The sequence below is a fragment of the Hyla sarda genome, chromosome 7 (assembly GCF_029499605.1).
Source record: "Hyla sarda isolate aHylSar1 chromosome 7, aHylSar1.hap1, whole genome shotgun sequence".
NCBI lineage: Eukaryota > Metazoa > Chordata > Amphibia > Anura > Hylidae > Hyla > Hyla sarda.
The window spans coordinates 64,826,771-64,970,949 of NC_079195.1; the positions used below are offsets into that span (position 1 = coordinate 64,826,771).

The following is a 144,179-nucleotide window of genomic DNA, read 5'->3' on the forward strand; positions in this document are numbered from 1 at the left end:
TCACTTTTAAGAGCCTTAATAAAACAACTATATGGTGACTAAATAATAAAACCACATTGTGAACACAGACTGAATTTCAGAAACATGTTGTGACCAAATAACAGAGCCATGCAGTAACTTAATAAAATAACCATATGGTGACCAAATAACAGAGCCATGCAGTAACTTAATAAAATAACCATATGGTGACCGAATAACAGTGCCATACAGTAAATTATACTACCATGCTGAATACTACCACACCATGATTAATTTATACTATCAAAGAATGGCAGAATGAAACCATCTAACAGTGGTTGAGTAATACTAACATATAGTTAACCCCTTAAGGACTGAGCCCTTTTTCCCCTTAAGGACTCAGCCATTTTTTGCAATTCTGACCACTGTCACTTTAAACATTTATAACTCTGGAATGCTTTTAGTTATCAATCTGATTCCGAGATTGTTTTTTCGTGACATATTCTACTTTAACTTAGTGGTAAAATTTTGTGGTAACTTGCATCCTTTCTTGGTGAAAAATCCCAAAATTTGATGAAAAATTTGAAAATTTTGCATTTTTCTAACTTTGAAGCTCTCTGCTTGTAAGGAAAATGGATATTCAAAATATTTTTTTTATTCACATATACAATATGTCTACTTTATGTTTGCATCATAAAATTGACAAGTGTTTACTTTTGGAAGACACCAGAGGGCTTCAAAGTTCCGCAGCAATTTTCCAATTTTTCACAAAATTTTGAAACTCGCTTTTTTTCAGGGACCAGTTCAGGTTTGAAGTGGATTTGAAGGGCCTTCATATTAGAAATACCCCATAAATGACCCCATTATAAAAACTGCACCCCCCAAAGTATTCAAAATGACATTCAGTCAGCGTTTTAACCCTTTATGTGTTTCACAGGAATAGCAGCAAAGTGAAGGAGAAAATTCACAATCTTCATTTTTTACACTCGCATGTTTTTGTAGACCCAATTTTTGAATTTTTGCAAGGGGTAAAAAGGAGAAAATTTTTACTTGTATTTGAAACCCAATTTCTCTCGAGTAAGCACATACCTCATATGTCTATGTTAATTGTTCGGCGGGCGCAGTAGAGGGCTCAGAAGGGAAGGAGCGACAAATGGTTTTTGGGGGGCATGTCACATTTAGGAAGCCCCTATGGTGCCAGAACAGCAAAAAAAAAACACATGGCATACCATTTTGGAAACTAGACCCCTCGGGGAACATAACAAGGGGTAAAGTAAACCTTAATACCCCACAGGTGATTCACAACTTTTGCATACGTAAAAAAAAAAAAAAAAATTCCCTAAAATGCTTGGTTTCCCAAAAGTTTTACATTTTTAAAAAGGGTAATAGCAGAAAATACCCCCCAAAATTTGAAGCCCAATTTCTCCCGATTCAGAAAACACCCCATATGGGGGTGAAAAGTGCTCTGCTGGCGCACTACAGGTCTCAGAAGAGAAGGAGTCACATTTGGCTTTTTTGAAGGAAATTTTGCTCTGGGGGCATGCCGCATTTAGGAAGCCCCTATGGTGCCAGGACAGCAAAAAACCCCAGATGGCATACGATTTTGCAAACTAGACCCCTTGGGGAACGTAAAAAGGGGTAAAGTGAACCTTAATACCCCAAAGGGGTTTCACAACTTTTGCATATGTAAAAAAAAAAAAAAATTTACCTAAAATGCTTGGTTTCCCAAAAAATTTACATTTTTACAAAGGGTTAAAGCAGAAAATACCCCCAAAAATTTGAAGCCCAATTTCTCCCGATTCAGAAAACACCCCATATGGGGGTGAAAAGTGCTCTGCTGGCGCACTACAGGTCTCAGAAGAGAAGGAGTCACATTTGGCTTTTTTGAAGGAAATTTTGCTCTGGGGGCATGCCGCATTTAGGAAGCCCCTATGGTGCCAGGACAGCAAAAAAAACCACATGGCATACCATTTTGGAAACTAGACCCCTTGGGGAATGTAACAAGGGGTTAAGTGAACCTTAATACCCCACAGGTGTTTCACGACTTTTGCATATGTAAAAAAAAAAAAAAATGTTTTTACCTAAAATGCCTCTTTTCCCAAAAATTTAACATTTTTAAAAAGGGTAAAAGCAGAAAATACCCCCCAAAATTTGTAACACAATTTCTCCCGAGTACGGCGATACCCCATATGTGACCCTAAACTGTTGCCTTGAAATACGACAGGGCTCCAAAGTGAGAGCGCCATGCGCATTTGAGGCCTAAATTAGGGACTTGCATAGGGGAGGATATAGGGGTATTCTACGCCAGTGATTCCCAAACAGGGTGCCTCCAGCTGTTGTAAAACTCCCAGCATGCCTGGACAGTCAGTGGCTATCTGGCAATACTGGGAGTAGTTGTTTTGCAACAGCAGGAGGCTCCGTTTTGGAAACAGTGGCGTACCAGACGTTTTTCATTTTTATTGGGGAGGGGGGCTGTGTAGGGGTATGTGTATTTGTAGTGATTTTTACTTTTTATTTTATTGTGTGTTAGTGTAGTGTAGTGTTTTTAGGGTACAGTCACATGGGCGGGGGTTCACAGCAGTTTCACGCTGGCAGTTTGAGCCGCAGCTCAAACTTGCAGCCGGATACTTACTGTAATCCTCCGCCCATGTGAGTGTACCCTGTACGTTCACATTGGGGGGGGGGGGGGGAAACGTCCAGCTGTTGCAAAACTACAACTCCCAGCATGTACGGTCTATCAGTGCATGCTGGGAGTTGTAGTTTTGCAACCGCTGGAGGCTCCGTTTTGGAAACAGTGGCGTACCAGACGTTTTTCATTTTTATTGGGGAGGGGAGGGGGGTTGTATAGGGGTATGTGTATACGTAGTGTTTTTTACTTTTTATTGTGTGTTAGTGCAGTGTTTTTAGGGTACAGTCGCACGGGCGGGGGGTTCACAGTAGTTTCTCGCTGGCAGTTTGAGCTGCGACAGAAAATTTGCCGCAGCTCAAACTTGCAGCCGGATACTTACTGTAATCCTCCGCCCATGTGAGTGTACCCTGTACGTTCACATTGGGGGGGTGGAACATCCAGCTGTTGCAAAACTACAACTCCCAGCATGTACGGTCTATCAGTGCATGCTGGGAGTTGTAGTTTTGCAACAGCTGGAGGCACACTGGTTGTGAAACACAGAGTTTGGTAACAATCTCAGTGTTTTGCAACCAGTGTGCCTTCAGCTGTTGCAAAAGCTACAACCCCCAGCATCGCCAACATGGGGGGGGCATAATGACCCCCCTGGGCGATATGCCCCGATGCCTGCTGAACGATTTCAGCAGGCATCGGGCACCGGCTCCCCTCCGGCTAGCGGCGGGGGGCCGGGATTTGACAGGACGTACTCAAACTTCCTGAGTCCTTAAGGACTCGGAAAAGGGGACGTTTGAGTACGTCCTGCGTCCTTAAGGGGTTAAAGAGTACCTGTCACCAAACTAAACTTTTAATATATTGTTCCTTATGTAATTATAAGACACTTTGCTATTTACTTGCTGGTAAAATTCTCAACCTTTATATGTTTCTAATGTGATTGAAAAAACGGCCACTAGGTGGCTCTGTTCTGTTCCCTGCAGCAAGTCAAACTGTTAGTTTGGTTTTCACCTGGACTTGCAGTCCAAACTCAGAAGTGCGTCCGGGTGCATGGTGAGGCACAGCTCTTGCAGGCTTCAGTGATGTTGCGCCTGCTGGGGAACACCCACTTTCTCCTGCCGGGAGCTCAGATAATGTGAGCAAAGGGAAAGGTATGATACAGAGATTTTTATAGCTCAGATTTTTAGGAGGGGTGTTAGGAGTAGTTAGGGAATATAATCTAAGTTAGTTTAGAAAATATAGTTTTATGACAGGTACTCTTTAAAGTATACAACTGCCGTACAGACCAAATATAATGACAGTGGACCACGCAGAAGGTCAACAGGGCATCATCACACTCGATATTGGAATTAAAGGGGTACTCCGCTGTTAGACATCTTATCCCCTATCCAAAGGATAGGGGATAAGATGTCTGATCACGGGGGCCCACCGCTGGGGAGCCCTACAATCCCCCCGCAACAGCCTGGTACCTCAGCAGCCCGTAGCTAAGTTTTCTCTGAGGCTGATGACAGGCGGTGCAGGGGATGGGACATCATGATTCATGGCCCCGCCCCCTCGTGATGTCACGTCCGCCCCCTAAATGCAAGTCTATGGAAGGGGCGTCACGCCCCCTCCCATAGACTTGTATTGAGGGGGCGGGCATGAAGTCATGATGCCCAGTCCCCTGCACTGTCCGTAATCAGCCTCAGAGAAAACTTAGTTCCGGGCTGCTGAGGTACCAGGCTGCTGCAGGGGGGATTGTGGGGGTCCCCCGTGGCGGGCCCCCGACGATCAGACATCTTATCCCCTATCCCTTTAAATGTATTTAATACTAGTCAGGTGCAAGGTACACATTTTTGATTGAATGCATGCCATAAATTTGCATATTTTTTTTACAAAAGTATGCTTTTGTAAGAATGGGGAAGATTCGTCCAAACCTGTGCAGAAGAAAAGTTGACCAGTTACCCATAGCAACCAATTAGATAGTTTATTTTATTTTTCAGAGACCTTTTCAAAAATGAAAGAAGCAAGCTGATTGGTTGCTATGGGCAACTGGACAACTTTTCCTCAGAACAAATTTTGATGAATCTCCAGTATATCAAGCTAAACCTGATTTGAAAGGGACCCCAAAGTGGTTAACATTTAAAGTGTATCCATAGAATAAGTCATCATTTGAATAAGTCATCAATGGGAACCCCCAATAACCACAGGAAGCTAAAGAGGGCTGATGTGCAATATCATTCACAGCACCAATATCCTTTTAGTGCCCTGTCTGCTATTCCATATCTAAAAAATGACAAAGCACCACTTAGCACTGTGGCCCTATTGTTTTTTGATCAGACAGCAGGGACGTACCTATAGAGGTAGCAGAAGTAGCAGTCACACCAGGGCCCTGGTGCCTATGGAGGCCCCAAAGCACATGTGCCCCATTAGAGATTAGTAATATAATTGGCATATGGTGCCCTTTTGCAGATTTTGTATCGGGGCCCCGAAGCTACAAGTGTCCTCATATATGATGCTAACTTAAAGGGATCGTCTATCACACTCAAACTGCTATGGTGTCTCTTACACCTTTATAAATAATAGACTATTGGTGTTCCGTATCTCATTGTAGTTAGACTAATAGGGAAGAAGTATCTATTATATACTTTACTTACTGTATTCAGTCACTAGTCCTTTGCTCCTAGCTGTTATCATTATGAATGACAAGTGGTCATAATATACATGTATATTGTTACTACTGAATACTTATTTTACTGAAGCTGAATTTTGTTCAAATCCATAACATTCAAGAGCTTGTGTATCAGGATGGATAACAGCTTCTATGGGGCCCAACAACTGGAGGGGCCCGCAGCTTAAACAAATGGACCCGCTGCAGCAGGGTCCCATTGATTTCAAGGAGATTCTTCTGCTCTGTGCACATGGTGGAATCCCGATTCCAGCGTCCTCAGAAAGGATAGATCTGTCTACTCTTTCTGTGCATTCCACTCGAAAATGCATTGACGTCTATGAGACAGCGCATTTCCCAATGGTTCTTGTGTCCAACTGAACATTCAAATGTGTGGAATGTCCGCATGTTTTTTCCAGGTCGACATTCTGCACATTTTCTCCGTGTGAACATGGCCTTAAAGGCATATTCCAGGATTTTTTCTTTTTCAGCCTTTGAGCCCATGATGCCGAGTTCTAATAGTGTGTAATATGCTTCTATTACCTCAGTGCGCAGCTTTGCACCGTTTTCATGCACAGGACTTGCACCCGGAAGTGCTGGAGTGCAAGTATTTTTGTATTACTATATGAAGTGAAGGAGAAAGAACTTGAATGCGTACTCACCGGTACTTTAGAAGGTTAAAAGGTAATTCTTTATTCAGTCCATTAAAAGCTTCTACAGGTTGAATAGATACAAAGATGGAAGCTTTTCATGTGACAGAGAGGGGAGCTATTCATGTGACAACCATTTTGCATCCTCATATGGGTCTGTGGAGGGAAAAATAAAAGCAGCATGGCTCATAAAAGGCGAGGAGTAAAAAACAAACACAAAAATGAAAATTAGTTGTGTCCTCAAGGCCAAAATTGGCTGTGCCCTTATGGGTTCAAATGGGAATAACCCTTTAACCTAACCTCTTCCCCTCATTTAGCTTTGCTTCAAATATTACATCACTGCTGCTGGCGTTTCATAGCAGGAAATGGTCACCTCACTATGCTGATAAGAATACTTAAGTGATGTATTGGTGCGATGATGTCATCGTGTCTGCCTGAACTGAACAGGGGATCGCGTAGGCCTGCAGAATGCTTGACTCTGTTGTGGGAAATGGGTAGGAGAAGATCATTTTTATCATTTTAAAGGGTGCTATCTTTATGTTTTGAGTCACTAAGGAAGCCCTACTACTATGAAAGAGGAATTATGTAATGCCACATTAAGAAGGCACTATAAAAGTGTGTGGGGCACTATCACTGTGTGGGGGAACTATTATTCAGTGGGTGTTACTACTATGGGGGAGAGAGCAGTATTATAATGTGAAGGCATTAATACTGTGCAGAACATAAAGTAGGGCATAGTTTCTGTATGGGACAGGATTACTGTAAGGCACAATTGAGGCACTATTAATATGTAGGGTGCACTAGAACTGATATGTGACCCAGTTATGGTGATAATAATAGTTGCATTGGTCTCTGTGGTAGGTATATGTACTCACAGTATGGAGGCATCCACTTTACATATTTTTCATGTGCAGTGACACTAGACTGGGCAACACTAGGTGTGCATGGACAGGGATTGGGTCGGTTTAGAGTTGTGGTCTTGTAACGCAGAGCGCTCCGGGCCCCGCTTCTGCTCGGGAGCGCTGCTCTGCGTCCCTCGGCGGGGATGCGATCCCCGTGGCGGGACGTGCCCGCCGCGGGTCGCATCCCATGTCACTCAACGGCCCCGTCCTTCTGCTCAGTCCCGGCGCGCGCGGCCCCACTCTCTAGGGCGCGCCGGGTCTCTCAGATTTAAAGGGCCAGTGCACCATTAATTGGTGCCTGGCCCAATTAGTTCCTAACACTCCCTACACTATATGAACCCACTTCCCCTTCCTGTCCCTGCCGGATCTTGTTGCCTTGTGCCCTGAGAAAGTCTTTCTGTGTGTTCCATTGCCTGGATATCCAGACCCTTGCTGTTGCCCCTGACTACGAACCATTGCTGCCTGCCCAGACCTTCTGCTACGTCCGACCTTGCTCTTGCCTTGTCCTTGTATACCGCGCCTGTCTCAGCTGTCAGTGAGCTTGAGTCACTATCGGGTGGAACGACCTGGGGGTTACCTGCCGCTGCAAGTCCATCCCGCTTTGCGGCGGACTCTGGTGAAAACCAGTAACCCCTTAGATTCCGTTCCCCTGGTACGGCCCATGCCATCACCTCACTGACACAGAGGATCCACCAACAGTGTCCTCTCCGCATACCAGTCCGGATCCTGACAGTCCGTGTCCTCTCCGCATACCAGTCCGGATCCTGACAGGTCTAATGTTAAATATTTGCACTCACTGGCAGAGTTGTCCTTTTTTTTATTCTTGAATATTGGAAGGTTATTGGTGGGGTCAATAATCTAACACTAATACTTATTTTCAGGATGAAAGGGTTCCATAAGGCTCATAAACCTCATTGTAACCAGTTTTTCCCCATTATATGTTATATACACCAGGAATAATTTCTTGGAATTAGTATAGTGTAAGTAAAAGTGAGATAAGATTTTTCTCCAGTAGATGGCAGGCTAACATAGATAAGCTATCCTGGACACAGCCATCAACCTTCATGGATCTGATATTGTTGTAATTTTGTCTCCAAGATCAATTCAGTGCAGGATGTTTGCTACATTTGGCTCCATTAACAGTAATTGAGGTGAAGGCGTTCTATAGCTGAGTGCACTGCAGACCTTCTGAAATCATTTATAGCAAGTACTTAAACAAGGACAAGGAAGATCTATTCCTACAGTGTTTAAAGCAAGTAAGAACCAATCATTTTCAGCAATAAAAGTGAAATACAAATTAAAACTTCAACCCTAGCAGTTTAACTCGTTATTTTCTGTAAGTAATGCTGACCACAGCAGGCAAGTGGTTTGGCACCCCACTGGTGCCTCTTAGATGTAATTGGGGGGGGGGGGGGGACAATGATGGCTGTTATAATTTCTCGGCAATTCCTACTGTGACCTCTGCCATTGGCGGCTTGGTGCAGGCAGGTGCCATGAAGTCATCATGTCTGCCTGAACTGTACAGGGGATCACACAGGCCTGCAGAATGCTCTACTCTGTTGTTGGAAATGGGTAGGAGAATATTAATTTTATCGTTTTAAAGCATGCAGTTTCTATGTTGGGAGGCACTAAGGAAGCCATACTACTATGAAAGAGGAATTATGTAATGCCACATAAAAAAAAAAATCTGTGGGGCACTATTACTGTGTGGGGGCACTATTATTGAGTGGGTGGGACTGATAAGATGACCATTATGATTTTGATTACTGATATATATATATATATATATATATGCATATATATTAAAAATAGATATATGCTACTGTTACGCCGAGCGCTCCGGGTCCCCGCTCCTCCCCGGAGCGCTCGCTACATCCTCGCTACTGCAGCGCCCCGGTCAGATCCACTGACCGGGTGCGCTGCGATACCGCCTCCAGCCGGGATGCGATTCGCGATGCGGGTGGCGCCCGCTAGCGATGCGCACCCCGGCTCCCGTACCTGACTTGCTCTCCGTCGGTCCTGTCCCGGCGCGCGCGGCCCCGCTCCCTAGGGCGCGCGCGCGCCGGGTCTCTGCGATTTAAAGGGCCACTGCGCCACTGATTGGCGCAGTGGTTCTAATTAGTGTGTTCACCTGTGCACTCCCTATGTATACCTCACTTCCCCTGCACTCCCTCGCCGGATCTTGTTGCCATCGTGCCAGTGAAAGCGTTTCCTTGTGTGTTCCTAGCCTGTGTTCCAGACCTCCTGCCGTTGCCCCTGACTTCGATCCTTGCTGCCTGCCCCGACCTTCTGCTACGTCCGACCTTGCTTTTGTCTACTCCCTTGTACCGCGCCTATCTTAAGCAGTCAGAGAGGTTGAGCCGTTGCTAGTGGATACGACCTGGTTACTACCGCCGCAGCAAGACCATCCCGCTTTGCGGCGGGCTCTGGTGAATACCAGTAGTGACTTAGAACCGGTCCACTAGCACGGTCCACGCCAATCCCTCTCTGGCACAGAGGATCCACCTCCTGCCAGCCGGCATCGTGACAGTAGATCCGGCCATGGATCCCGCTGAAGTTCCTCTGCCAGTTGTCGCCGACCTCACCACGGTGGTCGCCCAGCAGTCGCAACAGATAGCGCAACAAGGCCACCAGCTGTCTCAACTGACCGTGATGCTACAGCAGCTACTACCACAGCTTCAGCAATCATCTCCTCCGCCAGCTCCTGCACCTCCTCCGCAGCGAGTGGCCGCTTCCAGCCTACGACTATCCTTGCCGGATAAATTTGATGGGGACTCTAAGTTTTGCCGTGGCTTTCTTTCACAATGTTCCCTGCACTTGGAGATGATGTCGGACCAGTTTCCTACTGAAAGGTCTAAGGTGGCTTTCGTAGTCAGCCTTCTGTCTGGGAAAGCTCTGTCATGGGCCACACCGCTCTGGGACCGCAATGACCCCGTCACTGCCTCTGTACACTCCTTCTTCTCGGAAATTCGAAGTGTCTTTGAGGAACCTGCCCGAGCCTCTTCTGCTGAGACTGCCCTGCTGAACCTGGTCCAGGGTAATTCTTCCGTTGGCGAGTACGCCATACAATTCCGTACTCTTGCTTCCGAACTATCCTGGAATAATGAGGCCCTCTGCGCGACCTTTAAAAAAGGCCTATCCAGCAACATTAAAGATGTTCTGGCCGCACGAGAAATTCCTGCTAACCTGCATGATCTCATTCATCTAGCCACTCGCATTGACATGCGTTTTTCCGAAAGGCGTCAGGAGCTCCGCCAGGATATGGACTTTGTTCACACTAGGCGTTTTTTCTCCCCGGCTCCTCTCTCCTCTGGTCCTCTGCAATCCGTTCCTGTGCCTCCCGCCGTGGAGGCTATGCAAGTTGACCGGTCTCGCTTGACACCTCAAGAGAGGACACAACGCCGCATGGAGAATCTTTGCCTGTACTGTGCCGGTACCGAACACTTCCTGAAGGATTGTCCTATCCGTCCTCCCCGCCTGGAAAGACGTACGCAGACTCCGCACAAAGGTGAGACAGTCCTTGATGTCAACTCTGCTTCTCCACGTCTTACTGTGCCTGTGCGGATATCTGCCTCTACCTTCTCCTTCTCTACTATGGCCTTCTTGGATTCTGGATCTGCAGGAAATTTTATTTTGGCCTCTCTCATCAACAGGTTCAACATCCCGGTGACCAGTCTCGCCAGTCCCCTCTACATCAATTGTGTTAACAATGAAAGATTGGACTGTACCATACGTTACCGCACGGAGCCCCTTCTAATGTGCATCGGACCTCATCACGAAAAAATTGAGTTTTTGGTCCTGCCCAATTGCACTTCCGAAATTCTCCTTGAACTACCATGGCTTCAACGCCATTCCCCAACCCTTGATTGGTCCACAGGGGAGATCAAGAGCTGGGGTACCTCTTGTTTCAAAGACTGCCTTAAACCGGCCCCCAGTACTCCCTGCCGTGACCCTGTGGTTCCCCCTGTAACCGGTCTCCCTAAGGCCTATATGGACTTTGCTGACGTATTTTGCAAAAAACAAGCTGAGACTTTACCTCCTCACAGGCCTTATGACTGTCCTATTGACCTCCTCCCGGGCACTACTCCACCCCGGGGCAGAATTTATCCCCTGTCCGCCCCAGAGACTCTTGCCATGTCCGAATACATCCAGGAAAATTTAAAAAAGGGGTTTATCTGCAAATCCTCCTCTCCTGCCGGAGCTGGATTTTTCTTTGTGTCCAAGAAAGATGGCTCCCTACGTCCTTGCATTGACTACCGCGGACTTAATAAAATCACGGTAAAGAACCGCTACCCCCTACCTCTTATCTCGGAACTCTTTGATCGCCTCCAAGGTGCCCACATCTTTACCAAACTGGACTTAAGAGGTGCTTATAATCTCATCCGCATCAGGGAGGGGGACGAATGGAAAACTGCATTTAACACTAGAGATGGACACTTTGAGTATCTGGTCATGCCCTTTAGCCTGTGCAACGCCCCTGCCGTCTTCCAAGACTTTGTTAATGAAATTTTTCGTGATCTCTTATATTCCTGTGTTGTTGTGTATCTGGACGATATTCTGATTTTTTCTGCCAACTTAGAAGAACACCGCCAGCATGTCCGCATGGTTCTTCAGAGACTTCGAGACAATCAACTTTATGCCAAAATGGAGAAATGTCTGTTTGAATGTCAATCTCTTCCTTTCCTAGGATACTTGGTCTCTGGCCAGGAACTACAAATGGATCCAGATAAACTCTCTGCCGTCTTAGATTGGCCACGCCCCTCCGGACTCCGTGCTATCCAACGTTTTTTGGGGTTCGCCAATTATTACAGACAATTTATTCCACATTTTTCCACCATTGTGGCTCCTATCCTGGCTTTAACCAAGAAGAATGCCAATCCTAAGTCCTGGCCTCCTCAAGCGGAAGACGCTTTTAAACGGCTCAAGTCTGCCTTTTCTTCTGCTCCCGTGCTCTCCAGACCTGACCCATCTAAACCCTTCCTATTGGAGGTTGATGCCTCCTCAGTGGGAGCTGGAGCGGTTCTTCTACAAAAAAACTCTTCCGGGCATGCTGTTACTTGTGGGTTTTTTTCTAGGACCTTCTCTCCGGCGGAGAGGAACTACTCCATCGGGGATCGAGAGCTACTGGCCATTAAATTGGCACTTGAGGAATGGAGGCATCTGCTGGAGGGATCAAAATTTCCAGTTATCATTTACACCGATCACAAGAATCTCTCCTATCTCCAGTCTGCCCAACGGCTGAATCCTCGCCAGGCCAGGTGGTCTCTGTTCTTTGCCCGTTTTAATTTTGAAATTCACTTTCGCCCTGCCGACAAGAACATTAGGGCCGATGCTCTCTCTTGTTCCTCGGATGCCTCGGAAGTAGAGCTCTCTCCGCAACACATCATTCCTCCTGACTGCCTGATCTCCACTTCTCCAGCCTCCATCAGGCAAACTCCTCCAGGGAAGACCTTCGTTTCTCCATGCCAACGCCTCGGAATCCTCAAATGGGGTCACTCCTCCCACCTCGCAGGCCATGCGGGCATCAAAAAATCCTTGCAACTCATCTCTCGTTTCTATTGGTGGCCGACTCTAGAGACGGATGTTGTGGATTTTGTGCGGGCCTGCACTGTCTGTGCCCGGGATAAGACTCCTCGCCAGAAGCCTGCTGGTCTCCTTCATCCTCTACCTGTCCCCGAACAGCCTTGGTCTCTGATTGGTATGGACTTTATTACAGACTTACCCCCATCCCGTGGCAACACTGTTGTTTGGGTGGTCGTTGATCGATTTTCCAAGATGGCACATTTTATTCCTCTTCCTGGTCTTCCTTCAGCGCCTCAGTTGGCAAAACAATTTTTTGTACACATTTTTCGTCTTCACGGTTTGCCCACGCAGATCGTCTCGGATAGAGGCGTCCAATTCGTGTCAAAATTTTGGAGGGCTCTCTGTAAACAACTCAAGATTAAATTAAACTTCTCTTCTGCTTATCATCCTCAATCCAATGGGCAAGTAGAAAGAATTAACCAGGTCCTGGGTGACTATTTACGGCATTTTGTTTCCTCCCGCCAGGATGACTGGGCAGATCTTCTACCATGGGCCGAATTCTCGTACAACTTCAGAGTCTCTGAATCCTCTTCCAAATCCCCATTTTTCGTGGTGTACGGCCGTCACCCTCTTCCCCCCCTCCCTACTCCCTTGCCCTCTGGTTTGCCCGCTGTGGATGAAATAACTCGTGATCTTTCCACCATATGGAAAGAGACCCAAAATTCTCTCTTACAGGCTTCATCTCGCATGAAAAAGTTTGCCGATAAGAAAAGAAGAGCTCCCCCCATTTTTTCTCCCGGAGACAAGGTATGGCTCTCCGCTAAATATGTCCGCTTCCGTGTCCCCAGCTACAAATTGGGACCACGCTATCTTGGTCCTTTCAAAATTTTGTGCCAGATTAATCCTGTCTCTTACAAACTTCTTCTTCCTCCTTCTCTTCGTATTCCTAATGCCTTTCATGTCTCTCTTCTTAAACCACTCATCATCAACCGTTTCTCTCCCAAACTTGTTTCTCCCACTCCTGTTTCCGGCTCTTCGGACATCTTCTCCGTAAAGGAGATACTGGCCTCCAAGAAGGTCAGAGGGAAAACCTTTTTTTTGGTCGATTGGGAGGGCTGTGGTCCTGAAGAGAGATCCTGGGAACCTGAGGACAATATCCTAGACAAAAGTCTGGTCCTCAGGTTCTCAGGCTCCAAGAAGAGGGGGAGACCCAAGGGGGGGGGGTACTGTTACGCCGAGCGCTCCGGGTCCCCGCTCCTCCCCGGAGCGCTCGCTACATCCTCGCTACTGCAGCGCCCCGGTCAGATCCACTGACCGGGTGCGCTGCGGTACCGCCTCCAGCCGGGATGCGATTCGCGATGCGGGTGGCGCCCGCTCGCGATGCGCACCCCGGCTCCCGTACCTGACTCGCTCTCCGTCGGTCCTGTCCCGGCGCGCGCGGCCCCGCTCCCTAGGGCGCGCGCGCGCCGGGTCTCTGCGATTTAAAGGGCCACTGCGTCACTGATTGGCGCAGTGGTTCTAATTAGTGTGTTCACCTGTGCACTCCCTATGTATACCTCACTTCCCCTGCACTCCCTCGCCGGATCTTGTTGCCATCGTGCCAGTGAAAGCGTTTCCTTGTGTGTTCCTAGCCTGTGTTCCAGACCTCCTGCCGTTGCCCCTGACTTCGATCCTTGCTGCCTGCCCCGACCTTCTGCTACGTCCGACCTTGCTTTTGTCTACTCCCTTGTACCGCGCCTATCTTCAGCAGTCAGAGAGGTTGAGCCGTTGCTAGTGCATACGACCTGGTTACTACCGCCGCAGCAAGACCATCCCGCTTTGCGGCGGGCTCTGGTGAATACCAGTAGTGACTTAGAACCGGTCCACTAGCACGGTCCACGCCAATCCCTCTCTGGCACAGAGGATCCACCTCCTGCCAGCCGGCATCGTGACAGCTACTATGCTGCAGAAAAACATTATTTTCCTTATGAGACATTTCAGCTTGCTAACTTGCTGATCAAGAAGATGAAGACCTTGGAACGAGGCCAGAAGAAGTGAGATAAGAGGCTAAAACTTGGAAGACAAAATATCTGAAGAGATATAGACTGTGTAGAAGGGCAGAGAGAAATCCGGAATTTTCCAGTATGAGAGTGAGAGGGCAGCATAAGTGAACTTTGGCCAAGAAAGAAATGGATGCTTAAATATGCTAATATATACACAGGCGCAATACTCAAATATCCAATCAAAATATAGTATGATGATTTTGATGTGATAACTAACCTCCCCTTTTTGTCAAATGTAAAACCAATGTACTTCCGTGTAATAAACAGAACTCCTTGCGGCAGCTCCTTAGCCAGTATGCTGAGAAGATATTATACCAACATTCTGTCTGGTTTGCATTCTTTGTGCCGGCACACAGCAGTATACAGCAGCAATCACACTGTAACACTCACGTTTCTGAAGACAGGAACCCCGGTGGATGTGCGTGGGAGATGACTCGGACCGTACCAGGGAGTGGAGTCTAAGGTGCCGCTGGTTTTCACCAGAGCCTGCCGCAAAGCGGGATGGACTTGCTGCTGCAGGCGGCACCCAGGTCGACCACACAGGCGGCTGAGGAGATGTGAGGCACAGGAGGGATAAGGCAACTCATAGTCTGGATAGCAGAAGGTCAGGGCAGGCGGCACAGTAGCGTAGTCAAAATGAAGCAGGAGTTCAGTAGGCAGGAGGCAGAGGAGCAAGGTCAAGTCACAAGAGCAAGAGATCTGATACACAGCAAGGCAATACAGAGGAACGTTTTTCTCAAAGGCACAAGGTAATAAAGATCCGGCAGGGAACTGAGGAGGGTGGAGTAATTTATAAATGAGCCACAGGTGGATTACACTAATGAGCGTACTGGCCCTTTAAAATTTAAAGCTCCGGCACGTGCGCCCTAGGGGACGGGAACACGCATGCCAGAGCAGAGAGGCAGAACCAGGAGAAACACCCGGAGAGTGGCGGAATGGGGCTCGCATGCGGGCGTGTCCCGCGATGCGAGTCCCAGCCCCGTCGGCAGCAGAAGGTAAGGGGACCATGCGCTCACGCCCAGTGTGTGTGGCCGGAGCACATAACGTAACAGTACACCCCCCCCTTTGGTCTCCCCCTCCTTTTACGAGAGAGAAAACTCCTGAGAAGGTCACGGTCCAGGATATTCTCCTCAGGCTCCCAAGATCTCTCCTCTGGACGGTAACCCTCCCAGTCGACCAAAAAAAATTTGTTTACCTCTCACAGTTTTTGCAGCAAGAATCTGTTTAACTTTGTAGACATCAGAAGAGCCGGAGACAGGTGTGGGGACAAGATTCTTCTGAGAAAACCGGTTTATGACAAGAGGTTTGAGGAGAGAGACGTGGAAGGAATTGGGAATACTTAATGTAGCAGGTAGACTGAGTTTGTAGGAGACAGGATTGATCTTTTGTAGAATCTGGAAGGGACCAAGGTAGCGGGGACCGAGCTTGTAACAGGGGATCTTGAAGCAGATGTACTTGGATGAAAGCCACATCATGTCACCAGGAGAGAAAGACGAAGGAGGTCTTCTACCTTGATCCGCTTGAGCCTTCATGTGTGAAGAAGCCTGGGACAACGACTGTCGGGTCTGTTGCCAGATGGTGGAGAAGTCACGGACCAGCTCATCAACAGCAGGCACACCGGAGGAGACTGGGAGAGGAAGAGGAGAATGGAGATGGAGTCCGTAGACAACAAAAAAGGGAGATGACCTCGTGGACTTGGAATCCTTATGATTATATGAGAATTCTGCCCAGGGGAGAAGGTCGACCCAATCATCTTGGCGAGCTGAAACAAAATGCCGAAGATAAGTCTCAAGGATTTGATTAACCCTCTCCACCTGACCGTTGGACTGAGGGTGGTAGGCCGAGGAGAAGTCCGGATTGATGTCCAGACGGTTACAAAGGGCTCGCTAGAACTTAGAGACAAACTGCACACCTCGATCCGAAACTATATGCCGAGGAAGACCATGTAAACAAAAGACATGCAACAAGAAGTACTTCACCAGCTGCGGGGCAGAAGGAAGACCTGGTAGAGGAATGAAATGAGCCATCTTGGAAAACTGATCTACAACGACCCAGATGACAGTGTTATTATGAGATGGTCGGTGATGAAATCCATGGCGATATGGGACCAGGGAGTTTCTGGAATGGGTAAAGGCTGTAAGAGTCCTGCAGGTCTCTGTCGAGGAGTTTTGTCGCGGGCACAAGTTTCACAGGAACAAACAAAATCAGAAACATCACATTCAAGATGGGGCCACCAGTAATCCAGGAAGATAAGAAGTAGATTCTTGCGTATTCCAGGATGTCCTGCTGTCAAGGAAGAATAACCCCATTTCAGGACCTTGCGTCTCAATCTGGCAGGCACAAAGCATTTTCCTGGAGGAACTTGCTGAATCTTGGCAGGAGCTGCAGGAATCAAATGGTCAGGAGGAATAATATGCCTAGGCGTGGAGTTGAACCAATGACGTCAGAGGACCAGGAGAGCGCATCAGCCCTGATGTTCTCTGTCTTCTGGATGGAAGTGAATGAAGAAGTTGAACCTAGAAAAGAATAGTGACCACCTTGCCTGGCAGGGGTTCAAACGCTGAGCAGACTGAAGGTATAGAAGATTTTTATGGTCGGAGTAGATGCTGACCGGATGAGAAGAACCTTCCAATAAATGTCGCCATTTCTCCAAAGCTAGCTTGATAGCGAGGGGTTCACGATCTCCAATGGAGTAATTCCTCTCAGCAGGAGAGAAGGTCTTGGAGAAGAACCCACAAGTAAGTCTTGCCCTTGGCGCTTTTTTCTGAGTAAGAACGGCGCCCGCTCCAATAGATAAGGCATCAACCTCCAAAGCAAAGGGCCTCTCTGGATCAGGTCTTGTAAGCAAGGGAGCAGAGGCAAACGCAGGCCTCTTCAGCCTCTTGAGTCCAAGACTTAGGATTAGATGCCTTCTTAGTTAGAGCCACAATTGGAGCAACCAAGGATGAAAAATGTGGGATAAATTGACGATAATAATTAGAAGGTCGAGGCCAATCCAATACTGCAGACAATTTATCTGGATCCATCTGCAGGCCCTGGTGAGAGACAATGTAGCCAAAAAACGGAAGGCTACATTTCTCGCTCAGGCATTTCTCCAGTTTGACGTAGAGATGATTCTTCCGTAGTTGCTGAAGAACCAGACGAACATGAGTACGATGCTCCTCTAAGTTGAAAGAGAAGATCAGGATGTCATCTAGGTATACGACAACACAGGTGTAGAGAAGATCACGGAAGATATCATTGACAAACTCTTGAAAAACCTCTGGAGCATTGCAGAGACCAAATGGCATTACGATATACTCAAAATGTCCGTCACGAGTATTGAAGACCGTTTTCCACTCATCTCCCTTGGAGATACGAATGAGGTTATAAGCTCCACGAAAGTACAATTTAGAGAAGACCTTGGCACCACGTAGATGGTCAAAAAGTTCTGAGATAAGAGGTAGAAGGTAACGTTTTTTGACCGTGATTTTGTTAAGTCCCCTGTAGTCAATGCATGGACGGAGTGAGCCATCCTTCTTCCCTACAAAGAAGAAACCAACTCCAGCAGGAGAAGAGGACTTATGGATAAATCCCTTTTGGAGATTCTCCTGGATATACTCGGCCATGGCTTTAGTCTCAGGAACCGATAGAGGGTATATCCTCCCACGAGGAGGAGTGGTACCAGGCAGAAGATCAATAGGGCAGCCATAAGGACGATGTGGAGGCAGAGACTCAGCCTGTTTCGTGCAGAAAACATCTGAGAAATCTTGGTAAGGTGGCGGCAGGCCAGGTAAAGGAGGAAGGCAGGAAACAATTTTAAGCAGAACTGGTTGGAGACAAAGATTTTGACAGGATTGTCCCCAATGAATAATCTCTCCAGTTCTCCAATCCAGTTGCGGAGAATGGTGTTGCAGCCAAGGAAGGCCAAGAAGAATCTCTGAAGTTCAGTGTGGCAGAATATAGAATTCAATCTTTTCTTTATGCAATACTCCCACTTGCATGACAAGAGATACAGTACAGACGTGAACCATACAGTCCAGATTTTGTCCATTAACAGAGGTGATGAACAAGGGCTTGGCAAGGCGAGTGACAGGAAGATGATACTTGTGGACCAAAGAAGCATCAATAAAGTCACCTGCTGATCCTGAATCCAAAAATGTTGTAGCTCTGATTTTTTCCATCTTTCCTTGGCTTCTTTATGCACAATAATACTCATTTTTACCTGGGGGGCCCAAACTTTTGATCCCCACTGTAATGTATGGCACAATTTAAAAATTATTATTTTGTAGGGACATAAAAAAGTTATATAAGGTATCAATAGTATTGCTGAAATATCTCAAATACCAAAACACCCAATCACAAACATCGTAAGTACAAAAATGGAAAACTTTATTAGAATAGTACATAAATAAATAATAAATTGAAATAAAATAGCACAGTGCACAGAACTGATAAAATACAGGAGGTATAGGCAACAAACACTGGAGAAAGTAGATACAAGTTCCAGTCAATGGTAGCTTCATATATAAAGTATATCATAATAGGTACATATAAGCCCTGCAAGCAATGATGAGAGCCGAAAAAAAGGCACAGAAGAAAGACATGGTAAATCAGTGTAGAGCCATATGCCACCTGCACTTACCCCAAGGCACGTTTCGCGCTGCTGCGCTTCGTCAGGGGGCGTGGCTAAAACTGACTCTAGGTGTATGTTATATATAGCTAGGGAACCAATCAAATGGGAGGACAGAAATAATGGACATAGCTACTAGCCAATCAAACTGATCGCCCACCGGTATATGCTGGATTACCTAGATAATATGGGCCGCAGCGCTAGCTGATGTAATAAAAGGAATGCCGAGGGTTCCGATCACGTGATCAAAATAGATCACGTGACCCTCACTCACTGCATGTCACCAGCACTGTATTTTGTTGTTTGGCATCTTCACTGTGTTTTTTTATGCACGTTCACTCCCCTGTGTTGTGCTTGTCTTGCTGTCCAATCCATGCATCCACACTGATGTTTGGGCCGGCCCATACTGGGACGTTGTTTGATCCCATGACAACGCACAGCGTCCTTGATGCATGGTCTCCTCCTTTCCGCCGGGCACCGGCACCGCTGCATGACGTACCTTGCTACGTCACCTAGTCCGATCATGTGATCGGTCCATTTGCAGTATCGCCTTACCTTACTTTGCTGTCCTGCATTTTGAGCTTTTGCACCCTCCGTAGTGCCTGGTCACGTGATCTATTTAGATCACATGATCGGAACCTTCGGCATTCCTTTCATGACATCAGCTAGTGCTGCGGCGCATATTATATAGGTAATCCAGCATATACCGGTGGGCAATCAGTTGATTGGCTAGTAGCTATGTCCATTATTTCTGTCCTCCCATTTGATTGGTTCCCTAGCTATATATAACATACATCTAGAGTCAGTTTTAGCCACGCCCCTGACGATACGTAGCAGCGTGAAACGTGCGTTGGGGTAAGTGCAGGTGGCATATGGCTCTACACTGATTTACCATGTTTTTCTTTTGTGCCTTTTTTTCGGCTATCATCATTGCTTGCAGGGCTTATATGTACCTATTATGATATACTTTATATCTGAAGCTACCATTGACTGGCACTTGTATCTACTTTCTCCAGTGTTTGTTGCCTATACCTCCTGTATTTTATCATTTCTGTGCACTGTGCTATTTCATTTCAATTTATTATATGTACTATTGTAATAAAGTTTTCCATTTTTGTACTTACATTGTTTATTGTTGATGTTTGTGATTGGGTGCTTTAACTCTTAGAGGGTATTCATTTTTACGCTGAACACTTTACCGTAAAACTGAAATTTTTTCCTTTTTCTGTGGGTCAATACAATTAAAACAATACCCATGGTTACATGCTTTTGTAATATTGTACTGCTTTAAAAAAAAAAAAAAAAATGTTTTAAGCTAAATAAGTATATATAAAATTGCCCTATTTTCACCTCCTATAACTTTTGGATATGTGTGACTTTTTTATCACTTTTTATTCCATTTTTTTCTGGGATGTAATATGACCAAAAATCGTAAATTTTGTAATTTGGTATTTTTACGCCTACACCCTTCACCATACGGGATCATTAAAGGGGTATTCCAGGATCTTTTTTAGTTTACTATACTACAGGGGCTGTAAATTTAGTGTAGTTCATAATATAGTGTTTGTAGCTGTGTGTGACTGTTTTCTCACAATTCTTCTGAGAATTGTGATTATCGCCCCAATAATTATTTTTAACAGCATATAAAATTATTCATGTGTCGGGATTTCCCAGGTTGCAGTGCTTCGAGACCTGACATCACTAGTCAGGTGATCAGAGTGTGTCTGTCCTGCATCAATGGGTGGAGCGACCGCTGGGTGGGAGAGAGATCATTTTCCTACAACTGTAAGCGCCCTGATTAGAAAACACTGATCTATTGCATTGAAGGGATCACAGGTGTGTTTCAATGGGTGGGGTGGCTGATGACAGAGGGAGGAAAGTAACCTCATACTTACAAACTATAGAACTATGGGATGTGTAGTTTAGAGAACGAAATTCAACAGTATATAGTCCACTGATGTGTACCGTTTCCGTACAGTTGAAAATTTAGGTCTCCCAGAATTTTTTTAGAATAGATAAAGAAGCATAGGGAACCTTTGAAAACTTTACTTTTATTGTCACATTTAAAATTGTTAAACACTTCTGGTACTTCCAATTATGTTTCCGCCATCATGTACAGTGGTCCCCCAACATATGATATTAATTGGTTCCAGGAGGACCATCATATGTTGAAACCATCATATGTCGAGTACATATGTCTATGTAAAAATAGTAATTGGTTCTGGGGCCTCGGAACCATTGTATGTTGAATACATATCTCTATGGAAAACTGCTAATTGGTTCTGGGATGACCATTGTATGTGGAGTGTTTAACAAACCAGGGTGCCTCCAGCTGTTGCACAACTACAACTCCCAGCATGCATGTACAGCCATTGACTGTCTGGGCATGCTGGGAGTTATAGCATTGCAACAGCTGGAGGCACACTGATAGGGAAACATTGATGTATGGGGTGTATAGTGTGTATATGTATTGTATGTGATGTGTGACATCGCATACAGTACTGTACAGTTCTTTAAATACCTTCAGGGGGGACAGAATGTCCTCCATTACGATCCTGCCGACTACAGCTCTATAGGAAAGGAAGGGGAGGGCAGCCAGCAGCTCATTGGATGCCTGCAGCAAGATGCTGCAGGCTATTGGCTATGGCTGCACTGGGGGGGCGGGGCTTACACGGAGCTCACAGTGGAAGCCTGTATGAGTTATCAGGACAGCATGTGAGTAACAGGAGGCAGAACGGGGCACACGGGGCACATTATACAACTATCTGTCATTTGCTGAAGTTGTCAGCGCTGTCAGATAGCTGTTTGTACGATGGCCCCGACACACAGCAGCATCATATGTCGAGGCTGCCTTCAACATACGATGGGCTCTGAGAGGCCATCATATGTTGAAATGATCATATGTCGGGGCCATCATAAGTCGAGGGATCACTGTACTACCTTTAGCCGCATTCAATATTGCACCTATAATGTTATTGCCACACTATAGTCCATATATTGCACTGGGCCGTATTCACACTGTATGTTGAGTCCGTTTATTTCCACAGAAATTTCTAACATCAGTATTTTTCCTTGTTTTTATCAGTCTGTGTAATATTCCATTGCACTCATAAAGCTCTCTATTGCACTATTCATAAGTTAATGCACCATATTTCATTCCAAAGTGCATTGAGTGCCCAGTGCATAAAGTGCTATTAGTGTCCATGTGCGTTTAATGTGCGTTTTTTGCAATCGTATATATCCATGTGCGTTTTTAGCAGCCTTCAGTTTCATAAGGTGCTTGTCAGTATATATGTGCGTTTTATGTGCATATTAGGCAGTAGTATATATCCATATACGCTACTAGCAGTATTTAATGTCCACATGTGTTCTAGCAGCATTGGTAGCTGTCCCTTCTGTTTAGATTTTTACAGTCACTGGGTTATTGCACATAATACACACTGCACATCTGCTCAAAATGTTCCCATTCACTAAGTTATTGCACATTGTTTATATTGCACATATAGCACTTATCTGTTTCCGAGCTTTCAGGTAGTTTGGTGCCTTTCATTGGGTAGGAGTCTTTTTCTGTGCAGATAGGTACTGGTCCAACGCGTTTCTTCTTGCGATTCTTCAGGGACCTCTTTCTGGTTACTGCGCTCCTTGCATATCCATTTTTTGATGCGGCTCTGATGGCGGCCGTACTTCAAATGTCTTCCCGCCGTGTTTTTATATCTATAACTCCTCCTATTCCGCTTTCACTTTTTCTTCCTGGTCCAATCACCGTCTATTCCGTCAGGGCTTACCCTTTCTGTATGCTTGATGACTGTGACCGGATCTTCCAGGTGTGTTAGAATAGGGAGTTTTCCTATTTGCTCAGGTATGCTGTCCAGCCCTCGTTTTGAGCTCCGGCCTTCATCTGGCAGGTAAGTTGCTTGCGTTGCATTCCATTTGATTTTTTTGTATTTGTTGTGATTTTTTTCTTTTTTTCACAAAAACAAGATTATTGCAATTTCTAGTGTAAACTGAGCACCATGTGTTGCTTTTTGGACTTTTATTCTATAAAGCTGGCATATAATTTAAAGTCATTCAAACCTCCCGGTTTTACAGTTTCAAGCGCATATGTCCAAAAAGCTTCTCTCTGTAATAAGCATCTGTCCCAGTCGCCGTCTCTGGATGGAGGGGTATTACTTCTATTACTTGCGCTTAGAGGCTTTTGACATCGCTTTCATGTTTTAGTGCAAAATGGTTCGCCACTGGAGTGTCTCTCATGTGGATTATATCCCCCACATGTTCTTGGAGCCGTTTTTTCAATGTTTGGTTTTTCTGTAAGCCATCCTCTTTTAGATTTGGGTTCAAAGTTACTCCTTATAAATTTGTCCTTTAGGTTTGTAGGTTATTTGAGGGGTTTTGGGGATTATGTTCTCCAATGTACTGTCCATCCTCAGTATTCCCCAATATTTGTTTAAGATTTCCCTTACTTCTGTCGCTTTTTCATCAAACACTCCTATTATTCTTGTTTATCTTAACAGAAGGGACAACTACCAATGCTGTTAGAACACATGTGGTTATTAAATACTGCTAGTAGCGTATATGGATATATACTACTGCCTAATACGCACATAAAATGCACATAAATACTGACAAGCACCTTATGAAACTGAAGGCTGCTAAAAACGCACATGGATATATACGATTGGAAAAAACGCACATTAAACGCACATGGACACTAATAGCACTTTATGCACTGGGCACTCAATGCACTTTGGAATGAAATATGGTGCAATAACCTATGAATAGTGCAATAGAGAGCTTTATGAGTGCAATGGAATATTACACAGACTGTTAAAAACAAGGAAAAATACTGATGTTAGAAATTTCTGTGGAAATAAACGGACTGAACATACAGTGTGAATACGGCCCAGTGCAATATATGGACTATAGTGTGGCAATAACATTATAGGTGCAAAATTGAATGCGGCTAAAGGTAGTACATGATGGCAGAAACATAATTGGAAGTACCAGAAGTGTTTAACAATTTTAAATGTGACAATAAAAGTTTTAAAAGGTTCCCTATGCTTCTTTATCTATCCTAAAAAAATTCTGGGAGACCTAAATTTTCAACTGTACGCAAACGGTACACATCAGTGGATTGTTCATTCTCCCCTTAACCCCTTAAGGACGCAGGACGTAAATGTACGTCCTGGTGCGGTGGTACTTAACGCACCAGGACGTACATTTATGTCCTGTGCATAACCGCGGACATCGGAGCGATGCCCGTGTCATGCGCGGCTGATCCCGGCTGCTGATCGCAGCCAGGGACCCGCCGGCAATGGCCGATGCCCGCGATCTCGCGGGCGTCCGCCATTAACCCCTCAGATGTCGGGATCAATACAGATCCCGGCATCTGCGGCAGTACGCGATTTGAATGAATGATCGGATCGCCCGCAGCGCTGCTGCTAGGATCCGTTCATTCAGAACACCGCACGGAGGTCCCCTCACTTGCCTCTGTCCGGCTCCCGGCGTCTGCTGCTCTGGTCTGTGATCGAGCAGACCAGAGCAGAAGATGACCGATAACACTGATCTGTTCTATGTCCTATACATAGAACAGATCAGTATTAGCAATCATGGTATTGCTATGAATAGTCCCCTATGGGGACTATTCAAGTGTAAAAAAAAATGTAAAAAAATGTAAAAGTAAAAGTAAAAAAAAAGTGAAAAATCCCCTCCCCAATAAAAAAGTAAAACGTCTGTTTTTTCCTACTTTACCCCCAAAAAGCGTAAAAAATAAATTTAATAGACATATTTGGTATCGCAGCGTGCATAAATGTCTGAACTATTAAAATAAAATGTTAATGATCCCGTACGGTGAACGGCGTGAACGTAAAAAAAAAAAAAAAAAAAGTCCAAAATTGCTGCTTTTTTAATAAATTTTATTTAAAAATAAATTATAAAAAATGTATTAAAAGTTTTTTATATGCAAATGTGGTTTAAAAAAAAAGTACAGATCATGGCGCAAAAAATTAGCCCTCATACCGCTGCTTATACAGAAAAATAAAAAAGTTATAGGTCATCAAAATAAAGGGATTATAAACGTACTAATTTGGTTAAAAAGTTTGTGATTTTTTTTAAGCACAACAATAATATAAAAGTATGTAATAATGGGTATCATTTTAATCGTATTGACCCTCAGAATAAAGAACACATGTCATTTTTACCGTAAATTGTACGGCGTGAAAACTAAACTCTCCAAAATTAGCAAAATTGCGTTTTGCGTTTTTTGGTTGCGCCATACATTTTATGATATAATGAGTGATGTCATTACAAAGGACAACTGGCCATGCAAAAAACAAGCCCTCATACTAGTCTGGCGATGAAAATATAAAAGAGTTATGATTTTTAGAAGGAGAGGAGGAAAAAACGAAAACATCAAAATTTAATTGTCTGAGTCCTTAAGGCCAAAATGGGCTGAGTCCTTAAGGGGTTAATAAAGGGTATGGCTAAGTTATTATCCAGCAGAGTGGACAACAGCAGGTGGCTTGAGGATATACAAGACGTCTTTTCAGAAAAAGAAATAAGTTTTTGCAGCCAAACTATTTCAATAAAATCAGCCTTTAAAAATGTAACTAAATTATACAAGGACCAAGTGAGATCAAACTGGGAAATATATAGCCTGGAGAACAAAATAGTACCAAGAGGTCTCCGGATTCCCTTTATACCATCACCAAGGATTAAAACTCCACACATAAAGGAGCGGTGGGAAAGGAGGCTGTCACGATTCGGCTTACAGGTTGTGGATCCACTGTGTCAGCGAGGGATTGGCGTGGACCGTGCAGGTGGACCGGTTCTAAGAGGCTACTGGTGTTCACCAGAGCCCGCCGCAAAGCGGGATGGTCTTGCTGCGGCAGTAGCAACCAGGTCGTATCCACTAGCAACGGCTCAACCTCGCTGACTGCTGAGAAGGCGTGGGACAGAAGGACTAGGCAGAGGCAAGGTCAGACGTAGCAGAAGGTCGGGGAAGGCGGCAAGGTTCGTAGTCAATATGGATAGCAGGAGATCAGGTAACACAGGCTTGGACAACACTAAACGCTTTCACTGACACAAGGCAACAAGATCCGGCAAGGGAATGCAGGGGAAGTGAGTAGATATAGCCAGGGAGCAGGTGGAAGCTAATTAAGCAAATTGGGCCAGGCACAAATCATTGGTGCACTGGCCCTTTAAGTCCCAGAGAGCTGGAGAGCGGAGCCGCGCGCGCCAGCACATGACAGCCGGGGACCGGGACGGGTAAGTGACTTGGGATGCGATTCGCGAGCGGGCGCGTCCCGCTATGCGAATCGCATCCCCGCCGGCAATGTCAGTGCAGCGCTCCCGGTCAGCGGGTCTGACCGGGGCGCTGCAGGGAGAGAGACGCCGTGAGCGCTCCGGGGAGAAGCAGGGACCCGGAGTGCTCGGCGTAACAGTACCCCCCCCCCTTAGGTCTCCCCCTTTTTTTGTCCGACAACTGCTTTACCTGGGACGAGGACACCGGGAGTGAATGGAGGGTTTCCTCAAAGGCAGGCAGTACAGCAGGAGTGGAAATGGGGAGGGAGGGCAGAGGGTGAAGCTTGGCACGGGGCAGTGTGTCACCAGGACGGGGGCCATGAGGAGGCACTGAGGCTTGCCTGACGGGACTGGGAGGGGGGGAGAGGCATTTCTTATGGCAAGCAGAGTCCCAGTTCTTGATCTCCCCGGTGGTCTAGTCAAGGGTGGGAGAATGAAGCTGGAGCCATGGCAGACCGAGGAGGACCTCAGAGGTGCAGTTGGGAAGGACAAAAAATTCAATCAATTCGTGATGGGGTCCAATGCACATTAACCCCTTAAGGACAATGGACGTACTCCTACGCCCCCGTTTCCGAGTCCTTAAGGACCGAGGACGTAGGAGTACGTCCTGTCCTTTCCCGGCCCCCTGCAGCTAGCCGGAGGGGAGCCGGTGCCCGATGCCTGCTGAAATCGTTCAGCAGGCATCGCGGCATATCGCCCAGGGGGGTCATTATGCCCCCCCATGTCGGCGATGGCCGCAGATCGCTGGACAATTCAGTCCAGCGATCTGCGGCGATTCCGGGTCAATCGGGTCTCCAGTGACCCGGTGACCCGGAATTACTGGCTGATCGGGGCCGTCAGAGACGGCCCCGAACAGCCAGAGCCTGCAGGGGTGAGGTGGCACTGGTGCCACCTCACGATCGCCCTGATTCGTCGGCCGGATTACCGGCCGACCAATCAGGGCGCCTGCTGCGGGTGTCACTCCCGCACCCACTCCGCCCCTCTTCCGGAGGACGTGAGCGGGTGCGGGAAGTGCACCCCTGGTGCTGGGGACCCCGATCCCCGGCGTTAATGTTGGGATCGGGGCCCCAGGAGCGACGACGACGGCGGCGGCGGGACTGACCTGTGTGGCAATCAAGCAGCAGCAGGAGGTGAGTGACAGCCTCCTCCTGTTGCTTAGCAACAGCTCCCAACATGCAAAAAGGGCATGCTGGGAGCTGTAGTTATGCAACAGGAGGAGGCAGACCACCACAACTCCCAGCATGCCCTTATGGGCATGCTGGGACTTATGGTTTTGCAACAGCTGGAGGCACATTCTTTCTATGGAAAAGTGTACCTTCAGCTGTTGTGTAACTACAACTCCCAGCTTGCACAAACAGCTTAAGGGCATGCTGGGAGTTGTAGTGGTGCATCTGGTGGTTGCATAACTACAACTCCCAGCATGCCCGTTGGCTGTCGGTGACTGCTGAGAGTTGTAGTTTTGCAACAGCTGAAGGCACACTGAGTTAAGTAGCAAACCAGTGTGTCTCCAGCTGTTGCATAACTACAATCCCCAGCATCCCCAGCCAAAGTAGTATGCCTCCCGCTGTTGCATAACTACAACACCCAGCATGCCCTTCCGCTGTCCGTACATGCTGGGGGTTGTAGCTTTTGCAACAGCTGAAGGCACACTGGTTGCAAAACACTGAGCTGTTGCAAAACTACAACTCCCAGCATGCACTGATAGACCGTACATGCTGGGAGTTGTAGTTTTGCAACAGCTGGATGTTCCCCCCCCCCCCCCCCCCCAATGTGAATGTACAGGGTAGACTCACATGGGCGGAGGATTACAGTAAGTATCCGGCTTCAAGTTTGAGTTGCAGCAAATTTTCTGCTGCAGCTCAAGCTGCCAGCGAGAAACTTCTGTGAACCCCCGCCTATGCGACTGTACCCTAAAAACACTACACTACACTAACACACAATAAAATAAAAAGTAAAAAACACTACATATACACATACCCCTACAATAAAAATGAAAAACGTCTGGTACGCCACCGTTTCCAAAACGGAGCCTCCAGCTGTTGCAAAACTACAACTCCCAGCATGCACTTATAGACCCTACATGCTGGGAGTTGTAGTTTTGCAACAGCTGGATGTTCCCCCCCCCCCCCCACCCCAATGTGAACGTACAGGGTACACTCACATGGGCGGAGGATTACAGTAAGTATCCGGCTGCAAGTTTGAGCTGAGGCAAATTTTCTGCCGCTGCTCAAACTGCCAGCGAGAAACTACTGTGAACCCCCCGCCCGTGCGACTGTACCCTAAAAACACTACACTACACTAACACAAAAAATAAAATGAAAAGTAAAAAACACTACATATACACATTCCCCTACACAGCCCCCCTCCCCTCCCCAATAAAAATGAAAAACGTCTGGTACGCCACTGTTTCCAAAACAGAGCCTCCAGCTGTTGCAAAACAACTACTCCCAGTATTACCAGATAGCCACTGACTGTCCAGGCATGCTGGGACTTTTACAACAGCTGGAGGCACCCTATTTGGGAATCACTGGCGTGGAATACCCCTATGTCCACCCCTATGCAATCCCTAATTTAGGCCTCAAATGCGCATGGCGCTCTCACTTTGGAGCCCTGTCGTATTTCAAGGCAACAGTTTAGGGTCACATATGGGGTATCACCGTACTCGGGAGAAATTGTGTTACAAATTATGGGGGTATTTTCTGCTATTACCCTTTTTAAAAATCAAAAATTTTTGGGAAACCAACATTTTAGGTAAACATTTTTTTTTTTTTTTTACATATGCAAAAGTTGTGAATCACCTGTGTGGTATTAAGGTTCACATTACCCCTTGTTATGTTCCCCGAGGGGTCTAGTTTCCAAAATGGTATGCCATGTGGTTTTTTTTTGCTGTCCTGGCACCATAGGGGCTTCCTAAATGCGGCATGCCCCCAGAGCAAAATTTGCTTTCAAAAAGCCAAATGTGACTCCTTCTCTTCTGAGACCTGTAGTGCGCCAGCAGAGCACTTCTCACCCCCATATGGGGTGTTTTCTGAATCGGGAGAAATTGGGCTTCAAATTTTGGGGGGTATTTTCTGCTATTACCCTTTTTAAAAATGAAAAAATTTTGGGAAACCAAGCATTTTAGGTAAAAATTTTTTTTTTTTTTTAACATATGCAAAAGTCGTGAAACACCTGTAGGGTATTAAGGTTCACTTTACCCCTTTTTACGTTCCCCGAGGGGTCTGGTTTCCAAAATGGTATGCCATGTGGGTTTTTTTTTTGCGGTTCTGGCACCATAGGGGCTTCCTAAATGCGGCATGCCCCCAGAGCAAAATTTGCTTTCAAAAAGCCAAATGTGACTCCTTCTCTTCTGAGACCTGTAGTGCACCAGCAGAGCACTTTTCACCAACATATGGGGTATCGCCGTACTCGGGGGAAATTGTGTTACAAATTATGGGGGGTATTTTCTGCTATTACCCTTTTTAAAAATCTAAAATTTTTGGGAAACCAACATTTTAGGTAAACATTTTTTATTTTTTTTTACATATGCAAAAGTTGTGAATCACCTGTGTGGTATTAAGGTTCACATTACCCCTTGTTACGTTCCCCGAGGGGTCTAGTTTCCAAAATGGTATGCCATGTGGTTTTTTTTTTGCTGTCCTGGCACCATAGGGGCTTCCTAAATGCGGCATGCCCCCAGAGCAAAATTTGCTTTCAAAAAGCCAAATGTGACTCCTTCTCTTCTGAGACCTGTAGTGCGCCAGCAGAGCACTTTTCACCCCCATATGGGGTGTTTTCTGAATCGGGAGAAATTGGGCTTCAAATTTTGGGGGGTATTTTCTGCTATTATCCTTTTTAAAAATGTAACATTTTTGGGAAACCAAGCATTTTAGGTAAAAATTTTTTTTTTTTTTTTAAAATATGCAAAAGTCGTGAAACACCTGTAGGGTATTAAGGTTCACTTTACCCCTTTTTACGTTCCCCGAGGGGTCTGGTTTCCAAAATGGTATGCCATGTGGGTTTTTTTTTTGCGGTTCTGGCACCATAGGGGCTTCCTAAATGCGGCATGCCCCCAGAGCAAAATTTGCTTTCAAAAAGCCAAATGTGACTCCTTCTCTTCTGAGACCTGTAGTGCACCAGCAGAGCACTTTTCACCAACATATGGGGTATCGCCGTACTCGGGGGAAATTGTGTTACAAATTATGGGGGGTATTTTCTGCTATTACCCTTTTTAAAAATCTAAAATTTTTGGGAAACCAACATTTTAGGTAAACATTTTTTATTTTTTTTTACATATGCAAAAGTTGTGAATCACCTGTGTGGTATTAAGGTTCACATTACCCCTTGTTACGTTCCCCGAGGGGTCTAGTTTCCAAAATGGTATGCCATGTGGTTTTTTTTTTGCTGTCCTGGCACCATAGGGGCTTCCTAAATGCGGCATGCCCCAGAGCAAAATTTGCTTTCAAAAAGCCAAATGTGACTCCTTCTCTTCTGAGACCTGTAGTGCGCCAGCAGAGCACTTTTCACCCCCATATGGGGTGTTTTCTGAATCGGGAGAAATTGGGCTTCAAATTTTGGGGGGTATTTTCTGCTATTATCCTTTTTAAAAATGTAACATTTTTGGGAAACCAAGCATTTTAGGTAAAACATTTTTTTATTTTTTTTACATATGCAAAAGTCGTGAATCACCTGTGGGGTATTAAGGTTCACTTTACCCCTTGTTACGTTCCCTGAGGGGTCTAGTTTCCAAAATGGTATGCCATGTGTTTTTTTTTGCTGTCCTGGCACCATAGGGGCTTCCTAAAGGTGACATGCCCCCCAAAAACCATTTGTCGCTCCTTCCCTTCTGAGCCCTCTACTGCGCCCGCTGAACAATTAACATAGACATATGAGGTATGTCCTTACTCGAGAGAAATTGGGTTTCAAATACAAGTAAAAATTTTCTCCTTTTTACCCCTTGCAAAAATTCAAAAATTGGGTTTACAAGAACATGCGAGTGTAAAAAATGAAGATTGTGAATTTTCTCCTTCACTTTTCTGCTATTCCTGTGAAACACCTAAAGGGTTAATACACTTATTGAATGTCATTTTGAATACTTTGGGGGGTGTAGTTTTTATAATGGGGTCATTTATGGGGTATTTCTAATATGAAGACCTTTCAAATCCACTTCAAACCTGAACTGGTCCATGAAAAATAGCGAGTTTGAAAATTTTGTGAAAAATTTCCAAATTGCTGCTGAACTTTGAAGCCCTCTGGTGTCTTCCAAAAGTAAAAACTCATAAATTTTATGATGCAAACATAAAGTAGACATATTGTATATGTGAACCCAAAAATGTTTTATTTTGAATATCCATTTTCCTTACAAGCAGAGAGCTTCAAAGTTAGAAAAATGCAAAATTTTCATTTTTTTCATCAAATTTTGAGATTTTTCACCAAGAAAGGATGCAAGTTACCATAAAATTTTACCACTAAGTTAAAGTAGAATATGTCCCGAAAAAACTATCTCGGAATCAGAATGATAACTAAAAGCATTCCAGAGTTATTAATGTTTAAAGTGACAGTGGTCAGAATTGCAAAAAACGCTCTGGTCCTTAAGGTGTAAAATGGCCTGGTCCTTAAGGGGTTAAGAGGGGTTTTGTGCGGTAACGCACGGTGCAATCCAATCTAACTCCGTTGACCGCGGAAATGTAGAGCGGCTTGACGAGACGGGTCACCGGGATGCAGAATTTATTCACAAAAGAATCCAGAATAAAATTCCCAGAGGCACCAGAGTCCAAGCAGGCCACGGCTGAGAGGGAGGAGTTAGCAGAAGGAGAAATCCGCACAGGCACCGTGAGACGTGGAGAAGCAGACTTTGAACCAAGAGACGCCACACCCACGTGAGCTGGGTGCGTGCGTGCGTTTCCTAGACGTGGAGGACGAATAGGGCAATCCACCAAGAAATGCTCGGTACTGGCACAGTACAGACAAAGATTTTCTTCCCTACGGCGATTCCTCTCTTCCTGGGTCAGACGAGACCGATCCACTTGCATGGCCTCCTCGGCGGGAGGCCCAGGCGTAGATTGCAAAGTATACTGTGGGAGAGGTGCCCAGAGATCTAAGTCTTTTTCCTGGCGGAGCTCCTGATGTCTCTCAGAAAAACGCATGTCAATGCGGGTGGCCAAATGGATAAGTTCTTGCAGGTTGGCAGGAATCTCTCGTGCGGCCAGCACATCCTTGATGTTACTGGATAGGCCTTTTTTAAAGGTCGCGCAGAGAGCCTTGTTATTCCAAGATAATTCGGAAGCAAGAGTACGAAATTGGATGGCGTACTCGCCTACTGAAGAATTACCCTGGACCAGGTTCAGCAGGGCAGTCTCGGCAGAAGAAGCTCGGGCTGGTTCCTCGAAGACACTACGGACTTCAGCGAAGAAGGACTGGACTGTGGCTGTGGCAGGATCATTGCGGTCCCAGAGCGGTGTGGCCCAAGACAAGGCCTTTCCTGAAAGAAGGCTCACTACGAACGCCACCTTAGACCGTTCTGTAGGAAACAAGTCCGACAACATCTCCATATGCAGTGAACATTGAGATAAGAATCCACGGCAGAGTCTAGAGTCCCCATCAAATTTGTCCGGCAGGGACAAGTGGAGGCTAGGAGCGGCCACTCGCTGCGGAGGAGGTGCAGGAGCTGGCGGAGGAGATGGTTGCTGCTGTAGCAGTGGCAGAAGTTGCTGCAACGTGGCGGTCAACTGCGATAGCTGCTGTCCTTGTTGGGCAATTTGCTGCGATTGCTGAGCGACCACCGTGATAAGGTCAGCGAGACTTGTCAGCGGCACCTCAGCGGGATCCATGGCCGGATCTACTGTCACGATTCGGCTTACAGGTTGTGGATCCACTGTGTCAGCGAGGGATTGGCGTGGACTGTGCAGGTGGACCGGTTCTAAGAGGCTACTGGTGTTCACCAGAGCCCGCCGCAAAGCGGGATGGTCTTGCTGCGGCAGTAGCAACCAGGTCGTATCCACTAGCAACGGCTCAACCTCGCTGACTGCTGAGAAGGCGTGGGACAGAAAGACTAGGCAGAGGCAAGGTCAGATGTAGCAGAAGGTCGGGGCAGGCGGCAAGGTTCGTAGTCAATATGGATAGCAGGAGATCAGGTAACACAGGCTTGGACAACACTAAACGCTTTCACTGGCACAAGGCAACAAGATCCGGCAAGGGAATGCAGGGGAAGTGAGTAGATATAGCCAGGGAGCAGGTGGAAGCTAATTAAGCTAATTGGGCCAGGCACCAATCATTGGTGCACTGGCCCTTTAAGTCTCAGAGAGCTGGCGCGCGCGCGCGCCCTAGAGAGCGGAGCCGCGCACGCCAGCACATGACAGCCGGGGACCGGGACGGGTAAGTGACATGGGATGCGATTCGCGAGCGGGCGCGTACCGCTATGCGAATCACATCCCCGCCGGCAATGTCAGTGCAGCGCTCCCGGTCAGCGGGTCTGACCGGGGCGCTGCAGGGAGAGAGACGCCGTGAGCGCTCCGGGGAGAAGCAGGGACCCGGAGCGCTCGGCGTAACAGAGGCTACACAAAGCTCCCTGAAACTAATGCAAATTTTACTGGATGAAGAAAAAATCTTGCTTGAAATAATCACAACAAATTTGAATAAAGCAATTGAACAAATAAATACATATAAAAGCGACCCCACCTTCGCTAAAAAATAACAAATCCTGGAAGAAACTATTTCAAAATTTGTAGCATACCTTAAAGAAAGGAAACATTTACAGTTTAAAAGGGATTTACAAGACTTTAAAGACAAACGGGAATACGAGATTATAAAAACAAATACGGCCCAGGAAACTGACATATCATCATCGGAGTGCGAAGAAAGTGAAACAGAAAAAGAAGGAGGTTACCAAAACTACAGAGGAAATAGGGGAAGAGGAAGGGAATCAGGAAGAGGGAGACCGAGAGGTTAACGTAGAGGATGGGGACATTTTTTAGAGAGAACTCCGACAATGAACGATTATATACTCAGGAGCTCCAATTAGATTGTGTACAGGCATGAACATCACAAATCCCAGTTTATAACACACAACAAAAAGAGGAACAACTACAAGTAATTAACCTTACACAAAAGTCGTTAAATACAGCAGAAATGAATCTTCTGGCAAAGGGCTTGACATGTACCTACTGTAAAATTCAGTTCCTTTTCATGGACAAGAGATGTCAACCTCTTTGCCAGAAAAATTAAATGCAAAAATATTTTCATCTGAAGGATATGAGAAAAGGACAGAATTTGGGGGTAGACCAAGAAGATATGACATTATTTAGGGACTTAGAAACTCTTTCCAGAGAAAACAGATAAAGAATAGAAGGAGAAGGCCCCTTTAGTCAACTAAACAAAAAAAGCAAAAAACCACCTCCAATTGGCGACTATTCCAACATAGATATATTTTTGAAATGGTAGCCAAAGATTTACAAAGGCTGGATCAAGAAAAAATGAAAGAACAAAACCTCACGAGAGGAGAAAGACAGGCTATGGCTGCATTAGCAAAAGATTCCTCCCTGGTCATCAAACCCTCTGACAAAGAGGGAAATATTGTATTGATGACCACGGAGGAATATAGAAAAATGTGTTTGGACATTCTATCAGATAGGGAGTGTTACAACAAACTATAAAAAGATCCCACACGGGACTTTGCAGATGAATTAATTTCCATCCTAGATGAGGGGAAAAGTCAAAAGCTACTAAGTAATACTGAATACGAGTACATGAAGCTGAAAACCCCAAGAATGGCATGTTTTTATTCAGTACCAAAGATACATAAGGGTCATCCCCCGTTAAGGGGGATGCCCATTGTATCGGGCATCGGTAACCTGACCGAAGGGGTGAGTCAGTATGTGGATTGCATACTGCGCCCCTTCATATACGCCTTACCATCATTTATTCGCGATACAACAGATGTACTGCAGAAGTTAGAGGATCTAAAGTTGGAGGAGGAATCCATTTTGGCTTCTCTTGATGTTGAGGCGTTGTACTCCTCCATCCCCCATGAGAAGGGGCTGGAGGCAGTACAATACTTCCTAGGCACTAGAGGTACTCAGTATATACCACATAATACACTGGTTGTGAAACTATTGAGATTCGTTCTTACTAGGAATTATTTTCAATTTGAAGGGGAGTCCTTCCACCAAAGCCGAGGTACAGCAATGGGGAGCTCCTGCGCCCCCAGTTTCGCTAATATGCGGCTGGTGGGAGGACCTACAGATGTTCAGTGAGGAGATGTCGGTATGGACCAGCCATATAAGTCTGTGGCTAAGGTTTATAGACGACATCCTGATAATCTGGTCGTCCACAAAAGAAATGTTTCAAAGGTTTGTAGAAGCATTGAATAAAAATAATTTGGGGTTAAGATTTACCAGCTGTATTAGTGAGGAACATATTGTATTTCTAGATCTAAAAATATGGATTACATCACACAATCATATACAAACTACAGTGTACAGAAAAGAGACAGCCACTAATTCCCTGCTTCAGTGGGATAGTTGCCATCCACGCCCACTGAAGCAGGGAATACCAACAGGCCAATACCTCCGAATACGGAGGAATTGTTCATCACTAGAAGACTTTAAACAAAAAGCGGACGACTTACGGGTAAGACTAAGAGGTAGAGGATACCTGAATAAAGTTTTAAAAAAAGCTTATCATAGAGCGGTAATATCAAACAGGTCCCAATTACTCACCCCAAAAATAAAGCAGGACTCCAATGATGTAACAAGAATAATAGGAGTGTTTGATGAAAAAGCGACAGAAGTAAGGGAAATCTTAAACAAATATTGGGGAATACTGAGGACGGACAGTACATTGGAGAACATAATCCCCAAAACCCCTCAAATAACCTACAAACGTGGACAAAACCTAAAGGACAAACTTATAAGGAGTAACTTTGAACCTGAATCTAAAAGAGGATGGCTTACAGAAAAACCAAAGGGCACTTTCCCGTGCAGCAAATGTACCATATGTCAATATGTAAAGAAGAGCAGTGAGTTTAAGAGTGTTGTGACAGGCAAACAATATAAAATGCAACAATTTGCAAATTGGCAAACCAAAGGAGTTGTATACCGCATAACATGTGCATGTCCATGTAACTATGTTGGCAAAACGTTTAGAACATTGAAAAAACGGCTCCAAGAACATGTGGAGGATAAAATCTACATGAGAGACACTCCAGTGGCGAACCATTTTGCACTAAAACATGAAAGCGATGTCAAAAGCCTCAAAGCGCAAGTAATTGAAGTAATACCCCCTCCATCCAGAGGATTCGACTGGGACAGATGCTTATTACAGAGAGAAGCTTTTTGGACATATGCGCTTGAAACTGTAAAACCGGGAGGTTTGAAGGACTTCATATCATATGCCAGCTTTATAGAATAAAAGTGCAAAAAGCAACACATGGTGCTCAGTTTACACTAGAAATTGCAATAATCTTGTTTTTGTGAAAAAAAGAAAAAATCACAACAAATACAAAAAAATGTAAACAACCATACAAAACAACAATAAAAAAACAAATGCAATAATAATGGAAAAGAGCAAAGAGAAAAGATGCAAAATAAATGTAATAACAATGAAAAAGGAAAGAAAAGACGTAACACATAAATATCCAGGCAATAAATGGGTTAAAGGAGATACAAATGGAACGCAAGCAACTTACCTGCCAGATGAAGGCCGGAGCTCAGAACGAGGGCTGGACAGCATACCTGAGCAAATAGGAAAACTCCCTATTCTAACACACCTGGAAGATCCGGTCACAGTCATCAAGCATACAGAAAGGGTAAGCCCTGACGTAATAGACGGTGATTGGACCGGGAAGAAAAAGTGAAAGCGGAATAGGAGGAGTTATAGATATAAAAACACGGCGGGAAGACATTTGAAGTATGGCCGCCATCAGAGCCGCATCAAAAAATGGATATGCAAGGAGCGCAGTAACCAGAAAGAGGTCCCTGAAGAATCGCAAGAAGAAACGCGTTGGACCGGTACCTATCTGCACAGAAAAAGACTCCTACCCAATGAAAGGCACCAAACTACCTGAAAGCTCGGAAACAGATAAGTGCTATATGTGCAATATAAACAATGTGCAATAACTTAGTGAATGGGAACATTTTGAGCAGATGTACAGTGTGTATTATGTGCAATAACCCAGTGACTGTAAAAATCTAAACAGAAGGGACAACTACCAATGCTGCTAGAACACATGTGGACATTAAATACTGCTAGTAGCGTATATGGATATATACTACCTCCTAATACAGTGGTCCCTCAATATATGATGGTAATCCGTTCCAAACGGACCATCGTTTGTTGAAACCATCGTATGTTGAGGGATCCGTACAATGTAAAGTATAGGACAGTGGTCTACAACCTGCGGACCTCCAGATGTTGCAAAACTACAACACCCAGCATGCCCGGACAGCCAACGGCTGTCTGGGCATGCTGGGAGTTGTAGTTTTGCAACATCTGGAGGTCCGCAGGTTGAAGACCACTGTTAGAGGAAGTTTTACTCACCTGTCCCCGTCGCTCCGGACCGTCCCTACTCGTCACCGCTGCCCTGGGTGTCGCCTTACATCGCTGTTGCCATGTCCCCGGGGTGTCCCCGACGCTCCGGCAAGGTCTCTCCTTCCCGGGCATCCTCGTTCTTCGTCGCCGCCAACACGTCACTACACATGCCGTTCCTATTGGATGACGGGACGGCATGCGCAGCGACGTGATGACGACGATGGAGAGCGCCGACGATGCAGGGGATCCCGAAGATGACGCGCCGGAGCCCCGACGTCAGGTAAGTGATCGTCAGCGGACCACACGGGGCACCGTAAATAGCTATCAGGTGGCAGCTGAAGCAGTCAGCGCTGCCGGATAGCCGTTTATGCGATGGCCCCGACCTACAAAAGCATTGTATGTTGATGCTGCCTTCAACATGCGATGGCCTCTGAGAGGCCATCGCATGTTGAAATTATCGTATGTCGGGGCCATTGTAGGTCGGGGGATCACTGTAAGCACATAAAACGCACATAAATACTAACAAGCACGTTATGAAACTGAAGACTGCTAAAAATGCACATGGATATACACGACTGCAAAAAACGCACATTAAACGCACATGGACACTAATAGCACTTTATGCACTGGGCACTCAATGCACTTTGGAATGAAATATGGTGCAATAACCTATGAATAGTGCAATATAGAGCTTTATGAGTGCAATGGAATATTACACAGACTGATAAAAACAAGGAAAAATACTGATGTTAGAAATTTCTGTGGAAATAAACGAACTGAACATACAGTGTGAATACGGCCCAGTGCAATATATGGACTATAGTGTGGCAATAACATTATAGGTGCAATATTGAATGTGGCTAAAGGTAGTAGATGATGGCAGAAACATAACTGGAAGTACCACAAGTGTTTAACAATTTTAAATGTGACAATAAAAGTAAAGTTTTAAAAGGTTCCCTATGCTTCTTTATCTATTCAACAGTATAAACCCAGTTCTGGCAAGTATGTACTACTAAAATTCCCTTATGGTGAATAGCCACTTTAACATTATATTCTATTGTTCTGACATTTCCACACTTTGTTACACCAAATTTATTTATTTAACATTTTTATTCGTAAAATAAAAAGGGGGTGATTTCGTTTTTACTTTGGAGGGGGGAGGGACTTATTCACATTTTAAAGGAAAGCTGTCATCCTGTCCACCCACACTAAACCGAATACACCAGGTGATAGTGTGGGTGAACAGGAGACCGATGGGGGGTCTCTGACTAATATACCTACCTTCAGTCCGGCGCCCGGTCCCTCTGAAGAACGGCTTCTATCTGCGCTGAATTGCGCACTGGAGGCGGGCCCGCTAGCTGAATTTGAAAATTCATGATCGCTGGTCACATGAGCGCTCAGTAGGCACTAGTAGAGCCTGTCTGCTTCAGTGGGTGGAGGGATCAATCTGCAACTAATGCAACAGCTGTAGGCACCCTGATTGAAAACCACAGGTCTTTTGAATGGATGCAGCTCATTTATGTTTCAATGGGTGGGATGGCTGATGGGTGGGAGGGAGGAAAATGGAATTATGGGATTTGTAGGCAAAAAAAATTCAAACAGGAAATACCAGTTCACAAAAAGCTAGTCACAGTGTTATGGAAATCTCACAATATAGCCATTTAGCCCCAAGACAAGGAGCAGATCCTTCCTAAGCATGTCCATTACTGTCTGCCAAGTACGTACTAAAATGACTTTATGGTGGATAATCCCTTTAAGGACAAAATGGGCTTGGTCCTTAAGGGGTTAAAGAAGTTACAGGTCTGTGAGAGCCAGAAATCTTGCTTGTTTGTAGGTGACCAAATACTTATTTTCCACCATAATTTGCAAATACATTCTATAAAAATCAGACAATGTGATTTTATGGATTTTTTCCTCATTATGTCTATCATAGTTGAGGTATACCTATGATGAAAATTACAGACCTCTCTCATCTTTTTAAGTGTAGAACTTGCACAATTGGTGGCTGATTAAATACTTTTTTAATATACTACTGTATATTAGTCAGAGATAGGGCCAGATTAAGGCTGCCTAGAAGACGGAGCACTTCATTATGATGCCCCCCCTCCCCCAACAGTTCCCCCACATTAGGTGCGGTATAGTTCCCCCACATTAGGTGCAGTATAGTTCCCCCGCATTAGGTTGGCAGTATAGTTCCCCGCATTAGGTTGTAGTTTCCCCACATTAGGTGCAGTATAGTTCCCCCATAGGTGCAGTATAGTTCCCCACATTAGGTGCAGTATAAGTCCCCGCACATTAGGTGTGCAGTACAGTTCCCCCACATTAGGTGTGAAGTACAGTTCCCCCACATTAGGTGTGCAGTAGAGTTCCCCCACATTAGGGGTGCAGTACAGTTCCCCCACATTCAGGGTGCAGCACAGTTCCCCCACATTCACGGTGCAGCACAGTTCCCCCACATTAGGGGTGCAGTACAGTTCCCCCACATTAGGGGTACAGTACAGTTCCCTCACATTAGGGGTGCAGTACAGTTCCCCCACATTAGGGATGCAGTACAGTTCCCCACATTAGGGGTACAGTACAGTTCCCCACATTAGGTACAGAACAGTTCTCCACATTAGGTGCAGTACAGTTCCCCCCACATTAGGTGCAGTGTAATTCCCCCACAATAGGTGGAGTATAGTTTCCCCACATTAGGTGCAGTACAGTTCCCCACATTAGGTGCAGTACAGTTTCCCCACGTTAGGTGTACTACAGTTCCCCACATTGGGTGCAGTTCCCCCACATTAGGTGCAGTATAGTTCCTCCCATTAGGTGCAGTATAGTTCCCCACATTAGGTGCAGTATAGTTCCCCACATTAGGTGCAGTATAGTTCCCCCACATTAGGTGCAGGATAGTTCCTCCCATTAGGTGCAGTATAGTTCCCCACATTAGGTGGAGTATAGTTCCCCCACATTAGGTGCAGTATAGTTCCCCACATTAGGTGCAGTATAGTTCCCACCATTAGGTGCAGTATAGTTCCCCACATTAGGTGCAGTATAGTTCCCCACATTAGGTGGAGTATAGTTCCCCCACATTAGGTGCAGTATAGTTCCCCACATTAGGTGCAGTATAGTTCCCCCCATTAAGTGCAGTATAGTTCCCCACATTAGGTGCAGTATAGTTCCCCACATTAGGTGCAGTATAGTTCCCCCACATTAGGTGCAGGATAGTTCCTCCCATTAGGTGCAGTATAGTTCCCCACATTAGGTGGAGTATAGTTCCCCCACATTAGGTGCAGTATAGTTCCCCACATTAGGTGCAGTATAGTTCCCCCCATTAGGTGCAGTATAGTTCCCCACATTACGTGCAGTATAGTTCCCCACATTAGGTGCAGTATAGTTCCCCACATTAGGTGTAGTACAGTTCCCCCACATTAGGTGCAGTACAGTTCCCCACATTAGGTGCAGTATAGTTCCCCACATTAGGTGTAGTACAGTTCCCCCACATTAGGTGCAGTACAATTCCCCCACATTAGGTTGGCAGTACAGTTCCCGCACATTAGGTGCAGTATAGTTCCCCCACATTAGGTGCAGTATAGTTCCCCCACATTAGGTTGGCAGTACAGTTCCCGCACATTAGGTGCAGTATAGTTCCCCACATTAGGTGCAGTACAGTTCCCCCACATTAGGTTGGCAGTATAGTTCCCCCACATTAGGTGCAGTACAGTTCCCCACATTAGGTGCAGTATAGTTCCCCACATTAGGTGTAGTACAGTTCCCCCACATTAGGTGCAGTACAGTTCCCCACATTAGGTGCAGTATAGTTCCCCACATTAGGTGTAGTACAGTTCCCCCACATTAGGTGCAGTACAATTCCCCCACATTAGGTTGGCAGTATAGTTCCCCACATTAGGTGCAGTATAGTTCCCCCACATTAGGTGCAGTATAGTTCCCCCACATTAGGTTGGCAGTACAGTTCCCGCACATTAGGTGCAGTATAGTTCCCCACATTAGGTGCAGTACAGTTCCCCCACATTAGGTTGGCAGTATAGTTCCCCCACATTAGGTGCAGTACAGTTCCCCACATTAGGTGCAGTACAGTTCCCCACATTAGGTGCAGTATAGTTCCCCACATTAGGTGCAGTATAGTCCCCCCCATTAGGAGCAGTAGAGTTCCCCCACAGACATACAGCCTTCAGCCATATACAGTGTATGGCTGGAGACTGTATGTCTGTTTACTGCCCCAGTGTTCCGACCACCACACCTCCGGTCCGGGGTCACGATCTACTGCTATGGCCTATGGGCCATAGCAGTAGGTCCCAGGATGGGAGAGGAGCGGTGATCGGAACACTGAAGATGACGTGCTGGTGAGTGGTGACTTACCATGCGCGCGTCCTCCTCACCGCTCCGCTATGGGCGCACGCACGGGACGTCAGTGATGTCTCTCTGTGCGCTACCTCCCGGCGGGCCCTGCGTTTTTAAAGTTAACGCTGGGCCGCAGAGAGGTAACAGGGACAGCCTTGTGTCCTGAAAAGATTTTTAGGGACACAGGGATGTCCCGAATGTGACGGGGGCCCCCTGTGGGCACAGGGCCCGAAGCAGGCGCTCCATGAGCACCAATGATGATCCGGCCCTGGTCAGAGACCCTGCATCGGTCTCCTGTTTACCCGCACTATACCTGGTGCATTGGGTTTAATGTGGGTGAACAGGATGACAGTTTTCCTTTAAAGACGTACTCTGGCCCAAAGACATCTTATCCACTATCCAAAGGGGGTTCTGATCGCAGGGGTTCCGCCGCTCTCATGCAGACACCCACCTGTGGCAGCTGCACAGTGTGATGTTCGCCCCGTGTCTGAACAGCTGTCAAGCCCCCTCACATAGACTTAAATTGAAGGGGCAGGTCGTGACGTCACAACGGGACGGAGTGGCAACGTCATGAAACTCTGGTCCCGTAGTCGTGACTCTTCAGACACGGAGCGAACAATGTGCAGCTGCCACAAGTGGGTGTCTGCATGAGAGATTGCGGGGGTCCCCAGCAGCGGGACCCTTGTGATCAGACATCTTATTCCCTATCCTTTGGATAGAAGATAAGATGTCTTAGGGCCAGTGTACCCCTTTAAATAATTATTAATAACAATTTATTGATTGCTTTTACTCTTCGGAGCTATGCATAGGCAGAATGGAGACCATACAAGAAGATCCCCGAAGCGGGCCTGAAGAAGGTGAGCAGAGCTCCGACCACCATCTTGACTTATTGGACCCCCGTAATCTCGCTGTGGGTGGTCTGATAAGTCTCACAGAGCTCCGCTAATCTATAGACACCGCTGTTAGCGGCTGATAGCAGTTGAGATCTGCAGTCTATGAAGCGAGCACAGCTCCTGCGCTGGCTTCATAGGTCGTACACGTCACAGGGCATAAATGTGCGCAAACTACTAGGCAGCCAGGGTGTACATTTACGCCATGCATCCTTTAGAGGTTAAAAATAGAAATTAAAAAAACGATATAAACTAAATATGGTAATTGTACTGACCAAAAAAAAAACAAGATAACATGTTTGACCCCATACTAAAGGTTGTAATAAAGAAACATCACCTCACAAATAACCAGTTACGGCTAATAAAATGCAAGAGGAAAAAAGAACACTAACATTTGATTTTCCAGGGTAGTTCAAGGGTTAAGAAAATAAACAGAAACCAACTTCAGCACCGTAGTTAGAGGAGCCTAGTTGTGATCGCGAAACGCACCTTACGCTAAGCACCTACGATGTTTACGTACGCATGCGTAGGTAAAAAGCGCGCGTAGCTCCGTTGTCGTGACGTCATCGGAAGGCCTTGCATTCTTTTCTCCTCAGAGCAGCTGCATGAGGTGGCCGGTCGGTGCGTTATTAGCTGCCTTTAGTATCCCCGTTCAGGATCGTTGTGCTCGGTATAGAGGCCGGAGGAGGCCTATCCCTTCACCTTGAGCCCCGTGTGTGTCAGTAGGGACCAGGGGACAACTACGCAGTCGCCTCGCTGGCATACGCGCGTTGGCCTTTGCCGTCGTCCATTGTCGCATCCGGTATAAACCGACCGGGGAGGCTGAGGCTCCCGCCATCGTGATCTCTTGTTACCATGGTGAAGAAGAACAGCATCCCGGAGAGGTGAGTATGGCCAGTCCGCCATGACGTTACACATTGATCTGCATTGTGTCGCCGATCACACTGTACATAGCGCTACAGGCCTGTATAATTGTAGGGCAGTCTGGGTGGAGGCCCCTTAAGGTAGGTATCTGTATGTAGAGGTAAGTATAACTCCAGGGCGGTATGATGTGGCGGAATATGGCTGATGTGAACGGTGACCGATAACTGTGATAATAGTGTAACACTTCTTCCTCACCTCCCCGGGCACCGTGCCAGTGCTTCCTGGGCTCTATAGGGCAGGGTTTCCCTACCAGGGTGCCTCCAGCGGTTGCAAAACTACAACTCCCATCATGCCCGGACAGCCTTCGGCTGTCCGGGCATGCTGGGAGTTGTAGTTTTGCAAACACTGAAGGCACCCTGGTTGGTAAACCCTGCTATAGGGTCTCCTCACATTTGGCTATCCTGCTAAAAGCTTCCACCCCCCTCCTAAACAGATCTGTTAACCCCTTTTTTATTTATTTATTTTTCAGTACAGTTCCCGTATCAGGTTTTTGACGAAAACCGGATTCCTCAAAACCTGACTAAACTGTATTATAACGTGTGTACAAATTTTAACCCATATACGGTTTGAAAAAAAATGATGTCCGGTTGCATCTGTTATTTTTAACCCCTTAAGGACCGGGCGTTTTTCGGTTTTTGCTCTTTCGTTTTTTTTCCTCCTTACCTTTTTAAAAAAAAATCATAACTCTTAAAATTTTGCACCTAAAAATCTGTATTATGGCTTATTTTTTGCGCCATTAATTCTACTTTCTAATAATATCAGTCATTTTACCCAAAAATCTACGGCGAAATGGGGGAAAAAAAATCATTGTGCGACAAAATTGAGAAAAATAGTAATTTTGTAACTTTTGGGGGCTTCAGTTTCTACGTAGTACACTTATCGGTAAAAATGACACCTTATCTTCTCTAGGTCCATACGGTTAAAATGATACCCTACTTATATAGGTTTGATTTTGTCATATTTCAGAAAAAAATCATAACTACATGCGGGAAAAATGTATACGTTTAAAATTGTCATCTTCTGAGCCCTATAACTTATTTTTTTTCGTGTTCAGGGCGCTATGAGGGTTCGTTTTTTGCGCAATGATCTGAAGGTTTTTGTCGGTACCATTTTTGCATTGATCTGACTTTTTTTGATCGCTTTTTATTCATCTTTTCATGATATAAAGTGACCAAAAATACGCTATTTTGGACTTTGGAATTTTTTTGCGCGTACGCCATTGACCGTGCGGTTTAACTAGCGGTATATAAATTTTTTTTTTTTAATCTGACATTTCCGGATGCGGCGATACCACATATGTTTTTGTTTTTATTTACACTGTTTTAAAAAAAAAAAAAAAATTTTTTTTTATTGGAAATGCCGGGTGATTCAAACTTTTATTAGGTCAAGGGATAATTGAAAGGGTTAATGATTTTTTTTTTTTTTACACTTTTCTTTTGCAATATTATAGCCCCATAGGTGGCTATAAACTTTGCATTTACTGATCTTTAACTGTGTTCAATGCATCTCCATAGGGATGCATTGATCAGGGTTTTCGGCGATCTCAGGCCTGGATCTCAGGCTTGAAGCATTCAATCGGCAATCGGACTGCAGGAAGGAAGGTAAGAGACCTTCCTCCTGTAGTACAGCTGTTCGGGATGCCGGGATTTCACTGCGGCGATCCCGAACAGCTCCCTGAGCTAACCGGCATTTTTTACTTTCACTTTTAGCCGCGTGGCTCAGCTTTGAGCGCGCGGCTAAAGGGTTAATAGCGTGGCACCGCGATCAGTGCTGCACGCTATTAGAGGCGGTTCCCGGCTTCACTGTGACGCCAGGCCCGCCGTGATATGTTGCGGGGTGACCGTGGGACCCCACGTTATATCACGGGAGCGGGACCAAGGACGTACTCATACGTCCTTGGTCCTTAAGGGGTTAAGGGAAAAAAGTGCGTTTTTAAAGGGGTACTACCGTGGAAAACTTTATTTTTTATCAACTGGTGCCAGAAAGTTAAACAGATTTGTAAATTACTTCTATTTAAAAATCTAAATCCTTCCAGTACTACTTAGGGGCTATATACTACAGAGAAAATGCTTATCTTTTTAGATTTCTCTGCTGTCCATTTTAGGTACTGTCCAGAACAGGAGAAAATCCTCATAGCAAACATATGCTGCTCCTGATAGTACCTAAAATAGACAACAGAGAGCACAGTGGTCATGACATCAGAGAAATCTAAAAAGATAAGCATTTCCTCTGTAGTATATAGCCCCTAAAAAAGTACTGGAAGGATTAAGATTTTTAAATAGAAGTAATTTACAAATCTGTTTAACTTTCTGGCACCAGTTGATAATAAAAAAATAAAGTTTTCCACTGTAGTACCCCTTTAACTTTTCACTCCATTTTGTATAAAGTTTCACTTATTTGATTGAAATTCCAAGAAAAAAAAAACTGTGCGAAGTCAAAAAAACTGATGGAACCGTATGCACATATGGTTCTGTACGGTTCCCATTGACTCCCATGTTTAAAAAAAAAAAAAAAAAAGTTTAATACAGTTTTTCACCCAAAAACATGGTAGACTACGGTTTTGGGTGCGGGTAAAAAAAACCCGGACAAAACCGTATGACGCAAAACGGACTAAACCAGATGATGCGTTTGATATACGGTTTACAATGTTAAGTCAATGCATAGTTTTCTATACGGTTCCGTATGGTTTTTAACGTGAAACCGTATATGGGAACTGTATAGTAAAAACGTGGTGTGAATGCACCCTTAGGCTTTTTTTTTTTTTGTATGGGCTGGAGCACAACTGACATCTCTGGGACCCAGTAGTTTGATGCATACACTAGTTGTTTTTCTCTGCTTATCTCCCATTGTTACAACAGACTTGCTCATATAGCTGAGCACAACGGCAATGTGAACAAGCCCTTAGGAGTGTTTTATTTTTTTTCCTCCATGCCTTCTAATAGCCATAACTCCTTTTGGCTGTCTGGGCATGCTGGGAGTTGTTTTGCAACAACTTGAGGTGCCCTATTTGGGAAACACTGGTACATGGGGCTGTATGAGGGCTCATTTTTTGCGCTGCAATCTGAAGGTTTTTTTTGTTTTTTTTGCCATTTGAATTTTCATAGCTTTTTTACTTTGTTTCTGGTATATGAAGTGACCAAAAATCAGCTTTAAAAAAAAAAAAAAATTCCTTTTACACCATTGACTGGTTTTATTAAAGTGGTACTCCACTCCCCAGAGTTTGGAACATTTAGTGTGGGCTTCGGGGGTTGCCACACCCCCTCATGACATCACGCTTCTCCTGTTATGCCCTGCCTCCTCAATGCAAGTCTATGGGAGGGGGTTGATGCCAGTCATGCCTTCTCCCATAGACTTACGTTGAGAGGGCGGGGCGTGATGTCATGAGGGGCGGAGTGACATCATGAGGGGGCAAACCCCGAAGCTCACACCAGCGTTCGGAACTAAATGTGAGTACCCCATGAACATTATATTTTAATAGTTTGGACATTTCCAGACTCAGCGATACCAAATATAAAAAATTTGAAAAGGGGGGGAGATTCATACTTATTCACATAATGAAGTGAGACTCCAACTCAAATGTGGATGCAGCCTAAGGGTGTTGCAATACAGTTCCCGTGTCAGGTTTTTGATGAAAAACGGATTCCTCAAAACCTGACTAAACTGTATCAAAACAAGTGTACAAATTTCAACCCACATACGGTTTGAACAATTATGTCCGGTTGCATCCGTTTTTTAAGTAAAAAAAAGTATACGTTTTTAACTTTTTTTCACTCCATTATGAATAAAGTTTCACTTGTTTGATTGGAATTCCAAGAAAAAAACTGCAAAGTCAAAACCGAATGGTGCAAACCGGATGGGACCGTACGCACATACGGTTCTGTACAGTTCCCATTGACTCCCATGCAAAATAAAAATAAAAAGTGTAGGGTTTTTTCAGCCAGACCAAAAAACGTAGTAGTCTACGTTTTTGGGTACGGGAAAAAAAACTGACAAAACAGACTTTACCGAATGATGCCTTTAACATACCGTTTACAATGTTAAGTCAATGCACATGGTTTGCTGTATGATTTTTAACTTGAAACCGTATACGTGAACTGTATAGCAAAAAACGTGGTGTGAATAATACTGAGCAATGCTGCTCCATAGCACAGCATCGTTCAGTGTTAGGCCCCTTTCACACTACAGATAAATTCTTGTATTCTGACACCTGTTATTCAGCATTAACGGGTTATGAAAAAATAGATGAAATAACTGAATACAACGGATGATAACTAATGACCAATTTTGACGGACATTCTATCAAAATAACGGACATGTGCCATCCGTTATCTCCCGTTATATAGTCCGTTATTTTATGTCCATTATTTTTCTATGTGGCTTACTGGTTGTGATGCTGTACTGAGCATGCTCAGTAGCAATGCTGAACATAAAGATAACGGATGTCATTTCGTCACTCATAGACTTCAATGTTAAAATTTTAACGTCCGTTATTCCATCGTTATTTTTGATGTGACAATAATTAGTCATGCACTAATTATTGCACCATTATTTATTGCACCATTTGCACTGTCAAACATAATGGACATTAACCATTATTTGCACTGTCAAACCTAACGGACATTAATCATAACGGACATAACTAATGCTAAAGGATGGTAAAAAAAAATCCCATTGATGTGAATTGGCTGTTTTGACAGCAGATTTATGGATTTTCTGAGGGGAGCTCGTGATGTGAGTTTTTGCAGGAACATAACGGTAGTGTGAAAGGGGCCCTGATTAGTGCTCCATTACTACAGGCTGTCTGCAGTATTGGAGCACCAGTCTCATCAGCTGGAAGCAGTTAGAGACCCCTCTGTGCATTCTCTTAACTGATTGGGACCCTGTGGTTTTGTTGTTGTCCCGATCAGCTCCCTATGCTAAATGGCAACTTTATTTTCCTGTCTAAATAGTTTATACCCGACATATACTCAGTCAGCGAAGTCTTGGCTGCTCATAGCAACCGGGATCCACTCGCGTGCTTCATACAATGGGAGTGGGATTAGAGCAAACATTTATGCCTAATGTCCTGAAGGAGTTTTTATTGGGAGTCCTTCATGATTTGGGTCGGTCTACACTACATTTAAGTTTCTGATTATCATATGTTTTATAGATGTGAAACGGGGGGTAATGTTAATGGGTTCTGCTGTATGCTATAGAGCATAATCCGTTTCCCATTGACTTACCTTTTTTATATAAATAAAAAAATTTATTGGATTGCAGTGTATACATTTGTCCTGTAAATAACAGTGCAGTTGACTACATTTTAGTATTCAGCAAAATAAATGTCTAACTCACACGATCACCCTCCGGCAGGATATTTATGTCCTGGCAATAGCCTGAGACTACAGAGATCAGGATATGGAAATCTGTATCCTGATCACTGGGGTCCTGGGCTATGAAATTGCCTGGAGACTGATGTCCTACTGCGTGGGTACGCTTTGTTTATTGACATATACAGTATCCTTTGCAGCTTTAAACCCTGTGCATCAAATATGCAGAGTGCAGTGTAGACTAAATGACTGAACACAGCTTAAAATCTGCAGCTTCAAATTTGCGCACCATTAGGAGTGTCGCTTTAAGACAATTTCCTCAGGATCTTTATATTTAAAAATAAATAAAATAGCACAAATAAGGCTAGGTTCACACAGCAAGTCTATAGCAATGCAGGATAAGAATCCTTTTGCACAAATCCAGTCTTAATATATATTTTTTGCTTAACTTGTAATTGACTTTGACCTCCAAGGGCATATTCACGCAGACCCACTTTTTCTGCGTCAAAAAACAGTGTTACTTAAACAAATGTGTGAACATAGCTTAAGAAATGAATATTCTGAGCGCGTTGCTTCAGCAGAGACACCGATCATTCCAGGTATCAGTTATCGGTCATATCAGCCATATTATCGCAGCATCTGTCCAAGCATAACTTACCAGTTACTATGTCAGGGAACCTTATTTCCCAGTCTGATTGATGCGCTGCAGATCCATGTGTAACCATGTAGACTGTGTCATATATTAAGGATTTTAAAATGACTCAGTGATCTCCCTATAAGGTGAGCTATATGTGAGTGTGTGATGATGGCAGACACTTGCACTATAGCGATACCTATTGGGAAGAAGCGGATGCCAACTGTATGTTACTTACTGAATGTTGTGAAGTTAAGGTATGTAATTCTTATTTGGAAACTGGTATTAGGTAAGTTTACATGTTTTTATTTGGACTCATGATTGAACCACACAGCTTACGTGGCCCTAAAGTGTCTATAACAAGCATTATATATGGCCATTGGTTTAATTTCCACATGGTTTATTGTGTTACATGGTGTATACTAGTACTGTAAATCCACTATAGGTTTTAGTTGTGGATGATTGTGTTGTGATAAGTTTACACTGCAGGTTCAATGGATATATTTGCATTTTGTTTGGTAGCAATAACTCACATTATAGGATGCCCCCAGATGTAATGGGCAATAGTAGGCATGTTCTACCTAAGATATAGGCCCAGATTTATCAAACTTTGTGAGAGAAAAAGTGGAGTGATTTATTTCCCACAGCAGCCAATCACAGCTCAGCTAACAAGCTCTGGTAAAGTGAAAGCTGAGCTGATTGGTTGCTGTGGGAAAATCACTCCATTTTTTTCCTCACACAGTTTGATAAATCTGGGCCCATAGTCTGAGATCTCAGCTCGTGATTTCTTGATCTTGATGCTCTGAAGACTTTTGACGCCTGCATCTTCCATGAGAAGAGTATTTTAGCAGATACTGCACCGTCATATGTGATGCTATACCATGTAATATAAAGGTACAACATAAAGCAAAATCCAGTAGCCAAGCAGTGAAACTGAGAAGTGTTTCTTTATTGGGACCCCCTTCTCTGTGCCAGAAGATGGAGCCACTTGGTGGCCCCCGTGCTCCCTTGCACTGCATGGACATGTATTTGTTAGATGTACACCATGGCCCTCATTTAGTATTGCAAACCCGACATGTTTTGTCGGGTTGTGCGCCAGATGCATCACAATTGAAAAAAACCCTGACTAACTCTCCATTTTGCTAAGAGAACCCGAAAAAGCGGTGTGGCCACCGAAAAGGGGCATGTTCCCGACACTTTCACAAAAACCCAACATGTTTACTAAGGTTTCCACAGAATGTGGTGGATTTCAGCTGAAGAAAACCAGACAGATCAGAGTGTGTGAAAAAAAAATAATTATATATAATGCAAAATGTAGGGAAGCCTTAGTAAATACTGTGGAAACCTACACTCCACTCTTAGTAAATAAAGGCCCATGTATTACTGCATGTATGCTTAGAAAAGGCTTTCTGCCTTTGTGAACAACAGATAGGGAAGAGGTCATGGAGAGAGAAGCCACCTTCATTGTAAAGAAGGGATAAAGGGGTTTAAAACCTATTAACACAAAGTATAATCCTGAACTAAAACTCTACTTTATAATATAAACTACATTTCTATTTTTCATGTTTTCACTGTAGTGTTTAACTTAGTTTCCCTGAACATCTAGGGTCTACATCTGCGCTCTTCTGTTGCCCATATCAACCAATTCTGCTTTTAAGTGACTGCTGATCTTTCATTGCTATAGGCAACATTGACAGTATTTTTATTAGATAGTTTAATAAATGTGCCCCAATGTGAACAGCCCCTAAGTCATAATCATGCTGCTGGGGTCTCTTGTTCTCCTCCAGGACTATATTACATGCCTCTTATCTCCAGTGCTCCCCGCTGTCCCCCCCCCCCTTGTTTTGGAAGGGTTTGTATTTTACATTCTCTGGCCAGTACCCTGCACTGTACTGATGAATGGTAAGGATGGGTTCACACCTGTGTTGCATTGTCCATTCTCATTGGATCAGAGCGCATCTGATCCATCGACCTTTATAGGGTTAGACAGGTTTCTGGCATGGTGTCTGGAATCTTATTGGACAAAATAGTCCAGCTTGTTTTGGGTAAAGCTGTGACAAAGGCAGGTAAGGCACTCTCCTGCTGCGTCCTAGCTGATCGGCACATCTCGACTTTACCGCGATGGTCCTGATCTGCCCGACTGAGCAGCCGGGAAGCTTTCACTTTAGACCCAGCGATCAACTTTGATCTCCGTGTCTAGAGTTAATGCCGGACATCTGCTGGAACGGTGATGTCCGGCATTAGCCACGAGCCTCCTGAGCTCTCTTCATGACCCTCCCGTGCCGCAGCGCCGTATAAACCTGGCATTTTGCGGCAAGGGGTTAAATTAATAAAAAGCCGTCAAAAGGTTCCATCAAAACAAAAATGGTACTGAAAAAATGTACACCTCATGGTGCAAAAAATGAGCCTCATACAGCCCCATATTGGAAAAATTTTTAAAGTTTTATAGGGGTCAGAATAGGGCAATTTTAAACATACTAATTGTTTGTTTTGTTTTTGTGCTGCTTTTAAAAAAAAAAAACCTCAAAGCATGTAGCCATTCATATCATTTTGAGTGTCCCATGGCAGTTTTACCGTAAAGTGCAATGTGTAAAAAGATTTACAGTAGAATAAAAGGTGTCATTACAAAGTACAACTGGTCACTCAAAAAACGCCCTTATGGATATCTAGATATGGGGGGGGGGGGGTTTAAGGAGCTTGGAGCAGGTTCGTATACCCAGATCCAAATATGTACCGGAAAACTGCACCAGAAACGAAACAAAAATCTAAAGTATAAGGTGATTCAAAAAGGATGGTGCAAAATTATAATCTTGGTATTCAAACGGAGGCACTGGTGTGCATTCATTGCTAGCTCAGGTTGGCGACACTGGCTTAGGAGTCACGTGGTCCCTGTATCATGATGCAATACTCTGGTGCTATCACGCGGAAGAACACACTCTCAATATACAAAACCATAATGGAAAACTTACATCAGGCGTCTTTTTATTAGTAAAACAGGTACAGCAATCAGGAGAGCGGACAGGTAATGAGCCTTGTTTCACACCCCTGTATTTTGCACTTGTCCACGTCACTGATCACTGTACCTGTTTTACTAATAAAGAAGATGCCTGAAGCAAGTTATCCCTGGTGAGTGCTTCATTTTGTTTCCTTTAATAGTAAACGGTCTTCCTGTTCTCCCGTATCAAACCCAATACACTGGGATATAGTGTAGGTGAACAGGAGACCGATGAGGGGTCACAGACTCCTATACATTATACATACCTGCATGCCAGAGATCTGTCCCTCTGAAGATCTGTTTCCATCTTTTGTGAAATGCATGCAGGAGGTGAGCCTGGCGGTTCAATTTGAATATTCATTGTCACTGTTCTTGTAAGTTCTGTGCTGACTGAGCGCTCACATGACCTGCGACAATGATTATTTAAATGGAGCCATCTGGTCCGCCTCCTGCGTGCAATTCATGGAAGATGGAAGCAGATCTTCGGAGGGACAGATCTCCAGCATGCAGGTATGTATAGGAGTCAGTGACCCCTCATCGGTCTCCTGTTCCCTCACACTATATCCCAGTGTATTGGGTTTAGTGTGGGTTAATAGGATGACCATTTTCATTTATAGATTTTCATATTGTAAGTGTAATATTGCGTTTCCGCCCAGAAATGCATTGCAGTCTATGAAGACTGCGCATTACTGAGTGATTCTGCCGGTGCCTGCTGTCTGCAGAATGCCCGCCTGGAAATTTTCCAGGTGGACATTGTGCCGTGTGAACATAGCCTAAGTGTCTTATCCAATGAGGTGAGATTTATTTTTATTTTCCTATCAGACGTTTTTGGTATGCTTTGCAGATAGAACAGGCACTTTAAAGGGGTACTCCGCTGCCCCAGCATTCGGAACATATTTTTTTCTAAACGCTTGGAGCGGGCGAGTCTATGGGAGGGGATGCCACGACGCCCGCATCCAGCATTCTTAAAGGGGTATTCCGGCTTTAGACATTTTATTCCCTATCCAAAGGATAAGATGTCTGATCGCGGGGGGGGCTCCCTGCAGCACCTCCATTATGTGCGAAGCTGCGTCTCCAGGCTCGGAAACCGGAAGTTTTTGGAACTCTAGATGTGACGTAACACCACGCCCCCCTCGTCATGTCACACCCCCTTTATTCATGTCTATGGGAGGGGGTTGTAAAGGCTGTTACGCCCCTCTTATAGACATGAAGGGGGGGTGGCGTGGTGTTATGTCACGTCTCCAGTCCCGAAAATTTCCAGTTTCCGAGCCTGGAGACGTAGCTCCGCCCATAATACGGGTGATGCAGGGAGATCGCGGGGGAAAGGGGATGAGATGTCTAGGGGCGGAGTACCCCTTTTAAGAGTTGATCAGCTTTTGTATTGGATGTAAAGAAGCTTTTGTGCGGCTCTTTACCTATTCCCCCATCCCCAAATCTCTGGAATAAGAAAGCTTTGCACACTATTGCTAGATGAAATAGACATCCCCTAAAAAACATACTTCAGAAGAATTCACTATGGTGAGATCCGAGCCGTGTAGTCAGCTGACTGTGACCATCAAAGGACAAGTGACAGTTACATAACTAGTCGTAGTCTCGTCACTGAAATCAGTTTCAGGCTCAACAATGTCAAAATCTGTGTAGTCTTATTAATAAAATGCTTATAAACCTTACTTGTGTTTGCTTCTGTTTTTTGTAAGTTTCCCATAGCAACCTCTGAGTTTGGTTCTCAACCTTCTCTGAAAAAAATGAAAGCTTCACTGTTATTGGTTGCTCTGATCCACGAGAACTTATAATTGAATCAAAATCTTGAAGGGGTCATCTACATCATCAGGCGCGCGCACACACGTTCAGGCATTTAATTTCCAGGAAGGCACGTATTAAAGACTGCAACTTTTACTTATATGAAATCTATTCCTGGCTTTGTATACAAAAATTCCAATTAAAAGCCTGGATGTGTGAACACAGCCTATATGTCAGGAATTATCAGGAGGGAAACTGAGACTTGGGTGCTGTGACTCCCAGCTTCAAGACCACCAGGGGGTCTGTATTGTGTTTGGGCCATAGGCAGTATAGTGCCAGTCTTAAGCATTGTGAAAAGTAGACATAAGCACTTCTCTAGTCTTCAGTGTGTGGTGTTTTGTAATACCACACAAACTATGGATAGGTGTGGGGCTGTGTTTGAAAGAAAGCAGTGTTTTTTTTATTTTTTTTTATTTAAGCCTGGATAATTCCCACCTCCAGTTAGATAAGTGTAGGTAGTGTGCAGAGCAAGTATCTGATGACTTTATTGCAAAGTCAAAATATCATACACTAGAAACATATAACCCAACAGATGAAGGAGAGAGAGAGAGGGGGGGGGGGGGGGGGGGAATTGGGCATTGTGAATTCTATTTGCCCCATAAGCCATCGCCAGAGGAGTCTGATTTACCCCTTCCATTTCCATTCATTGGATTAGAAGAGATAACTGTCAGATATTGGCATAACATTTATTTTGCTATCTTATTACAAAGCATAGGGCATTTAGTTATGCTGGGAGTTGTCGGTTTGGAGGCACCCTAGTCTTGAAACACTGGTTAAAAGAATGGAGGACTCCTTTGTAACATTTTAAAGTTACTCAGTACCCTGCCCATGTAAATCTAATTTTTATTCTTCTATCACATTTATATATGTATATGTGTGTGTGTGTTCCAGCATCACGTCCAAACGGCTAAAGATATTAACATGAAACTTGGCACACATGTTACTTATGTCAGCAACAAACATAGGATAGGTAATTTAACCCTTACTCACCCTATTTGCCAGGGGGCGGGGTCTATGTTTAAATTCTCATACAAGTCAATGGGAAATATGTTACTGCATAACTTCCAAACAGCTGGAGATATTTTGATAATACTTGGTCACATGTTACTAATATGTCCACTTAAAATATAGGATAGCTAATTTAACCCTTAACTACTCCCATTTGTGAGGGTCAGGGTTTTTGTTTAAAGTCCCATGCAAATCAATGGGAAATGTATGTTCCCACATAACTGGAGATATTTCAATACCTGGTACACATTACGGGTCGGGATGGGAAAGGAGGGCGAGATATGACAACAATATATGAGGATGGGAAATTAAGTCAAAAGCTTCCTCCTTTGTTTATTTTCCTCCCCAACAAGGATTAGGAAGGAAAAACCGGGCAACGCCGGGTACTCAGCTAGTATATTTTAAAAATCCCACTTTAGCTCACATTGTTAGAAAGCCACTCTGGAAGGGGGCATGTCCCTCCCTTGTGGTGGTGGTGGTGGGAGGTGATTGGTGTGTCTGCTCATGCAGCCTTGTCCATGAGACATCTCTTGTCCATGACTCAATATATCAAAAAAATGGACCGCACTCCCAAAAATGTACACGGGTGCTGGTCGGGCCTGGGTCAGGGGCCCCCCACAAATAGCCAATTCAACATAACAGCAGCACACCGAATAAGATGAAAGAGTGTCAGGCTTTATTCATCAGATGCCCCGACGTTTCAACCGCCTCTTGCGGTCTCGGTCAAGCCATGACTCATGGCCAAGCATGATGCAGCTGCAGGACTGGTTAGTGTCCCGGCAGATATGGCGACCCCCAGTGGTGGGATTTTCAGGAGCCAAACAACCATATTACAAAAGGTCTTTAATTTTCATCAGTAACGAAATCTAAAAAGTTTTTGGATGTGTTGGTGCCATGAGGACAGGTCCATTTTTCATTTTTACACTTTTTCGTTTTTTTCCTTCTACAAATCGTAACGCTTTAAATTTTCCACCTACAGACCCATATGAGGGCTTGTTTTTTGCACCGCCAATTTTACTTTGTAATACGGTCAATAATTTCACCACAAAATCTACCGTGAAACCAGAAAAAAAATATTTGAGGCAAAATTGGAAAAAAAAGCCATTTTGTAACTTGGGGGCTTCTGATTCTATGCAGTTCAATTTTTGGTAAAAAAAAATACACCATATATATATATGCATCCCCCGATCCTTAAGGACTCAGGGCATACCTGTATGCCCTGGTCCTGTTTACCGGGTTTAAACTGTTCTCACAGCTGAGAACGGTTAAGCCCAGTGGGTCCCGGTTGCTATGGGCAGCCAGGACCCACTTCTAATGCCGCAACAAAATCGGGATGTCCCGATCAGCTTACCAGACGACGGGAGGGTCCTCACCTGCCTCTCCGTTGTTCGATCGGCGATCTACTTCTCCATGTCTACACAGCAGGCAGGAGCAGCAGAGCGCTGGTTACACTGATCAGTGCATTGCAATGGCAATTTAGAAGTCTGCATGTTTTAGCCTCCTATGGGGGCTAAAAAAAGTTTTGAAAAAAAGTAGTAAAAGTTCATTAACCCGTCCCTATTAAAAGTTTAAATCACCCCTCTTTTACCATTTTTTTTTTTAAATAAAATAATGTAATAAAGAATTAAAACTATTAAAATATTAACCCCTTAAGGACCGGAGGTTTTTCCGTTTTTGCATTTTCGTTTTTTGCTCCTTGCCTTTAAAAAATCATAACTCTTTCAAATTTACACCTAAAAATCCATATGATGGCTTATTTTTTGCGCCACCAATTCTACTTTGTAATGACGTCAGTCATTTTGCCCAAAAATCTATGGTGAAGCGGGAAAAAAAATCATTGTGCGACAAAATTGAAAAAAAAAAACGCTGTTTTGTAACTTTTGGGGGCTTCCGTTTCTACGTAGTACATTTTTCGGTAAAAATGACACCTGATATGTATTCTGTAGGTCCATACGATTAAAATGATACCCTACTTATATAGGTTTGGTTTTGTCGCACTTCTGGAAAAAATCATAACTACATGCAGGAAAATTAATACGTTTAAAATTGTCATCTTCTGACCCCTATAACTTTTTTATTTTTCCGTATAAGGGGCGGTATGAGGGCTCATTTTTTGCGCCGTGATCTGAAGTTTTTAACGGTACCATTTTTGCATTGATAGGACTTATTGATCACTTTTTATTCATTTTTAAATGATATAAAAAGTGACCAAAAATGCACTATTTTGGACTTTGGAATTTTTTTGCGCGCACGCTATTGACCGAGCGGTTTAATTAATGATATATTTTTATAATTCGGACATTTCCGCACGCGGTGATACCACATATGTTTATTTTTATTTTTATTTACACTGTGTTTTTTTTTTTATTGGAAAAGGGGGGTGATTCAAACTTTTAATAGGGGAGGAGTTAAATGATCTTTATTCACTTTTTTTTTTCACTTTTTTTTTGCAGTGTTATAGGTCCCATAGGGACCTATAACACTGCACACACTGATCTTCTATGTTGATCACTGGTTTCTCATAAGAAACCAGTGATCAACGATTCTGCCCGATGACTGCTCATGCCTGGATCTCAGGCACTGAGCAGTCATTCGGCGATCGGACAGCGAGGAGGCAGGTAGGGGCCCTCCCGCTGTCCTGTCAGCTGTTCGGGATGCCGCGATTAGCCGCGGCTATCCCGAACAGCCCGACTGAGCTAGCCGGGAACTTTCACTTTCACTTTTAGCCGCGCGGCTCAGCTTTGAGCGCGCGGCTAAAGGGTTAATAGCGCGCGGCGCCGCGATCGGCGCTGCGCGCTATTAGAGGCGGGTCCCGGCTTCACTATGACGCCGGGCCCGCCATGATATGACGCGGGGTTACTGTGTAACCCCGCGTTATATCAGAAGAGCAGGACCAAGGACGTACCGGTACGTCCTTGGTCCTTAAGGGGTTAACCCTTAATGGAAGCAGGATTTTTCAGTTTTTGCATGTTCGTTTTTTCATCTCCTTTTAAATAACACTTTCAATTTTGCACCTAAAAATCCATATGATTGCTTATTTTTTTGCGCCACCAATTCTACTTTGTAAGATCAATAATTTTACCACAAAATCTACGGCAAAACGGGGAAAAAAAATTGTCTGACAAAATGGAAGAAAATGCAATTTTGTTACTTTTGGGGGCATCTGTTTCTACACAGTACATTTTTCAGTAAAAATTACACCTTATCTTCTGTAGGACCATATGGTTAAATGATACCCTACTTATATATGTTTGATTTTGCCGTACTTATGAAAAAAAACATAACCACATACAGGAATATTTATACGTTTAAAATTGTCCTATTCTGACCCCTGTAACTTTTTTTATTTTTCCATGTACGGGGCGGTATACAGGCTCATTTTTTGTACCGTGATCTGAAGTTTTTATCGGTACCATTTTTGTTTTGATCAGACTTTTTGATTGATTTTTATTTTTCTTATGGTATAAAGTTGCGTGTAAGCCATTGACGGTTTGATCAGTGTTATCGGTGGTTGATTGCTCCAAGCCTGAAATCCAGGCTTGAGCAATCGCCGATCGGACGCGCAGGAGGCAGGTAAGGGACCCTCATGTTGCATTCTAGCTGATTGGGACCATCGCAGTAAAAAGTCCCGATCAGCCCGACGGAGCTGCTGGGAAACTTTTACTTTCACTTTAGATGCAGCAATCAACTTTGATTGCCACGTCTAAAGAGTTAATGCCGGACATCATCCCGATTGGCGATGCCCGGTAGTACCCACGTGTCCTGGTTGCTTATAGCGACCTGGTATGATGCCTGCTGAGCACGCATCATACCTCGGGAGCTGCATATGGACGTTTATAAACATCCATATACGGCAAGGGGTTAATATTACAATAACGCGGTCATACCGCCCCTGTACAAGGAAAAATAAAGTTATAGGGGTCATAAAATGCCAGTTTTAAACATACTAATTTTTGGTGCATGTAGTTTTATAATTTGAAGTATTAAAATAAAACCTTTAATAAATTTGGTATCCTTGTAACCGTATGAACCTACAGAATAAAGAGAAGGTGTTGTTTTTACCAAATATTGCACTGTGTAGGAACGGGAGCCCCCAAAATTTACAAAATGCAGTTTGTTTTTTCTTTAACCCCACAAATAACTTTTTATTTTGTTTCGCAGCAGGTTAAATTATAAAATAAGTGATTGCATTGCAAAGTACAATTGGTGACTTAAAAAAACAAGCCCTTATATGGGTCTGTAGGTGCAAAATTGAAAGCAATGATTTTTTAGAAAGGAAGGAGAAAAGTAAAGAGTCCTGAAGTTGAAAATAGGGGTCCCTAAGGGGTTAAAATTGTCCTCTTCTGACCCCTATAACTTTTTATTTTTCCTTATACAGTACTGTATGAGGGCTTATTTTTTGCGCCGTGATCTGTAGATTTTATTGGAATTTTTGTTTTGATGGGACTTTTTGATCACTACTTACACTTTTTTTTAATATTTTTTATTTTATTTTTTTTTGCTTCTTAGGGTATACAAACTGACCAAAAATATGCAATTCTAGATTTTGGTATTTTTACATATACGCCATTGCCCGTGCAGTTAAAGTAACATTACATTTTTATAGTTCAGACATTTAAGCACACGATGTTACCATATGTTTGCTTACATCTTTTAACCCCTGAAGGACCAAGGACGTACCGGTACGTCCTTGGTCCTGCTCTCCTGATATAACGCGGTGTTACACAGTAACCCCGCGTCACATCACGGCGGGCCCGGCGTCATAGTGAAGCCGGGACCCGCATCTAATAGCGCGCAGCGCTGATCGCGGTGCTGCGCGCTATTAACCCTTTTAGCCGCGCGCTCAGAGCTGAGCCGCGCGGCTGAAAGTGAAAGTTGCCGGCTAGCTCAGTCGGGCTGTTCGGGATAGTCGCGGCTAATCGCGGCACCCCGAACAGCTTACAGGACAGCGGGAGGGCCCCTACCTGCCTCCTCGCTCTCCGATCGCCGAATAACTGCTCAGTGCCTGAGATCCAGGCATGAGCAGTCATGCGGCAGAATCGTTGATCACTGGTTTCCTGTGAGAAACCAGTGATCAATGATAAAGATCAGTGTGTGCAGTGTTATAGGTCCCTATGGGAGCTATAACACTGCAAAAAAAAAGTGAATAGTAAGATCATTTAACTCCTCCCCTATTAAAAGTTTGAATCGCCCCCCTTTTCCAATAAAAAAAAGTGTAAATAAAAATAAACATATATGGTATCACCGTGTGGGGAAATGTCAGTTATAAAAATATATCATTAATTAAACCGCTCGGTCAATGGCGTGCGCGCAAAAAAATTCCAAAGTCCAAAATAGTGCATTTTTGGTCACTTTTTATATCATTTAAAAATGAATAAAAAGCGATCAATAAGTCCTATCAATGCAATTAAAAACTTCAGATCACGGCGCAAAAAATGAGCCCTCATACCGCCCCATACACGGAAAAATAAAGTTATAGGGGTCAGAAGATGACCATTTTAAACATATTAATTTTCCTGCATGTAGTTATGATTTTTTTTTTTCCAGAAGTCTGACAAAATCAAACCTATATAAGTAGGGTATCATTTTAATCGTATGGACCTACAGAATAAAGATAAGGTGTCATTTTTACCGAAAAATGTACTACGTAGAAATGGAAGCCCCCAAAAGTTACAAAACGGCGTTTGTTTTTTTCAATTTTGTCGCACAATGATTTATTTTTTTCGTTTCACTGTAGATTTTTGGGCAAGATGACTGACGTCATTACAAAGTAGAATTGGTGGTGCAAAAAATAAGCCATCATATGGATTTTTAGGTGCAAAATTGAAAGAGTTATGATTTTTTTTTTATTTAAAGGCAAGGAGCACAAAACGAAAATGCAAAAACGGAAAAAACCCCGGTCCTTAAGGGGTTAATTTATTTTTATTTTTTAACTATTGCTGTCCAAGGACAAGCCGGCTTACCAATCGCCCCCATCTTATTCCCGTAGCTGGTGGATTCTGTCAATCGCCGGTCGCCTTGGGCGGCTATAAACCCTTTAGATCGCCGTCTCAGTCCCTGATGGTCCAGTGGGGGAGCAATCCACTTCGGAGGTAGCCGGAGGGCTTGCCTCTCCTCCAGCGCTGGTCCCACCTCTGTGATAGAGCACACAGATCAATGTAGTTCTATCACAGAGTAGTACAAGCACCTGGGGCGACTAATAAACAGTCTATGGGGTCAGGCAGTAAGCGTTGTTTGCATCAGCTGGCTATTGGTGGTGCTCACGGTAACTCCGCTCAGCGAATATATTCGTATGTAGAATTGGAAAGAAAGACGCGGATCACTCGCCAGATTCCAATGCTGTGCTCTTATATTTTTGAGTACGTGGGTGGTTACACATGGACAGATGTAACGGCAGGGCGGTAGGGGGTAAGGAGTCCTGTCCGGAGTGACGGTATAGTTTCACGCCCTCTTGGCCTGAGGAAACGCAGAGAGGGCGTGAAAAGGTCCCGTCGCTCCGGATGGGGCTCCTTACAACCTACCGCCCTGCCGTTACATCTGTCCATGTGTAGCCATCCTCGTACTCAAAAATAAGAACACAGCATTGGAATCTGGTGAGTGATGATCTGTGTCTTTCTTTCCAATTCTACATACGAATATATTCAATGTAGTTCTATGATTCCTCCTAAGAGTCCCCTAAGGGACTAATGAAAAAATGTTTTTAATGTTTAAAAAAGCACTCCATATTAAAAGTTTGATTCGCCCCCCCCCCCCTTTTCCCAAATTCCATATAAAAATATGTAAACATAATAAAAATAAACGTGGTATCGCCGTGTGCTCAAATGTCCAAGCTATAACCATTTTAAACCACACGGTCAATGGCCTTATACTTAACAAAAAATCCAAAGTCCAAAATTGCATTTTATTTTTTTTTTTGTATAGCCTAATAAAACAAAAATAGCACCGATAACTCCAGATCACCTTGCAAAAAAAATGAGCCTGTATACGGGAAAGATGAAAAAAAAAATATATATATATATATATATATATATATATATATATATATATGTGTGTCAGGAGATGACTATTTTAAATGGACAAATTTTGGTGCATGTAGTTATACATTTTTATTTATTTTTTTGTAGTAAAATAAAACCTATATAAATTAGGAATCCTTGTAACCGTATGCACCTACAGAATAAAGATAAGTTTTGCCCCACATATATTTTTAGGGAAGGGGTTAATTGACATTTATTAACTATTACATGCAATCCTTGGATTGCATACACTGATCAATGCTATAGCATTGATCAGTGTTATCTTTGCTCGAAGCTTAGGCTTCCTGGAGCATCGAGGCACAGATTGGACAACCATGAGGAGGCAGGTAAGGGCCTTCCAGCTGATCGGGATGCCCTGGTTTTACCGCCGTGGTCCCGATCAGCTCCGCTGAGCTGTGTTTTCTTTAAGTCTAATAGGTTAATGCCGGGCATTACTACGATCGGTGCTGTCTGGCATTAGACACGGGTCCCGGCAGCAGATAGCCACCGGGAATGACTCTCTCTGACTCGGGGTCAAGTCCTGATCACGCATCCTAGAAGAAGAGTAGGATGAGGGCATACAGATGCGCCCTTGGTCCTCAAGAGGTTAAACTTTTGGAGTAGGTCACATGCTGTGTTTTGCTGTGTAGTTCAGTACACAGTGAAGTCATTGAGTAGCATAATCGGCTGCAAAATATAGCAGTGTGACCCTACCCGTCCGCTTTTCTTTTTCCACTGGAATCGCACTATAACTAAACTGTTAGCAACCAATTGGAGCTCATCTTTTGTTTAACCAGAGCTTGGTAAGAAATGAATGCTGGACTCTGGTTGCCGTAGAAAAATCGAACGTTTTTTATTTATTTTTTTTTCCTTTTTTTATTTTTTAGTTTTTCAGAATGAAATTAATTTTTCATTCCATAATAGGGGCCTAGAATATGTATGCCTAGTCAGCCAATACACAAATGCCCGTATGAACATTGTGTAAATTGTACATTTTATAAGGTCATCCCTGTAAATCAATATATGTGAGCGTTTGCATTGTTCATCACAGAACATACCTTTTCAGTAGTGAAGTTTTAACATCACATCACAAACATCCAGATGGTCTGATTAGTGGTAATGCAGGTTTCCAGCTGAGGGCAGGGGTCACACATGCCACATCTGCAGCGCGCCAATGTCAATCACTAGAGTGAGCTCCCTGCTTCTAGTGCAGGCGTAGGCAACCTTCGGCACTGCAGATGTTTTGGACTACAGCTCCCATGATGCTTTGTCAGCATTTTGGCTGTAAGAGCATAAAGGGAGATGTAGTCCAAAACATCTGCAGTGCCGAAGGTTGCCTATGCCTGTTCTAGTGATTGTGACGCGCATGCTGTCCTCTAAACCTTACTGCACACACAGGCCGGCCAGCCCTGAGTGTCTGCTCTTAGCACATCCGCAGCAGGTTTGTGTGACCCGAAAGGTCTATTCAGACGGTGGAATTCTGCTTGAAATGAAAGCCCAATACAATTCTTTGGGATTCTGCACTCCCGTTGACAATTCGGAAATCCTGGCGGAATTCGCCTCAGGTGCAATTGCGCCATGTGAATAGACCCTTAGGGGGAGATTTATCAAGACCTGTCCAGAGGAAAAGTTGCTGAGCTGCCCATATCAACCAATCAGATCCCTTCTTTCCTTTTCAAAGAGGCCTGTGAAAGATGAAAGCAATCGAATTGGTTGCTATTGGCAACTGTACCACTTTTTCTTTACACTGGTTTTCATAAATCTCCCCCTTAGTGTTTAAAGGTAAGGTCTGTCAACTTCTAACCTATCGAACTACCCACAGTGGTACATAGGTCACAGGAAAGTAGGCGAAAATATACTGGGGCTATGTTCACACACAAATATTGTGGTTCATTTTTGACCAGTAACAAACTCAAAAATGTAAATAATTGTCCATTTTCCCCCCCAACAACACAGTTTTGTTGAACTTTATAAAAGAAAAACCAGCTGGTAATTTCTGTTAAGTACAGTAATAAAATGAACTGTGATCTTTTTTTTTTTTTTTTTTTTTTTTTTTTGGGCCGTATTTTTGTATTGTTGCATGTTTTTTTTTGTCTGTCATCCACCAAAAAAAAACTGGTTGGCAGAATACATAAGAGCATTTGCTGTGGCAAAAAAAAAAGTTGAACATTTAATTCTTTTTATGCAAAATATGGCTCCAAAAGAAAGGCTTACATTTTTTTTATATAAAACATTTTTCATTTTTTGAGGCTGAACATTTAGACAATATTGAGTGTGCACATAGCCCTATGTTTATTCTTATATCAGAACAGAGAAAAATACCTTTTTTATTTTGTTTCTGTCTCCTGGTCTGGGCAAGAAGCCAGGACCCGGATAAAAATGTTTGCGTCATATTGTATCCTTTATACCTGTTTGTTATGGGAATGATATAACAAAGGGAATTCTGTGTGTGTATAAATTTAAAATGAAGGTTGGAAATAAAATAAAGGATGAAAATTCATATCTTTTTAACTCTGTTGGTTAAGACTTGTGACAATAGTGAAGGAAAGTAAACCACAAGATCCTTTGACCACATGGAGATAACTAAGTTAGAACATTATTTAATTTGGGGGATCCTATGAGAAGATCCAGCTTATTGGATGGCTAAGTTTAATTACTGGGGAGAAGAGGAAAAGAACAAGAAACAGGATTGATGAATACATCTAGTAATAATGGAAGGACTGCAGAAAAGATTTAAAGGGGTAATCCCTTGGAAAACATTTTTTAATCAACTGGTGCCGGAAAGTTAAACAGATTTGGAAATGTGTTCTAATTAACTTAACTTCCTGTGGAGCATACAGCAGCTGATATTTTATTTTTTGAATTTCCTTTCTGTCTGACCACAGTACTCTCTGCTGACACCTGAGTCCATTTTAGGAACTGTCTGGAGCAGGAGAAGTTTGCTATGTGGATTTGCTTCCACTCTGGACAGTTCCTAAACAGAGGTGTTAGCAGAGAGCACTGTGGTCAGACTGAAAGGAAAATCAAAAAGAAAAGAACTTCCTGCGGAGCATACAGCAGCTAAGTACTTGAAGGATTAAGATTTTTAATTAGTAATTTACAAATCTGTTTAACTTTCTGGAGTACCCCTTTAAGGATCCAAAGATGGGAAGTTCTTAACGAACATTTAAAAATATTAATTTTCTCGCACTACATATACATTCTACTAAAGTATTCCACATTTTTCTTAGTAATTTTGCTCCAAATTGTTAGTATGCTGAATAATACACTGATCATTTTATTAGCTCCTGCTGCCCTTTCACGATAGGTGCTTCCATGTATATAGAGAAGATGCATGACACCGCAGGGCCACATAAAGTGGACGAGTTTTTTATGGATCTTCCAGTGTGATTCCACATAAGAATGGGATTATCCAGTGACTTGGAGTGAGGCCTGGTCATTGGTGATTTTACATGCTGCCAACCTTGTGGGGATTTCAGTGTAAAGAAATAGTCAAGGGGATCCTGTGGATGTAAAGGACAGGTGGAGCACAGTCAGGAAACTGCAGCTTGATACATACCTGGAATCCAACTAAGGTGTCCAAACACACAAATCGTCATGAATTGGGCTATAAAAGCAGACCGCTATTTACAGCTGAAGAGTTTATGTCCCATCACTCTCCAAGTTCTGCCACAAATGTTATTTTATTGAAGTTTAGAGTGATGGGGCCATTTAGAGTTTCATTGCTAACAGAAGGACCAGATTCTAGTGGGCAGAAGAGTGCAGAAACATTACTGGGTTCCATGGATCCACATCTCTGTTCCACCATACAAATACGAGGGGATGATTTTGGCACAAGCACGATGAACCCTTATTGACGGGTGTCAAAGGTTCAGGGTGGTGTGGGTGGCAAAATGGCATGGGGAATGGCACACTCTGGTGACCTTCATGGCATCTGCTTTACCTATGGACATTTACACCATGTCACAGAGGTCCTGTAGTCATGCATTGCTCCCAGGAATGAATTTTCCTTGCCTAGAAAAAGTCCCTAGATTATTTTTTTTTTCTATAGATTATCTCTGGAACAAGTTAGTTCAATAGATGTCAATACTTCCATGGAATGTGTGGCAACAGAGGTGAACCTTTCTGCATGGGGACAATGGGGGAGATTTATCAAAACCTGTGTAGAGGAAGAGTGGTGCAGTTGCCCATAGCAACCAATCAGATCGCTTCCTTCATTTTTCACAGGTCTCTAAAAATGAAAGAAGAAATCTGATTGGTTGCCATGGGCAACTGCACCACTCTTCCTCTGCACAGTTTTTGATAAATCTCCCACTATATCATCACCTAGTGGAATCTATGCTAAAATACATTTTAGTAGTTTGGAAGGTCATAGAAGGTCCAACAAGTTACTAGACGGGTGTCGCTCTAAGAAAGTGGTCACAGTGTCTATGTTTACAGGTATAAATATATGTAATGGGGATACATTGTGATTGGTAGCATTCATATAGGTGTCTTTTTCCATATGTATTTAGCTCTGACTAATACATCATTGGTTCATTTCCTGCTTCCTGTCTGAGCTCAATATGGGATGGGACGGCGTTCCTGCTCTCTAGTAGTTTGGCTGGTGAAGGGGAGAATTTCAACGCATCATGTAAACTCCCACTTTTGTTTGTTTCGGCAGATGTGTTAGGAGGCGCCAGACCCTTAATAAATTTGCCACTGCAGCAGCTGTCTGTGTGTCTTAGAGTGAAACCTGGGGTAGATTTTGGCTATTATTTTCTCCAGTGTACTGGTGATGAGCCACTGTGACCACGCCTCCTTTACACTGTCAACTTTTTCTGAAGTGGTGAGCATGGCATAAATCCACCAAAAAGTTTGCAGATGTCTGCTCAGGTGAACTTTTGTGTTAGTTTGACTTCTTTACATATAAATGCTTGTTAAATCATCTTACTCTTCCCCCCCCCCCCCCCCCCCCACAAATTCTACTGCATTGAGTCCAGTGACGGGGGCTGCTTGAGCGTTATGAACTTCCAATTTTGGTATAGCTTTTACTATGCATCTTAGAGGAAACCTGTTACCAATAAAATTATTCCTCTTGATATCATCAGTGGTCAGATAGGTGACCTTTAAGGGGTACTACGGTGGAAATCTTTTTTTTTTTTTTTTTTTTTTTTTTTTTTTTAATCCACTGGAGCCAAAAAGTTAAACAGATTTGTAAATGTCTTTTCTATTTAAAAATCCTTCCAGCATTTATCAGCTGCTGTATACTACCGAGGACTTTGAGTTGTTCTTTCCAGTCTGACCACAGTGCTCTCTGCAGACACCTGGCAATGTCGAGAACTGTCCAGAGCAGGAACAAATCCCAATAGCAAACTTGCTCTGGACAGTTCCTGACATGGGCAGAGGTGTCAGCTGAGAACACTGTGGTCAGACAAAAAAGAACTACTCAACTTCCTCTGTAGTATACAGCAGCTGATAAGTACTGGAAGGATTAAGATTTTTTATTAGAAGTAATTTACAAATCTGCAGTAGAAAGACAAGAGCCAGCAGTAAAAATAACTTCTCCTTTATTTCATCCAAGTTAAAACATTGACATGGCGTGGTCTCAGGAACATCGGTAGTAAGATAAAACTCAGGAAACACTTGGCATGATGCTTTTCAGTTCATGTGACCGTTCAACAGATGCATACCATCCCATGCATCTGATGAAAGGTCAGATGACCTGAAGTGCGTCATGCCAAGCGTTTCCTGAGTTTTATCTTACTACCGATGAATTACTGTAAGTCTGCTCATCTCTACTCAGCACCTAATGCTGAAACAAACTCATTCAGATGAATAGAACAGTTTTCAGTGGCAACATTTTCAGCAACAAATCTGTCGTGTATGGATCCAGCCCAAGGGTAGTGTCACACATACCACGTACACAGCTTATTTGACACTGCAAGAAATTACTCACTTATGCGTTTGCACTATGATCAGACACACAGGGCTTACCCTGCCAAAGCCCTGTGTGTGCAATAAGGTTTGGAGGTGGGTCAAGTGCACCAAGGTAACTGTAATGTGCATCCCGCCTCCAGACCTTACTGCGCACACAGGGCTGCGGAAGGGAAAACCCTGTGTTTCTGCTTACAGCGCAATCACAGTATATTTCCTGCTGCCTGACAGGTTTTTCCTCAGTGTGAAATACGCTGCATGTTTGCTGGGTGTGACCCTACCCTAAAGGAACACTGCAACCAAAAAGGATGCTGTGTCATGCCTACTGCAGGGTTCCTTTTGTAGTTAAATGCTCCTTCTCTCAGGTCCTGAAGTAGACCCTATAGTATATAACAGTACTAAATATTAATCTTCTGTTGGGTATTGCTGCTTTTATAATTTGGGAGAGAAGTAATAGTGAGAAGTTTTGTACTGTTTGGTGGCTTTATAATACAAAAACTGCTTTAAATGTTATATTTTATAACATAAACCAAAAGAGTGCACAAAGTGCTCCACAGCCGGAAACTACAAGCTATGTTTACTATAGTTGGATGCTAAATTTGTTTTTGTTTTTCCTGCAGATGGCGCTCTTTGACAGCAGTTGGACAGCGGGTGCCAGGGTCTCGATTCATTGCCTTCAAAGTACCTCTGAAAGGGGTAAGAATGAGTGGGAACATGAAGACTACTTTGTTTATTAGAGAGTTAGTTCTGTTGGTAATTGTGTTAAATGGAACACTTCACTCCCAACTAGATAAATCACAAATGACTGATGCACGTAAGACTTACTGGGTGACTTAACTTAGGCAACTGAAATCTATGGTGCCCTCTTCTCCCCCACCTTATACGTTGGCATCCCATTCTTGGTGGGATGCCGATGGATACCTGTGGCAGACAATATAAACTGTGTGAAACTGTTTTTCTTAAAAAAAATATTAGACGTGAAATTTCCTAAAATTTTGAAGCAATGGGTAAAAGAAAACAACAATATTTTGGAAAAATTACAAAGTTAAGAAGCGGAGACAGTCAGCCAGGATAAAAAAAAATGAACATTATCTTTGATGGCAGGGGAGAGAACGTTAGCTGTGATTTGGGGGGGGGAGAACATGACAAATTGGAGGGGAAAAAAAACAAAGCCAAGTGTTTTTTTTTTTTTTTTTTTTTTCAGCCTTCCCATTTCTAGTTATTTAGCAAGCATTCATTCCGTTCTCCACCTTATAATGAAAATTTGGCAAATCTTTATGTATGCTAGCGGTGAGGATCTAAAATGTTTCAGCTGGTAGTTACATATGATCTAATTGATTTTTGTCTGGATATACAGCTCTGTATTGTAAAGTGCTGCAGCATATATTGGCATTGTATAATTAAAGCTTATGATACATTTTACATGTCTTCCTTACAGGTCGCCAATCAGCGTGTGACCCAGAACCAGAAGTTCACCCCAAAAGATTTAGTATCTGCAGTCCGTTCCCAAAATGAAGAGCTGGGATTAGTGATTGACTTGACCAACACTGAACGTTACTATACCACTAAGGTAGAAGAAAGTTTTATTGTATCAACAGAACACAAATGACAAAGCGGTTTTGAGATTAATATACTTTTCTTCTTCTAAAGGATTTACCAAAAAGTGTGCAGTATGTGAAACTCCACACAGCAGGACTCAAAATTCCAGATGATGCCACCATTCACCAGTTTAAGAGGGTGGTGTGGAAATTTTTGGCTGCTAATTCTGATAATGGTAAGAATTAGAAGAATGCAAAAAAAAAGAAGCATCAGAAAGGGATCTCCTAATATAGTTGTATGGCAATACACGTCCTTGTTGGCATAATAAATGATTTGTAGCTTCTGGTATGTGTTATAATAAAGTGTATTTGTTACCCTTGCTCCAGAATCTGGTGTACACTGCAGGGGTGTCATCTGACCTGTGGCTGTAATGGATGCTGTGTACCTTGCATTGCTTTAGGTCAGTGTTTCCCAACCAGGGCGCCACCAGCTGTCGTAAAACTACAACTCCCAGCATGCCCGGACAGCCGAATGCTGTCCGGACATGCTGGGAGTTGTAGTTTTACAACAGCTGGAGGCACCCTGGTTTGGAAACACTGCTTTAGGTTCCTATTGATTTCAGTAATTATTTAGTTTATTGTGCGAGGTAAGGGAGAAAGTGCTGGTAAGAATGGAATCAATTGTGCAAGGTAAGGTGAGACACTAGGTAAGGTGAGACCCTAAGGAAAACTAGGTTCCCATTGGAATTATTCATTAAGGAGTTTTAAAGAACTACCTGTATGAGGCCCAGTCATGGCCATCCTCTCAGAGGTACTCCGGTGGAAACCTATTTTTTTTTTTATTTTTTTTTTTTTGTAATGCCAGAAAGTTAAACAGATTTGTAAATTACTTCTATTAAAAATTCTTAATCTTCCAGTACTTCTTAGCAGCTGTAATACTACAGAGAAAGTTCTTTTCTTTTTGGATTTCTTTTCTGTCACGACCACGATGCTCTCTGCTGACACCTGTCCATTTTAGGAACTGCCCAGAGCAGGTGAAAATCCCCATAGCAAACATATGCTGCTCTGGACATTTCCTAAAATGGACCGAAGTGTCAGCAGAGAGCACTGTGGTTGTGACAGAGAAAAGGAATCCAAAAAGAAAAGAATTTCCTCTGTAGTATACAGCCGCTAATAATTACTGGAAGTACCGCTAATGAGAGTTTTTAATAGAAGTAATTTACTAATTTATTTGTTTTAACTTTCTGGCACCAGTTGATTTAAAAAAAAAAAAATGTTTCCATCGGAGTACGCCTTTAACTTGTTGGGGAAGGAGGGCGTATGGATACGCTCTTGCGTCCCGTCACTTAAGGACGGAGGGTGTACCTGTACGCCCTCTGCATTTCCGATCACTGCTGCTCGCCGGGCGGTGATCGGACCTGGATGACTGCTGATATGTATCAGCAGGCATCCCGTGACATCGGCGATTCCGGACTGATTGGGTCTCTGATGTACAGGGTACATTCACACGGGCGGGTTTACAGTGAGTTTCCTTCTATAAGTTTGAGCAGCGGCGGAAAATTTTCTGCAGCTCAAACTCCCAGCGGAAAACTCACAGTGAACCCCCGCCCGTGTGAATGTACCCTAAAAACACTACACTACCACAAAATAAAAAGTAAAACACTACATATACCCTTACTCGTCCGTCCCCCCCAATAAAAATTTAAAACTTCTCATATGGCAGTGTTTCCTAAACGGAGCGTGGAACGGAACGCGCTATGTACATTTGAGGCCTAAATTGGTGATTGGCACAGAGGTGGCTGATAGTTACAGCAGTTCTGGCAAATGCAAAAAAAAAACACCCACATGTGACCCCATTTTGGAAACTACACCTCTCAAGGAACGTAGCAAGGGAGGTATAGTGAGCCCTAAAAGGGGTACTCCGCTGCCCTGCTTCGGAAGCTCCGCTCCCCAGCATCCGGAAGTTTATTGTTCCGGACGCCCTCTTCCCATAGACTTTCGTCTATGGGAAGGGGAAGCCCGCACGCAGCATTCAGAACAATAAACTTCCGGACGCTGGTGAGCGGAGCTTCCGAAGCAGGGCAGCTGAGTACCCCTTTAACACCCCACAGGTCTTTGACGAATTTTGGTTAAAGTTGGACCTGTAAATTAAAAATGTTTTTTTTTCCTGAAATGCTGGTGTTACCCCAAATTTTTTATTTTCACAAGTGGTAATAGGAAAAAAAGAACCCCAAAATTTGTAACCTCATTTCTTCTGATTATGGAAATACCCCATATGTGGATGTAAAGTGCTCTGAGGGCAAACTTCAATGCTCAGAAGAGAAGGAGCGCCATTGGAGCGAGAATTAGGCTGGAATTGAAGGCAATGTGTGTTTACAAAGCCCCCATGGTGCCAGAACAGTGGACCTCCCCACATGTGACCCCATTTTGGAAACTACACCCCTCGCGTAATGTAACAAGGGGTCAGTGAGCATTTACGCCTCACAGGTGTCTGACAGATTTTTTGAACAGTCGTCCGAAAAAATTAAAAATGTAATTTTTCATTTGCACAGCCCACTGTTCCAAAGATCTGTCAAACGCCAGTGGGGTGTAAATGCTCACTGCACCCCTTATTACATTCCGTGAGGGGTGTAGTTTCCAAAATGGGGTCACATGTGGTGGGGGGGGGGGGGTCCACTGTTCTGGCACCACAGGAGCCTTTGTAATCGTACATGGCCCCCGACTTCTTTTCCAACCAAATTCTCTCACCAAAAGCCGAATGACGCTCCTTCTCTTCTGAGCATTGAAGTTCGCCCGCAGAGCACTTTATATCCACATATGGGGTATTTCCATACTCAGGAGAAAAAGCCCCCAAGTATTTGTAACTCCGTCTCTTCTGAATATGGAAATACCCCATATGTGGATATAAAGTGCTCTGCAAGCGAACTTCAATGCTCAGAAGAGAAGTAGCGTCGACGAAAATGTACCACTAACATAAAATAGAATATGTCACGAAAAAACTTTCTCGGAATCAAATTCATAAGTAAAAGCATCTCAGAGTTATTGATGCATAAAGTGACAGAGGTCAGATGTACAAAAAAATGCTCCCGTCCTTAGGGTCATAATGGGCTTAAGAAGAGCTTCTAGATATTATGTAGATCACAAAGTTTATGAATAGAGGAAAGTTGTAAAAGTGACTCTTATGAATATATATGCCTGGATTTTGCTGTTACTATTTATTTTTATTTTTTTTCCCCGCTAGATAAACTCATTGGTGTTCACTGTACAACTGGAATCAACAGGACAGGATTTCTTATATGCAGGTAAGGTAAATGCACTGCCTGCAGATGAGGCTGTGGCATTCTTGCTCATTTAATATCTAAATGCTTTATTTTTTCCCCCTTGTCCCACTTAGATACCTGATTGATGTTGATGAATGGAAGCCAATGCATGCACTAACTAGTAAGTTCATAGAGGTTAACCCCTTAAGGACCCGAGGTTTTTCCGTTTTAACACTTTTGTTTTTTCCTCCTTACCTTTAAAAAAAAAATCTTAACTCTTTCAATTTTGCACCTAAAAATCCATGATTGCTTATTTTTTGCGCCACCAATTCTACTTTGTAATGACATCAGTCATTTTACCCAAAAATCTACGGTGAAACGGAAAAAAAAATCATTGTGAGACTAAATTGAAAAAAAGACGCCATTTTGTAAATTTTGGGGGCTTCCGTTTCTACACAGTACATTTTTCAGTAAAAATGACGCCTTCTCTTTATTCTGTAGGTCCATACGGTTAAAATGATGCCCTACTTATATAGGTTTGATTTTGTCTGGAAAAAATCATAACTACATGCAGGAAAATGTATACGTTTAAAATTGTCATCTTCTGACCCCTATAACTTTTTTTTATTTTTCCGCGTATGGGGCGGTATGAGGGCAAATTTTTTGCACTGTGATCTGAAGTTTTTAGCGGTACCATTTTTTGCCTTGATAGGACTTATTGATCGCGGCGATACCACATATGTTTATTTTTATTTACACTTTTTTTTTTTATGGGAAAAGGGGGGTGATTCAAACTTTTATTAGGGAAGGGGTTAAATGATCTTTATTCACTTTTTTTTCCCACTTTTTTTTTTGCAATTTTATAGCTCCCATAGGTGGCTATAACACTGCACACACTGATCTTTTACATTGATCAATAGTTTCTCATACAAAACCATTGATCAATGATTCTGCCGCTTGACTGCTCATGCCTGAATCTCAGGCACTGAGCAGTCATTTGGCGATCGGACAGCATGGAGGCAGGTAGGGACCCTCCGGCTGTCATGTAAGATGTTCGGGATGCCGCGATGTCGCCCGGCGATCCTGAACAGCTCCCTGAGCTAACCGGCATGGTTTTACTTTCATTTTAAACGCGTCGTTGAACTTTGAACGCCACGTATAAAGGGTTAATAGCGCGCGGCACCGCGATCAGTGCTGTGCGCTATTAGCCACGCGTCCTGGCCGTTGTTAGAGGCCGGGCCCGACCCAGTATGACGCGGGGCAACGCCGTGGCCCCGTGTCATAGAACGGGAGCGGACGCGGACTCATGACGTACCGGTACGTCATGGGTCCTTAAGAGGTTAAATGTACGTATGTTGGGTGAAGGAGAAAAACTTTGTTCCCTTACTGATTTTGCTCTTTTGCCCACTGACAAAGAAATGATCAGTCTATATTTTTTATGTTCGGTTTATTTGAACTGTGAGAGTCAGAAAAATGTGTTTCAAATAAGTTATCCCCTATCAATCAGCAAGGTTAAAGGGATACTCCGACCCTAGCCATCTTATCCCCTATCCAAAGGATAAGGGATAAGATGTCTGATCGCGGGGGTCCCCCTGACAGCTGTCACGCCCCCTCCCTTAGGCTTGCATTGAGGGGGCAGATCGTGATTTCACGAGGGGGCGGAGCCATGACATCGCGATACTACGGCCCCTGTATCGGGAGTCATCAGACACGGTGCCGATCTTCGCTCCATAAGGCTGATGACAAGTGGGTGCTGCAGCAGAGATTGCGGGGGGACCCCCGCGATCAGACATCTTATCTCCTATCCTTTAGATAGGGGATAAGATGTCTAGGGCCGGAGTACCCCTTTAATGAGAGAGCGCTTCTAATCTCAGCTTGTTACTCGTATAAAAGACACCTGGGAGACAGAAATCTTTCTGATTGATAGGGGATCAAATACTTTAGTAAAATGGAGATCAAATCATAACCTTTTTGAAATGCATTTTTTCTTAGTGTTTTGTTGTTGTTCTGTCTCTCATTATTTAAATAAACCGACCATTAAAATTACAGACTGATCATTTCTTTCTCATAGTGGCCAAACATACAAAATTAGCAGGGGTCAGACTTTTTTTTCCTTTTGTTACTGTATTTATTTTGTACATGCCAGTAAAATAATAGAATTTTTGTTTTCTTCATTTCTTTTAAAGTATTTGCTCAAGCTCGAGGCCACTGCATCGAAGGAACAGTCTACATTGAGGATATTGTGAAAGGACCTCGACGAAGGTATTAAACTATAGCCTTGTTTTATTCTGAACATGTTAGGCTGCTTTCACACTATAAAATTCATCCGCTTTAAAGATCCGTTTGATGTTCCGATATGAAAACCCTGAAAATCGGCCATTAACCCCTGAACGACGAGCGCCGTAAATGTACCTCCTGGTGCATTGGTACTTAACGCACCAGGACGTACATTTACGTCCTAAGCATAACCGCGAGCATCGGAGTGATGCCCGGATCATGCGCGGCAGGTCCCGGCTGCTGATTGCAGCCAGGGACCCGCCCGTAAAGACTGACACCCACGATCCCGTGGATGTCCGCCATTAACCCCTCAGATGCCGTGATCAATGCAGATCACGGCATCTGCAGCATCGCGGTCACTTAAATGGATGATCGGATCGCCCGCAGCGCTACCGCGGCGATCTGATCATCCTGCACGGCAGACAGAGGTCCCCTCACCTGGCTCCGCTGCTTCCGGGAGTCTTCTGCTCTGATCTGCTTTCCCGCAGACCAGAGCAGAAGATGACAGATAACCCTGATCAGTGCTGTGTCCTATACATAGCACTGAACAGGATTAGCAATCGAGTGATTGCTATAAAGAGTCCCCTATGGGGACTATTAAAGTGTAAAAAAAAAAAGGAAAAAACCCCCTCCCCCAATAAAAACGTAAATTGTCCCATTTTCCCTATTTCACCCCCAAAAAGTGTTAAAAAATATTTTATATACATATTTGGTATCGCCGCGTGTGTAAATATCCCAACTAAAATGTTAATGATACCGTGCGGTGAACGGCGTGAACGTAAAAAATTTTTAAAAGTCCAAAATAGATGCTTTTTTATAACATTTTATTCCCAAAAAAATTGATTAAAAGTTCTATATAAGCAAATATGGTATCAATAAAAATTACAGATCACGGCACGAAAAATGAGCCCTTATACCGCCGCTTATACGGAAAAATGAAAAAGTTATAAGTCTTCAAAATAGAGGGATTTTAAACATACTAATTTGGTTAAAAAGTTTGCGATTTTTTTTTTAAGCGCAACAGTAATAGAAAAGTACGTTATCATGGAATATCATTTTATTCGTATTGAGCCAAAGAATAAAGAACACATGTCATTTTTACCGTAAATTGTACGGCGTGAAAACAAAACCTTCCAAAATTTGCAAAATTGCGATTTTCTTTTAAATTTCACCACACAAATAGTATTTTTTTATTTATTTTTTTGGTTGCGCCATACATTTAATGGTAAAGTGAGTGATGGCATTACAACGGACAACTGGTCGCGCAAAAAACAAGCCCTCAAACTAGTCTGTGGATGAAAATATAAAAGAGTTATGATTTTTTGAAGGCGAGGAGGAAAAAACTAAAACATAAAAATGTAATTGTCTGCGTCCTTAAGGCCCAAATGGGCTGCATCCTTAAGGGTTAAATGTCCATTAGAAAATCCCACTATAGTCTATGGGATTTTTACATTATCCGTTTTAATCTGTTATAGTCCGTTATGAATAACGGACGTTATTTCGTGAGGGAAGATAGTAACGGGAGAAATAGTGCATGCAAAACGGATAATGTAAAAATCCCATAGACTATAATGGGATTTTCTAACGGACGTATGGGATTTACTAACGGAAGTTTAATGTCCAATTTTCAGGGCTTTCATAACGGAACATCAAACGGATCTTTAAAACGGATGAATTTTATAGTGTGAAAGCAGCCTTAAAGAGAAACAGTTGGAGCTGTGTGCCCAGGCGGTGCATGGTCCCAGTTCTTGTCTAATGATAACATTTTGGTACTATATACACTTTTGAAAGCTGGGATGTAGTTAGTGACTCAAGTAGTATGTGTGGTGTCCGTAGCCTCGGGCAGCAGTTCCACTGCGACCCCCCCCCCCCCCCCACCTTCCCTCATTCCTATCCCCTTCACACTTTTTCTGTTCCCCCTGCATTGCTCCTATCAGTTGAGCTACAGCAGGTAAGTAATGGTGCATCACTGTGTCTAATCAATTAGTGCAGTTACAGCTGCATATAGTGAGCAATCCAGCTAATGTAAGTAGTTTACAGACAATGCATCCTTGGAAAAAGTAATTCAATTAGATTTCCTCCAGGAGGAAGAAAACTGTCTCTATTGCTGCCTATAGAAAAGCCATTGCATAGGGCTCGTGAGCTTTTTAAGGTATTCCATGTATATTAAAAAAGAAAAAAAGCCAACATCTTAAAGGGGTACTCCGGTGGAAAACTTTTTTTTTTTTTTTTTAAATCAACTGGTGCCAGAAAGTTATACCGATTTTGTAAATGACTTCTATTTAAAAAAAAAAAAATCTTAATCCTTCCAGTACTTATAAGCGACTGTATACTACAGAGGAAATTCTTTTCTTTTGGGATTTCTTTTCTGTCACGATCACAGTGTTCTCTGCTGACACTTCTGTCCAGAGCAGCATATGTTTGCTATGGGAATTTTCTCCTGCTCTGCTGACACCTCTGTCCATTTTAGGAACTGTCCAGAGCAGGAGAAAATCCCCATAGCAAACATATGCTGCTCTGGACAGTTCCTAAAATGGACAGAAGTGTCAGCAGAGAGCACTGTGGTCGTGAGAGAAAATAATTTTCTTTTGGGAATTGGAAAATTGCTGCTGAACTTTGAAGCCCTCTGATGTCTTCCAAAGGTAAAAACATGGCAACTTTATGATGCAAATATAAAGTAGACATATTGTATATGTGAATCAATATATAATTTATTTGGAATATCCATTCTCCTTACAAGCAGAGAGCTTCAAAGTTAGAAAAATGCTAAATTTTTATGAAATTTTGGGATTTTTCACCAAGAAAGGATGCAAGTAACCAAGAAAATTTACCACTGTGTTAAAGTAGAATATGTCACGAAAAAACAATCTCTGAATCAGAATAATCGGTAAAAGCATCCCAGAGTTATTGCTGCATAAAGTGATAGTGGTCAGAATTGCAAAAAAGAGCGGCGTCCTTAAGGTGAAAAAGTGCTCAGTCCTTAAGGGGTTAAGAGTCATTGTTATGCAAATTGTCTGACTGGCTGTATTTGCCTATCATTGGCATTCACTTAGACAGTGGTTGTTTGTGGAGCAAACCCTTTAAATCCTTCATAAATTACATTTATTTCAAAATCTTAAAGGGTATTCCAGGCCAAAACTTTTTTTTTATGTATCAACTGGCTCCGGAAAGTTAAACAGATTTGTAAATTACTTCTATTAAAAAATCTTAATCCTTCCAATAGTTATTAGCTTCTGAAGTTGAGTTGTTGTTTTCTGTCTAACTGCTTTCTGATGACTCACGTCCCGGAAGCTGTCCAGCTCCTATGGGGATATTCTCCCATCATGCACAGCTCCCGGGACGTGACATCATCATTGAGCAGTTAGACAGAAAACTTCAGAAGCTAATAACTATTGGAAGGATTAAGATTTTTTAATAGAAGTCATTTACAAATCTGTTTAACTTTCCGGAGTCAGTTGATATATAAAAAAAAGTTTTTGCCTGGAATACCCCTTTAAGCTTTTCAGTACTTATCAGCTGCTGTATGCTCCACAGCACTGTAGTCAGATTTAAAAGAAAAACTTCCTCTGGAGCATACAGCAGCTGATAAGTACTGGAAGGGTTCAGATTTTTTTTAAATATAATTAATTTACAAATCTCTTTCTGGCACCAGTAGATTTTAAAACCTTCTTTTTCCTTCAGAAAAAAGTTGTCTTTAACCTCTTCAGGACATAGGGCGTATGGATACGCCCTGAATCCCGAGTCCTTAAGGACCGAGGGCGTATCCATACGCCCGTGGGAATTCCGGCCCCCACCGCTAGCCGGTTGGGGACCGGAGCCGGATGCCTGCTGAAATCGTTCAGCAGGCATCCCGGCATATCGCCCAGGGGGGTCATTATGCCCCCCCATGTCGGCGATCGCCGCAGATCGCTGGACAATTCAGTCCAGCGATCTGCGGCGATTCCGGGTCAATCGGGTCTCCAGTGACCCGATGACCCGGAATTACTGGCTGTTCGGGGCCGTCTCTGACGGCCCCGAACAGCCAGAGCCTGCAGGGGTGAGGTGGCACTGGTGCCACCTCACGATCGCCCTGATTCGTCGGCCGGATTACCGGCCGACCAATCAGGGCGCCTGCTGCGGGTGTCACTCCCGCACCCGCTCCGCCCCTCTTCCGGAGGACGTGAGCGGGTGCGGGAAGACGACCCCGGGTGCTGGGGACCCCGATCCCCGGCGCCCCTGTTGGGATCGGGGCCCCAGGAGCAGCTGCGGCGGCGGAGACGACGAGGGACTGACCTGTGCGGCGAGGATCGTTGGAGGTGAGTGACAGCCTCCTGCTGTTGCTTAGCAACAGCTCCCAGCATGCAAAAAGGGCATGCTGGGAGCTGTAGTTATGCAACAGCAGGAGGCAGACCACCACAACTCCCAGCATGCCCTTATGGGCATGCTGGGACTTATGGTTTTGCAACAGCTGGAGGCACATTCTTTCTATGGAAAAGTGTACCTTCAGCTGTTGTATAACTACAACTCCCAGCTTGCACAAACAGCTAAAGTGCATGCTGGGAGTTGTAGTGGTGCATCTGCTGGTTGCATAACTACAACTCCCAGCATGCCCGTTGGCTGTCGGTGACTGCTGAGAGTTGTAGTTTTGCAACAGCTGAAGGCACACTGGTTGTGAAACTCAGAGTTTTTTTTTACCTAACTCAGTGTTTCACGACCGGTGTGCCTCCAGCTGTTGCAAACTACAACTCCCAGCAGTCACCGTACACCATGCACCGTACATGCTGGGAGTTGTAGTTTTGCAACAGCTGGAGGCACACTGGTTGTGAAACACTGAGTTAGGTCACAAACTCCGTGATACATAACCAGTGTGCCTACAGCTGTTGCAAAACTGCAACTCTCAGCAGTCACCGACAGCCAACGGGCATGCTGGGAGTTGTAGTTATGCAACAGCTGGATGCCCCCCCCCCCCCCCCCAATGTGAATGTACAGGGTACACTCACATGGGCGGAGGATTACAGTAGGTATCTGGCTGCAAATTTGAGCTGCCGCAAACTTTCTGCTGCAGCTCAAATTGCCAGCGAGAAACTACTGTGAACCCCCCGCCCGTGCGACTGTACCCTAAAAACACTACACTACACTAACACAAAAAATAAAATAAAAAGTAAAAAACACTACATATACACATACCCCTACACAGCCCCCCTCCCCAATAAAAATGAAAAACGTCTGGTACGCCACTGTTTCCAGAACGGAGCCTCCAGCTGTTGCAAAACAACTCCCAGTATTGCCGGACAGCCGTTGACTGTCCAGGCATGCTGGGAGTTTTGCAACAGCTGGAGGCACCCTGTTTGGGAATCACTGGCGTAGAATACCCCTATGTCCACCCCTATGCAATCCCTAATTTAGGCCTCAAATGCGCATGGCGCTCTCACTTTGGAGCCCTGTCGTATTTCAAGGCAACAGTTTAGGGTCACATATGGGGTATCGCCGTACTCGGGAGAAATTGTGTTACAAATTTGGGGGGGTATTTTCTGCTTTTACCCTTTTTAAAAATGTAAAATTTTTGGGAAAACAAGCATTTTAGGTAAAAAAAAAATTTTTTTTTTTACATATGCAAAAGTCGTGAAACACCTGTGGGGTATAAAGGTTCACTTAACCCCTTGTTACGTTCCCCGAGGGGTCTAGTTTCCAAAATGGTATGCCATGTGGTTTTTTTTTTTGCTGTCTTGGCACCATAGGGGCTTCCTAAATGCGGCATGTCCCCAGAGAAAAATTAGCGTTCAAAAAGCCAAATGTGACTCCTTCTCTTCTGAGACCTGTAGTGCGCCAGCAGAGCACTTTTCACCCCCATATGGGGTGTTTTCTGAATCGGGAGAAATTGGGCTTCAAATTTTTAGGGGTATTTTCTGCTATTACCCTTTTTAAAAATGAAAAATTTTTGGGAAAACAAGCATTTTAGGTAAAATTTTTTTTTTTTTTTTTTTACATTTGCAAAAGTCGTGAAACACCTGTGGGGTATTAAGGTTCACTTTATCCCATGTTACATTCCCCGAGGGGTCTAGTTTCCAAAATGGTATGCCATGTGGGTATTTTTTGCTGTTCTGGCACCATAAGGGCTTCCTAAAGGTAACATGCCCCCCAAAAACCATTTCAGAAAAACGTACTCTCCAAAATCCCCTTGTCGCTCCTTCCCTTCTGAGCCCTCTACTGCGCCCGCCGAACACTTTACATAGACATATGAGGTATGTGCTTACTCGAGAGAAATTGGGCTACAAAAATAAGTAAAAATTTTGTCCTTTTACCCCTTGTAAAAATTCAAAAATTGGGTCTACAAGAACATGTGAGTGTAAAAAATGAAGATTGTGAATTTTCTCCTTCACTTTGCTGCTATTCGTGTGAAACACCTAAAGGGTTAAAACGCTGACTGAATGTCATTTTGAATACTTTGGGGGGTGTAGTTTTTATAATGGGGTCATTTATGGGGTATTTCTAATATGAAGACCCTTCAAATCCACTTCAAACCTGAACTGGTCCCTGAAAAATACTGAGTTTGAAAATTTTGTGAAAAATCGGAAAATTGCTGCTGACCGTTGAAGCCCTCTGGTGTCTTCCAAAAGTAAAAACTTGTCAATTTTATGATGCAAACATAAAGTAGACATATTGTATATGTGAACCAAAAAAAAATGTATTCGTAATATCCATTTTCCTTACAAGCAGAGAGCTTCAAAGTTAGAAAAATGCTAAATTTTCAAATTTTTCATCAAATTTACGGATTTTTCACCAAGAAAGGATGCAAGTATCGACAAAAATTTACCACTATGTTAAAGTAGAATATGTCACGAAAAAACAATCTCGGAATCAGAATGATAACTAAAAGCATTCCAGAGTTATTAATGTTTAAAGTGACAGTGGTCAGATGTGCAAAAAACGCTCCGGTCCTTAAGGCCAAAATGGGCTCCGTCCTGAAGGGGTTAAAGACTCTGTTAACTTTAGCAGTAACAGTAACCACAATGGTCTGAAATTCATCAGGTTCCTTTGTGGTGACCAAAGTTTTGACAGAAACACATCTGATTGAAAATTCAGCAGAACCTCCAGTGCAAATGTGAACAGAACATTATTCATATTTTTTCCATCAGAAATATCAATGGAACAACATAAAATTTCTGATGCCTAGAATTGTTCAGAACAAGTGTTTGTTAAAGTGGATGTGTCTGGAGAGCCAGTCTTTCTCCTTTAATGGTTCCTGAACGTGTATAGCATTAAAGGCTTTATTTTATATATTCTATTGCTATTTTCTGTAACCTTTTAATTTGCTTGCTTACTGTTTCTTTCAGCAATGCTGGTATAGACTTGCCTCCAACCATTGATGAGCCAAGGCTTGAGGATGAAGATGATCTGCACAGGTGGGTGTCTACAACCTTGTGTTGGTCCATACTTTGTTACAAAAGGAGTTTGCATTATAATGACCTAAAGAATGTAACCATGTTTGCTTCTAGGCTTTATTGCATCTATTAAGGAATCATTTTTGTAACCAGTTTTTTGTTAATACTTTTTACTCTACAATAAACTCCCCAGCTGTTAAATGCAGGGAGAAATCTGCAAACTTAGATCTTAATTTATAGAAATGATTGTAGAGATGTATCTATATTAAATTTGCAAGTATTTTTTTTTTGACTGTGTCATTTTACACTGATATAATCTGGAGGAATAAAATGCAGCTTATCTGGGTTAACACTGGTGCACAATGTAAAGTTTGGACATAACTATAAAGGCAGAAGTCTCTCTTAAAGGGGTACTCTGCCCCTAGACATCTTATCCCCTATCCAAAGGATAGGGGATAAGATGTCTGATTGCGGGGGTCCTGCCTCTGGCGACCCGCGCAATCACTTCTGCGGCACTCTAGACATCCGGTGCACGGAGCGAGCTTCGCTCCGTGCCGGATGAATGCTGATGCAGGACGGAGACTCGTGATGTCACGGTCACGCCCCGCTTGTGACATCACGGCCATGTCCCCTCAATGGAAGTCTATAGGAAGGGGCGTGACATCACAAACTGGGTGCGGCTGTAATGTCTCAAGCCTCCGGCGCTGCACCTGATGCTCTAAACGAATGCCGTGTGCAGGAGGGAGATAGTTGGGGTGTCCAGCGCCAGGACCCCCGAGATCAGACACCTTATCCGTACTTTTTATTGATACCACATTTGTGTATATAAAACTTTTATAATTTTTTTTTTTTTTAGTTTTTTGAATCACTAACGCACGCAGCGATACCAAATATGTGTATTCATTATTTTTTTTTTTACTTTATGGGTGTAAAATGGGGGAAAAAAGGCCATTTTACATTTTTTATTGGGGGAGGGGATTTTATTGGGAACTTTTTATATAAATTTTTTAATAGTGGACTATTTATAGCAATCCTTTGATTGCTAATACTGTTCAGTGCTATGTATAGGGCATAGCACTGATCAGTGTTATAGGTCATCTTCTACTCTGGTCTGCTCAATCTCAGACTAGAGCAGAAGACCCGTGGAAGGCAGCGGAGGCAGGTGAGGGGACCTCAGTGTGCCGTTCTGGATGATCGGATCGCCGCAGCAGCGCTGCGGATGACTCGATCATCCATATTTCTTACCGCACTCCCGCAGATGCTGTGATCTGTGTTGACTACAGCATCTGAGGGGTCAGCCATTACTGGCGGGTCCCTGGCTTCGATCAGCAGCCGGGACCAGCCGCGTATGGTCCGAGCATCGCTCCAATGCTCGCAGTCATGTACAGGAAGTAAGTATACGTAAAATTTTGTTAAATATACGTAAATTTTCATCCTTGGCCATTAAGGGGTAAAGAATATGTACACACTATGAAATATTTACCTAGAGGAATTCAGAACAGACATTACATGTCCAGCAGGCGCTGCACACTGCTCAAAAAAATAAAGGGAACACTAAGATAACACGTCCTAGATCTGAATGAATGAACTAATCGTATGAAATACTTTATTCTTTACATAGTTGAATGTGCTGACAACAAAATCACACACAAAATAACAATGGAAATCAAATTTATCAACCCATGGAGGTCTGGATATGGAGTCACACTCAAAATCAAAGTGGAAAACCACACTACAGGCTGATCCAACTTTGATGTAATGTCCTTAAAACAAGTCAAAATGAGGTTCAGTAGTGTGTGTGGCCTTCACGTGCCCGTTTGACCTCTCTACAACACCTGGGCATGCTCCTGATGAGGTGGCGGATGGTCTCCTGAGGGATGTCCTCCCAGAACTGGACTAAAGCATCCGCAAACACCTGCACAGTCTGTGGTGCAACGTGGTGGTTAGATCGAGACATGATGTCCCAGATGTGCTCAATCGGATTTAGGTCTGGGGAACGGGTGGGCCAGTCCATAGCATCAATGTCTTCCTCTTGCAGGAACTGCTGACACACTCCAGCCACATGAGGTCTAGCATTGTCTTGCATTAGGAGGAACCCAGGGCCAACGCACCAGAATATGATCCCACAAGGGGTCTGAGGATCTCATCTAATGGCAGTTAGGCTACCTCTGGCAAGCACATGGAGGACTGTGCGGCCCCCAAAAGAAATGCCACCCCCACACCATTACTTACCCACCACCAAACCGGTCATGCTGGAGGATGTTGCAGGCAGCAGAACATTCTCCACGGCGTCTCCAAACTCTGTCACGTCTGTCACATGTGCTCAGTGTGAACCTGCTTCCATCTGTGAAGAGCACAGGGCGTCGGTGGTGGATTTGCAAATCTTGGTGTTCTCTGGCAAATGCCAAACGTCCTGCACGGTGTTGGGCTGTAAGCATACCCCCACCTGTGGACGTCGGCCCTCAAACCACCCTCATGGAATCTGTTTCTGACCGTTTGAGTGGACACATGCACATTTGTGGCCTGCTGGAGGTCATTTTACAGGGCTCTGGCAGTGCTCCTCCTTGCACAAAGGCAGAGGTAGCGGTCCTGCTGCTGGGTTTTTTCCCTCCTACGGCCTCCTCCACGTCTCCTGATGTACTGGCCTGTATCCTGGTAGCACCTCCATGCTCTGGACACTACACTGACATCCACAGCAAACCTTCTTGCCACAGCTCGCATGCATGTGCCATCCTGGATGAGCTGCACTACCTGAGCCACTTGCGTGGGTTGTAGACTCCGTCTTCATGCTACCACTAGAGTGAAAGCACCACCAGCAATAAAGTGACCAAAACATCAGTCAGGAAGCATAGGAACTGAAAAGTGGTCTGTGGTCACCACCTGCAGAACCACTCCTTTATTCTTGCTAATTGAATATAATTTCCACCTGTTGTCTGTTCAATTTGCACAACAGCATGTGAAATTGATTGTCAATCAGTGTTGGTTCCTGAGTGGAAAATGTGATTTTTCAGAAGTCATGGAGTTACATTGTGTTGTTGGTTACGTGTTCCCTTTATTTTTTGAGCAGTGTATGACTGCCCAGACATGTGGCATCCCTATTGACTGCAGTGTAGTTCTGCACGCTATTCTGCAGAATGAATGAACATGTTTATTCCTTTGGCGGAGTCTGGAATTTGAATTTCTGTGCACAGTTTAGCAGAATCCCATTAAAGACCATATGAGGCTGCTGCACTGGAATCTTCTGTAGTGTTCTTGGATTCTAAGAGAAAATATATTATGTGTAGTATGTATTTGCTTACAGTGAAAATTACACAAACCTGTCAAATGTATGCTGGCTTCACAAAGTAAATTTAGTACAGTTTTTTTTGTAAGCATAATAATGGTTGAAGAAAGCATTAATGTGGCCAGTTCAGTATAGAAGTAATCTTAAAGGGGTACTCCGGTGCTTAGACATCTTATCCCCTATCCAAAGGATAGGGGATAAGATGCCTGATCGTGGGGGTCCCGCCACTGGGGACCCCCGTGATTTCGCAGCACCCGAGTTAAAATCAGTGCGCAGAGCATATTCGCTCTGGGTCTGATTACCGGCGACCACGGGGCAGGCGGCGTGTGACGTCACGCCTCCGCACCCGTGTGACGTCATGCTCCGCCCCTCAATGCAAGCCTATGGGAGGGGGCATGACAGCTGTTCCACCCCCTCCCATAGGCTTGCATTGAGCGTGACGTCACACGGGGGCGGAGGCATGACTTCATACACCGCCTTCCCCGTGGTTGCCGGTAATCGGACCCGGAGCGAACATGCTTCGGGGACTGATTTTAACTGGGTGCTGCGTGCAAGATCACGGGGGTCCCCAGCGGCGGGACCCCCACGATCAGGCATCTTATCCCCTATCCTTTGGATAGGGGATATGATGTCCAAGTGCAGGAGTACCCCTTTAAAGGCCCCACTATAAATAAGCCATTTATAAAGCTAGTCCTACACATAATGCCCAGTGAGATGACACTGAAGTTACTTAGTATATGTTCAGAAAATACCTGATCCTTTTTTTCTCACTACAGATTAAGGGGAACTATCCCTATTAAAGGAGATCCGTAGTGTAAATTTTTTAACAATCCCCTGTGCCCGAGCTGCAATAAGTAACAAAACAAACTTTAACTCCCCCCCGATATCTGTGTTCTGTTCCTCTGGTGCCAGTCTTCTTCCTGCTTCCTAGGGACGATGAGTCATACTGTGCTCAGCATATCGCTGGCCGCAGTGATCTTACGCCTCAGCTGGTGATAGGCTGAGCTCATTGTCATGTAACGAACCTCGGCCACGCCTTCTCTCTGCTGCCCGGGCTCGTTACATGACAGTCTCAGCCTATCACCAGCCGAGGCGGGACATCGATGCGGCTGGCGATAGGCTGAGGGCAGTATGACTCATCATCCCCAGGAAGAAGACCAGCACCAGGGGAACGTCGGCAGGTGAGTTCATTTGTTTTATTACTTTGTGCATAGGGGAGTTTAAAAAAAAAAAAAAATTACACTACAGATCTCCTGACGGGTTGGTTGAGAGTACTTTTTTCTTTTCTTTTGATACATTTTTAAATGGAACCTGTCATCACTTGCATGCTGCCTGAACCATGAGTCATCTAGATGATTCCTGGCAATTTTTGGTGTCCCTTTCCTTGATTGTTTTCTCCCTTTACCAAACTGACAGATCTATCAGTCAAGGCTGGAGGGGAGGGGAGGGGAGAGGAGAACCTGCTAGGGACCGGTTCAGGCAGCATAATAGTGACGACACGTTGCCTTCAGATGGTGGACAAATTTTAAGTAAAGCCTCCATTTGATTCATAAGGAGTATTCATTTATGTAGAATGGTTGCATATGTGTTTTAATGTGTTACTTCTTGCAGGGATGGAAGGCCACGAGAAGATTCCATCAAGTCATTACTTGAGCTTATTCCAGGAAATGAATATGCAGATTTTGATGCTCGAAGGCCACCTATGAGAGCTAGGTCAGATGAATATCAAGATGATAGTAGAGAGTTTTACAACCCCAGGCCTGATTTTAGAGGGAGAATGCCACCACTTGGGGATATGGATGATGTTGATCTTCGCTTGCCAATGGAACATCGAGATTTTCCTTCCAATATCTCAGAACGTTTCGGTGCTCCTGAAATGTTTCAAAGGCCAGGGGATCTAGATGGCAGATATAACCCTGGACTAGAAAACAGACAAGACTTTCAGAGTTCTGAACCAAGGCCTCTAATGGATGTTAGAGATAATTATGGACCGAGAGAGATGCAAAGGCCCCGTGGAATGCCTCATGAACAGATGGGTTATGATGATAGAACAAGAGGACAACAGAGCCCAGCACAAGGCTTTTATAAAGAGCCTGCCCCTAATCGTATACAGTCATTCCCACCTGGAAAGATGAGCAGTGCTGAATATGATGACATGGAGGCTGAACCTAGAATGCGCCCTCTGAACAGGGATTTCAATTTTAGAGAGAGTGTGCATCGCCCAGAGTTTCAAAGCACGGAAATTGAGAATTACATGTTTGACCCTAGAGATAGAGAAACAATGGCCGGTCCTTATAATGAAAGGATGCACCCAAGAAATGCTAGAGTACTAGATGGTCATATGAATGATAGAATGAATGCCAGGAATCCACAACAACTAGGTGATAGACGAGACATGGAAGGCCCTATACAGGAAAGAATGCAATCAAGAGATGGAAGATTTATGGAAGGCTTTGTAAATGAAAGGTATCCACAAAGAGATGCCCAAGGTATTAGAAATGTAATGGATGATAGGATGCATTTACCGAATGGAAGGCCAATGAATGGACCGGTGATTGAAAGGATACAGTCCAGGGATGCACAGTTCATGGAAGGCCCAATGAATAATAGAATGTATCCTAGGGACACACGACAAATGGAGGGTTCTGCAAATGAAAGAATGCAGCCAAGAGTTGGAAGATTTATGGACCTTCCTTTGAAAGAAAAGTTAAACCCTAGGAATCAACAGCCTATGGGAAATGAAAACATGCCCTCAAAGGATCTAAGAGCCTTAAGTCTTTTAATAAATGAAATGATGTCCTCCAGAGATCCAGGACCCATGGAGGGACCTCAGAATGCTAGAATGCATCCAAGGATTGACCGAGCAATGGAGGGAGGCATAAATAATCAAATGTATTCAAGAGAAGGACCCATGAAGGAACATGTGCCCCTAAGAGACACAAGAGCCCCAGAGGAGCTTATGAATGTGCATATGTATCAAAGGGATGTAGGCACCATCCAGGGGTCCATGAATGAACCGATGCACCCAAGAGATTCTCGAGCTATGGAGGGCTCCATGAAAGAAAGAATGTACATGCGTGGTGCAGAATTCCCAATGAACAAACAAAGATATTTTATGGATGACACAAGGTAAACTTTAGTTGCATATATAAATATATATATATGTGTGTGTGTGTGTGTGTGTATATATATATATATATATATATATATATATATATATATATATATAATTTTATTTATTATTATCTTCTAACACGTTTCCTCTAGTATTTTGTGTTTTGTTAGTTTTTGTGTTGAATTCATTGTATGTACAATTGTCACATATAAGTTCCTAAACTCTCCCAGTATCCCTCTGTAGACTGCTCTGTACTAATGAGGGGCAAGAAGCCCAAAATGGTTGGCTAGAACAATGCCTTTGACACAGCTCAAGGGGGTACTGTATGTTATTGAGTATATCCAGTGATGGTTGGGGACTTAATTTACCATGATGCATTGCCTAAAAATAAGTATGAAAATTAGCTTTCCTCCAGAAGAGGAAGAAAAAAAATAATTTCTCATAGTATTTTTCCACTTCCAGGCTATTATTTTGTTTTGATTAATGCATGAAGCCTTAAAGGAGAAGTAATGTACACAACGTATCCCCTATCTCTGTAAGATAGGGGATAAGTTTTAAATCACAGGTGGTCTGAGTGCTGGAACCCCCTGCAATCTCATGTATGGTGCCCTGGCTCACTCCAGATGTTTTAGATTGCAGGGGGGGTCTGACAGCTGGGACCCCCTGAAATCTCCTGAACGGAGCCCCAGCTCTCCCCTGGAACAGAGCGTGTCGACCACTGCACGAAGCGGGGGCAGTCCAGATATCTCTTGGGAGAATACGGCTCTCCCATAGAGAAATATGGCACTTTGTGAGCGGGTCGACACGCTCTACTCCAGGTGAGAGCAGGGGCCCCTTACAGCAGATTGTGGGGGGGTCCCTGCGGATAGGGGATACGTTTTTTTTTTCTTTTTTTTTTTTTTTTACATGATACTTCTCCTTTAAAGGGGTACTCCGGTGGAAAACTTTTTTTTTTTTTTGAATGAACTTGTGCCAGAAAGTTAAACAGATCTGTAAATTACTTCTTTAAAAAATCTTAATCCTTCCAGTACTTATTAGCTGCTGAATACTACAGAGGAAATTATTTTCTTTTTGGAACACAGAGCTCTCTGCTGACACCTCTGTCCATTTTAAGAACTGTCCAGTGTAGGAGAAAATCCCCATAGAAAACATATATACTGCTCTGGACAGTTCCTAAAATGGACAGAGGTGTCAGCAGAGAGCACTGTGTTCCAAATTTCCTCTGTAGTATTCAGCAGCTAAAAAGTACTGGAAGGATTAAGATTTTTTAATAGAAGTAATTTACAAATCTGTTTAACTTTCTGGCGCCAGTTGATAAAAAAAAAAAAAGTTTTTCACCGGAGTGCCCCTTTAACATACCTGTAAATACTTATTTTGAAAGCCACCTCAATGTTCATCTGATGATCATGGATCTGACTTCTTAAACTCCCCCAGTCATCAGTAGAGTCACTACCCAGAAAGGCCAATGTTACATTGGGATTCTTCAGATTAACTGGAGCCAAGTCTACAATAGTGGGAGTCACTCATACTCGTGGCTGTCCAGCCTGACCAATAGTGGTGCATACTCCATTCGGATGACCATGTCCCCTTTAATGTCCTGTATGTCTGTCCATTATTCTCCTTACCATTTAAATAGACTTTTTTTCTTTTTATCTTTTCCCTTCTTAGACCTTTTGAGGGAAGAAAGATGAACCCTTCTGAAGATTTTAAAGGAGCTAATAGATTTGCGCCATATCCTTTCCCGAATAAACAAGTACAACCTTCCGAAATCTCTAGAGAACCGCCAAGACATGATATCAGAGATCCCCGTAATATATTGCCTCCATCACAGAATGCCATCGGCTACCCACCAAGAAGCAGATTCAACTAACATTGTCAATCCTGGGGATAACTTTTTTTTTTTTTTCCCGAAATACGTCAGTAGTTGTAAAGATTTCTTTTATTTCCATTTGTAAAATGTTCCTATGTCATAGACAGTGTTACCTATGATCCTTTTTACAACTGTCCTCTATAGGCTACTTTTTTATGATCTGTGAGAGAAGTCGGGCATACTGTAACTGAAATGTCGCTTTAAAAATAGTCTTTCCCACTATACCCCATTATTGGATTTATAAGATTTAACTTACATTTCCCCATTAAATATGGTTGTCACACAATGCAGGAAGCCATTTCTCTAGAAGCTGCCGGTCACTGAATTGGAAACTCTCAAGTTCCATCAATACTGTTGTTGAGTGTGCAGCATCTCTATTACCAAAGTATGAAAGAGAGTGAAATACATATTGTTAATACTTTACAAGCAGTTTGTCTTTGCATTGCCATCATAATTTTTCTAACGTTATCAAAGTCTAATTATATGGACTTCCCTATAAATTTTTCTTTGATATTATGAAGACTGCAAAATATGCCTAATTCAATGCACTTTTCATTGTAATGTGTTATCATTTATTAAACCGTGCGGCTGTGTTGTGTTTCCAATGTGCTTGCGTTATATTTTTTTTTGTAATGATAAGACTGTGGTTATGAATGGATTATCTCATTGCTAGGATAGGCCACAAATAGGGAGGGGTCACACAGCTAGGGCAAGAGGCACTTGTTGCTTTTCTAGGATCCAGACATTTTGTGTAGTACTGCAGCTTAGTCCCAATTACTTCAGTAGCATTGAGTTGCAATACCAGACACAACCTGTGGACAGGAGTGGTGATCTTTGTCACGTATGGGCAGGGAAGGAGTGCAGTACTGATCTCACCCACTCCCTCTATCCCTGCCTACTTGCCTATCCACCCTAAATAGCGGATCGACAACCACGGTGATAGTCCCTCCCTAAGTACGTGATGGAAGTCACTGTCAACAAAATTTACTACAATACAAACAGGTCAAGATTCAGTAAGGGAGCAAACAGAAAAAATATCTAAACACACACACACACACACAATAAGTCAGTCCACTAGCTGAGTCTATACCAGGAGTTGACTTAACCCCTTAAGGAAGCAGGGTTTTTCCGTTTTTGCATTTTCATTTTTTCCTCATCACTTTCTAAAAATCATAACGCTTTAAATTTTGCACATAAAATTCCATATGATGGCTTATTTTTTGCGCCACCAATTCTACTTTGCAGTGACATTAGTCATTTCACCAAAACATCCATGGCGAAATGGAAAAAAATTCATTGTGCGACAAAATTGAAGGAAAAATTTCATTTTGTAACTTTTGGGGGCTTCCCTTTTATTCTGTAGTTCCATACGGTTAAAATGATACCCTACTTATATAGGTTTGATTTTGTCGTACTTCTGAAAAAAAAATCATAACTACATGCAGGAAAATTTATATGTAAAAAATTCTCATCTAACCCCTATAACTTTTTTTATTTTTCCATGTACAAGCCGGTATGAGGGCTCATTTTTGCGCCATGTTCTGAAGTTTTTAGCTGTAGCATGTTTGTATTGATAGGACTTTTTGATCGCTTTTTATAAATTTTTTCATGTTGGACTTAGGAATTTTTTTGCGCGTGCGTCATTGACCGTTTGGTTTGACTAACAATATATTTTTATAGTTCGGACATTTCCGCACGCGGCGATACCACATATGTTTATTTTTATTTACACAGTTTTGTTTTTGTTTTTTTTTCTTTTTTATGGGAAAAGGGGGGTGATTTATTACTTTTATTAACACACACTGATCTTTTACCCTGATCCCTGCAAAGCCATAGCTTTGCATGGATCAGCATTCTAGGGGCTCGATTGCTCAAGCCTGTAGCTCGGGCTTGGAGCAATCAAACGCCGATCGGACGCGACGAAGCAAGGTAAGGGGGCCTCCGCTCGCGTCCTAGCTGATCGGGACATCACGATTTTATTGCGATAGTCCCGATCAGCCCAACTGAGCGTTTACTTTCATTTTAGACGTGGCGATCAACTTTGTTTGCCGCATCTAAAGGGTTAATGGTGCTTGGCACAACGATCAGTGCCGCACGCTATTAGCCCAGGGTCCCGGCTATCATTAGCCGCCGGGACCGACCCGGTGTGATGCGGGGTCACTATCCCACTAAAACTTGTCAAAAGAAAAAGTCGAAAAATTAAACAGGCAAGAATTTTTTGAAGAACAAACTCGACCATCCAACGCTGATAATAAAACACGTCTAATTTTCCCTTTTAATCAAGAGTATAAAAAACTTAAACAAATCTGCTCAAAAATTGGCACCCCCTTCTACAAGATAAACTAATAGGCCCTCTTCTCCCCAGCACACCTCCCATCATCTTTACAAGAGCACCCAATTTGAGCATACAAGTGGCTCCCACCGTACGTAACACTAAAGAAAGGAAACCAGACACATGGTTGACCACCGGCGGTTTTCATAGTTCAGGTTGCAAAAACACCAAATTTTCTAAGAAAACAGAAAAAGTAACCTCTACTTCAAATAACTTTCAGTGGTCCATTAAACAATTCCTAACATGCAATTCCAAGGGTGTTATCTACATCATCACATGCAGCTGCCAAAAACAGTATATCTGCAGGACCAAACGTTCCCTTAAAACACGTATAGCTGAACTTATATATAATATTAAAAAAAAAAGCAGCGACAAACACCCGTTATCAGCCCATTTCCTCAATTACCACAATTCAGACCCATCAGAACTTACTTTTGCTGCTATTCAGACAGTAAAAAGAAATTGGAGAGGTGGCAATTTAATTATACATATGTCAAAGGCCAAAGCACGAAAAATTTGAGTTCGGCAGCCTTGAACCCAAAGGCTTGAATGCAGAATTTGAACTATTTGGCTTTCTATAAATATACCCTCCCTTATTATCCATTTCCCAGTCCTCCCCCCCCCCCCCCCCCCCCCCCCATATATATATATTTTTTTTATATATAAAAATTCTTTATTTCTACTTAATTTTAAATAGGGTGTGAATTTTTGTAGGTATAAATCATTACATTATTATATACGTATTTTTTTTTTAAAATATATTTTAACATTTTCAAAATAATAAAAGCCAAAGTCCACAAGTGGACGTAACAGTATGTCACAATGGTGTAAACATCCAATAAACTTTGCACAGCAGCAACCTACCCTCCCCAACTCCCCACCCTCAAACATACGTAGCCCATTTCCTTGAATCAACAAAACACGTGAGGCGAAGAAGACATAAAGAATATACTCACAGTTATAAAGAAGCGCAGCATGTCTATTCGACCCCCAAGAAACCAAGGGATAGGTATGGCTAATTTCCACTGTCAACTAATCGCAACTTACCCAATTCTCCTGAGACATCCCTAGTCAGATACCACGTCGTGTCTTTAAATATCGTCATAACCCGTACAATGTTATCTCTAGAGAGGAAAGACTCAATAAAATTCCTCCACTTCCTAAAAAACCCTTTGGCAGATTTCTCTCTTGACCTACACAACTCAGTCATGTCCATGAACAGATACCATTTCATCTGCATCAAGACCTCCAGTATGGAATGAACCGAAGCCTCCAACCAATGCGCCAGGATACACCTCTTAGCTACCAACACAAATGTGTGAATCAACAGAGTCATGTTCGTATTCTCCGGAGGAATGTGTAGCAAGAGCATAGGTACATCAAAGGTTAAGTGAATTTGCAAATGACGGTTAATGTAGGAAAGTAAAGCTATCCAGAATTCCTCGCTCTTAGGACAGGTAAGTAACCCATGCAGGAGGTCAGTCCGGAAGGCCCCACACTGCGGGCAATGTTCTATCCTATCAGGGTGTTGGGAAGTGCGGGGGAACGAGAAGCCATATGTGGTGTGATGTATGATCCGGAATTGGGTTTCCCTCCAAGTTTCACTTATCACTGCCTTACAAACGTTTCGCCACCCTTCTAATATGGGTAGAGTCAACTCGGACATGTTCAACTTATCCTCCCAGTATCTGAACAAACGGACATGCAAGGTATCACTACCCTTTCTCTTCGCATGCTTATATAATAATGACAAGGAATGGTAAGTGGAACTTAACGAGATCAAAGGATGTTGAGGTATGTTCCCTGGTCAAGGTAAGTAAAAAAAGGGGCCCTGAAAGCCCATATGCCTCAATACCCGCCACAGCCAATTCCACTTGACATAATCAAAGGCCTTTTCGGCATCTATTGAGATTAAGGCCGGGGAAGTGTGGAGGGACGGACGCATATGGATTTCATCTAAGATAGTAATAACTTTTCATAGATTAGTGACCGCCGTGCGTCCTTTGACAAAACCCACCTGCCTGGGAGAAATTAAACGGGGCAGTATAGAAGCCAATCGGTCGGCAAGAATTTTGGACATTATCTTAATGTCGACATTTATCAATGAGATCGGACGGTATCCATCAGATGTAAGGTGATCTTTCCGGGTTTGGGAAGCACCCTGATGTGAGCCGTATTCAGGGATTGGGGTCTTCTGCAGGTAGGCATTATACAACGGAAGCAATGCAGAGGACAGCTCGTCACAAAGGATTTTGTAAAAGTCCCCGATAAAACCATCGGGTTCGGGGGCTTTACTCCCCACTAGCTTTTTAATCCCCTCTTTCCAGTCACTATCTGTGATCGGAGCGTTTAAAAGCACAGCCTCATCATCAGTCAGTGTCGGAAGATGAGCAGCCCCAATCCAATCTAAAGTGGGAATTTGAGTGTCAGGTGTCTGCTAGTAGAGGTCTTGGAAATAGGAGCGAAGAATATCAGAAATGTGTTTCGGGTCCCTGTGGCAACAGCCATGAACATCCTTCATCATTGGCAAAACGAGCCAAGAGGCGCCCTGGTTTATTCCCATATCGGAACAAGGAGGCCTCATATTGGGAACGCGAGACTGCCTCCTTTTTTTCCAACCAAACCGAATGTGCCGACTTGGCCAGGGACCATGCCTCCCTATTCTGAGGTGGGGGTGAATCTGAAAATGAAGTGTACGCCCGTTTAAGAGCCGAACCCAATCGCAGCAGTTGTGCCGCAACCTTTTTTTTCAAAGACGTAGTATATGCCAGTATGCGACCTCGTAAAACCGCCTTAGCTGCCTCCCAGAAGAGTTGTGGGTTAGATTTGTGGGCCTCATTATCTGTCACGTATTCAGTCCACCAACCCTTGAGCATAGATCTAAAACTGTCTTCTCTTGCTATCACCGATGGAAATCTCCAAATGTAGTCCGTACCCCTTGGTAATAAATCGGTCAAGTGTAAAGAAATAGGGGAATGGTCCGAGATCACCATGTCTTCAATAGACACTCAGTGTATCTGAGACAATAGAGAAGTGGGCGAGAACACATAATCTATTCTCGTCCAGGACTTGTAGGCATGAGAGCAATGGCTAAAGTCCCTAGCTTCCGGGTGGAGTGTGCGCCAAATATCAGTCATTCCCACCAGAAGGGCCCAATCCGCCAGATAACCATCCGAAGGTCTATGCGCAGGGTTAAGAAGTCTGCCACTCCTCCTGTCTTTCTTCGGGTCCATGACCAAATTAAAGTCCCCCGCTACCTCTTTAGTCTGAATAAGTTCGGGCCATAAACATTCACCTCCTCAAGTTCCTCCGCTGCCGTTCTCACATGCACAGATTGCGACCGCTCGAGTCATGCGAGGAGGCCAGCACCTCCCCCTGAAAAGATTTAATAATGAGAATGAGTACCCCAGCCTTCTTATTTACCGAGGGAGAACCAACTACTTGACCAACCCACCATTTAGCCATCCTACCATAATCTTGCTCTTCCAAGTAGGTTTCCTGCAAGAAGAACCATGCTGCGCTTCTGAGGGGACCTAAGTCCCTTGACATTCCAGGAGACTATGTGCATTAAGAGAGGAGAAAAGCAGAGTTAGTATAACATGCCTCAACAGTAAATCAGGTGATAACAATCGGGCCAACAACATGAATGAAGAACAGTTCCAGGACCGGTCCATAAACTTGTCCTCTCTCAAGAGGTTAAGCAGCGGGGTCGTCCGGTAGGAGATTGCGGGTATAGATCACCGGGAAGCAGGTGGTAGACCGGGAGCTCACACACCGCACGTCCTCACTCCATGGCGCCGGAACCGGAAGTCATTATATACGTATTTTATTGTAAAAGAACACTATGTGAACATATAAATCTATTTAATCCATTCTATCGGCTCTATTCGATCACACCCGGTCCCTTCCCTTCACTAGTATCTAGTTAAAATCATCCTTGACCAGGTAAATACTTTCAGATCTATTTTCTCATATCTTTCACACAAACAGCATCATTATTATTTTTGCAGCTCACGTCATCTAAATTATATTCATTATTCACTCAAATAACATTTATAAAAATATGCATCATAAATAAATTTATCATTTATCCTTTCTGTATCTGTACTTTTCTCTTCCTTCTGCATGTCAGAATACTCCAAAATGTATCTTTCAGAGCACTACATCAGTTACTCTAATTCACGAACATAATGCATAGCAACCAAAAGTAAATAACGTCAAAGACTGCAACCTTTAACATCTATCTAATTATAAACATAATATCACTCTCATTACACACAGTAACATATGTATCTCTATTTTTCTTCTCAAGTCTTTTCTTTTATTCCTCTGTGCAATTCTGTTTTCTTTGCATTCTTTTCTTTTTCCATGTTTTCCTTTGCCCCCCCCCTTTTTTTTCCCCTTCTGAACGTGTCCAAAAACTTTATTGAAGCTAACTGTAAACCCTGACACTTCCCTTCCAAAACCCACATCCAGCCTTTGTATTACACAAGGATTACGCCCACAAGATGGGTTATAAAAGACTGAAATTTTCAGCCATGACCCTTACAGTCTTCCTGAACCTCCACCATTGAAAAAGGGGATGCAGCTCCCCGAAACGTTTCTGGTGTTAAGACAACCCTGCACATCATCTGAGACAATCGTTACCGCATTGCCGGTCCTCACCTACCCTCTCACCTGCTCCCCGTGCCGTCGGGGTAGAGAGGATACCACACGCTGCATCCCAGCCATCATCTCCGACCCCAGCACCGGATCCCATCACCCCTCCTACATTTTCTCCCATGCCGCCGGGACAGAGGGACGTGCATCCGGATCGCAAGCACAGCCGCACACATCTGACCGTGCACACTGTAGCCGGTAAGAGGCACAAAGTGCCTGAACTGTATAGTGATTGCCTTCTTGCATTCAGTCCCCATGCCATTGGGGTAGAGGGGGCATCGCCTCTATCCCTGCACCTTTCAGCAAATTCTTCAATAACTTGGAACACATCAACAGGCGATGTTCGCACTGTCTCATCCTCAAAAAAGTGTGTTATTCAGGCAAGGAAAGGAGATTTTTATGCTTACCGTAAAATCCCTTTCTCAAAGGATCCATTGGGGGGGACAGACCATGGGTATATGCTGTTGTCTCTAGGAGGCTTGACACTATGGCAACAAAAAAGTTGGCTCCTCCCAGCAGGGTATACCCGCCTCCAGGCATCTGAGCTAATCAGTTTTTGGCCCAGAACAATAGAAGACCGACAGGTCAGGAGAAAGACCAGAATAAAAAGTAACTGAACACACCCTCGGACAGATAACTGAAACAGGAACACCAGAAAAAAAGGGTGGGAGCTGTGTTCCCCAATGAATCCTTTGAGTAAGAGATTTTACGGTAAGCATAAAAATCTCCTTTTGCTCCATTGGGGGACACGGACCATGTGACATACCAAAGCCGTCCCTTGGGTGGGCAAGAAATCAGTCAGGTGGACGGCTGGATCACCGCTGCCTGCAACACCTTACGGCCCAGACTAGCATCAGCTGATGCAAAGGTATGAATCTGGTAGAACCTTGTGAAAGTGTGCAAAGATGACCATGCGGCCGATTTACAGATCTGCAAGGCTGAAGCCTTGTTGCGGAGGGCAAAGGATGCCCTGACAGAACGGGTGGAATGAGCAGCGGTAAGCTTCCGAAATAGCAGATCGGATCTACCGAGAATTGGTGGCCTTAGAAGCAGGTTGTCCCTTATGCGACCTTCCGTAAGAACAAAAAAGGAGTCACCCTGCTGAAAGGTAGAAGTGACAGAAAGATAGGTCCGAATGGCCCTGATGACATCAAGTTTGTGGACCAAACGCTCCCTGGGATGAATAGGGGCCGTACAAAAGGACGGTAAGACGATGTCCTCATTGAGACAAAGGCCGACACTACCTTAGGTAAGAAGGATGGACCTGGACGAAAAACGTCCTTATCCTGGTGAACAACCAGAAAGGGAGAAAGGCAGGAGAGAGCTGCCAGCTCTGAAACTCTCCTAATAGAGGTAGTACCAATAAGGAACGGCACCTTCCAGGAAAGGAGGCGAAGAGGAATGTCCCTGAGAGGATCAAAAGGAGCACTTGCAGGGCCCCAGGACCAAGTTTAAGTCCTAAGGGGGAGAAGGGCCTAGCCAAGCGCGCTTCTCATCGGCCCTAAGAAACAGGTCTGCGCGCACTTAGTGCTAATTGGCCGAGAAGGAGACTAGTGTATGCGCCCGCACTTCATAGAGAAGGATTCCAACGACCATGAGTGGGCGGGGCTAATGCCCGACACAAGCCCGCGGCCAAGAGAAAGAAAATGGCCGGGCTATGATGGCGTCCTTGCTCCCCGACAGGAGAGCGATACGGCCGGAGATGGAGGCCGGTGCTCGCTGAGATTGCAGGAGAGGAGTAGGCTGCGCTCCGCTGCTGAATTGATAGTAACTGCCCGAGGTCAGTGCCGGCGTCTGAATGAATAGGCGCCGAGGAAAAAGAGAAGCACAGTCCTACACCACTGATTAAGTTCCCACTGCCCGAATAGGGTTCCCCACATCACAGGGAGATAACAATAAAGAAGAGTGGGCTGAAGTAGGGGGTCTCCAGAGGATGAAAATCCTAAAACCTGAAAGAAAAGGGAGAAAAAATACCCACCTTTAGTCAGAAGAACTTACCTAAGAAGTCTTCAGTCAGCATTAGTCACATGCATCATGCCGGGATGTAAAAGCGAGACAAGCAGGGAGGTAGGGGGACCAGGCCCCGTGAGGTACAACCCTAGGCGCTGACCGTTGGCGAGATGGGGTTGACAGTACAGTCACGATGCCTGTGCCCCCTCAATCGCAAATGGGGAAACAGTGAAAGCTATGTTCCTGAATCCCCACCTGAAAAAGGAAAAGAAAAGGGAGATAAAAATCTAAACGTCCCTAAAGCTGAAAAATAAAAAATGTTTGACCTGGTTTGGGGAGAACCCAGACCAGCGTCTGCCTTGTTAAGGCGTGCGCTCCGGTCCCCGTCCTCGGACCGGAGCACCCGCCCCCTCGATCCTTTCACACTGGGACTGGGACGCGGCTGCCGTGACGGCTGGCCCCTGTTCGAGCGCCGCGTCCCAGCTCCACTCACCTGGCTCCCCGCTCCTTGCGCCGGCCTTCTCTGCCTCTCGGCGCGCGCCGCCTTCAGTAAATTTAAAGGGCCAGCGCACCAGTAATTGGTGCGCTGGTTCCTCACTTCCCCTGCCTTCCCTAATAAAAGTCTCCTGCCCCTTCCTGCCCTTGCCGGATCTTTGTGCCCTAGTGCCTCTGAGAAAGCGTTCCTATAGTGTGTATTGCCTTGCCTGTTTGCCGAACCCGTTGCTACCGCCTACTCGCCTGTGAACCCTTGCCGCCTGCCCTGACCTCTGCTACGTCCGACTATGCTCCTGCCTGCTCCCTGTGTACCACGCCTGGTGTATCAGCTGCCTGAGAGGTTGAGTTTCTACTGGAGGATACGACCTGGTGGTTACCGCCGCAGCAAGACCATCCCGCCTTGCGGCGGGCTCTGGTGAAAACCAGTAACCACTTAGAACCGGTCCTCTGGTACAACCCGCGTCATCGCCTCTCAGGTCCAGAGGATCCACTACCAGTCCTGCCGGTACGTGACAGTAAGATCCGGCCATGGATCATGCTGATGTTCCTTTGCCTAGCAGACCTCACCTCCATTGTGGCCCAGCAAGGTCAGCAGCTGGCCCAGCTAACCGCCATGATGCAGCAGCTCCTGCCGTCTCAGCAACAACCAGCTCCTCCTCCTGCACCTGCTGTATCTCCACCGCCTGCAGTTATCTCCGGTTCCCGAGTCCATCTATCCCTGCCGGACAAGTATGACGGAGGTCCCAAGCAGTGCCGAGGGTTCCTCTTACAGTGCTCTCTCCACCTCGAGCTACTGTCTGACCAGTCTCCTTCCGAGTGAGCCAAGGTAGCCTTTATCCTCAGTCTGCTCCCCGGGAAGGCCCTGGCCTGGGCTACACCGCTGTGGGACCGCGCTGATCCAGTCACCACCTCCGTCCAGAGCTTCTGCCAAGAGTTCCGGAATGTTTTCGAAGAACCGGCCCGGGTTACCTCCGCAGAGACTGCCTTACTAAACCTGTCCCAGGGAAACTCTACTGTGGGCGACTATGCCATTCAGTTTCGCACCCTAGCTTCAGAACTGAACTGGAACAATGATGCCCTTTGTGCCACGTTCAAAAAGGGACTTAATAGTGAAGTAAAGGACGTTCTGGCTGCACGTGAACTACCTTCCACCCTTAGTGACCTCATCTTGCTGGCTACTAGAATAGACAAGCGTTTTGCCGAGAGACGGGAGGAACTTCTTCTAGAAAAAGGAAAAGCTCAACCTAGACGCTACCCTCGTCTGGCTCCCGTTTTCCAGCGTCCACCTCACCTTTCCGGGCCTCCCGCTGTGGAAGCCATGCAGGTGGATCGGTCACGCCTGACCCCACAGGAACTATGCCGTTGCAGAGACGAGAACCTATGTCTGTACTGCGCCAGTACTGAGCCCTTCCTACTAGACTGTCTTCTTCGTCCACCGCGTTCGGGAAACGCTCGCACCTAGTAAACGTGGGAGAGGCGTTGCAAGGTGTGGATTCCTCCTCTCCACGACTCATCATATCCGCAGAGTTGTTCATCTCTTCCAAGTCCTCTTTCTCCGCTTCCACCTTCTTGGATTCCGTGCGCCCCTAGTGGCAGGATCTATCCTCTCTCTCCTCCTGAGACTCTTGCCATGTCTGACTATATTTGTGAGAATCTAGAGAGAGGATTTATTAGAAAGTCTTCCTCCCCTGCTGGAGCCGGGTTTTTCTTTGACTAAGAAGGACGGTTCTCTCCGTCCCTGCATTGACTACAGAGGACTTAATAAGATCACCGTCAAGAACCGTTATCCTCTGCCCCTGATCTCGGAACTGTTTGATCGCCTCCGAGGGGCAAAGATTTTCACCAAATTGGACCTACGGGGGCCTATAATTTGATCCGCATCCGAGAGGGGGACGAGTGGAAGACCGCCTTCAACACAAGGGACGGGCACTTTGAGTACCTGGTGATGCCCTTCGGCCTTTGTAATGCACCTGCCATCTTCCAAGAATTTGTCAACGACATCTTCAGAGACCTACTCTATACCTGCGTGGTCGTATACTTGGATGACATCCTAATCTTCTCCCCCAATTTGATTCAACATCGGGTCCATGTGCGTCAAGTTCTCACCCGCCTTAGGAGCAATCACCTATACGCCAAAATTGAGAAATGCCTTTTTGAACGGTCCTCCCTACCTTTCCTGGGATACATTATCTCAGCCCAAGGACTTCAAATGGATCCAGACAAGCTCTCTGCGGTACTGGATTGGCCACGCCCCTCTGGACTCCAATCCATACAAAGATTTCTGGGCTTTGCTAATTACTACAGACAGTTTATTCCGCAGTATTCCACTCTCGTGGCTCCTATCGTGGCTTTAACTAAGAAAGGAGCCAACCCCAAATTCTGGCCTTCTCAAGCCGAAGAAGCCTTCCAGTCACTGAAAGCTGCCTTTGCCTCTACACCGGTTCCCTCTAGGCCAGATTCCACCAAGCCTTTCTCTCTTGAAGTGGATGCCTCCTCAGTGGGCGCTGGAGCTGTTTTTACCCAGAAGTCTCCCGGGGGCAAAACAGTAACTTGTGGCTTCTTTTCTAAAACATTCTCCCCCGCAGAGAGAAACTATTCTATTGGAGACAGAGAACAGCTGGCCATTAAATTGGCACTGGAGGAATGGAGGCATTTACTCGAGGTCGCCCCACACCCTGTGAACATCTTCACTGATCACAAGAACTTGGTTTATCTCCAGTCCGCCCAGCGACTAAATCCCCGCCAAGCTCGATGGTCCTTGTTCTTCGCCCGCTTTAATTTCGAAATCCATTTCCGTCCTGCATGCAAGAACATTAGAGCAGATGCTCTGTCTCGCTCTTCTGATGTAGTGGGTGATGAACTAACTCCTCAACATATTATCCCACCTGAACGGCTGATTGCCGTAGCTCCCGTGGACCTGAGTCTTCTTCCTCCTGGCAAATCTTATGTACCTCCATGTCAGCGGTTGCAGGTGCTCAAGTGGGGCCCCTCTTCTCTTTTTGCTGGGCATCCAGGGATACAAAAATCCCTTCAGCTGATCTCCCAAAGATACTGGTGGCCATCTCTGAAGAAGGATGTCTCGGACTTTGTCCACGCCTGTGTGATTTGCGCCCGGGATAAGTCACCCCGCCAGAAACCAGCGGGCCTTCTCTTGCCTCTGCCATTCCCACAAGGCCCTGGTCTCACATTGCCATGGACTTTGTTACTGACCTTCCCTCCTCCCATGGCATGACTGTGATCTGGGTTGTGGTTGATCGCTTCTCCAAAATGGCTCACTTCGTACCTCTCTCCAGTCTACCTTCTGCACCCATGTTAGCCAAACTATTCTTCCAACACATCTTCCGTCTCCATGGCCTCCCCCGAACATATCATCTCGGATCGTGGGGTACAATTTGTCTCCAAGTTCTGGAGGGCCCTTTGTGGGCAACTTGGGATCAAATTGGACTTCTCTTCTTCCTACCACCCTCAGTCTAACGGCCAAGTAGAACGGGTGAATCAAATTTTGTGCGACTATCTGCGCCACTTTATATCCTCCCGTCATGACAATTGGGTGGATCTCCTTCCCTGGGCGGAATTTTCTTACAATTACAAACAGTCCTTTGCTACTAACAAATCTCCTTTTTTTGTAGTTTTTGGCCAACATCCTCTTCCACCTCTGCCGCAGTCTTCCTCTCCTTCTTCTGTACCTGCTGTTGACAATCTAGTGCAGGACTTTTCCACCATCTGGCATGATACCCAAACGGCTCTCCTCAGGGCATCTGCTCGTATGAAGGTCCAAGCCAACAAGAGACGCAGAGCCCCTCCGGAATTCCGCCCAGGTGAAAAGGTTTGGCTTTCCTCGAAATATATCCGATTCAAGGTTCCTAGCTACAAGTTGGGTCCTCGCTACTTGGGACCCTACAAAATCAAGATTCGGATTAATCAGGTCTCCTACCAGCTCCATCTTCCTCCCTTCCTCCGAATCCCTAACTCTTTCCATGTCTCCCTTCTTAAACCTGCTGTCTTCAACCGTTTCTCTCCCAAGTTTTTTTCTCCCACCCCTGTTGCCGGTACCTCCGATATTTTTTCTGTTAAGGAGTTCTTGGCGACCAAGATCTCTCGGGGGAAAATATTTTTACTGGTGGATTGTGAGGGTTGCGGTCCTGAGGAGAGGTCTTGGGAGCCTGATGAGAATATCTTGGACCGCAGTCTCATTCTCTCTTTTCTGGGCACCAAGAAGAGGGGGAGACCTAAGGGGGGGGGGTACTGTTAAGGCGTGCACTCCGGTCCTTGTCCTCAGACCGGAGCACCCGCCCCCTCGATCCTTTGCCCCAATCACACTGACCGGGAGCCCGGGTTCCCTTGTGTCTGGGACGCGGCTGCCGTGACGGCTGGCCCCCGTTCACGCGCCGCGTCCCAGCTCCACTCACCTGGCTCCCTGCTCCTTGCACCAGCCCTCTCTGCCTCTCAGCGCGCGTGGCCCCGCTCTCTAGGGCGCGCGTGCACCGCCTTCAGTAAATTTAAAGGGCCAGCGCACCGGTAATTGGTACACTGGTTCCTCACTTCCCCTGCCTTCCCTAATAAAAGTCTCCTGCCCCTTCCTGCCCTTGCCGGATCTTTGTGCCCTAGTGCCTCTGAGAAAGCGTTCCTATAGTGTGTATTGCCTTGCCTGTTTGCCGAACCCCTTGCTACCGCCTACTCGCCTGTGAACCCTTGCCGCCTGCCCTGACCTCTGCTATGTCCGACTACGCTCCTGCCTGCTCCGTGTACCACGCCATATCAGCTGCCTGAGAGGTTGAGTTGCTACTGGAGGATACGACCTGGTGGTTACCGCCGCAGCAAAACCATCCCGCCTTGCAGCGGGCTCTGGTGAAAACCAGTAACCACTTAGAACCGGTCCTCTGGTACAACCCGCGTCATCGCCTCTCAGGTCCAGAAGATCCACTACCAGTCCTGCCGGTACGTGACATGCCTCCTTAGACACCGAGCTAAAACTGATTAGCTCAGATGCCTGGAGGCGGGTATACCCTACTGGGAGGAGCCGACTTTTTTGTTGCCATAGTGTCAAGCCTCCTAGAGACAGCAGCATATACCCATGGTTTGTGTCCCCCAATGGAGCCGATAGAGAAAGGTTCTTTTTCACTTTTGGCCTTTTCTGTCTTTTTCCAGTTTGTTTCTTATTTTTGTAGCCATTTTTGGTCTACAGCCAGCCCAAAAAACAGCTTTTGACACATATGCTGCCCAAAAAGATGTTTTTCTAGAAATCTATTCTAAACTAAACTTTTGGCCAGTAGGGAACAAGGGTGTTCTCACTTAACCCCTTAAGGACCCTTGACATACGCGTACGTCATGACACCCTGGTACTTAAGCAGTGGCGTTGCTAGGGTTGGTGTCACCTGGTGCGGTAGAAAATGGTGTCACCCCCATACCTACCCCCTCCCCCCAGTAAGTTTTTAGCCTGTTGTGACAGACACCACTGTTGTAGCACATTGTGAGAAATTCCAGTATAATAATCAGATATACCAGTTGCCACAGAATAGGAAAGTGTTAAAGAAGTTTTCACCATTGAAATATACAGCTGCCAGAATTACTTAAAGGGGTACTCCACTGGAAAACATTTACTTTTATATCAACTGGTGCCAGAAAGTTAAACAGATTTTTAAATTACTTCTATTTAAAATCTTAATACTTAAAGTACTTATAAGCTGGTTTATGCTCCACAGGAAGTTGTGTAGTTCTTTCCAGTCTGACGACAGTACTATTTGCTGTCAGGAACTGTCCAGAGCAGGATAGGTTTGCTATGGGGATTTGCTCCTACTATGGACAGTTCTTGACATGGACAGAGGTGTCAGCACAGAGCACTGTGGTCAGACAGAAAAGAAATTAAAAAAGAAAATAACTTCCTGTGAATTGCTTATACAGCAGCTAATAAGTACTGGAAGGATTAAGATTTTTAAATAGAAGTAATTTACAAATCTGTTTAACTTTGTAGCACCAGCTGATTAAAAAAAATGTTTTCCAGTAGAGTACCCCTTTGAGCAGTGGTGAGGTTATGCTGGAAGTTGTAGTTTCACTGACCTAACTGTAGAACTGACAAGTGACTACAGCTCTGATAGGACATAGAGAGGAGAATGTACAATGGTATCAGTGACTACAGGTGACGTCTTCTCTATAATCTTTCCTTATCTAATTCAGATGATACATACCGCCAGGACTTGTTCCAGCTAAAACTTCTCTCTGCAGAATGTGACGCCCAGACGTCTCCTCACTATGTCAGCGCATTCTCATCCTCTATATGAAAACAATTATTATTATAAACCTGACAGACACTGTATCCTCTAAATATAATACTACTATACACTATACTCTTTGATTATAAACCTTCCATACACCATACCCACTGAATATAATACTACCACACACTGTACATTCTGAATATAATACCAACACATACTGTACCCTCTGAATATAAATCTGCCACATACTGTACCCCTGAATATAATACCGCCACACACTGTACCCACTGAATATAATATTACCACATACTGTACCCTCTGAATATAATACTACCACAAACTGCGCCCTCTGAATATAATACTACCACAAACTGCGCCCTCTGAATATAAATCTGCCACATACTGTACCCTCTGAATATAAATCTGCCACATACTGTATGCCTGAATATAATACCGCCACATACTGTACCCTCTGAATATAATACTACCACCCACTGCACCCTCTGAATATAATACTTAGAGATGAGCAAACTACAGTAAATTCAACTCGTCACAAACTTCTCTGCTCGGCAGTTGATAACTTTTCCTGCATAAATTAGTTCAGCTTTCAGGTGCTCCCGTGGGCTGGAAAAGGTGGATACAGTCCTAGGAGACTCTTTCCTAGGACTGTATCCACCTTTTCCAGCCCACCGGAGCACCTGAAGGCTGAACTAATTTACGCAGGATAAGTCATCAACTGCCGAGCCGAGAAGTTCGTGACAAATCGAATTTACTGTAAGTTCGCTCATCTCTAATAATACTACCACAAACTGCGCCCTCTGAATATAATACTACCACAAACTGCGCCCTCTGAATATAATACTACCACCCACTGCGCCCTCTGAATATAATACTACCACAAACTGCGCCCTCTGAATATAATACTACTACAAACTGCGCCCTCTGAATATAACGTTGCCATACAGTGCACCCTCTGAATATAATACCACAACCGCAGTAACACCCCTCAACATCCGTTAGCTGATGCTATTACCACGGGAGGGGGGTATTGGTGGTGTTGCTAGTGGATGATGGGGGTGCTACTACTGGGGGGGTGTTGCTGGAGGATGATGAGGGTGCTACTGGCCATCCCCCCTGGCAGTATCACCCCCATCATCCATCGGCAGGATCATCCTCCTGGCAGGAGCACCGCCATCATCCACCATCATGATCTGCTGATGGAGGTGCTGCTGGGGGGGGGGGGTGTTGCTGGTGGATGATGAGGGTGCTACTGCCAGGGGGGGAGCATTAGGTAGGCAGCAGTTTCCTCACATTAGGTAGCATCTATCCCCCACATTAGGCAGCATAGATTCCCCACATTTGGTACAAGTTCCCCCACATTAGATAGGTACCAGTTACCCCACATTAGGTAACAATTTCCCCACATTAGGTAGCACAGATTCCCCACATTAGGTAGCAATTTCCCCACATTAGGTAGCACAGACTCCCCACATTCGGTAGCACAGATTCCCCACATAAGGTAGCATAGACTCCCCACATTTGGTAGCACAGATTCCCCACATTAGGTAGCATAGACTCCCCACATTAGGTAGCATAGACTCCGCACATTTCCCGCACATTTCCCCACATTAGGCCGCAGGTTCCCTTGCAGGTTCCCCACAATGGGTCAAAGTCTCCCCACAATAGATCGCTGGTTATACCACCCCCCCCCCCACACACACACACAAAAAAACACATACAACACATAGAGACACACACACAAACACACACACAGTCAGAGAGACACACACTCACAGACAGACACACACACAGTCACACAGTCACACACACACACAGAGTCACATAAACACAGAGTCGCACAAACACACACACACTCAGAGAGTCACACAAACACACACAGTCACACACACACACAGAGTCACACAGTCACACACACACTCAGAGAGTCACACAAACACACACAGTCACACACACACAGAGTCACACAGGCACACACACACAGAGTCACATACACACACACACACAGTCACACACACACACAGTCACACACACACACACACACAGAGTCTCACACACACAAACATAGATAGAGACAGACAGAGAGACAGACACACACACTCACCCATCCAGCGCAGCGCTCCTTCTCACCGGGCGCCGTGCGAGTGACGTAACTGACGTCCTCCTGTGCGGCCATGTGGTGTGACGTCAGGCCGGCGCAGACGTGGGAGCGGAGGCCGGGCACAGTGCTGGTGAAGGTGAGGGGGGGTGTGATGACGGACGGACGGGCGCACAGTGCAGGTGAAAGAGGGGGGTTGCTGACGGACAGGCGCACCGCACACACAGCGCAGGGGGGGGGTGCTGACAGATGACGGATGGGAGGCCGGTCGGGCACAGATGGGGGGGGTGTCTGTGTAGCTGGGGAGGGGGGTGGGTGCTGTGGAGCGTCTTGGTGTCACCCCATTAGGTTGGTGTCACCCGGTGCGGGCCACCCGCACCCGGGTCGCAACACCACTGTACTTAAGGACCCATGACGTACGCGTACGTCATGGAGAATTCCGGCCCCTGCCGGGCGTGGATCGGAGAGGGATGCCTACTGAAATTAATCAGCAAACGTCCCGTGCAAACGCCCAGGGGGGTCATCAGACACACACCCCCCCCCCCCCATGCCGGCGATCGCGGCAAATCGCAAGTGAATTCACACTTGCGATTTGCGCAATTACGGGTCATTACGGCTCAATAGTGACCCGGTGACCCATAATATAAGGGGGATCGCGGTTGTCTAAGACACCCACAATCCCCCTGAAGCGATAGGAGTGAGGTGGCAGGGGTGCCATCCCTCCTATCCCTGCTATTGGTGGTCTAGACACGATCACCAATAGCAGATCGGGGGCGGGGGGGTTAACTCTCGTTTTCCCCGTCCTGCCCACCCACAATAGGCGGTGCAGAATGGGGAAATGACGGGGACCGGCGCCGAAGATCCACTTACCCGTCCGGGTGGGCGGCGGAGGCTGCGGGCGACGGAGATCGGCGGGCGGTGATGACGTGCAGTTGGATCCGACGGAAGCCGGTGAGTTGCCTAGCAACATCTGGAGGGTACAGTTTGAGACCACTATACAGTGGTCTCTAACTGTAGCCCTTCAGATGTTGCAAAACTACAATTCCCAGCATGCCCAGACAGCTGTTTGGGCATGCTGGAATATGTAGGTTTGCAACAACAGGAGGGCTACAGTTTGAGACCACTATATAGTGGTCCCTAAATTGTAGCCCTCCAGATCTTGCAAAACTACAACGCCTAGCATGCCCAAACAACTGTTTGCTGTCTGGGCATGCTGGGATTTGTAGTTTTGCAACAGCTGGAGGACCACAGTTTGGAGATCACTTTGCAGTGTTCTCTAAAACAGCTGTCTCCGCATGCTGGGAGTTGTAGTTGCGTACCTCCAGCTATTGCATAACTACATCTCCCAGCATGCCCTTCGGCGATCAGTACATGCTGGGAATTGTAGTTTTGCAACAGCTGGAGGCAGGCTGGTTGGAAAATACTGAGTTAGGTAACAGAACCTAACTGAAGTTTTTCCAACCAGTGTGTCTCCAGCCGTTGCAAAAGTACTACTGTCAGTACATGCTGGGAGTTGTAGTTGTGAAACAGCTGGAGGTTTGCCCCCCCCCCCATGTGAACATACAGGGTACATGGGCAGGTTTACAGTAAATTTCCTGCTTCAAGTTTGGGCTGCGGCAAATTTTTCACCGCAGCGCAAACTCCTAGCAGGAAACTGTAACACGCTAGTGCGAATGTACCCTAAAAACACTACACTAACACATAATAAAGAGTAAAACACTACATATACAAACACAGTAAAACACTACACCCCTTACACTGTCCCCCCCAATAAAAATGAAAAACATATTGTATGGCAGTGTTTTCAAAACAGAGCCTCCAGCTGTTGCAAAACAACAACTTCCAGTATTTCCGGACAGCCACTGACTGTCCAGGCATGCTGGGAATTAGCAACAGCTGGAGGCACCCTGTTTGGGAAACACTGGTGTAGAATACCCCTATGTCCACCCCTATGCAATCCCTAATTTAGTCCTCAAATGCGCATGGAGCTCTCAATCTTCAGAGCCCTGTTGTATTTCAAGTAAACAGTTTAGGGCCACATATGGGGTATTTCCGTACTCGGGAGAAATTGCACTACAATTTTGGGGGGCTTTTTCTCCTTTTACCCCTTATGAAAAGGAAAAGTTAGGGGCTACACCAGCTTGTTAGTGTAATTAGTGTTAGTGTATTTTCACAAGCGTTAAAAGTAAAAAAAAGACCCCCAAAATTTGTAACGCAATTTCTCCTGAGTACAGAAATACCCCATATGTGGGCGTAAAATGCTCTACGGGCGCACAACAAGGCTCAGGAGTGAGAGCGCACCATGTACATTTGAGGCCTAAATTGGTGATATGCACAGGGGTGGCCGATATTACAGCGGTTCTGACATAAACGAAAAAAAATAAATACCCACATGTGATCCCATTTTGGAAACTACACCCCTCACGTAATGTAATAAGGGGTACAGTGAGCATTTACGCCCCACAGGTGTCTGGCAGATTTTTGGAACAGTGGTCCCTAAAAATGAAAAATGTAATTTTTCATTTGCACAGCCCACTGTTCCAAAGATCTGTCAGACGCCAGTGGGGTGTAAATACTCACTGTACCCCTTATTAAATTCTGTGAGGGGTGTAGTTTCCAAAATAGGGTCACATGTGGAGGGGGTCCACTATTCTGGCACCACGGGGGGCTGTGTAAACGCACATGGCCCCTGACTTCCATTCCAAAAAATGTTTTCCCAAAAGCTCAATGGCGCTCCCTCTCTTCTGAGCATTGTAGTGCGCCAGCAGAGCACTTGACGTCCACACATGGGGTATTTCCATACTCAGAAGAGATGGGGTTTCAAATTTTGGGGGGCATTTTGTCCTATTACCCCTTGTAAAAATTTTAAATTTGAGGGAAAACTAGCATTTTAGTGGGAAAAAAAAATCATTTACACAACTTTCACGAAAAACACCTGTGGGGTGTTAAGGCTCACTGGACCCCTTGTTACGTGCCTTGAGGGGTGTATTTTCCAAAATAGTATGCCATGTGTTTTTTTTTTTGCTGTCCTGTTACCATAGGTGCTTCCCCCCAAAAACCATTACAGCAAATTTTGCTTTTCAAAAGCTAAATGTGACTCCTTCTCTTCTGAGCATTGTAGTTTGCCCGCAAAGCATTTTATGTCCTAACATGGGGTATTTCCATACTCAGAAGAGATGGGGTTTCAAATTTTGGGGGTCATTTTGTCCAATTATCCCTGGCACCATAGGGGCTTCCTAAATGCGACATGTCCCCCAAAAACCATTTCAGAAAAACTCACTCTCCAAAATCCCATTGTCGCTCATTCCCTTCTGAGCCCTCTACTGCGTCCGCCGAACACTTGACATACACATGAGGTATTTTCTTACTCGAGAGAAATTGGGTTACACATTTTAGGAAGATTTCTCTCCTTTTACCCCTTGTAAAAATTCAATAACTGGGTCTACAAGAACATGCCAGTGTAAAAAATGAAGATTTTGAATTTTCTCCTTCAATTTGCTGCTATTCCTGTGAAACACCTAAAGGGTTAACAAACATTTTGAGTTTCATTTTGAATACTTTGAGGGGTGCAGTTTTTATAATGGGGTCATTTGTGGGGTATTTCTAATATGAAGGCCCTTCAAATCCACTTCAAAACAGAACTGGTCCCTGAAAAATTTCGATTTTGAAAATTTTGTGAAAAATTGGAAAATTGCTGCTATACTTTGAAGCCCTCTGATGTTTTCAAAAAGTAAAAACATGTCAACTTTATGATGGAAACATAAAGTAGACATATTGTATATGTGAATCAATATATAATTTATTTGGAATATTCATTTTCCTTATAAGCAGAGAGCTTCAAAGTAAAAAAAAATGCAAAATTTTAAATTTTTTCATCAAATTTTGGAATTTTTCACCAAGAAATGATGCAAGTATCGAAAAATTTTACCACTAACATAAAGTAGAATATGTCACGAAAAAACTATCTCGGAATCAGAATGAAAGGTAAAAGCATCCCAGAGTTATTAATGTTTAAAGTGACAGTGGTCAGATGTGCAAAAAATGGCCGTGTCCTACAGTGAAAATTGACTGGGTTCTTAAGGGGTTAAAGGGGAACTCCCGTGGAAATTTTTTTTTTTTTTTTAAATCAACTGGTGCCAGAAAGTAAAACAGATTTGAAAAATTACTTCTATTAAAAAATCTTAATCTTTCCAGTACTTTTTAGGGTCTGTATACTAAAGAGGAAATGGTTTTCTTTTTGAAACAGCTCTCTGCTGACATCATGACCACAGTGCTCTCTGCTGAAATCTCTCTCCATTTTAGGAACTGTCCAGAGCAGCATATGTTTGCTATGGGGTTTTCTCCTACTCTGGATAGTTCTTAAAGTGGACAGAGATGTCAGCAGAGAGCTCTGTATTCCAAAAAGAAAACCATTTCCTCTGTAGTATTCAGCAGCTAATAAGTACTGGAAGGATTAAGATTTTTTAATAGAAGTAATTTACAAATCTAGAAAAACAAGTAATGTCCGGCACAGCTAAGACTGATATGTAAAGGACTACTGATAGGGGATCTGTATGGAGGATATATATCAGAACTGTGGTGGTGCTCTGACTCGTAAAGCAGTGGATATCTTCAGGTAGGTAGATGAAGAAAAAGTCGGCAAACTCACCAATCTTCGTTCTAGAATTCTTCTTTAATGCAAAATACTTACGATACAAACATCACAGTAGGGGGAGAGGGATCTGTGCGGGGGGTATCATAGCTTGGCGACAGAACTGTTTCACACGATATACGTGCTTCTTCTGGCCCTAGCAACTTAGAATACTATACTGCTTCTTATACAGGTGAATGGCAGGAACTGACCAATCAGCTCCACCCTTCTAGACTGACGTAACTGGTATGGGTGTTAGCCATTCAACTGGGTTCAAATGCCCTGTTCACATTATGTCAGGAGAAAACAGTAATCACATTTAAAATACATATACCGTATATACTCGAGTATAAGCCGACCCGAGTATAAGCCGAGACCCCTAATTTCAACCCAAAATCCCAGGAAAAGTTATTGACTCGAGTATAAGCCTAGGGTGGGAAATACCTCATCCCCCCCTGTCATCATCCAGACCCGTCATTAACATCCTCATCATCATCCCCTTGTCATCATCCCACACATCCCCCCTTCATCATCCCCTTGTCATCATCCCACACATCCCCTTATCATCCCACACATTCCCCCTTCATCATCCCCTTGTCATCATCCCACACATCCCCTTATCATCCCACACATCCCCCCTTCATCATCCCCTTGTCATCATCCCACACATCCCCCCTTCATCATCCCCTTGTCATCATCCCACACATCCCCTTATCCCACACATCCCCCCTTCATCATCCCCTTGTCATCATCCCACACATCCCCTTATCCCACACATCCCCCCTTCATCATCCCCTTGTCATCATCCCACACATCCCCCCTTCATCATCCCCTTGTCATCATCCCACACATCCCCTTATCATCCCACACATCCCCCCTTCATCATCCCCTTGTCATCATCCCACACATCCCCTTATCATCCCACACATCCCCCCTTCATCATCCCCTTGTAATCATCCCACACCCCCCCTTCATCATCCCCACCCCCCTTCATCATCCCCACACCCCCCCCCCTTCATCATCCTCTTCTCATCATTCGCCCTCAGTGGTCTTCAACCTGCGGACCTCCAGAGGTTTCAAAACTACAACTCCCAGCAAGCCCGGGCAGCCATCGGCTGTCCGGGCTTGCTGGGAGTTGTAGTTTTGAAACCTCCGGAGGTCCGCAGGTTGAAGACCACTGCGGCCTTCAACATGCGGACCTCCAGAGGTTTCAAAACTACAACTCCCAGCAAGCCCGGGCAGCCATCGGCTGTCCGGGCTTGCTGGGAGTTGTAGTTTTGAAACCTCCGGAGGTCCGCAGGTTGAAGACCACTGCGGCCTTCAACATCATCCAGCCCCCTCTCACCCCCTTTAGTTCTGAGTACTCACCTCCGCTCGGCGCTGGTCCGGTCCTGCAGGGCTGTCCGGTAAGGAGGTGGTCCGGTGAGGAGGTGGTCCGGGCTGCTATCTTCACCGGGGGCGCCTCTTCTCCGCGCTTCCGGCCCGGAATAGAGCCGTTGCCTAGACAACGACGCATCTGCGTCGTTGTCAAGGCAACGTGACTATTCTGAGGCCGGGCCCGAAGCGCTTAGAAGAGGCCTCCCCGGTGAAGATAGCAGCCCGGACCACCTCCTCACCGGACCACCTCCTTACCGGACAGCCCTGCAGGACCGGACCAGCGCCGAGCGGAGGTGAGTACTCAGAACTAAAGGGGGTGAGAGGGGGCTGGATGATGTTGAAGGCCGCAGTGGTCTTCAACCTGCGGACCTCCGGAGGTTTCAAAACTACAACTCCCAGCAAGCCCGGACAGCCGATGGCTGCCCTGGCTTGCTGGGAGTTGTAGTTTTGAAACCTCTGGAAGTCCGCAGGTTGAAGATCACTGCGGGTGGGGGAGTTCACTCGAGTATAAGCCGAGGGGGGTGTTTTCAGCACGAAAAATCGTGCTGAAAAACTCGGCTTATACTCGAGTATATACGGTAACAAAAAGTGCATTTTAAAAACATGGTGCATAATCATGGTGCTGATGTTCTTATTATGCAAATATATAGGGCAAATACTATGTGCCAGGGATGTGCTTATATAAAACTTAGCTCTTAATTTATCAAAAATGCTAAAAAAAAAAATATTTTGTGTTTAGTGATGTATAAATGATATTTGTTAGATCACTAGTATCATTGGTCTACACTGGCCTCTGCAGGGCCCAGCCAGTCCAGTGCAACCAATCACCCTAGGCGGCACATGAACACCACAAGGTGATAATAGTTTTAAACCACAACGCGTTTCTACCTGCTGGTACTGAGCAGGTGTCCTCAGGAGGTATAGAAAGTGATCATATAAATAATTTGCTAGAGGATTGTTATATCCCTACTAGCTCCACAATTACAGCTAAAAGAAGATTCTAGCTCCAAGATCAGACCGCTATCATGATAGACAATAATACCACATAAGTTGACATGGGTGCCTGTAAAAAAGACTATTTCTTCTATCCCTACAGTATTTGCTCATTCGGAGCTTATACAGCTTAGGAACCTGTGGGGAGAAATAATATAGGCTTTCCCTAGTAGTCACACGTGGTGTATAGTTGCAGTCTGGGGCAATCTGCCTCCGTGATCTCCACCTGCAAAAAAGAATGAGGGTATCGATGTTGAACATATTCCCTGTGGAGAGATAGACCAGTGCTGTGTTCTAACAGACTGTATGCAACTCACGGTTAGTTGTAAGCAGAGTGCTTAGACGCGTCCCCGCTCTCCGCTGGGTGCCGGAAGTGTCCGGACACTCTCACCTGATGCGGTGAGATGTGGCGTCTGTCGTCACTTCCGCCGGCAGAGCTGCTTTATTCAGCGCGGCGCGCACCGCCCTCTGTGACGCAACCAGATGGGCGTGCGTAACTATTGTAAACAAACACACGCCGCGCTGACACCAATGAAAGCAGATGCCGGGAGTGACAGTTAAATTAGCAAGTGATGTTAGTAAATCCCAATCGGCGGATCCCAACATTGGTATATCACTATATTAGATCAGGTATGCTGCATAGTAGGGACTTGAATCATTAGATTAAGGGCAAGTTGATAAATAATGGCTCACTATTTGTACCTGTATGTGCTAGAGAGCTCATTATATTCCAATGAGGTATATCAAAAGAGTAATGTTTGATTATGTTGTTAGATAAAATATTAGGGATCAGCCAGATCACGAACCAAAACTGTTTTTGTATTTATTTTGTTCAGAGTGTAATTGTATAAGCGACATGGGGGGGATGGATAGCCCTATGGGGATGTGGATAGTGATTAATGGGGCCCTAGGGAACCTATCCTTACCCTATTATACCCTATAGAGTCGACCCTAGGCCTAGGCGGGGGGGGCCGCCCTAAAAAGGGCGGTCCCGCACAGGAACCTCCTACTCTGTATCTATAATACCCTCTCTAGGGGGAGGAGGTGAATAAATTACTCCTGTCCGACCTACTAAGGTCGTCCCTGACTACCTAGTGGTCACCTCAACAGGAACACCCATGTCGCACTATAGGAAACAAGCAAATTGTAATTGTTCATTTAACCCCCATGGTGAGATGGAATTCAAATTGTAGATCCATCTACACTCTTTTTGTAAGAGCAACCTATCAAGGTTGCCCTTTCTTTCTGAAGGGATTATTCTCTCAATGCCCACAAATTTGATGTCACCAACTGCTCCTCCGTGTACTGTGTTGACATGGACTGCTACTGGTGTATCACGTGAGTGCCGTATGTCACCTATATGCTCCAATATTCGTTTTTTGAAAGGGCGGATGGTTTTACCAACATAAAGCATAGGGCATGTGCATATAGCTACATAGATCACAGACACGGTGGAGCAGTTGATGAACTGTTTGATCCCATAGGTGGATGTAGGGACCATCGCTGTCTTACAGATATGTTGACAAGCACGACAATGGCCACACTGAAAACAGCCTTGTGGTGGTTTCTGTTTATTTAGCCACGTCTGACCCTGTAAATTCAGATTATTGTTACGCCTAGCGCTCCGGGTCCCCGCTCCTCCCCGGAGCGCTTACGGCGTCTCTCTCTCCGCAGCGCCCCGGTCGGTCCCGCTGACCGGGAGCGCTGCACTGTCATGGCCGTCGGGGATGCGATTCGCACAGCGGGACGCGCCCGCTCGCGAATCGCATCCCAGGTCACTTACCCGTCCCGGTCCCCTGCTGTCATGTGCTGGCGCGCGCGGCTCCGCTCTCTAGGGCGCGCGCGCGCCAGCTCCCTGAGACTTAAAGGGCCAGTGCACCAATGATTGGTGCCTGGCCCAATTAGCTTAATTGGCTTCCACCTGCTCCCAGACTATAACTGATCACTGCCCCTGCACTCCCTTGCCGGATCTTGTTGCCTTAGAGCCTAGTGAAAGCGTTACTGTGTTTGTCCATACTGTGTACTTTACCTCCTGCTTTTGCCTTATTGACTACGATTCTTGCTGCCTGCCCCGACCTTCTGCTACGTCCGACCTTGCTTCTGTCTACTCCCTTGTACCGCGCCTATCTTCAGCAGTCAGAGAGGTTGAGCCGTTGCTAGTGGATACGACCTGGTCACTACCGCCGCAGCAAGACCATCCCGCTTTGCGGCGGGCTCTGGTGTACACCAGTAGTGACTTAGAACCGGTCCACTAGCACGGTCCACGCCAATCCCTCTCTGGCACAGAGGATCCACCTCCTGCCAGCCGGCATCGTGACAATTATCTAGATGGCTATGTACCAGTAAATCACCCAGACTTTTTCCTCTTCTGTAGGTGATCTCTGGCTTTGTTCCCACTATTTCGTGCAAGTCAGGGTCCATTCTCAGAATTTCCCAATGATGATTGATGATTTCCCGTATTGGTGTTGCTAATTTATCATATGTGGCAATAATTCTAGCTGGTTGCATTGTAGTTTCTGTAAGTGGTTTGGGGCTAAGGAGCTCGGTGCGTGATCTGGCAGATGCCTTTCTATATGAGGATGTGTTGGGGATAACCCCTCTCCCGAAATCGTGCCGTCATGTCTCGGGCCTCTCTCTTATAGTCTTTTGTCCTCGAACAATTCCTCCTGAGGCGTAAGAACTGCCCCTTCGGGATCCCCCTTTTGAGGGGGCCCGGGTGGCAGCTCTCCCACCTCAGGAGGCTGTTCGTAGATGTTAATTTCCTATGTATAGTACTTTGTAAAGTGTGGTCAGAATCAATGAAAATTTTTATATCTAAAAAGGCTAATTCTTTGGTCTGAGTTTCATACGTGAAGAAGAGCCCTATATCGTTGTTGTTAATCGATTGTACCAATTGGCCAAATTCTTCAGAGGTCCCATTCCACAGTACGAACACATCATCGATAAATCTAAGCCAAATCATGGCTGATTCACCGAAGTGTTCCTGTTCGTCGTGGAACAGGGTGGTCGCTTCCCACCAGCCCAGGGTGAGGTTTGCATAGCTGGGGGCACAAGGGCTCCCCATGGCAGTCCCCCTGAGCTGGTGATGGAAGCGACCTTGGAACAGAAAGTAGTTTCTGGTTAATGTAAACTGTAATAATTGTAATACCAATTGGTTGTGTTCCTGGAACTGCGATCCACGTGCACTCAAAAAATACTCCACGGCTCGCAAACCCACTGTATGGTGTATGGACGAGTACAACGCCTCGACGTCAATGCTTGCCAGGATAGTAGAGTTATTTACTGTTATTCCCTCAATCCTTTTTAGGAGGTCCATCGTATCCCTAAGGTATGAGGGAAGACTGAAGACAAATTGTCTTAAGATTCTGTCTATATAGATCCCCACGTTCTGCGTTATACTCCCCACTCCAGATACAATCGGGCGGCCTTTTAATGGAATTAGGCCCTTATGGATTTTGGGGAGTGCGTAGAACGTGGGGATCGTTGGTGAGGTGGGAGACAGAAAATCAAATTCTTTTTTGTCAATCAATTTTTTCTGAAGTGCTGTGTTAAGAATCACCATTAGTTCCCTACAGTATTGTGAAGTGGGATCAGAGAGGAGAATCTCGTAAGTGTCCTTGTCGTCTAGTAATCTCTTTACCATTCTTACGTATTTGGGTTTGTCCATAAGGACAACATTTCCACCCTTATCAGACGCTTTAATGACCAATTGGTCATTTCTTTGTAGTTCAGTCAGAGCGCATCTTTCAGGGTACGAAAGGTTATCCCTATGTCCCGTTTTGAATGAACAATTACAATTTGCTTGTTTCCTATAGTGCAACATGGGTGTTCCTGTTGAGGTGACCACTAGGTAGTCAGGGACGACCTTAGTAGGTCGGACAGGAGTAATTTATTCACCTCCTCCCCCTAGAGAGGGTATTATAGATACAGAGTAGGAAGTTCCTGTACGGGACCGCCCTTTTTAGGGCGGCCCCCCCGCCTAGGCCTAGGGTCGACTCTATAGGGTATAATAGGCTAAGGATAGGTTCCCTAGGGCCCCATTAATCACTATCCACATCCCCCATAGGGCTATCCATCCCCCCCATGTCGCTTATACAATTACACTCTGAACAAAATAAATACAAAAACAGTTTTGGTGCGTGATCTGGCTGATCCCTAATATTTTATCTAACAACATAATCAAACATTACTCTTTTGATATACCTCATTGGAATATAATGAGCTCTCTAGCACATACAGGTACAAATAGTGTGCCATTATTTATCAACTTGCCCTTAATCTAATGATTCAAGTCCCTACTATGCAGCATACCTGATCTAATATAGTGATATACCAATGTTGGGATCCGCCGATTGGGATTTACTAACATCACTTGCTAATTTAACTGTCACTCCCGGCATCTGCTTTCATTGGTGTCAGCGCGGCGTGTGTTTGTTTACAATAGTTACGCACGCCCATCTGGTTGCGTCACAGAGGGCGGTGCGCGCCGCGCTGAATAAAGCAGCCCTGCCGGCGGAAGTGACGACAGACGCCACATCTCACCGCATCAGGTGAGAGTGTCCGGACACTTCCGGCACCCAGCGGAGAGCGGGGACGCGTCTAAGCACTCTGCTTACAACTAACCATGAGTTGCATACAGTCTGTTAGAACACAGCACTGGTCTATCTCTCCACAGGGAATATGTTCAACATCGATACCCTCATTCTTTTTTGCAGGTGGAGATCACGGAGGCAGATTGCCCCAGACTGCAACTATACACCACGTGTGACTTCTAGGGAAAGCCTATATTATTTCTCCCCACAGGTTCCTAAGCTGTATAAGCTCCGAATGAGCAAATACTGTAGGGATAGAAGAAATATTCTTTTTTACAGGCACCCATGTCAACTTATGTGGTATTATTGTCTATCATGATAGCGGTCTGATCTTGGAGCTAGAATCTTCTTTTAGCTGTAATTGTGGAGCTAGTAGGGATATAACAATCCTCTAGCAAATTATTTATATGATCACTTTCTATACCTCCTGAGGACACCTGCTCAGTACCAGCAGGTAGAAACGCGTTGTGGTTTAAAACTATTATCACCTTGTGGTGTGCATGTGCCGCCTAGGGTGATTGGTTGCACTGGACTGGCTGGGCCCTGCAGAGGCCAGTGTAGACCAATGATACTAGTGATCTAACAAATATCCTTTATACATCACTAAACACAAAATATTTTTTTTTTTTTTTTTTTTTAGCATTTTTGATAAATTAAAAGCTAAGTTTTATATAAGCACATCCCTGGCACATAGTATTTGCCCTATATATTTGCGATTATGCTGGATGAATAAGTTACATATTGGGGAAGACGTGGACCCCGTTGACCAACAACTACGTCTCTTCATACAGTTCTTATTATGCAATAAGTTTCACGTTGTAAAAGGTACCTTTCAATATTCTGTCCTGCCTTGGGTTTCACTCGTTCTATACCTGAAAATTTAACACCTTAAGGACCAAGGACGTACTGGTGCGTCCTTGGTCCTGCTCCCCTGATATAACGCGGGGTTACACGGTAACCCCGCATCATATCACGGCGGGCCCGGCGTCATAGTGAAGCAGGGACCCACCACTAATAGCGCGCAGTGCTGATGGCGGCGCCGCGCGCTATTAACCCTTTAGCCGCGCGCTCAGAGCTGAGCCTAAAACCGAAAGTGAAAGCTGCCGGTTAACTCAGTGGGCTGTTCGGGATAGCCGCGGCGAAATCGCTGCATCCCGAACAGCTTACAGGACAGCGGGAGGGCCCCTACCTGCCTCCTCGCTGTCCGATCGCCGAATGACTGCTCAGTGCCTGAGATCCAGGCATGAGCAGTCATGAGGCAGAATCTTCGATCACTGGTTTCCTATGAGAAACCAGTGATCAATGATAAAGATCAGTGTGTGCAGTGTTATAGGTCCCTATGGGACCTATAACACTGCAAAAAAAAAAAGTGAATGAATATCATTTAACCCCTCCCCTATTAAAAGTTTGAATCACCTCCCTTTTCCCATAAAAAAAAAACACAGTGTAAATAAAAATAAACATATGTGGTATCACCGCGTGCGGAAATGTCCGAATTATAAAAATATATCATTAATTAAACCGCTCGGTCAATGGCGTGCGCGCAAAAAATTCCAAAGTCCAAAATAGTGCATTTTTGGTCACTTTTTATATAATTTAAAAATGAATAAAAAACGATCAATAAATCCTTTCAATGCAAAAATGGTACTGTTAAAAACTTCAGATCACGGCGCAAAAAATGAGCCCTCATACCGCCCCATACACGGAAAAATAAAAAAGTTATAGGGGTCAGAAGATGACAATTTTAAACGTATTAATTTTCCTGCATGTAGTTATGATTTTTTCCAGAAGTACGACAAAATCAAACCTATATAAGTAGGGTATCATTTTAATCGTATGGACCTACAGAATAAAGATAAGTTGTCATTTTTTACCGAAAAATGTACTGCATAGAAACGGAAGCCCCCAAAAGTTACAAAACTGCGTTTTTTTTTCAATTTTGTCGCACAATGATTTTTTTTCCATTTCACCGTAGATTTTTGGGCAAAATGACTGACATCATTACAAAGTAGAATTGGTGGCGCAAAAAATAAGCCATCATATGGATTTTTAGGTGCAAAATTGAAAGAGTTATGATTTTTTAAAGGCAAGGAGCAAAAAACAAAAATGCAAAAATGGAAAAAACCCCGGTCCTTAAGGGGTTAAGGACGCTGGATTGGCCCCTGTGAAAATCCACTACATGTGACTAAAATCCACTACACCTATCACACTATCTAGAGTGGCTACTTAGTCCACTCCTAATCTCCATACCTGCATATGTCAGGGATACTCTGCATGTGTTGCAAAAAATTGAGTCCATGAGTTAGGAGCCAGGATGGAGCCTTTGTTCAGTCGATGTGGTCAGCCTGTACACCTGTATTCCTCACAGTGCGGGTGTACAGGCTGTACAGGACTTCTTGAGAAAGTCCAATAAATCGGAAGAATTTGTTACTTTTGTGAGTGAGGCATTAATGTTCGTTCTCTCGAACAGCACTTTTAAATTCGAAGATCAGTGGTGTAGGCAGGACGGCGGGACCCCGATGGGGACCCTGGTGTCCTGTACATATGCCAACATCTTCCTTGCTGTATTCGAGAGTAGTTCCATTTATACGTCCAATAATCCATACATCAATTTGATTAAATCATACTCTCGTTATGTAGATGATATTTTGATTACATGGGTAGGTACTGTTTCCCAATCTGAAGAATTTGTCATCTATATTAATACAGTTAACAATGTTAATTTATCCTTTACCTCTCAATTCGGTGGAGAATCGCTCGAATTCCTAGACCTCAAGCTCACTGTGTTTGAAAATAAAATAACAAGTGAAGGCTACAGGAAAGAAAAAGCCAAGAACACCCTTCTCCACTACGGCAGTTCTCACCCAGCCGCGGTGAAGAAAGGTATTCCTTACGGACAATTCGTACGGCTTAGAAGGAATAATGAGTCGGACGACTCATATCATAGACAAGCCGACGATTTGTAAAAAAGTTCGTTAGAGAGGAATTACCCTGATAAATTAGTAAAAGAAAGAAGAGAGAGAGAGCTAATAAATTAATAAGGAAAGAGTTACTAACATCGAAAAACAAGAAGCGAAGAGATCATTCAGTACAGAGACGTTTTACCTTTACTTTTTAAAATTCCTCTATTAATAAAACCATTGAACAAGCGATAAGGCGTAATTGGCACATAATAGAAGGAGATGTAGAACTAAAAGAAGTAGCGAGCAGAAGGCCTTTAATATCTTATAGAAAGAATAAATCACTAGGGGATATTCTAAAACATTAAGCTCAAGTAACTTCTAACAGAGATACAACATGACTAGAACAATGTGCACCAAAAGGTAATTACACTTGTAAAACCTTTAATTTCTGTAAGTACAATGCTGAATTAAAAACACTCAGATTGGGACCAATTACACACGTAGTGACGGATCTCATAACCTGTAGGACAAAATTCGTAGTGTACGTAGTGTATTCTACTACATAGGTAAAACTATTCGACAGTTGTGCGCGAGAATACCAGAGCATATGTACTCACTCCGCACACTAAAAGGAGCACCTCGCCTAATCTCACATGTAGGGGATTTTCACAGGGGCCAATCCAGCGTCCTTAAATTTTCAGGTATAGAACGAGTGAAACCCAAGGCAGGACAGAATATTGAAAGGTACCTTTTTCAACGTGAAACTTATTGGATAATACGAACATCAGCTACAGGTCCCCTAGGCTTGAATGACAAGATTAATTATGCACCATATTTTTAAAATGCACTTTTTGTTTTATGTATTTTAAATGTGAATACTGTTTTCTCCTGACATAATGTGAACAGGGCATTTGAACCCAGTTGAATGGCTAACACCCAGACTAGTTACGTCAGTCTAAAAGGGTGGAGCTGATTGGTCAGTTCCTGCCATTCACCTGTATAAGAAGCAGTATAGTATTCTAAGTTGCTATGGCCAGAGGAAGCACGTATATCGTGTGAAACAGTTCTTTCGCCAAGCTATGATACTCCCCGCACCTCTCCCCCTACTGTGATGTTTGTATCGTGAGTATTTTGCATTAAAGAAGAATTCTAGAACAAAGATTGGTGAGTTTGCCAACTTTTTCTTCATCTACCTACCTGATAATATACAAATCTGTTTAACTTTCTGGCACCGGTTGATAAAAAAAAAAAAAAAAAAAAAGTTTTCCACGGGAGTACCCCTTTAACATAGTATGCTTGTGACATTTCTGAAAGTGTTTGAGAATTGATCATTCCAATAGAGTAATATCTGCAAGGTGATAGACCTGTTGTTACGCCGAGCGCTCCGGGTCCCCGCTCCTCCCCGGAGCGCTCGCTACACTCTCGCTCCCGCAGCGCCCCGGTCGGATCCACTGACCGGGTGCGCTGCGATACCGCCTCCAGCCGGGATGCGATTCGCGATGCGGGTGGCGCCCGCTCGCGATGCGCACCCCGGCTCCCGTACCTGACTCGCTCTCCGTCGGTCCTGTCCCGGCGCGCGCGGCCCCGCTCCCTAGGGCGCGCGCGCGCCGGGTTTCTGCGATTTAAAGGGCCACTGCGCCGCTGATTGGCGCAGTGGTTCTAATCAGTGTGTTCACCTGTGCACTCCCTATGTATACCTCACTTCCCCTGCACTCCCTCGCCGGATCTTGTTGCCATTGTGCCAGTGAAAGCGTTCCCTTGTGTGTTCCTAGCCTGTGTTCCAGACCTCCTGCCGTTGCCCCTGACTACGATCCTTGCTGCCTGCCCCGACCTTCTGCTACGTCCGACCTTGCTTCTGTCTACTCCCTTGTACCGCGCCTATCTTCAGCAGTCAGAGAGGCTAGTGGATACGAGCCGTTGCTAGTGGATACGACCTGGTCACTACCGCCGCAGCAAGTCCATCCCGCTTTGCGGCGGGCTCTGGTGAACACCAGTAGTGACTTAGAACCGGTCCACTAGCACGGTCCACGCCAATCCCTCTCTGGCACAGAGGATCCACCTCCTGCCAGCCGGCATCGTGACAGTAGATCCGGCCATGGATCCCGCTGAAGTTCCTCTGCCAGTTGTCGCCGACCTCACCACGGTGGTCGCCCAGCAGTCACAACAGATAGCGCAACAAGGCCACCAGCTGTCTCAACTGACCGTGATGCTACAGCAGCTACTACCTCAGCTTCAGCAATCATCTCCTCCGCCAGCTCCTGCACCTCCTCCGCAGCGAGTGGCCGCCTCAGGCCTACGACTATCCTTGCCGGCTAAATTTGATGGGGACTCTAAGTTTTGCCGTGGCTTTCTTTCACAATGTTCCCTGCACTTGGAGATGATGTCGGACCAGTTTCCTACTGAAAGGTCTAAGGTGGCTTTCGTAGTCAGCCTTCTGTCTGGAAAAGCTCTGTCATGGGCCACACCGCTCTGGGACCGCAATGACCCCGTCACTGCCTCTGTACACTCCTTCTTCTCGGAAATTCGAAGTGTCTTTGAGGAACCTGCCCGAGCCTCTTCTGCTGAGACTGCCCTGCTGAACCTGGTCCAGGGTAATTCTTCCGTTGGCGAGTACGCCGTGCAATTCCGTACTCTTGCTTCAGAACTTTCCTGGAATAATGAGGCCCTCTGCGCGACCTTTAAAAAAGGCCTATCCAGCAACATTAAAGATGTTCTGGCCGCACGAGAAATTCCTGCTAACCTACATGAACTCATTCATCTAGCCACTCGCATTGACATGCGTTTTTCCGAAAGGCGTCAGGAGCTCCGCCAGGATATGGACTTTGTTCGCACAAGGCGTTTTTTCTCCCCGGCTCCTCTCTCCTCTGGTCCTCTGCAATCCGTTCCTGTGCCTCCCGCCGTGGAGGCTATGCAAGTTGACCGGTCTCGCCTGACACCTCAAGAGAGGACACAACGCCGCATGGAGAATCTCTGCCTGTACTGTGCCGGTACCGAACACTTCCTGAAGGATTGTCCTATCCGTCCTCCCCGCCTGGAAAGACGTACGCTGACTCCGCACAAAGGTGAAACAGTCCTTGATGTCAACTCTGCTTCTCCACGTCTTACTGTGCCTGTGCGGATATCTGCCTCTACCTTCTCCTTCTCCACTAAGGCCTTCTTGGATTCCGGATCTGCAGGAAACTTTATTTTGGCCTCTCTCATCAACAGGTTCAACATCCCAGTGACCAGTCTCGCCAGACCTCTCTACATCAATTGCGTTAACAATGAAAGATTGGACTGTGCTGTGCGTTACCGCACGGAACCCCTCCTAATGTGCATCGGACCTCATCACGAAAAAATTGAGTTTTTGGTCCTCTCCAATTGCACTTCCGAAATTCTCCTTGGACTACCCTGGCTTCAACACCATTCCCCAACCCTGGATTGGTCCACAGGGGAGATCAAGAGTTGGGGTACCTCTTGTTTCAAGGAATGCCTTAAACCGGTTACCAGTACTCCCTGCCGTGACCCTGTGGTTCCCCCTGTAACCGGTCTCCCTAAGGCCTATATGGACTTTGCTGATGTGTTTTGCAAAAAACAAGCTGAGACTCTTCCTCCTCACAGGCCTTATGACTGTCCTATTGACCTCCTCCCGGGCACTACTCCACCCCGGGGCAGAATTTATCCTCTGTCCGCCCCAGAGACTCTTGCTATGTCTGAGTACATCCAGGAAAATTTAAAAAAGGGCTTTATCCGCAAATCCTCCTCTCCTGCCGGAGCCGGATTTTTCTTTGTGTCCAAAAAAGATGGCTCCCTACGCCCTTGCATTGACTACCGCGGTCTTAACAAAATCACGGTAAAGAACCGCTACCCTCTACCTCTTATCTCTGAACTCTTTGATCGCCTCCAAGGTGCCCACATCTTTACCAAACTGGACTTAAGAGGTGCTTATAATCTCATCCACATCAGAGAGGGGGATGAATGGAAAACGGCATTTAACACTAGAGATGGACACTTTGAGTATCTGGTCATGCCCTTTGGCCTGTGCAACGCCCCTGCCGTCTTCCAAGACTTTGTTAATGAAATTTTTCGTGATCTCTTATATTCCTGTGTTGTTGTGTATCTGGACGATATCCTGATTTTTTCTGCCAACCTAGAAGAACACCGCCAGCATGTCCGCATGGTTCTTCAGAGACTTCGTGACAATCAACTTTATGCCAAGATGGAGAAATGTCTGTTTGAATGTCAATCTCTTCCTTTCCTAGGATACTTGGTCTCTGGCCAGGGACTACAAATGGATCCAGACAAACTCTCTGCCGTCTTAGATTGGCCACGCCCCTCCGGACTCCGTGCTATCCAACGTTTTTTGGGGTTCGCCAATTATTACAGACAATTTATTCCACATTTTTCCACCATTGTGGCTCCTATCGTGGCTTTAACCAAAAAGAATGCCAATCCTAAGTCATGGCCTCCTCAAGCGGAAGACGCCTTTAAACAGCTCAAGTCTGCCTTTTCTTCTGCTCCCGTGCTCTCCAGACCTGACCCATCTAAACCCTTCCTATTGGAGGTAGATGCCTCCTCAGTAGGAGCGGGAGCGGTCCTTCTACAAAAAAATTCTTCCGGCCATGCTGTTACTTGTGGTTTTTTTTCTAGGACCTTCTCTCCGGCGGAGAGGAACTACTCCATCGGGGATCAAGAGCTACTAGCCATTAAATTAGCACTTGAGGAATGGAGGCATCTGCTGGAGGGATCAAGATTTCCAGTTATTATTTACACCGATCACAAAAATCTCTCCTATCTCCAGTCTGCCCAACGGCTGAATCCTCGCCAGGCCAGGTGGTCTCTGTTCTTTGCCCGATTTAATTTTGAAATTCACTTTCGGCCTGCCGATAAGAACATCAGGGCCGATGCTCTCTCTCGTTCCTCGGATGCCTCGGAAGTAGAGCTCTCTCCGCAACACATCATTCCTCCTGACTGCCTGATCTCCACTTCTCCAGCCTCCATCAGGCAAACTCCTCCAGGGAAGACCTTCGTCACTCCACGCCAACGCCTCGGAATCCTCAAATGGGGTCACTCCTCCCATCTCGCAGGCCATGCGGGCATCAAGAAATTCGTGCAACTCATCTCTCGTTTCTATTGGTGGCCGACTCTGGAGACGGATGTTGTTGATTTTGTGCGGGCCTGCACTGTCTGTGCCCGGGATAAGACTCCTCGCCAGAAGCCCGCTGGTCTTCTTCATCCTCTGCCTGTTCCCGAACAACCTTGGTCTCTGATTGGTATGGACTTTATTACAGACTTACCCTCATCCCGTGGCAACACTGTTGTTTGGGTGGTCGTTGATCGATTCTCCAAGATGGCACATTTCATCCCTCTTCCTGGTCTTCCTTCTGCGCCTCAGTTGGCAAAACAATTTTTTGTACACATTTTTCGTCTTCACGGGTTGCCCACGCAGATCGTCTCGGATAGAGGCGTCCAATTCGTGTCAAAATTCTGGAGGGCTCTCTGTAAACAACTCAAGATTAAATTAAACTTTTCTTCTGCTTATCATCCTCAATCCAATGGGCAAGTAGAAAGAATTAACCAGGTCCTGGGTGATTATTTACGGCATTTTGTTTCCTCCCGCCAGGATGACTGGGCAGATCTTCTACCATGGGCCGAATTCTCGTATAACTTCAGAGTTTCTGAATCTTCTTCCAAATCCCCATTTTTCGTGGTGTACGGCCGTCACCCTCTTCCCCCCCTCCCTACTCCCTTGCCCTCTGGTTTGCCCGCTGTGGATGAAATAACTCGTGATCTTTCCACCATATGGAAAGAGACCCAAAATTCTCTCTTACAGGCTTCATCACGCATGAAGAAGTTTGCTGATAAGAAAAGAAGAGCTCCCCCCATTTTTTCTCCCGGAGACAAGGTATGGCTCTCCGCTAAATATGTCCGCTTCCGTGTTCCCAGCTACAAATTGGGACCACGCTATCTTGGTCCTTTCAAAATTTTGTGCCAGATTAATCCTGTCTCTTATAAACTTCTTCTCCCTCCTTCTCTTCGTATTCCTAATGCCTTTCACGTTTCTCTTCTTAAACCACTCATCATCAACCGTTTCTCTCCTAAACTTATCTCTCCCACTCCTGTCTCCGGTTCTTCAGACATCTTTCCTGTAAAGGAGATACTGGCCTCCAAAAAGGTCAGAGGAAAAACCTTCTTTTTGGTTGACTGGGAGGGCTGTGGTCCTGAAGAGAGATCCTGGGAACCTGAGGACAATATCCTAGATAAAAGTCTGGTCCTCAGGTTCTCAGGCTCCAAGAAGAGGGGGAGACCCAAGGGGGGGGGTACTGTTATGCCGAGCGCTCCGGGTCCCCGCTCCTCCCCGGAGCGCTCGCTACACTCTCGCTCCCGCAGCGCCCCGGTCGGATCCACTGACCGGGTGCGCTGCGATACCGCCTCCAGCCGGGATGCGATTCGCGATGCGGGTGGCGCCCGCTCGCGATGCGCACCCCGGCTCCCGTACCTGACTCGCTCTCCGTCGGTCCTGTCCCGGCGCGCGCGGCCCCGCTCCCTAGGGCGCGCGCGCGCCGGGTTTCTGCGATTTAAAGGGCCACTGCGCCGCTGATTGGCGCAGTGGTTCTAATCAGTGTGTTCACCTGTGCACTCCCTATGTATACCTCACTTCCCCTGCACTCCCTCGCCGGATCTTGTTGCCATTGTGCCAGTGAAAGCGTTCCCTTGTGTGTTCCTAGCCTGTGTTCCAGACCTCCTGCCGTTGCCCCTGACTACTATCCTTGCTGCCTGCCCCGACCTTCTGCTACGTCCGACCTTGCTTCTGTCTACTCCCTTGTACCGCGCCTATCTTCAGCAGTCAGAGAGGTTGAGCCGTTGCTAGTGGATACGACCTGGTCACTACAGCCGCAGCAAGTCCATCCCGCTTTGCGGCGGGCTCTGGTGAACACCAGTAGTGACTTAGAACCGGTCCACGCCAATCCCTCTCTGGCACAGAGGATCCACCTCCTGCCAGCCGGCATCGTGACACCTGTGTGCCACTTAAAGAATTTCCTAAATTTGATGTACATGTCTTGTGGTGTGGTGGTGGCAGTGGTGGGGGGAATCTGAACAAGCACATTAGCTCCCATCTTTGAATAACGAAATGATGGCCACCAGCAGGGCTGTGGAGTCGGTAGATAAATACTCTGACTCTGCAATTTTTTGAACCTCCGACTCCCCGACTCCGATTCCTCTGTATTAATATGCAAATGTATTTATAAACACTTACAGTTGAATCCAAGAAGCTGTTCCACCAAGTTCTTCTAAGCTCTTCTAGCAGAGAAAGGTAGTTGGGCAGAAGCTGCTGCCTTCTCCTTTTTGTGTGCTGATCTGCTGCTGAAGATAGGGCAGTGGGAGAATCCAGGAAAGGGCATTTATTATAAAACATGATTTCCCTAGTAGAATCCCATAGTCATGTTTAAAGTTTAAGCTAACAATCGGAGTTTACAAGTTTTTATAGCCTTAGCTGAATGGTGGCAGTTTTTCCAATGGTTTACAGCTTCAGTCTTGAACTATTGACCCTCCATTCCCTTCACTTTATACAAGTGTCTCTAGTCCTGCAAAAAACATATTTCCTTAATCCCTTATCGGTGAGAGGCTAGGTTACCCATGGGTTCCCTGTAACAGCAGAACACAACACTATGTAAAGTATAAGTATTGCTGCTCCTAATTGTGCGTTGCGTGCCATATAGTGAAGCACATGAAAAGCATGCTTCTTCACGGGGGTCACTTAACATGTTCGTTTTGCGGTTACGTGAGGTACTGCATGCATTGGTCTTTTTTCTTACAGTAGAGAAGTCATTAATTATAACTTTTTGTGACTTGGGACATTTAAACTTGCTTTTTTTTTTATTCCAATCTAAATTTAGTAGGAGTCGGAGTCGGTGCATTGTTTGCCGACTCCAGGTACCCAAAATTTTGTCCGACTCCTCCACTCTGACTCCACAGCACTGGCCACCAGTCCTTGACACCACTTAGGTCTTATTCAAATTTCAATTGTGTTCTTTCATTGTTCTGCTCCATCATTGGGGCCAGAACAATAGAAATGATACCAGTGAATGTAGCAGAAATCAAAATCAAAAGGCACCTTTGTCCACATTTGTCATATTTATTTAGCTTTTTTTTCTACTCATTTAGAATCAATTCTACAGATATTCCTGTTTCTCCCTTATTGTGTTTATCCTGTTTTTGTAATGTTATCAATTAAACATTCCTAAGCTTTTCTTAACCCGTTGTTTGATCATTCTTAAGTGTTGATCATCTGGCATTTGAGAAATTATCATGTGATTCAAGTGGGAAAGAACCAGAACGTGGGCTTAAAGGGGTATTCCAGGAAAAAACTTTTTTTTATATATCAACTGGCTCCAGAAAGTTAAACAGATTTGTAAATTACTTCTATTAAAAAATCTTAATCCTTTCAGTACTTATGAGCTTCTGAAGTTAAGGTTGTTCTTCTCTGTCTAAATTCTCTCTGATGACACCTGTCTCGGGAAACGCCCAGTTAAGAAGCAAATCCCCAAAGCAAACCTCTTCTAAACTGGGCATTTCACGAGACAGGTGTCATCAGAGAGGATTTAGACAGAAAAGAACAACCTTAACTTCAGAAGCTCATAAGTACTGAAAGGATTAAGATTTTTTAATAGAAGTAATTTACAAATCTGTTTAACTTTCTGGAGCCAGTTAATATATATAAAAAAGTTTTTTCCTGGAATACCCCTTTAAGCCCTACAGGATGTAAATCCTGAGTACTCTCCTGTTGTATGAAGCTGAGCGCACTTCATACCCAGTGGGTCCCGGCTGCTTTGACCCTGCCATTAACGCTTTAGATTCATCGATATAAGTTGATTGTGGCATCTAAAATGAGTAAAAACTGATGCTGGTTGGCTCAGGGAGCTGATCAGGACCACCGTGGCAAAATTGCCAGGCCCTGATCAGCTGACTGGATGAACAAATGTCTCTTACCACTTATCACTGCAGGCAGCCCATAGTAATGGAGCGCTGAAAACACTGATCAGTGCCATGCTGCATTTGGAACCATTAAAATATATTGTTAATGAGGCAGCGCCTGGCACAGAATGCCGGGGGCTGCACAGAAATCACGGGGGTCCCCAATGGCGGGACCCCTGCGATCATACATCTTATCCCTTATCCTTTGGATAGGGGATAAGATGTATAAAGCCGGAATACCCCTTTAAGCAGAAAAAGACAAACATGGGATTCCTTTGTTCTAATAAGTGACTGTAATTAGACAGGAAGTTGTAGTTTAATTCTAAGCCGAATCCACGGGAACCAACCTGAACATTTTATTTATTTTTCTATTCCTTCTCATTAATCCAGAATATCTGTTAGATCCACTAGGTACTCGATTGAGTAAGGACATTTATTCCCTTCATGTTTACCAGTCTGGAGTATGTGGTGATAAGAATAGGAAATGGGCAGAATGTTGGAGGTCAGATCCTATAATCAGCAGTGCGGAGAGTGATTTATTCTGCCGAGTCGGTCACGTTTCTTGTGCATGGCTCCGGTCACCTCCAGCCTCATTTGCCTAATGATTCTCAGCATGATGTATAATCCATCTGACTGCTGTTTCCATTACATTGTGTTTGCATTGCTTCTGCAAAGTTTTTGTTGACTCCAATTTCTCATAGCCCTGAGCTACCAGCCAGATTCCACCTTCTTACTTACTCCAGTTATTCTGTACACCATCCTACAATATATTGTATTTATTCCATTCAGTCTTGATAGGAAGTTGATACAGTAGTAGATCTGCTTTAAGCTTTTTTATTTTAAAATTTTTATTTCTTTTGACTTTGAATCTATAAGGCTTTCCTCAGAGCAAGGATCGGCATGTTCCCTCCATTCATCTTTATGGAACAGTCAAAGCGTTGTACTTGTGTGTCTCCAACTCTCCCATAGAGATGCATGGAGGCAGCTTTGTGCGGTGGTCAACACAGCTCTGTGAAGGAGAAGAGCCTGAGCACCAGGCAGGGGATCCAGGGGGTCCTAGCGGTCAGACCCCCGTGATCTGTCACCTATCCCCTATTTTTGGGGTAGGGGATACATTTTTCTAAGCTAGATTAGGGTCTATTCACGCGTACAGTATTGTGCACAGGATTTGAAGCTGTGTTCAGCCATTAAGTTTACATTAAAATCTGCAGCATCAAATCCTGCGCATGAAATATGATTTTGAAGTGAAAAATAAGCTTATTCCTAATTCCGACAGCTCAACTCACATCTCATGGCAATTTAGGCATGCAAATATTTTTTTTATTTTTTTTGATTCTCGGCCTGCTCATAACAATCTCCATGGAAACGAGTCGAATCAATAGAAACCAGCATCAAAATATCGGAGGAGTCTACAAAAGTTGCACATGTGGGCTTTACTGGAGCAAATGGGATCCAGCTGATTTATCTGCCACGCTGCGCTTCCACGTCATTCTTCTAGGGGTCTAGTAAGCAGACCTCTTAAATAATGTAAGTCAGTGATTCCTACCTAAATTGTACAGATGAATATTAAAAATATGCCCAAACACCAGCAGATCTACTATTAGATTAGAGAAAGAGAGACCTTCCCTCAAGTGACATGCTTAGACTGGACCTCTAAAGAACGCTGTGAACTGAAATGCTTTAAACATCAAAGAAGTGAAAATTTAATGAAGAGCATGGGCTAAAATTCCTTGAGTATGTTGTAAGAGTTCAAGAGTTTATCAGGACTTCAAAAAGATGCATGTCACAAGTGCCTGCAGCACAACGACATGCAGTATGAAAGCTGGAATCTCAGGTGCAGTTTTTGATATGAATTTGGAGACAATTAGAAATGGGTCACGCAGCAAGAGAAAGTACACTATATTTGCACTAAATGGCCACTTTCTTAAAGATACCCATCTAGCAGCACATTGGACCACCTTTTGCCCTCAGAACCTTAGCAATTTATTGTGGCATAGATTGCATTGTGTCGAAATCGTTCTGCAGTATTGACTCCTTTCAGACAGGATAGCTTCTAGTTAACACACATTACATTAAGGTATTGACATGTCCTCTGTAGCTTGTTCTATTTCATCCCAGAAATGCTCTATAGGAGTAAAATGGAGACTGTTAAAGGGGTACTCTGCTGGAAAACCTTTTTTTTATCAACTGATGCCAGAAAGTTAAACAGATTTGTAAATTACTTCTATTAAAAAATCTTAACCCTTGAAATACCTAGGTTTTCAAGTACCAGCCAACCCAGCCAATAAGTTTCGCCTCAACTTCCCTCCTCTCCTATGCACCTTAAAATCCGACTTGACCAATTGGGAATGGAATGATATATCATGGTTTGGTAGAATAAATGTATTCAAAATGAATGTACTCCCACGCCTTCTTCATCTTTTTGCCGGCGTATCTACCCACTTACCTCTTTCCTTTTTTCGTGAGGTCTCATCCCTGCAGACAGGCTACATTTGGGCACATAAACATCCTATGTTCATTCTTATTAGACTAAAGGTGGAAGGGGGCTTAGCTCTCCCTGATGTTCTCTCATATTGTCTTGCTGCGGTCCTGTCCAGAGTGTTAGATTATTTCCATAGTGGCAAGAGTAAACAATGGGTATCCCTGGAAGGTGAAATATCTGACAGAGACCCCAGAGCTATTCTATGGACAGTCACCCATTCCCCACCCCCACATAACAACCCAATTATTGACTCCATATCTCTTACCTGAGGCGCTCCTCATTATTTTTACCAGATGGCCCACTAACCCCCCTTTTTGCTAATAAAGCCTTTCCACAAGCCCTACGGACTCCCACCTTTCTGTCCTTCCATCGTTCTGAGGGAACACCATTTCACTCCTTACTGACCAGGATGGGGTTGAAACCCCTCAGAGAATTTTTTAGTGACTCTCCCCCCCTACACCAGCCCATCATTTCCAGTATGCACAACTATCCCATTCCTACCACACATAAACACTCTTTATCTCTCCATCGGGCTCTGACCGGGTTTGAGCACATCTGTACCTTGTCATCATCTCCTGGCAGAGTGATCAGCTCCTTATATGCCCTTTTCTTAGATGACTTTGCCTCTCTTCCTCTACATTTCCACACCTCCTGGGAGAATGAACTGGGCCATGCTCTGCCGGAAGATGAGTGGCGGAGAGCGCTCTGTGTGTGTCACAGGACGACTATGTCATGTAAGGCACAGAAGACCAATTACAATGTGTTAACTAGATGGTAAAGAGTCCCTGCCTTGTTATCCCGTATTTAACCAGGGGTCTCGGATGTGTGTTGGAGATGTGGGGAGGCAAGGGGAACTATGTCTCATATTTGGCCTACATGCCTGGTGATTGACTCATTCTGGCCTAGAACATTTGACTTCATGTCTCGCCTAGTCTCTAGCACACTCACATAGACCCCTGAACTGACTCTCCTGTCCATCCCCCCCCCCCACCCTCCCTACCTAAATCTTTGGCCTGTCTACTACACTTTATGATGTTAGCAGCTTGGACTGTGATCCTAGATTGTGGCGGTCTCCCCAACCCCCTACCTTCTCGTCTTTGCTTCAGGAACTTTCCCGTATATATGCAGAGTTACTTGCTGAGTCGAAATGTCAGATTGATAAATTTCAAGCTATATGGGACCCCTGGCTTACTTTTATGTCATCAGTAGATTTTGATTCCTTACATTTGGAGATTATGCAATGAGAGTTTGGCCCTTTCTCTAGATCTTTCGCTCATACTCAGTGTCGTTCCAGGTCTGGAGGTGGCTGGAACTAGCTCAGTACGCGAGGTATGTAACTTTTCTTCCTGTCTGCCACCGCACCCCTGTCCTTTCTCTTTTCTTTGCTGTGTCTCCCCTTCTATAACTAATCATTCTTGTCCCCTCTAGGTACCTCTCTCCCTTTCAGTACAGTTAGACTGACTCCATGGTCCTGGATTGTGGACCTTCCTCATTCTTTTTGATTGCCTTCTGATAGTCCATAAAGACACTTTGATATAAGGATCAATGCTTGTTTTTTGCACTGTCGTTTTGCATTATTCACCTTAGTAGATAGTCTACTTATGTTATGGCCCTGGAAGGGCCTCAGATATTTGTCTGGAGAAATGTGCTTTCTTATATTTGCTATATTTTGGTTTTCCTGTATCATTTATTGAAAAAACATTAAAACTCATTTTGAAGAAAAAAAAAAATAATAATAATAATAATAAATCTTAAAGGAGTACTCTTAACCAAAACTTTTACCTGCCATTATCCCTGATTCCCCAAGTTATATAATTTTGTCAATTACCTCAGTAGCGTTCCATGAATGAATCCATGTTTTCTAGCCAAAGCGGAAGTGCAGCCTCACCCAGTGAATGATGACTTTCGTTCCGCACTATCTGGCCGTCCGCGGCCATCTTTGAAATGTCATCATTCCTTTGTTCCTTCCCGCATTTAGCCGGCCCCACAAATGCGATTCGGTCACTCCCCCAGTTGAATATTCAACAGCCCCCTTGTTTACTCAGCCGGCATTCGCTGGGCTGAGTAAATGCCTCTGCAGCCTCCCTCCTATCATGAACCGAGTCGCGCGCATGCGCAGTAATCAGCATCCTCGGACCTGGCATGTGATTATGTTCAACCAGTAATATAACTGATAGTTACGCCGCCATAACTATCAGTTATATTCATAAAGCAAGTTAAGCAACTAACATACTATACTCGCATGCGCACACCCCAATAGGATCAAATGGAAACCGTAGCTATTCCATTAGAAAAGTGTGTTTAACAGTATGTAAATAGCTAATAGCTATTCTCCGGTACACGTGTGCTACAGCAATGTGAGCAGAGTATGCTTACATAGCTGTAGCCAGCGTGATCCGGATCTGACATTATTGGAGGAGGCAGAGAGAGGCGTAGTGATGAATATTATTAGGGGTGGGGAGAAAGAGTGAGGGAGGGCTTGTGGGCAAAAGGATAGGCACAATGAATGCTGGGTAACGTGATTGCTGACGTCAGATTCAGACGTACAGTACCCGGAAGTAAGCCAAATTACCGTGGGCTGAAGCCGAAGAACCGCCTAACCGATTCAGGAGATCAGCACCTCTATTGAGAGGTATTTAAAAAACCTATGCGATGGTGACATTTTTTTTTCTGTATCATAGTACTCCTTTAATCCAGTACTTATCAGTTGCTGTATACTACAGAGGAAGTTGTGTATTTCTTTTCGGTCTGACCACAGTACTCTCTACTGACACCTCTGTCCATGTGACCCCGCGTTATGCCCTGCGTCCTTAAGAGGTTAAGTCCGGGATCGCAACCTCTGTTCCTAAAGACAACATAGTAGATTTTGACCAATTTATTCCTAACCCCGAATACCCTCCATATTCTCCTATAAGTTTCATTACTCTAGGTATTGACACTATTGGATTTTCCAAAAAGAGCAATATATCATCCACGTATAATGACAGTTTGTCCTCCTTCCCCCTCGCTCCAAACCCACTTATTCCATCCTCCCCCTAATCATTATCGCCAGCGGCTCCATGACCATGGCAAAGCAGGGGGGGGGGGATTGAGGGTGCAGTCCTGTCTAGTTACCCTAGTAAAAGGTCTTAGATAACCCTCCATTCACAGAAATTCTTGCTACTGGGTTATTATAAAGTAATTTAACCATATCCACGAACCTATCCCCTAAACCAAATTTTCGCATTACCTCCTATAGGAACTCCCACTCCACCATGTCAAATGCCTTAATTGCGTCTAAAGACAGGATGGAGTGGGAGCCCCTCTCATTCTCGTTACCCAGTTGAATATTATGTTTAGCCATCCTCCCAGGAATAAAGCCACACTGGTCGTCTCCAATTAAGCCCGTTATCACCTCTTTTCGCCTATTGGCCATTGCTTTTGCTATGATATTAACATCACTATTTAATAAGGATATGGGTCTGTATGGCCCCATATCTTCTTTCTTTGTTCAGCTTTAATATTAAAATTATTGTGGCTTCACACATCGATCCAGTGAGTTGGCCCTTTTCCAGTCCTGTATTAAAAACTGTTACCAAAGCTGGAATGAGAACCTGACCAAGCTTACAATATATTTCAGATGGAAAACCATCCCCCCCAGGCGACGTATTACCCTTTATTGATCTTAATGTTAACTCCAGTTCCCTTTCCATTAACGGGGCTTCCATTTTATCTTTCTGTTCATTATCTTGTCACGATGCCGGCTGGCAGGTAGTGGATCCTCTGTGCCAGAGAGGGATTGGCGTGGACCGTGCTAGTGGACCGGTTCTAAGCCACTACTGGTTTTCACCAGAGCCCGCCGCAAAGCGGGATGGTCTTGCTGCGGCGGTAGTGACCAGGTCGTATCCACTAGCAACGGCTCACCTCTCTGGCTGCTGAAGATAGGCGCGGTACAAGGGAGTAGGCAAAAGCAAGGTCGGACGTAGCAGAAGGTCGGGGCAGGCAGCAAGGATCGTAGTCAGGGGCAACGGCAGAAGGTCTGGAAACACAGGCAAGGAACACACAAGGAACGCTTTCACTGGCACTAAGGCAACAAGATCCGGCAAGGGAGTGCAGGGGAAGTGAGGTGATATAGGGAAGTGCACAGGTGAATACAATAATTGGAACCACTGCGCCAATCAGCGGCGCAGTGGCCCTTTAAATCGCAGAGACCCGGCGCGCGCGCGCCCTAGGGAGCGGGGCCGCGCGCGCCGGGACAGAACAGACGGAGAGCGAGTCAGGTAGGGGAGCCGGGGTGCGCATCGCGAGCGGGCGTTACCCGCATCGCGAATCGCATCCCGGCTGGCAGCGGAATCGCAGCGCCCCGGGTCAGAGGACGTGACCGGAGCGCTGCCGCGGGGAGAGTGAAGCGAGCGCTCCGGGAAGGAGCGGGGACCCGGAGCGCTCGGCGTAACAGTACCCCCCCCTTGGGTCTCCCCCTCTTCTTAGAGCCTGAGAACCTGAGGAGCAGACTTTTGTCTAGGATGTTGTCCTCAGGTTCCCAGGATCTCTCTTCAGGACCACAACCCTCCCAGTCCACTAAAAAAAAATTTTTCCCTCTGACCTTTTTGGCAGCTAAAATTTCTTTGACCGAGAAGATGTCCGAGGAGCCGGAAACAGGAGTGGGAGGAACAGATTTGGGAGAAAAACGGTTGAGGATGAGTGGTTTGAGAAGAGAGACGTGAAAGGCATTAGGGATACGAAGAGAGGGAGGAAGAAGAAGTTTATAAGAGACAGGATTAATTTGACACAAAATTTTGAAAGGACCAAGATAGCGTGGTCCCAACTTGTAGCTAGGGACACGGAAGCGGACATATTTAGCGGAGAGCCATACCTTGTCTCCAGGGGAAAAAACGGGGGGAGCTCTTCTTTTCTTATCCGCGAACTTCTTCATGCGTGATGAAGCCTGTAAGAGAGAATTTTGGGTCTCTCTCCATATGATGGAAAGGTCACGAGAAATTTCATCCACAGCGGGCAGACCAGAGGGCAAGGGGGTAGGGAGGGGGGGAAGAGGGTGACGGCCGTACACCACGAAAAATGGGGATTTGGAGGAAGACTCAGAGACCCTGAAGTTATACGAGAATTCGGCCCATGGGAGGAGATCTGCCCAGTCATCCTGGCGGGAGGAAACAAAATGTCGCAAATAATCACCCAAGATCTGGTTAATCCTTTCTACTTGTCCATTGGACTGGGGATGATATGCAGAAGAAAAATTTAATTTAATCTTGAGTTGTTTACAGAGAGCCCTCCAGAATTTAGACACGAATTGGACGCCTCTATCCGAGACAATCTGCGTAGGCAACCCGTGAAGACGAAAAATGTGTACAAAAAATTGTTTAGCCAACTGAGGCGCAGAAGGAAGACCAGGAAGAGGGATGAAATGTGCCATTTTGGAGAATCGATCAACGACCACCCAAATAACAGTGTTGCCACGGGAAGGGGGTAAATCAGTAATAAAATCCATACCAATCAGAGACCAAGGCTGTTCGGGGACAGGCAGAGGATGAAGAAAACCAGCGGGCTTCTGGCGAGGAGTCTTATCCCGGGCACAGATAGTGCAGGCTCGCACAAAGTCCCCAACATCCGTCTCCAGAGTCGGCCACCAATAGAAGCGGGAGATGAGTTGCACAGATTTCTTGATACCCGCATGACCTGCGAGATGGGAGGAGTGACCCCATTTGAGGATTCCGAGGCGTTGGCGAGGAGAAACAAAGGTCTTTCCTGGAGGAGTCTGCCTGATGGAGGCAGGAGAAGTGGAGATCAGGCAGTCAGGTGGAATGATGTGTTGCGGAGAGAGTTCAACTTCTGAGGCATCCGAGGAACGAGAGAGAGCATCGGCCCTAATGTTCTTATCGGCAGGACGAAAGTGAATCTCAAAATTAAATCGGGCAAAGAACAGAGACCACCGGGCCTGGCGAGGATTCAGCCGTTGGGCAGACTGGAGGTAGGAGAGGTTCTTGTGGTCGGTGTAGATAATAACAGGAGAACTTGATCCCTCCAGCAGATGCCTCCATTCCTCAAGTGCTAATTTAATGGCTAGAAGCTCTCGATCCCCGATGGAGTAGTTCCTCTCCGCTGGAGAGAAGGTCCTAGAGAAAAAACCACAAGTGACAGCATGCCCGGAAGAATTTTTTTGTAGAAGAACAGCTCCAGCTCCCACTGAGGAGGCATCAACCTCCAATAGGAAGGGTTTGGAAGGGTCAGGTCTGGAGAGGACGGGAGCCGAAGAAAAGGCAGACTTGAGTCGTTTAAAGGCGTCTTCTGCTTGAGGAGGCCAGGACTTGGGATCAGCATTTTTTTTGGTTAAAGCCACGATAGGAGCCACAATGGTAGAAAAATGAGGAATAAATTGCCTGTAATAATTGGCGAACCCCAAAAAGCGTTGGATAGCACGGAGTCCGGAGGGGCGTGGCCAATCTAAGACGGCAGAGAGTTTGTCTGGATCCATCTGTAGTCCCTGGCCAGAGACCAAATATCCTAGAAAAGGAAGAGATTGGCATTCAAACAGACATTTCTCAATTTTGGCATAGAGTTGGTTGTCACGAAGTCTCTGAAGAACCATACGGACATGCTGGCGGTGTTCTTCTAGATTGGCAGAAAAAATTAGGATATCGTCCAGATATACAACAACACAGGAGTATAACAGATCACGAAAAATTTCATTGACAAAGTCTTGGAAGACGGCAGGGGCGTTGCACAGTCCAAAGGGCATGACCAGATACTCAAAGTGTCCATCTCTGGTTTTAAATGCCGTTTTCCACTCGTCCCCCTCTCTGATGCGGATGAGGTTATAGGCGCCTCTTAAGTCCAATTTAGTGAAGATGTGGGCACCTTGGAGGCGATCAAAGAGTTCAGAGATGAGGGGTAAGGGGTAGCGGTTCTTAACCGTGATTTTATTAAGACCGCGGTAGTCAATGCAAGGACGTAGGGAGCCATCTTTTTTGGACACAAAGAAAAATCCGGCTCCGGCAGGAGAGGAGGATTTACGGATAAAGCCCTTTTTTAGATTCTCCTGGACGTATTCGGACATGGCAAGAGTCTCTGGGGCAGAGAGAGGATAAATTCTGCCCCGGGGTGGAGTAGTGCCCGGGAGGAGGTCGATAGGGCAATCATAAGGCCTGTGAGGAGGTAGAGTCTCAGCTTGTTTTTTGCAGAAAACATCCGCGAAGTCCATATAGGCCTTAGGGAGACCGGTTACTGGAGGAACCACAGAGTTACGGCAAGGGTTACTGGGAACCGGTTTTAGACAGTTCTTGGAACAAGAGGACCCCCAACTCTTGATCTCCCCAGTGGACCAATCCAGGGTAGGGGAATGAAGTTGAAGCCAGGGAAGTCCAAGGAGAATTTCCGAGGTGCAATTGGGGAGGACCAAAAGTTCAATCCTCTCATGATGAGATCCGATGCTCATAAGAAGGGGCTCCGTGCGGAAACGTATGGTACAGTCCAATCTTTCATTATTTACACAATTGATGTAGAGGGGTCTGGCGAGACTGGTCACCGGGATGTTGAACCTTTTGACGAGAGAGGCCAAAATAAAATTTCCTGCAGATCCAGAGTCCAAGAAGGCCACTGTAGAGAAGGAGAAGGCAGAGGCAGACATCCGCACAGGCACAGTAAGACGTGGAGAAGCAGAGTAGACATCAAGGACTGTCTCACCTTTGTGCGGAGTCAGCGTACGTCTTTCCAGGCGGGGAGGACGGATAGGACAATCTCTCAGGAAGTGTTCGGTACTAGCACAGTACAGGCAGAGGTTCTCCATACGGCGTCGTGTCCTCTCTTGAGGTGTCAGGCGAGACCGATCGACCTGCATAGCCTCCACGGCGGGAGGCACAGGAACAGATTGCAGGGGACCAGAGGAGAGAGGAGCCAAGGAGAAGAAACGCCTCGTGCGAACAGAGTCCATATCTTGGCGGAGTTCCTGACGCCTTTCGGAAAAACGCATGTCAATGCGAGTGGCTAGGTGAATAAGTTCATGTAGATTAGCAGGAATTTCTCGTGCGGCCAGAACATCTTTAATGTTGCTGGATAGGCCTTTTTTGAAGGTCGCGCAGAGGGCCTCATTATTCCAGGACAATTCTGAAGCAAGAGTACGGAATTGTACGGCATACTCGCCAACGGAAGAATTACCCTGGACCAGGTTCAACAGGGCAGTCTCAGCAGAAGAGGCTCGGGCAGGTTCCTCAAAGACACTTCGGATTTCCGAGAAGAAGGAGTGTACAGAGGCAGTGACGGGGTCATTGCGGTCCCAGAGCGGTGTGGCCCATGACAGGGCTTTTCCGGACAGAAGGCTGACTACGAAAGCCACCTTAGACCTTTCAGTGGGAAACAGGTCCGACATCATCTCCAGATGCAGGGAACATTGGGAAAGAAAGCCACGGCAAAACTTAGAGTCCCCATCAAATTTATCCGGCAAGGATAAGCGTATCCCAGGAGCGGCCACTCGCTGCGGAGGAGGTGCAGGAGCTGGCGGAGGAGATGACTGCTGAAGCTGTGGTAGTAACTGTTGTAGCATAACGGTCAGTTGAGACAGCTGTTGGCCTTGTTGCGCTATCTGTTGTGACTGCTGGGCGACCACCGTGGTGAGGTCAGCGACAACTGGCAGAGGAACTTCAGCGGGATCCATGGCCGGATCTACTGTCACGATGCCGGCTGGCAGGTAGTGGATCCTCTGTGCCAGAGAGGGATTGGCGTGGACCGTGCTAGTGGACCGGTTCTAAGCCACTACTGGTTTTCACCAGAGCCCGCCGCAAAGCGGGATGGTCTTGCTGCGGCGGTAGTGACCAGGTCGTATCCACTAGCAACGGCTCACCTCTCTGGCTGCTGAAGATAGGCGCGGTACAAGGGAGTAGGCAAAAGCAAGGTCGGACGTAGCAGAAGGTCGGGGCAGGCAGCAAGGATCGTAGTCAGGGGCAACGGCAGAAGGTCTGGAAACACAGGCAAGGAACACACAAGGAACGCTTTCACTGGCACTAAGGCAACAAGATCCGGCAAGGGAGTGCAGGGGAAGTGAGGTGATATAGGGAAGTGCACAGGTGAATACAATAATTGGAACCACTGCGCCAATCAGCGGCGCAGTGGCCCTTTAAATCGCAGAGACCCGGCGCGCGCGCGCCCTAGGGAGCGGGGCCGCGCGCGCCGGGACAGAACAGACGGAGAGCGAGTCAGGT

General features: G+C 45.0%; 1 protein-coding gene across 2 annotated transcripts; it reads left to right on the top strand.

Annotated features, from left to right (window-relative positions):
* The first annotated feature begins 43,453 nt into the window (after positions 1 to 43,453).
* Positions 43,454 to 91,900, top strand: LOC130281773 (uncharacterized). 2 transcript variants are annotated; one of them, XM_056529372.1, is made up of 10 exons: positions 43,454 to 43,873; positions 69,212 to 69,287; positions 70,030 to 70,161; positions 70,242 to 70,365; positions 73,371 to 73,431; positions 73,524 to 73,570; positions 75,576 to 75,651; positions 82,980 to 83,048; positions 87,922 to 89,439; positions 91,094 to 91,900. In XM_056529372.1, exons 1-10 carry the CDS (start codon positions 43,845 to 43,847, stop codon positions 91,293 to 91,295), a joined length of 2,334 nt encoding a protein of 777 aa, XP_056385347.1. In that variant the 5' UTR covers positions 43,454 to 43,844; the 3' UTR covers positions 91,296 to 91,900. The 2 variants fall into 2 exon arrangements, with proteins under 2 accessions (XP_056385347.1, XP_056385346.1); XM_056529371.1 differs by lacking the exon at positions 43,454 to 43,873 and adding an exon at positions 47,234 to 50,113.
* Positions 91,901 to 144,179: the final 52,279 nt, after the last annotated feature.

Bases quoted from the DNA above. Each gene is read 5' to 3' on its own strand.
- LOC130281773 (XM_056529371.1), top strand. From the start codon at position 50,025: ATGATGGCAGACACTTGCACTATAGCGATACCTATTGGGAAGAAGCGG. The intron at 50,114-69,211 runs GTATGTAATTCT...TTTTTCCTGCAG, and splicing joins CTGAATGTTGTGAAGTTAAG to ATGGCGCTCTTTGACAGCAG. The intron at 75,652-82,979 runs GTATTAAACTAT...TGTTTCTTTCAG, and splicing joins GTGAAAGGACCTCGACGAAG to CAATGCTGGTATAGACTTGC.